This window comes from Pipra filicauda, unplaced genomic scaffold, assembly GCF_003945595.2.
Source record: "Pipra filicauda isolate LSUMZ 115617 unplaced genomic scaffold, ASM394559v2 scaffold92_size2517590_pilon, whole genome shotgun sequence".
Taxonomy (NCBI): domain Eukaryota; kingdom Metazoa; phylum Chordata; class Aves; order Passeriformes; family Pipridae; genus Pipra; species Pipra filicauda.
Window position 1 is genome coordinate 1,400,369 of NW_024105120.1, and position 142,429 is coordinate 1,542,797.

At 41.6% G+C, this 142,429-nt stretch overlaps 2 protein-coding genes and 2 long non-coding RNA genes across 6 annotated transcripts in view; 1 reads left to right on the forward strand and 3 right to left on the reverse strand.

Moving 5' to 3' along the window:
* LOC120325299 overlaps positions 1-1,389 on the reverse strand; it is a 5,783-nt gene extending 4,394 nt beyond the window's left edge. Inside the window, exon 1 of the long non-coding RNA XR_005567221.1 lies at positions 1,356-1,389. This is a non-coding gene — a long non-coding RNA (uncharacterized LOC120325299). The remainder of the gene's footprint in view (positions 1-1,355) is intronic.
* Positions 1,390-78,832: 77,443 nt separating this feature from the next.
* Positions 78,833-120,966, reverse strand: LOC113992452. 3 transcript variants are annotated; one of them, XM_039391271.1, is made up of 7 exons: positions 117,495-117,625; positions 116,875-116,905; positions 116,426-116,477; positions 113,969-114,023; positions 112,965-113,145; positions 107,716-107,831; positions 78,833-80,447 (listed from the first exon to the last, which is right to left on the reverse strand). In XM_039391271.1, the coding sequence occupies exons 2-7, from the start codon at positions 116,896-116,898 to the stop codon at positions 80,429-80,431; spliced, it is 447 nt and encodes a 148-aa protein (XP_039247205.1). In that variant the 5' UTR covers positions 116,899-116,905; positions 117,495-117,625; the 3' UTR covers positions 78,833-80,428. The 3 variants fall into 3 exon arrangements, 1 of the variants encoding a protein (XP_039247205.1); XR_005567235.1 differs by lacking the exons at positions 78,833-80,447; positions 107,716-107,831; positions 116,426-116,477; positions 117,495-117,625 and adding exons at positions 115,498-115,541; positions 115,641-115,695; positions 118,582-118,881; positions 119,379-120,966 and having other exon boundaries at positions 113,122-113,145; XR_005567234.1 differs by lacking the exons at positions 78,833-80,447; positions 107,716-107,831; positions 116,426-116,477; positions 117,495-117,625 and adding exons at positions 115,498-115,541; positions 115,641-115,695; positions 118,582-118,881; positions 119,379-120,966 and having other exon boundaries at positions 113,057-114,023.
* An 8,393-nt stretch (positions 120,967-129,359) lies between these two features.
* The window catches only part of SMARCA5 (SWI/SNF related, matrix associated, actin dependent regulator of chromatin, subfamily a, member 5), a 21,900-nt gene continuing 8,830 nt past the window's right edge, over positions 129,360-142,429 (reverse strand). Inside the window, exons 8-24 of the mRNA XM_027729642.2 lie at positions 142,229-142,360; positions 141,876-141,944; positions 141,229-141,338; positions 140,734-140,960; positions 139,032-139,153; positions 138,789-138,941; positions 137,907-138,039; positions 136,786-136,934; positions 136,280-136,399; positions 135,944-136,054; positions 135,269-135,382; positions 134,499-134,621; positions 133,231-133,363; positions 132,270-132,388; positions 131,114-131,326; positions 130,558-130,668; positions 129,360-129,657 (exon numbers count right to left, since the gene is read on the reverse strand). Of these exons, the coding sequence (XP_027585443.1) occupies positions 129,592-129,657; positions 130,558-130,668; positions 131,114-131,326; positions 132,270-132,388; positions 133,231-133,363; positions 134,499-134,621; positions 135,269-135,382; positions 135,944-136,054; positions 136,280-136,399; positions 136,786-136,934; positions 137,907-138,039; positions 138,789-138,941; positions 139,032-139,153; positions 140,734-140,960; positions 141,229-141,338; positions 141,876-141,944; positions 142,229-142,360 (2,205 nt within the window). The 3' untranslated portion in view covers positions 129,360-129,591. The remainder of the gene's footprint in view (positions 129,658-130,557; positions 130,669-131,113; positions 131,327-132,269; positions 132,389-133,230; positions 133,364-134,498; positions 134,622-135,268; positions 135,383-135,943; positions 136,055-136,279; positions 136,400-136,785; positions 136,935-137,906; positions 138,040-138,788; positions 138,942-139,031; positions 139,154-140,733; positions 140,961-141,228; positions 141,339-141,875; positions 141,945-142,228; positions 142,361-142,429) is intronic.
* LOC120325302 lies at positions 129,531-132,255 on the forward strand. Its single transcript, XR_005567223.1, has 3 exons — positions 129,531-129,664; positions 131,740-131,866; positions 132,089-132,255. It is a non-coding gene; the product is annotated as an uncharacterized LOC120325302 (long non-coding RNA).

Here is a 142,429-nt window from a genome sequence, read left to right on the forward strand (position 1 = left end):
AGTAATCATCCTCTTTCTCTCTTTTGAGGACTTTATTAGTGTAGTTTCGCACAAGTAAGACAGGGTGCTTTCTATCCAAAAAGTAAGGTGGAAATGTCCTTGGTATATCAGAGTCCATAGTCTCACTTTCAAAATTGATAATGTCATTGCCCTTGTATTTTGCTCAGGTTTTTTCCAGTAGCTTTTCCTGGTTTTGTATTACCCATTGATGACTCTCTCCAGAATGAGACTACTACTTTTTGAGGTCTTAGAATTTCTGTCCTAAGCAGCTTTTGCCTCAGCCTCCAGCACATGATTATCAGAGCAAACTGGTTGCAACAGCACTGCATGTCTGGGTTCCATACTGTTGTCTTCTCAGATCCCTTTCCACACAGAAATCCTTTCAAGTTATTGTCTGGCAAAGAATGTGTCTCTTCAGGCCAAGCATTCATTCTACTGAATTTGGTTTACTGTTTTACTCTCAGAAGTCCATATCTCACCCAGATTTCTAAATAAGTGAGCCTGCTTTGTCTTTGATTAATATAACTAGCTGGTTTGCCTTCCTCACTGATCCACCGAGGTGCTTTTTAGTGGAAATGACAACTAGAACAAGTTTTAAGACAACATGCTTTTTTTTGATCCTATTAAGGATGAAAAAAAAGCAAATACAAAAAAGAGATTTCTCTGCAGAGTTGTAGCCAAGTTTAATGGTGCCCCATAAGGTGCTCCAAAACTACAGGTTTTCTGAATGTCAATCTGGGCTATATCCAAATCAGCTGAAACCAGCCTGTCCTGCTAACAGATCCTGGGCAGTCTTCAACTGATCACTTAACTGTTCCCCAGGTCAAATCAAATCTGGAAAACAACTAATTCCTTGTATGTTAGAGTAGTTAAAAAAGAATCAAGGATGTTCTGAACAGTCTGGAGGGACTTAGAGCCTTTTTTCCAAAACGACACTAAATGACAATTCTGAAAATATTTAGATCAAAAAAATGCCTAGAGCTTTTCTCAAAAACAATCTGCATGATATAGTTATTGTTTGTCTTCAATGTAATCAGTTGGACAACATAGTAAGACTTTGGACTAACTTTAATAGAATTATAGTGAATTATTTCTTCATTAGTCTCAGACCTATTGTTCTTTTACTGTAAATTACCTGCTCTCACTTTTCATAAAAATATACTGGAACAGAACAGCAAAACTAAAACCTCTATAAGCAGCTTTACTAGTTCTTATAGAGATCTTTTAAGGTTTGAATTTCTTTAGCTTGTAGGGTGCACAAGCAGATCTAAAAATAATCATATTTCAAAATCTTTCTTCATATTCAGGCCAATTCTTCAATCTCAGTGAAAATCTTGGATATATGAGAAACTTACTCTTGGTTCTCCCATATATCTTCTCTACAGGGATCTGTAATTAAAAAAGAAGGGAAACAGCTTTACACGCTTACCTTTGAAATATGCCATTACAACATTTAAGGGAGAACAGGGAGAAACCATGCCCTCAAGCAAAAGTACAAACAAAACAAGGGTTATTTAATGGCTGAGGGTTTATTTCAGTTTCCTTCTAAAAAAGAGGAATTTTGCATTGTGGTTTTGGTGTGGAAAGCTGCACGTAGTCATTAGATGTTACCGCGGGCTCTAGGCTGGCTTCCAAAATACACCTCAGCTGGGTAAAATGTGTATGTCTGGTTTTATCGGCTGTAAATGCAGCTGAATTATAAGCGGTTTGGTTTTGATGATGTTCCTACAAGCAGAAGGTTAAGAGTCACTGGCTAACCCCCGATATACTTGCAAAAGATGCTATAATTATTTGCACAACCCACAAAATGGGTACCTCATTCCCAACAAGCACAGAAACAGTAAAGGTATGTCCTGCTGACACCCTGTCCTCCCAAGGGACAGATTCCTACATGTCCTCTCTTGCCCTTTCAGGGCTGCTCTACTCCCTCCTGATTTGTCCATACCCCACTGAATCCCCATTTCTGCCAGCATCAGGCTTTCAAACCTACAGTTGTGATAAAACTGAGTGTAGTATTCCCCCAGCTGAAGGTGAGGATAGCAAAGGAGGCTTCAAAGGTTAAGTTTTCATCAGACTTCAGGCAGAAGCAGCAAGATTGTGAAGAATGCTTTTAGGCCAAATTTCCCCAGGAACTGCAAAACTGGTAATTTTAAAAGAAAATCTAGATGTATGTTTTGCAAGTTGTAATGTGTTGTACGGAAATTATTTCAGTGGAAACATTTTCAGAAGGGTAGGGGACCAAAGGAAACTGAACAAAGTAAAACAGTAAGAGACTTACATAAAAGAAATCAGATGGTTATAAAATAGTTTATTAATTGCACTCTTCTGGATGCTGGCTTCCATTCTTTTTCCCAAAACTCTCTTAAATCTAAATAAAACTTTTACAACTTCTTATTTGGAGCAGTCTGTTTTAACACAAAGGAAGAAAAAAAACCCCAAGAGATACTGATCTATTTTATGGATTCAAACACCGGGATGATATGGATGAAGATAACCCGAGGATTGATGTATACTCAGAATAAACATGGAAAACTGACAGTAAATATAAATATATAAGATCCTTACATTGCTTTGTATGATGGTGAAACTCAGTCTTTCAAAGATGTAAATTTGTGGTGCTATGTAAGCAGATTTCCTCAAATCTCTAGAGTTTCCTGCATATATCACAAGTGCAACTGTTTGGTGGTAACTTGTATAAATGCCCTGTTTCTGATGTCTGACTACAGATTTTGTAAATTGAAAAAGCATTTCAAAGATAACAAAAGGAAGGGTGTTTAACTTTCTTTTAAAGAAATATCTGATGACTACGAGAGGGACTTGGCATACACTGCACAGCACAAAGCACATTACATAAGCTTTATAGCACACAACATTCCACAGCTTTATGGCAATTACTAGAATATAAGTTGCTTCTTAAAATGGAAAACACAGACAGGCTTACTTTAACTGCTGCTGGAATTGCTTGCCCAAAATCTTTCAATTTACAAACAATGCAGAACAATTGTGATAGCATGGACTTGGCCAGTATACAGGTTTGTAAACAAGCTGCTAGTACATTTATTGATATTATTTCATTATGATTATTAAGTTATTTCCTACATGACTGAATCAATATTCAAAGTCTAAACTTAAGGCCTCCTGTTGTTCATTATCGTGAATGATCTTATAGGTTAGATTTGTCAAAACCAGTTGCACCATCTGTCAGAGATTAATTAGGTAAGGATTTATAAGCGCAAATTAATTTCTCACATTTACTAAAAAAAAAATTTGGCTGTTGAAAATTGTTTTCTAATGAATATAAATAATAAATATGACTGTGACCTCTGGAACTAGACACATAACTTCAATTCCAAGTAAGGGAAGAGACAGAAGTAGGATTTCAGAGCTCTGGTCAATTTTCATGTATGTTACATCAGGAAAATGTACTAAAGAAGATTTTTCTTGATGCTGTTTAACTTGCCTTGCACGTTCTTAGTTAATTCTAAAATTCTTCCAGGAACTTTTCTCAAGGTTCTTTTGAGCTAATCAAACAATTTCAAATCCAACAGTAACTGAGCAGTCAACAGCCATTTGCATGTGTACAGAAATAAAATGTTGGGTAGTTTTTAAAAATTCAACAGGAAGAGCACTAAACATGAAATTTTGCTTGGTCTCTTAAAAATCACAGGTATCATTCAGCAACCAAGGACACATACTTGCATTGAAGTATATACTAAGATAATCAGGCTATTTTTCCTAAAACAGTATTGGAAATTTTGCTTTATCTTTTTTGATATAATTATTAATTATTACTTACGACCTATATCACATTACTCATCCCCCCCCTTGTTTGCTCTTACACAGAACTGTTTAGATGAATTCAGTGCTAAAGGTTTTTCTAAGAATCACATGAAGAATCTTCTCAATTTCACACAAATTCATCTTTTGAATTCCAATTTTCACACAAATTCATCTTTTGAATTCCAATTTTCCACTGGCTTAATCTTAGGATATTCTCTTTACAGCATAAGGCATTCTGAAATCTTATATTCCACACTACTTTAAAGACATAAAAAAAAAACAAAAAACAAAAACAAAAAAAAAAAACACAAAACAAAAAACTAAACTAAACCACTATCCCCATTTTAGTTTTGTTCCATTTTCCTCAGAAAGTGCAGTTCAAGTTTTATATTATGCTTACTACAGTGACTGCTTGGGAGGTGAATGAGCCCTGACTGCTCTGGGTGTTCGAGGAGCTGAACTACAAGTAGGTAAGAAAAGTGGCAGAACGCATCATAGAATCATAGAATGTTTTGGGTTGGAAGGGGCCTTAAAAGATCATCCCATTCCAAGCCCTCTGCCATGGGCAGGGACACCTTTCACTAGAAAAGGTTGATCAAAGCCCCACCCGACCTGGCCTTGGGATACTTGAGATACTGCAGAAGATTTCTGGATGAGGCCAGGACCAGAGCATCAACCATAGACAAGTCCCCTAAGCCCCGGAAGCCTAAAGGAGCATCAGGGTTATTCTGGGAGCAATAAGTAACATTATTTCTTAAAAAAAAAAAACCAAAAAACAACAAACTTGGGGAAAAATTTAAGTTTCCTTTTCTAAACTAATTGCTTTAATGGTCAGCTTCTCTTTCCTGTATCTTCTGGACAGCAGCACTGGCACACTGTACAGAGTTACAGACAGTGCTGTAGAACCTGCCACACAGCTCTGCAAAGCACAAACTGCCTCTCCAGGCTGTTGTCTTTAATTAGCACTGCTGATGCTGTTCAGTAGTCATAAGATGAGTAGTATCAACAAAAAAAGCAGGGCCAATGTTTCTGTTGAGATAATAAAAAAAAAAAAAAATCTCAGTTATTGTGGAATAACATTTACCAAACACTTCAAGGTCCTTCAACAGGAATTTTTCTTTAATTCTCATCTATTGTCTCACTTAAACAATTCAGCTCCACTGGCTTGTATACACTGTGCAGCAAATCTGGACTGGAGCAACAGCAGGTCTCAGACAAAAAAAATTTCCAAGCAGCTGGAATTTGGCCATAAGTAAAAATGAAAACAAAGAGCACTGTGTACACACAGTGAGATGGTCAGGAAGCACAAGAGCCAGAGGTAGCTCAAGTGGGAAGAATACTAATAAATTAATATAAGAAGGAAAGTAAACATAACACAATGCCCTTCCACAGGAAGGGAAGGGGAAGAAGTTGGTTTTGAGCATGTAATAATGAATTTTTATGCGCTCTGAGGCAAATGATAATGGCGAAACCTTTAAAGGCAATTTGAGCCAGCTGAGGCAGCGTGAAAGAGAAGAAATGCTCCCCTTTCGTCAACCACACTGCACTCAGCCTTGGTGACCATTTACAGCAGCATTAGTAATAAGGTATAAATTGTCATCCTGTCAGCAATACTGCCAGCACTTGAGTTAATGAAAGTGTGGGACCCGAAGCGATGCTAACGACAACACATTCACTCTCTCTTGCAAAGGGGTGATGCTCATTACTGCTTTTGATCTGGGGGGTGGACTTGCAGAACACGGGGCACTCACAGGTCTAAGAACAAATGGGCAAGAGGAGAAAAAAGGAAATTGTTTATCTGCCTAAATTTTGTACTGGGTCTGTCCTCAGCACAGTTTAGGGCTGGGATATTATACAGTTGAGATATTATACAACTGTCCCTGTTACAGGGCAAGGAGGCAGGGTTTGGCATTAGGTGGGTGTGATCAATTATATATTTTATCCCATATAGTTATTTTTTAATTTCTGCCGTTATGTCTTTGGGAAACCACACGTTGAGCTGGCAGCATGTGAACAGCTGCCATTTTGTAGTTTTTTGCTTTTTGTCCTAGGGGACCAGGGAATTCTTATTTGTTGCTTTAAAACATTTTCCTCTGTATCTTTACAGTTCCTGCTATTTCCTTCTGTAAATTGTTATTTTTCTTATATTTTTCCCTGTTGCCCCTCCATTATTGGAGGGGGTGATGGGAGTTAAAAACAAAAGGGGAGTGACCTATTTGGAGTTCTAATTCTATGGTGGTTTGTCCAAAACCACCACAACAGCAAAGAATCTGACCTTTTTTATTCCCAAGTGCAGGAAAAAAACTTAGAAACAGGTCTCCACATAAACAAGAGAATTTGCTCTTTTCCTTCTGTGCATTTATTTTACTCAGCAGTCTGCTCTAGTACTACTTTAATAATAATCAAACATCACCCTCCAGGAGGAACAGAACTAGTGAAGTCTGGCCCCCAATTCATTTTTATCTTCTGGCCCTTGGCCCTGTGTTTTCTACCATTTCCATACTCCTTTTAGTTCTCTCCCAACACTTCCACCAGACTGAGATCCAGTCTGAGGGTGCCCATGGACTGGTCAGCCTGTGAATTATCCCTTCCTCAGCAGCAGCACTAATTTACATATTTCCACTTTCCCATATTGTGAATTTTGAAATCAAACTAAAAAAATTAAGATGCTTTCTCTTTTCTATTGAGGTTAAAATTGCCCCCCCTCCATTCAAAATTTTCAAGGGGAATGGAGTAAACTTACCATCATATTGTACCAATCACATAAATTCTTATTTCCCATGGAAACCTACCTAAAAATACTCACATACTACATATCAAATTCACATACCAGTGTGGACATTGCTTTTTCTCAACAAAAACAAGAACAGATGATGGAAAGAGAATCTGATGAAAATGTAAAGGGCATATGTGTTCTCAGTGTCAGTGGTATTAAATCAAGAATGAATCCTTGGGAAGGACAGCAAGACCAAGAGATAAAAAGATCAAGCGGTCAGAGTACAAAGTTTACTTTATCTTCTGCTTGCAAAGTATGCTTGAAAAACTTCAGCAAAGAAGTCATATCTCTGACACTCCTCACTGATCACTCAAGATCAGGTTGGACTGGGCTCTGAGTAACTTGATCTAGTTGGTGATATCCCTGCTTATTTCAGGGAGGTTGGACCAGATGACCTTTAAAGGTCCCTTCTAACCCAAGTTACTCTAAGACCTGGTTTAAGTTGTTCATCAACAATCACTTTGATAAGCAGTGCACGTAGGTCCAAATCTTGATAATCTTGCTAATATCTTGATAATCCATTGGAGAAAAAAAAACCCAAACCATATTTTTTTTTGCTAACAAACTTAATTCCAGAATCAACCCAAGAAATCATTTACACAGGTCTCATTTCTCCTAACCTACCCCCAAAAAATTGCCTTAGACTTAAAAATACCTTAGGTATCACATGATCTGTTTATCATTTAAACTTACTGTTTACACAGACTTAACTTCACGCTTCTGAAGGTGGCAATTTAAGGGGAAATCTTTTTGAATAAACATAAGCACAGACATTAAAAAAAAAAATCATGCCTCATGACTTATGCTTTATGATGCTATAGAAGATGTTGGAAGTCTTTGTCTTTTGTGCTAATCCTCATTTAGCTGTATAAATCCTGTGTATGCACATTTACAGTTGGGGCCTAACACACTTTCCCTGCCCACTGAGATCAGTTTAGACATGTAGCATGGAGTTAAAAAAGCACCACTTCAGACGTGAACATGGGTTTTTCCTTATTAAAATTAGGTTCCTCTCTGCCATAGTCAAGACTATACTTGCTTCCATCAATAATCCATCACAGAAAACCAAAATACATGTGTTTGTTCTGAAAGTGCTTACTTAAACCCACTTGTTTTCCAGCTTTACCCCTACCTCAATCTCTAGGACTCTCCTCAGAAGAGCTATGACCACCCTACTCACTTTGTAACAGAAAGGCAGTCACAAACAAACACATACTGTGGGAGGTGGAATTCTACCCTCTTCCCAGAATGTAAACAAAATGTGTTCGGACTTAATTCCACTACAATCATCATAAATGAGGCACAACTAACAGCAGATGGCTATTTTCCACACATTTTCCTCAACAAAAGCCATGGAAAAAAATTTGAAAATGCTGCATCACATGAATCAATGAGAAACAAAATTTTAAAAAATATATTTTTTTTTAAAAAAAAAAAAAACCTCAGGTCTACTCAAAAGTTCAGGTAATGACTGTAATTAACTAATAATATGCTCTGGGGAAAGTAATGATAAATTTATGAAATATATACTATGGTTGCCACCATTCTAATAGGTGCCTTCTTTGATATAGTGCTAAATAGGCAGAGCTGTGTTACCAACCGGTAATGTGGGCAGGAACAGGATACAACCTGCAAGAGTCATATGTTTGTAGGACCACACATCTACATTGCATCTCTATTCCCAGTAAAATCTGCACTGGTTGCTGGTCCAGTGCAAGCCACATGTGTGCAGAGGGCGATCCAGCTGCCACAGGGCTCCAGATCGTGCCCCAGTGCACAAATTCAACTTTGGTTTGACCATGAGAAAGGCAGTTTCAAGTGTAGCAGTCTTATGCTCAAGTGCCTGCCACAACCCAGATTTAGATCAAAAAGAACAACTGACAAACTGAGCAGCAGTGGATAAAACCTAGATAAATAAGCCAAAAATAATACTGCTAACATCTTGGACCCTATAGAAAATGGGAAGGCTTGCCAATTGCTTCAAAAAAAATCAAGTTATAGAACAACTCAATCCAAAAATTAAAAAAAAAAAAAAAAAAAAAAAAAGAAATCAGAATAAAAGTCTGAATCCATGGACTTTCTGTCATATGAGAAAAACAATATTTCCCAAGCAGAGACAGCAAATACCCTAAATGCAAGAGATGGACAACCCTTGTGGGTTTTCTCTCTTCCCACTCTCTTTCCAGCATATGGGACCATGTCCTCTTTCTCTCTGCTACTGCATGGCTTAAATGTACCCTCTGATGAGACTCCACGGAAAGCAATAGAAAGAATTTCTCCATCTGCTTTGGGAGAAGAAAGAAATGAAGTCCAAGTTTCTGCACTTTCAGAAAAGCATTTTCTTTTCTTCATCCTATCTGTTTGTAAAGACTCCTTTGAGAAACATAAAAGCTCTTGGAGTCCTTCAAGAAATAAAACAGCAACTCTACTTTGCTGGGATTCATAGGCCTGACTTCAATAAGGGTAAGTATTTTGAATCTGAACAGAAGACATCTATCTTTCTTGCAAATAATGTATATACACACATCTTCCTCTTTTCATTCTATTCTGCTATTTCTGATTTAACGGGAAAAATTAAGCAGTAATTTCAGACAGGTCCCACTGTTCTATTCAAATCTGTTTTCATTAGATTATTGCTTCCATCAGTGACAGAAATATTCATTAAATATTTTAAAACTATTGGTTTGTTTGTGCCAGTGAGAAGGAAACATATCGACTGGAAGCTGCAGCGAAACACTACCTTTTATAAATCTCCTCTCTGGCAAAGAATAACTCTCCATAGATTTCAATATGATGTAGAGCTCTAAAGCAAACACTTGTATTGCCAAGAGTCTCAAAGTGACCTGCCACCACACTATCATGGGCTGAGCAGCCCATGATAGGATTTTAGTTTACCATCCCCACCATAGGAGCTGAGCTAAAAGAGGAGATTGCTCAAAAGGCTTCAGGTAGAAAGCAGATTATTTACTGAAATGCCAGCACCTTATGCAAAATCCTTATGCTGAAGTTTACAGGAACATTCATCAGATGACAGCACAGTGGAGACAACATGTTCAGAGCCTGTTCTTACTGGCCCTTCAACTTGAGAGTGGGAATGTGTACAGCATTTTGGCTCCAGTGGCTGTGAAGTCTGCAAGTACACGTTCAGCTGTCCAGTGCAAAAGCAATATAAGGACCGCACTGCAAATGTAGATGTAAGGAAAAGATACATCAGCATGACCCAGGCATTCCTAACTGCGTTGGAGGAGAAGCAAAGGACATGAAAATTTACCTAATTTAATGTCTTTCTATGGTATGTCCAGACAAACTTTGGTGGGGTTTAACCTCGTTTGCACAAGTTCAATAATAACTTTGGGAACTACACATCATAGCATACATTAGAATTTTTTTCAATTATCATAGAATCATTAAAGTTGGAAAAGACCTTTTTGATCACAGAATCCAAGTATTAACACTTCCACATCCATGATTAAACCATGTCCCCAAGCAACACATCTGCAAGTTTTCTCAACACTTTCAGGTATGGTGATTGACTTCTAAGTCATTGGGTATTAAGTCTTTCAAAAGAACCAGCAGAAACAAGTTAGAGAAAGGGTTTCCCTATAGCCAAGAATAGTCTTATTGACCACAAAAAGATGTTTTTATAGGTTTTATGCAGTCAGGGACATTGCAGTAATTTGGGTTTCTGTCATCACTCATGAGATACGATACTGCTGATGTGCCTGGGTCATGTATACTATGCCAGACGTGATGCTGCTGGTCACAGGGAAAACTTACCCAACTCAAATGGTTTAAATCAAATCAGGATTGAGTGGTTTATTGTATTAACATGTAAGTAACCATCAATCAGTGCTGGTTCATGCAATACATTCTGGATCAGTATCAGCAACAAAAAGGAAAAATCACAGCACTGAAGTATTTCAAAATCTTAACATATACAAGTAGGTTTCTAGCTACTCTTCTTTAACTAAATCCTAAAATGTTCCATCGTCCCACAAGCAGAGACATGGGGGTCAGGTGAGGATGGCTTCCCCCTCCCTAGGCTCACTTGTCCCACATTGCTCCCTACAGCAGCAGTTTTAGGTTTTTCTGCCACACACAATGGGTACACACTCATGTGCCCCATCCCACGCAGGCTCCTATCTGTGAGTTGTCTGGGAAAAACACCTCCAGCCCCTCTCCAACAGGTACTTTCCCTTATGTCTAAAACAGCCAAGCTCACAAAAGAGTCTTTTGGATGTCAAGCAACACGAGTTATTGACGATCTTGAGATCACAAAGATGAGACTGGAGGTGGCACTCAGTGCCATGGTCTAGTAGCCACGGTGGTGTTGGATCAAGGGCTGGACTTGATGATCTCAGAGGTCCCTTCCAACCCAGCTGATTCTATGATTCTGTGAGACAAAGCTTGGAGCTGAGCTCCAATGGAAGTGTTAACATCAGGCACCTTCCAAGAGAGACTGGTAAATCATTTTGCAAAGCAAGCAGGAAATAGGATTTGGAAAATGCTGCATTCACTTTAAAAAGTTCTAGTCAGTAAATCTGCAGTGGTTCTTTGTGCAGATTTCCCCGTGCTGTTGTTCTTACTCATGCAATTCCTACAAAACTACAGCAAATGTCCATATTTCTTGCACGTATTAGTTACTACAAAAAATCCTGTAATCTGATTAGTAATTTTTTATAGCGTTTATTCACAATAAATTAGTGGATTCCACAAACAAAATTAGTTCAGAGCTCTCCAGGAGCAACTGTTTTGTTTACAAAAAGTAATTTGGTCACTCTTTATTCTCCAAGATCCTTTCCCATGCAATGCTCAAAAAAAAGTTTTTCTAAACACATCTTACCACTGAAGTAAATACTTCTATTTTCTGTGCCAAAACCCCTCAGGAAGCAAGGAATAATAATGAAAATACATGCTTGTCTGAATTTTTAATTAATAACATGCTAAGTTTGTTCCCTTTGGTTTATTGACAACTACTTCAAACATATTGATTAAAAGGTTCAACAAATTTTGTAACCTACATTACGTACATCTGCCATTCCCAGAGGATATACCTCCCACCAGTCATACAGAATCCTGATCTCTGGTTTATGTGCCACCAGTCATCTGGTTTGCTGTTGAGTAGGCTGAGATGGAGAGAGGACTGATGTCCAATTTAAGTCGCAGAAAGTCAGAAATCCTTGGGAACCAAGGAGTTTCCTTCCAGAAAATCTCTATACCATCTGAGTTCAAAGTGTAACATAGCAAAACAGACCGAGACATCAAATAAGGCTTAGGTCCTAAAGCAGCATCCTGCTTTAAAAAGGCCATGCCACTCCAGTATTAAGCCAGTTTCTGGTTAAAGCTTTCAGAAGAATATCTGCTCAGTTGCTGGGCAGTTCTGAAGAAGATTAAAATAAAACTTCATGCTCTGCTACAGGCTCTGGTTACCAGTTTCTGATTTATTATCCATTTATTTGGAGCAGAGGAATTGCCTCTAGTCCTCTTATTCCCATCCCAGCTGCCTAGCTTCTCTATATATGTGGATGGCAGAAATGGCTCCATGTTCTTTCAGATGGGGCAATCTTTTTAACCTTGATGGGTTTAAGTGACAGGAGGAAAGCACCGATGCAGCAGAGACCTCTCTTTATTGCTTTCCAGGACTGTAAATCTACCAACATCTCACCTAGTTTCCCCAACTTCTGTTTCACAAAATCCTCATCTTCTGTTTCAGATCACATTTTGACCTGGCAAAAAAAAAAAAAAAAAAAAAAAAAGGAACAAACGCTACTCCACACAAATAATCCTGCTTATTATCTATGCAAACAAAAATTCAATTTTCATTAGGTTTCATTTCATGTGGAGAGAGTTGTACACCCCAACACAGTGTCTGCTTTTGCATCCACAGCGCAAAAGCTTTTAGTTCCCTGAAGTTGAATAAGTAATAGTAAAATATTCCACTCAAGGGTGTTTTGAAAGTAGAAAATAAATGTAATAAAGTACAAGAAATCTCTAAAGCACTACAGCCCTAAAACACCAGTGTAGCTTCCAGTGCAGTCACCTGCCCTAAGAGCTGCAGGTGAAGGGAAGCAGCTCTCTGATAGCTGGCATCAGCAGTAGGGAAAACAAACAAACAAACAAAGTTCCCTCCTCTAGGAAGGGAGAAGAGTTGGAGAGTTTGTCCTGTTTGTTTTTTGGTTTTTTTACATCTACCTTTGGAGATGTGTCTCTTTATTAAAAAGGCATTTAAGCTTGTACTCCCTATTACACAGCGCAAGAATAGGATTGTACTCCATTTCACCACTGTGGCAACTTCCTCAGATTTTCCTGAGGAAAATCTGTTCCAAGCAGCCTTGCAACAGCACATACCTCACAACAGGAGAGATGGAGTGTGCTGCTATTTTGTAAGAGACAGGAATTGCAGTAACCCCAGCTATCCACCAGGTGCCCTCTAGCACCATCCCAGTGGTAGAAGGAAAGCAGAGAAGCTTGCTCCTTGGACAGAGATGAGTGGTAGTCTAGTTCAGGGTTCCCACAGGAACTACAGAAGACAGCAATGGAGCTGCAAGTGTCTGTGTGAAGATCTCCCTTTTCTACTGCCTGGGTGGCTGAAAGGGAAGAGCTGGAGGAGCAGCACTGCAGCATCACAGATTTCATTCCTGGACTTGGAAGCTATTGCACCAATGGAAACACCAGTGCAACCAATCAACAACCAAGCACAGAAGCAACCCTAACAAGTAGCCAGGAGAAAGTTACCCTTAGCATCCAGAAGTGGACTTGACAAATGCATGTGGGACTTCACTATCAACTGGTAATAAGCAGCAAGTGAAGCCAATCAGGAAGGTGGGAAAAGTGGTACTTGGCACACGCATGTGGGACTTCACTATCAACTGCACATAAGCAGCAAGTGAAGCCAATCAGGAAGGTGGGAAAAGTGGTACTTCAAAAGGCACACGGCCTTTTCTGCAGAGGATAACGCACAAGCATCATGCTGTAACCAAACTAATGATGTGTATCCTTTCACAGCTCAGGACTGAATTCCCATTTGCCTGGTAAATGCCATGTCAGCATGCCCAAAGAACACATGGGGCCCCAGACATCCAACCCAGAGGAAACCTGGAGTTTAGAGGGAGAATGTTAGAAGGTGTTACTTACCACTGACAATAGAGTGCTGCTTTATTGCTGTTAACTCCAAGTGGCTTTCCCTTCACAAGAACATTTTCTCTGCTTTCCCATGGCACGAGCACTCCAGGAGGAAAGAATATTTGCTTGGAGTTTTAGGGGATTAACATCATGAACAAGGCCACATGGCAGATGCTTTGAGAGGAGCCCCTGGAGGTATCTGGATCTTATTATTGCTTCCAACACCATCTGACGGGAATCTTGCCGCAGTGACAGACTGCTTATTGTCCCTGCAACCTGAATTCATACTGAGAACAGTACATCTCCTCACACTTGAATGTATGTGCTTTATATTTTCACTTGTGTTGGCTGTAAAGGGATAAATGTAGGTATTAGTTGCCAATAGCTGGTAAATATCTCACTTGAGGAAATGCTGTATTCATCTGTAAAATTATTCTGCCTTGCACGCTGTAAGATCCTGAGAAAAGCTGCAATACATTGAAGAAATATGCTAAGTTGTGTAATAACTACATTTTTTTTTTAAACGTTTGGTCACATACTATCAATAAGCATTGCCTTTTAGCTAAGGATGCCATTTCTCTGGAAGTTAGAAAAAATGCCATCAATAAGATCACTGCAACAATAATATCCCCTGTGCTGATGAAATCAGAAAGTTTGTTTTGAAGGCAAGTTGTAAATAGAAAACAAAACATTAAGCAGAGAAACAAATTTTTCCTTGTTAGATTGATATAAGCCTGGAATCATCAACATCCAGTGCAAGCTTGATGAACGAACGATGCCACGCAAGTCAAGATGCAATAAATATTACTAATATGGTGTCACAGAAGTTGGATTGCTTCACTCCCCTCTCATTCCTGACTCACAAACTGCCAGCAAATCTCTAGATTGCTTCTGTCTAAATTCTGAAGGCAGCAAAGAAACCAATAAAACTGTGCATACAGCACTACAGATATTTCACAAGATGGTGGGGGACAGCAATAGAAAGTTAAACCCTGCATCATAAAAGTCAGGAAAACGGAAAACAGTCCAAGTTAGGTGTGAACAGCTGGGAGGCACAACCTTAGAATGACACGCAGGCAGGTAACTACTCAGTTAATTATTAACTGGTACATAAAACAACGTTTTGAAATACTGCAGAAGCGATTACAAGGGAACACTATGTGTTGTTATTACTTGAAAGGAAAAGTTGTAGAACACCACGATATATCAACAAGTGAAAGCAGGGGCAGCATGAGGATGGGACCAACTGGCCATTCCACAGTCAAGTGAATGAGCAGTGTCTTCAGGAAAACAAGAGTAAGCTGAGCTCACCAGGTAGTCTGCTAAGGCAAAGCAGCATCGCTTGCAATGAATCACACACCTGGAAATGCTGCACCCTGCTAAACCTCTGCCTGACAGATACCCTGTAGGCCAACCAAAGTCCACAGGAAGTTTTCTGTGACTTCAGTACATTCTGCTCCTAATTCTCATTGGGTTTAAAAGATGCTTTTTGTCCTTTCAATGCAAGCTTCGGACAGTCTTCGAGTAAAAGAAAAAAGGTCTTATTTAAAACTTGAATCAAATCACAATAAAACTAAGTTGTCAAAGGAGGAAAATGTCTATCAAAAAAAGAGAAGAGGCTTTGAAACAGAGAACCAGGAAGTTTTTTGTAGAGCTCTTATAAACCCATTGATCCCATTTCAAAGCTTCTACTCTTCTGGAATCTGAGTAAATAAACAATTACAACTACCAGAGCTTTCAGTAAATCACAACACTCCATCAATCGTAAGGAGCGTAGTCCATCAGTTCAAACTGACATGAGGCACACAAAAGGCACAAGGATAAACCATCATGCCAAGAAATAAATTTTGATTCCTCATCCTATTCAAAAAGAGGGCAGAAAGGTTATGTACAAGAAGTCACATAAATTAAACACAGGAGGGTGGGGAAGGAAACAAAATCACTACATTCCTGGCCTCGAAAGCTAAAGACAGCACTATGATTAAATGATTAAACTGTCTCACCTTGTGCAGTCAAGCTAAATTTCAACAGGAGCAATTAATCTTCTTATGGTCTTTTATACCCTGTCCTACCTGTACTTTCAGCCAAAGTAAAACATTTCCTCCTCTTGCCTCTTTCTTTCCAAAAGCTTCCTCCATATACGAGGAAAGAATAACTTCTCATTTAAATTAAATCAATGCCATTTACAAGGTTGTTATTCAAACATAAAGGCTCATCCTTGTGAGAGTTTTCACACACATTTGTAGATCTTAATGTGGGATATGGATTATTTACTTTTCCTGAAAAAATTCTGAAAATTTCAAAAGATTTCCTACATAATGTCAGGACAAGTCTTAACCTCTGGACTATTTTTTTTCATAAACAAACAAAAAGCAAACACAAAACATGAGACTACCAATAGTCCAGGTCTCACCTGTCATGCAGGATACCAGACTCAAGTCCCCTTGCTGAATTGGGCAGACCATGGCCTCCAACCTTTGTTTCATCGCCCAAGATATTTCCTTTCATTCTCTGAAGTTATTTCCAGCCTAAGAAACTTGTACCAACCTAAGTTACTCTAAAAAAAAAAAAAAAAAAAAAAAAAAAAAAAAAGAAAAAAGGTGTGGTTTTCCAGACTTAAGAAGCCTACTTGGAAAAAAAAGTCTGCTTTGCCAAGTTCCTGCCTGACTCTGGTTAAGCTACAGGAACTGGTGCTCCATGAAATAACATGCTGGACAAGACACAGACAGACATCACAAATCCCAAGAGCTTGTTCCACTGCCATTCCCACAGTACCATCACTGTAATCCTGAACTTGAACACTCTTACAAATTAGGCAAACAAAACATTGACATGAAATGGCCTGAAGCAAGCCAAAATCACATACTAAGGGAAAGGTATCACATGGGAAGGGAGCTGTACTGAACTTCAGCTGCAATAACAAGGCAGACTTTATGCAAAAATAGGTTTAAGCGTCAACATTTGGACCTGACTCTGGATTGCAAACACTTTGATCACTTCTTTGTGAAGTGCCACAGTAAGTGTCACATAAGCTCACTTCCAGAAAGTCTGAGAACATGCTTTGGATGGAACTAACAGCACGTGAATAACGAAGAACATGCAGGAATTGCACCAGTCAGCAGCAGCCTGGTGGAACCCAGGGCAGACCACTGCAAGCCACCAGGCTCTCATCTGTCTAACCTGGCACCAAGGCTGCATATTTCCTTTCCCTGGCAGAAGACACAATTCAGATTTGAAAGAGGTGAGGACAACTAAGAGGCACAGCAACAGAAAAGATGGGAGAGAGAAAGAAATAGAAGAAAAGAAGAGGGAAGAAAAGAAGGGCTTTCAGCTTCCTTCTGCCTGCTGCCCTGAGCCACTGCTAACACAGCTCTCACTAGGCACAGCGGGACTTAAAGGGTGCTTATGCTGCTTGTTTTAAGAGGCAACTTGCAGGCAAAGCATGCTTCCAATTTAATCTTTTATTAGCTGTGGTTTTAAATGAATACTCCATGTGGCTGTATAGAAACAGAAAAGGTGAGGAGATGGATAGGCAAGGATTAACAGATCATCACAGGGAATGAGTCAAAAATTAAAGTAGTTTTCCTTTTCATATACTAGAAGATACCAATTCTTTAGTACTATAGTTTACATGACTCTGAAAAAGAATAGACAACAAACACAAAAATAAACGCACCTTCCTCCCCTCCCCCTGCATACTCTCAGTGTTTCTTCTGCCTTTTTCCTTGATTGATTTCTCTTCCATTCATTTTGTTCCCATAGCCATTCCCACACACACATACTTTTTTTTTTTAATTATTTTATTCACTTTTTCATTTTTTCCATTAATGACGGAGTAAAGAACAAGCCTTCTCTAATCCAAAGTGCAATGCTGCCCTCCAGAGCTGTCAGGAAATGTTGACATGCTTCAGGAAACAAGAAAACATCTCCAAGTAATCTGTAGCCTTTCAGATGGAATTGCTGAATCTAGTTTCATATTTATTCTGTGGATTGAAAACCAGTCTGCACGGACACCTTATCTGGCTTAGCCTGCCTTACTGACAATCATTTTGCCACCTCTCCCCATATACAACTTGTGCATTGACTGCAAAGCAAAGAAGGGACTTTGCTCCTGTGTAAGACTGTGAAAAAATTCCAACTAATAAATTAATCATCTCTTCTTAAAGTCACTCCAAATAAGGAACAGTCTGATAAATTTTCAAACCTTGATTGGAAGCCACATTCAGAAGATATTTACTGACAATGCAGGCTCCAGAAGAAACAGTTCTTAGGTGTAACAGGAATTCAGCTACCCAAAATTTAAAAAAAAAAATGATTTTAGATTTTTCTTTAATCGGAGTCCTGGGTGCTGGTGATATATCATAGCATATCAGACACTTGTTTTCTAAAAGGGATAAAATTTAAGCTATAATAAGAGAATAAAATTACTCCCATGATTTATAATGAATAAAATGCATAACTTGAAGAGTACTGTGAAAGTTACGTCTGGAAGATCTGCTTTGTTTATCACCTGGACAGCCATAATGTACAACTTGAGAAGAGGTTCCATTTCCCCCAACACCAGGTACCAAGTCAGTAATTTCCACTAACTTTAAAGATACATCACCACAAAAACAAACCACCCTTTCCTTTCTATTAGTATCACTTCCTAATAGATTCCAAGAGGTAAAAAAGCAACAGCAACAACAAAGAATGTGATTTCCAGACTGTTTTCTCTCAGCTCTGAGGACTGATGAAAAAAGTCTAGATAGGAGCTTGAACATTAATATACAGAGGTGGATATCAACCCCTTGCAGAAAAGAGCACGATGAGCCATTGTGTCTTAAAAGGTTCCATCAAAATTTACTGTTGGGATTTAAACAAGCTTCTGTAAAGCTCAGAACTATACCAGTGCAGGAGGACAAGAGGAAAAGCAAGAGGAGGGCTGGCTCAGGGCTACTACATAGAGGAAAAAAAAGAAGAAAGCAAACTCTAACAATTCCATACAGTTGGTTCATATTTAATTTCCATTCTGACTGAATAGGGTGAAATAGCTGCTTTCCTCCTTGTGACACCAAAGCTCATTGTTTCATCAATGTGCAGACAGATTTCTTAACTCCTTTGCACCCAAGCTGTGATGGGTCAAACCCTCACTGGTATAGATGAGCTCACTTCAACAGAGGCACACCAGGTTTATGACAGATGGGAATACAGCCATGTTTCTTTTGCCAAGGAAAGCTGCATTGCAAAGCGAGCACAACAACCTTGTGTTTTGAACTAGGCCATTTTTGTCATCTCCAGCAAAAGTGTTCAATCCTTTCAAACATACAGCTCTTCAGATACAGGGTCCAGAGAGGCAGGCAGGAAGCCTCAGAGGCCAGACCATGACACAAGGATGCTGCGTCACAGCACAAAGATCCCAAGGGGCAATAATTTGAGCTTCCCTGAAGTGGATAGCCTAGAAACAATCCCAAGGCCAGATTTATAAGCTGAGCACAGCATAAGCATTTTATGATTCACTCGTTTACTGCTGAATTTAAATGCTGAGCAGGGCAAGCGAGAGGCCTGGGAATTACCCCAGTTCAGGAGGTGGGGGAAGAGGAGGAGAGACCTTCCTCAACCTGGCAGCATGCCAGCAGATAGACCATGGCCCTGGCTGCAGTCCCCTGCCAATGGCTGCACTACCCTGTGACTAAGGGTTAATTGATCTGCACTTTGCAGCTCTATTTTCCAGCCTTCAAAAATTCAGCAAGCGCTTATTAACGCTCATAGAGCCTTCTCTGCAACACGCCGAGATGATCTCTGAAAGAAAACCATTAAATAAAGAGACCCGAAAGACAAAGAACAGCAGGATGTGTCTGGTTTGTTGATTATCTATCGAAAAACACAATGTTTCTGCTAAATTTTAATTCAGACAGCAATTTGCAGAGCTCTAAAGGTTGGCTACACCGTAATTTACCTCCCTCATGCCAGTCAGTCACCCCTGACATCACAGACTAGATATTTCATGCCATGAATCTGCATACTTTTTAGGTGTTATAACCAATTATGATCCAGAAACACATGCAATCAGTTTTAATACAGAGATTTTTAATTAACTTTACAGGAATATATTTTACCCACAGCATTGGCCAATGGGAAAAGCTGATGGCTCTATGAGTATCTCCTTATAACAGTAACACTGAAGCTTGGACACCACCACATTTGGCTCCATCACACGTTTTTCCATTTTTAATTACTTTATAATTTTTTCCTTAGTTAATCCATTTTTTTTGTATCTCTTCTTCCCCATTTATAGCTTACCCTTCTGTAGGCTACAAAAATCTTAAAAGAAAAACAGTGTGGCTAAATTTTCTTGCTGTAAAACCACAAATCATGGACATACACCACAGGTATCATATTTAGTGTAGAGGAACAAGAATTCAATTAAAGTATTTGCCATATTCCAACCTAGACTGTACTAAGAACAGCAGTTGGAAATGAAAAATAGATGACAGCTTTTTTAATTATTATTATCTCGTTTAAAGACCAATTTTCCAGATTGTCTCCAGATGGTGGAATTTTAAAGCAAATTTACCTATTGCCTTCACTGAGAGTTCTGCAGTTGTTTTCTTGAGGAAGCTCTAGTATTTGTAAAACTGCAAACTGCTTCCAATGGGAATAATAAAAGAAATGCTTGTTTATTTAAATTGGTGTTATGTTAGATAATTATGGCCCAATCTTGCAACTCTCTCTGCATTAATGGATTCTGAAGTGTTGCTAGTAGTGCTTGGGTCTCATCTAGTTCTCCCCATGGCTCTTCATTTCACATGAAATATTAGCAGTGATTTTGCTGGCCTATTTTTTTTTCATTTGTGGATTTTTTTATACAAGGATTTTTTCTATTATTAAATAAAATAAATGCCACTTTTTAATAAAAAGTTTCAAAAGTACCCTAAAACCATCCAGAGACAGAATAGCTATGTGACAAGCTCAAGTTTCAAAAATAAAGGTGTGGCTATTCTTTAAAAACCATCTCTGTTATGAGACACATCCAGATTTCCATGAAAACACTGAGTTGCACCTTGCAGTCCCTCAGCTGATGCTTTGGTGATTTCCCCAGAATATAATAAAAGTAAAAATAGGCAAAGAGCTGGGGATATATAATTAGAAAATCTAAATTGTCTGGAGGATAGAATCATAGAATCCTTAAGGCCGGAAGAGACCTTCTTAGATCATCGAGTCCAACCGTCAACCCACCACTACCACTGTAACTCCCAAACCATATCCCCTGGCACCAGATCCAGACACCTCCTGAACACCTCCAGGGATGGTGACTCCACCACCTCCCTGGGTGACCTATTCCAACCCTAGCAGTGAGAAAATTTTTTCTAATATCTAATCTGAATCTCCTCTGTCTCAGCTTAAGGCCATTTCCTCTGGTTCTCTCACTTGTAGGCATGGTACAAGAGATCACTACAAGCTCCTAGACTGCTTTCTCTCTGCTGTGTTGTATTTCCAGCAGACAACTGGCAAGTTGAAGTTGCCCATGAGTACAAGGGCCAGTGACTGTGAGACTTCAGCTTGTAAAATGCCTCATCTGCCTGTTCATCCTGGCTGGGTGATCTACAGCAGACTCCCACCATGACATCCCCCTGATCTTTATCCAGAGGCACTCAACCTGGTCATCTTCATCATCAATTCCAATACAATCAAAACACTCCCTAACACACAGTGCCACCCCATCACCTCTCCTGCTCCGCCCGGCTCTTCTAAAGAGCTTGTAGCCATCCACTGCAGCACTCCAGTCATGAGAGTCATCCCACCACCACACTTCTGTGACAGCAACTATATCATAACATTCCTGCTGCACAACGGCTTCCAGCTCCTCCTGCTTGCTGCCCATGCCGTGTGCATTGGTGCACATGCACTTCAGCTGGGCTAATGGTTTTGTCCCCAACACAGGCCTGCCACCCCTAGGCTCAGCTCTAGCCAACCTGGTCATATCCCCTTCCCCCTTCAAGTCTAGTTTAAAGACCTCTCAATCAGCCCTGATAACTCCTGGGCCATAATCCTTTTCCCCCTCTGGGTCAGGTGTACCCTCTGAGACATGAGCCAGTCTGGTGCCATGTAAGCCGCCCCACAGTTAAAAACCCTCAAATTCCATCTGTGGCTCCAGACTCTTATCCATGTTTTCCTATTCCTTCTAGTATTTTCCCCTAATATGAAGGAATCGAGAATACAACCTGTGCACCTACTCCTTTAAATGAATGCCCCAGTGCCCTGAAGTCCCTTTTGACTACCCTGGGACTTAATCCTTCAGTCTCATCTCTACCCACCTGGAATACTAGTAGTAGTAGTCAGAGGGCTGCACCAAATCAGGAAGCATTCTGGCAACATCCCTTGCCCAAGGCCCAGGGAGGCAGCAGACTTCTCTGTGGTTTGGGTCTGGTCTGCATATTGGGCCCTCCATTCCTCTCGGCAGGGAGTCACCTAAAACACTTTTTTTTCCCTTTTTGGAGCTGGTTGCAGTGTGTCTATTTGTCTGATTCTGCTTAGGCAACCCCTTAGATAGTCCTGGTCCTCTGTTTCCAGGGCCTCTTACCTATTCCATAGGGGGAAGCAGAGAAGGGAGGGAGGCCAGGAAGGGATTTGCCTGCCACTCTGAGAAGGGACCTGCCTCCATTTCCCCCATCTCCTAGGTCCCCTCCTGCCTATTGTGGAGAGGGCAGAGGATCCCCCACTTCCCACCAGCATTTGGCTAGTCCATTTGCCTCAGGACAGGTAGAGAACAGCTCCAGCAGTCAATGTCTTCCTCATATGCCCAATGCTCCTTAACCTTTCCATCACCTCCTCTTTGAGTTGTACCACCAAGCAGACCTTCTCACACCTCACAAAGGTGTCATCTCTGTTCCCCTCTGATGCCAGTGCCAGCCTCTGGCACTCCCTGCAGCCCAGTACCTGGACCCTGTATGTTTCCATGGAAGATCCATTCACGTTGCCACATCCTTTCTGCTACACGCAGAGTGCTTAGCACCCTACCATGTGGAAACCATTCCATTCCTATTGGTACAGAGCTTTTCCCTTCCTTAGCAGCATTAGTAATCATTAGGTAAATGGATATCTCTACAGCTCTTTAAGACCCAAAATGCCTGAAGTATCAGAATCATAGAATGATTTGGACTGGAAGGGATCATTTAGTTCCAGCCACTCTGCCAGAGGGAGGGACACCTTCCTCTAGACCAGGTTGCTCAGAGATCCATCCAACCTGGTCTTGAACACCCCCAGTGATGGGGCATCCAGTTTCTCCAGCAATTTGTGCCAGTGCCTCACCACCCTCACAGTAAAGAACTTTTAACATCTAATCTAAATCTCTCCTCTTTTGGTTTAAAACAGTCCCCCATTTTCCTATATGTACTGTATATATACTGTAAAAAGTAGCACTCTCTTTTTTATAAGCCACCTTTATGTACTGGAAGGCTACAACCTACATTTGCACCACAGTTTTCTGGAAAGTTTTAGAAGTTTCAAAAGCATGCTAACACCCGTGCCATACATGATCAGGAAGACAGGAGAGTACTCTCCAGAGGATATTCACAGTGGATGAAACTGTATATCTACATGAGAAATAGATGATGGGATCAGAAAATCCAAAGACCACAAAGGCTGGAAGGCATGATGGAGTGTCCCCAGTCTCTGCCCTGCCACAAGCAGGTCTGGTCATTCAGTAGAAGGAGCATTTAGCTGTTCTCTGACCATCTCCAAGGATGGAAGCTGCCCAGGCTCCTGGTCCAACGCATGCACTGCTGAGATACCTTGGCAAGGGTGAGGATTTCTTCCTCATATCCAGTCACAACCTCGCTTGCTTCAGTGTTTGATTATCACTTCATACTTCCAGCCTGAGCCCAGAGAGAGAATTCAGTCTCCTGCTGACTGTAACCCCCCACCAGGTAGTGGAGGACTGAAGAGAACAACACCCCATGGCTGAGCACACCTGGGTCCCACAGCCTGGGAAAAGCACCAGGGCCATGGACCATCCCAGTACACGCATGCTGCGGACACAGAAAGAAACATGGAGGCAAGAGAGACCATGACAGCAGCTTTGCACTGATTGTTCACACTGGTCCAGAGTTATGATGTTCATCTCTCAGAGCAGAGCAACAACAGCCCACAACTGGCACTCGGAAATAGTGTTGGTGAGCACACCTGAAGGATCACCACAGAGAAGTTACCCTAAAATAGTGCAACTAGGACAACTAGACACCTTCACGATAACTGAAAGTGATAAATGTGGGAGTGGAGTTAACCAATGTCTTAACAAATTTTACCCTCCCAAAGCCTCAGTAAAACAGGGGCAGCTGGGGCAGGTGCCAGTTTCCCTTTGCAAGGTGTGACAGCCACAGAATGAAAGAGAGAACACAAGAGATTGGCAGCACAAAACAATACGTGATGGATGTGTGTTTATAAAGCATTTTTTCTTTGTATTGTGAGGGTTGCCAGATTTCAGCATTTCTAGGGTCCATAAATTCCAGCAATGTGTACAGTCAGAATCAAAGCTAGGTTATGAGCAGCCAAACAAAGCATGGCCCAAACAGGAGCAACATGACACCCTGAAGTGAATCATGATCCTTTTTTGCTCAGGTATTTCCTGCTGGAGAATCAAAGCAAACGGAAACACATTTGCTTTGAAAGGCACCGCCTCACCTTTTTGTTGGACTCCATGATCTTAGAGGTCTTTTCCAAACTTAAGGGTTCTATGATTCTAAAGAAATGGTCAATGTTACAAGTTACTAAAAGTATCCAGAGTTTTATTCCCCTTTGTTCCCTCTCTGCACCTACCCTACCTCCACTTATTTTCAGAGGATAAACAAGGTTTGGGTTTGTTTTAGCTCTTTTAGATAGTACCATATGCAGCCATATTTTTTTCTTTTTTTCTTTTTCTTCTTCTTGAAGGCTTGAGCCAAAGCCAGTTGAAGTCAATTGAAAGACAACCAACGACTCCCAACAGGTTTTGGCTCCAGCCCTAAATGCACACCACATGCCAGACGTGATCACTGCTTCTATATCTGTCTCTAGGAAGCACTTAAAAATTGAAATGAGGAAATGGAAGAGAGCAAGTCTGTGTATATCACACTCTATGTTCAACTGGCCTCAATAAATTTCCGAAGCAGCACACATGCTGGGAGTTGTTTTCAATCAATAAATAACACACAGGTTAAATTGTTCACCTGCCACCTCTTCACTGCCCCCCAGCAGAGGTGAAATTATCTTTTACCCTCAAGGTTATTTGCAAACTAAAAGCTACATTTACAGAAACATCTATTTGCCAGCCTTTTTTTTTTTTCCTTTATTTCCATTACAGGCAGCAGCAGTATTTGACACCCACAAGGACCCTTCTCAGCAAGACATTATATATCACTCCATGGAAATACATAAATGACAAATTATCCCTGATAGCATTGTGTCTCTGCTGACCTGCTCAAGGTTTAAAGGCAGCTGGCAATTAAATTCCATGGCTACAGACCTGTTAAAGGCTTAGGCAAAGTTGTATTTATATTAAGCAAAAGGAATTCTACATAATGGTATTTTGTAGACATATTACTCAAATTTCAGTAGCTTTTATTCTTCACTTCTCTTATTCAAATTATCTCTCCACCTCTCATAATTCCTTAACATTATTCACAGGGATTATTGCTTAACAAGCTGAATTCTAACTTGCATTGGCAATTGCCTGGTCTAAAGAAAGAATGTTGTTTCCCTCTTGCAATTCCCCCCACCAAGTACTTTGCCAGAGACTAAGAAAGTAGAAAGATACGACTTGCCCTGAATCTAGAAAAGCTAAAGATTTAATTAGCAAAACTGTGCCAGGGAACACTACAAAGGGCTGAGGGCTGGATTGATCCTACAGAAGATGAAGTAACTGGCAGAGACTGGTTTTTTGTTTGTTTTTTTTGTTTGGTTTTTTTTTAGTTCAGGCACTTATTTTAATTATTAAAGATCTTGTATTTTTACTGAGTGCAGTAGCATTGCCTTTCCCTGGGAGCAGATGTACAGCCTAGCCACTATTCAGTAGTCCTACACTCAGGACTTAAGCCCATCTCACGCTTCACTCTCAAGAAATGAAATATCATTGCTCAAATTAGTGATGCCACAAAGCTTCTCTCCTTGCCTTTCACAAAAGCCCTTCTAACTTAAGACAATCTATTCTTGCTTCAGCTGTTCAAACTATAGCAAAATAACCCAATTAGGCCCATAGAAATAATAAAACTCAAGTTTGAGAATGACCAGGCCCTCAATACCCATCTCAAGTGACGAATTACAATTCAGACCCAGAATGTAACAGCCTGATAAAGCTCTAATTCTATATTGCACACATCATTAATAAGCCTTGGCCATTAATAACCTTATGATTTGCTGTAAACCCAGAATCATAAAGATGTATTTAACCTTCCATCCACTTAAAAGAAAGCCCCTTCCACATGAAGATCACACAACCACATCCTCAGCTCTTAGCATTCCTACACCTTTTACTTAACACTCAAGAGACAAGAGTAACAGAGTTTTCAAATGCATTTAGCGCCAGAAAAATCTCTGCTGTAATTCCAGTTAATAGAAATTTTTAAACCGATTTCCAAAGTATGTTTCTTTTTCAACTCCAAATATAATTGGAGTTATGATGTATAACAAATTTGAAAAGAGAATGTAATTCATATATCACATAATTCCTTAACATAATTCACAGGGATCTCAGGGCTACAGCCTGCTGTTTTCTGATCAGTATTCCTACCAGGCTAATCAAATAAATACAGTGATAAACTTCACAAGTCAGTTTTTCATATCAAGTGTTGGAAAAGAAAAGGTATTTGATCATATAAGATAAAGTATCATTATTAATCCCTTATTTTCCAAAGTCTGCCAGTAAAAGTGTGTTGTTTAACCTCCTGGAAATAATGTTTTTCCCCTGTGCTGCCTCAGGGTATCAAAGAACTAAAGCCCTTTTAGGAAAGTTACCATGTGAGACTGGGGCCTTACATAAGACTATGCAAAATCTGTAGTATTCAAAGAAAACTAGACAAATGCTAAGACATTCTTATGTTACAGATGCGACATCACAAGGCAGTAAAGGATTTGCTGGAGAAGAAAATTGAGGCATCCAGAGATAACTGGTCAGGACAAGGAGAGGAACCCCAGAACAAAAGTCTTGGAGGAAGGAAGTGGCAGTAATGAACAAAAGCATTTACAGCTGACGAGGCAATAGGCTGAGAACCTGAGGTGCCTTACGAGACTGAGGAAGAAAATAAAGTAAATTAGGATGATTGGGACAAAGACACAGATTTGGTCAGATGGGGGGGGGGGAGGTACATAGACCAAGGAACATTTTCTGAGTAGTTTCATACAGTGTCTTCTAAAAGAATATATAAATTCAAACACCAAAATCACCTAGGCCTTTTTGAAATGTCACTAATTTCAGAAGGATTACTGTGACCCAAAAGCTTCCTATGTTTTTCAGTCATTGGTCAGGTCATACAGGTTTATCTACAGGTTATCCTAAGAAGAATCCATGGGTTAAGAATCTCACAGGAAAGCTGTTCATCTGGCTTCCTTTATATCTCCCTTCTGCAAGGAGGGTCTAGTTATTTACATGTTTTGGACGCAATCCAAATTTGCCTAGAGGGATATAACCTTTTATAAGGTACTGGGAGACAACTGAATTCAGTGCCAACATCTTTAGAAAGAAACAGGACAAGTGTGATCTGTGGTTGTCAGTAAGTGGATCAGCAAAGTAAAGAAATGCTATAGTTGAAGGCTGAAAGAGTTTGCAGACAGGTCTCAATCATTTAAAGCCTGAAACAGTTTTACTGTGCTGGCATATACTGTGTTAATTTAAACTAGTCACTTCTAAGCACTGCTTGGAAAATTAGCTTTGTTTGTACCATGAGATAGAGGGGAAAAGTCCAGTGGAACTGAATCTTTATAAACTAAAAATGGTTTATCAAGAGTTAGAACTGAGTGGCTGGTCATGTGAATTAAGAAAAACTAATGATGTGAAAGCAAATCTCACAGAACACTGATCTGAATGTATCGAAATACAAGTCATTTGTCAATTGACCCTCTTTTTAGTCCATTTCAAACAAGAAAATAAATCTGTGAAGACAGAATATATATGTACACACATACACACAAAAAAGTGTGTGCACACATGTATACAAAATTCATGCTACTGCCATGCTAAAGCCACGATGTAAAAGTAAGGGACAGTAGCAGAAAAAAGTGCACTCAGTTCACCCCTTGTGACTATCACACAGGAAATGCTTTCTTGCTACTGTTTTGCAAGGATATTCTGTTTTACTCGCACACTTTCCATGTTAATTGTTCAGCAATAAAGGACAAGTGTTTTTACTGTGCTTTACTACCAGGACTACAGTGTCAAAATATCTCTTAACTGAGCCTAGAGGTATTTTCCACTCACAAATCTTATTCTATCTGTTCTTCCCTCGTAAGACAGATGGATGGAAATTCTACCTTTTCTATAGAAGAATATTCAATGTTATGAACTGCTTTTCCATTAGAGGAAGGAATGTCAAAGTCACACACTTTCTCCAAACGAATAGGGTGTATGTGCAAAGTACACATCTCTTATACTGGCCATTAGCTTAGAGTATTGCACTTACAGTTATAATAGCCTATTTTTCCTTCTTCCATGGGTAATGGTGCATGGAATGAAGGTCTGAATCTTGAAATGGAACTACAGACTACTAATCTTTTAAAAAGTTTCCAGCAGCAAAAAAAGGCACAGGAGAGCAATTGTTTGCAGTGTCTTCCTGACGGGGGGGAGAAGTCATCAGCTCAGTTTCAGTGCAAGTCAAAAGACTCAAGTTACAGCTTTAAAACAAAATAACACCAAAGGAGGAGGGGGGGGAAGACAGACAAAAAAATGTACCATCTCATAAAAACAAGGCAAAACGTAAAGAACATTTATCATTTTATCAGAGAAAGACTTCTCTGAACAATTTATTTTGTTTATTGTGTTGCTGATTCCCAGTACAGGACAGACTGCCCTAGCTAGTCCATTACAGTCCTAAACTTATGTTTACCCTGTATTCAATCTACTGTTGAACTGTTCTCCACCTCCCCAGATTTTGCTGAAGTTTTTTTTGTACACTAGTGAAAATGTCAAGTATTTGATGGGAGATGCCTTTCAGTCTCAGTGCACAGTTATAAGCAGAAAAAAGTACTAGACCAAGACTGAATTAGCTTGCCTCTATCACCACCTTAGAGCATTCTGCTATTATTTGACTTTTACCATGTTAGCATCTGAGATCTATTGCACTTATATTAATTCTAGATGCCTTTCTAAATTAATCTTGCTCTCCTTGGTGCAATATTAAAGCCCTGAATGGCCTCCTGTTGAACTGACATCTCACACCGAATAGAAGCATTACAAAAGAAGATGATTACAAGAAAAGACTGTACTGTCATGAGCACCAACACTGGGCAATAAGACCACAATGCTAGAAAAGGGAACTGGTATGCAAAAAACTCTCTAACATAAGATTTCCTCTCGCCCATTCTTATTGTTGAATATGGTTTTAAGGAAAGATTAATAGCAGCTGAATAATGCAGCTTTATTTCCCCAGATTATACACACAACCTACACAAAGCAGTCATGAGTCAGCTCCTGCTGTCTTTCCAGGAAACGTCTGTCCTTGATGCTTAGAAGTGGGACAGCAATAGCAACTTCATGTCAATTCAGTCTATTGCCAGTGATCCCTCCCTTCTACTCTAAAGGCAGCAGCTACCTCCTCCAGGCCAAATAGTCACCTACTCAAAAACAAGCTGGGAAATGAGTGCTTGGGAAAGCATCTAAAAAATAGCTCTTTAACAACAAAACCTCACAGATCTTTCCCTCGACTTAAAAATGTGGGCAGGTGATCACCCAAGCAACCAGGGTGCAAAGAATGAGATAAACCTGAGGCAGGGGACAGCAGCACTTCAAATAGCTCTCCCAATACCATGAAAAGGCCCAACACTCACTACCTCCTGAAGATCCTTCTCACACACAAAGGCACAAACTTTTCCTTGGGATCACCAGCAGACTGCAATTGATGTGATCCCAAGCTTATTAAACACAAGCTATTAGCACACTCCTGCCTACAATGGCTGAGAGCTCAAGTGTTACACTGCTGGGGATAATTATTCTGAAAAATTGCTTTTTTCTGCAACTTTTCTCTCTGTTAAGGACATCTGTTGCCCTCATCCTTGAAAGACAGGCCTTAACCACCAGGAATCTGCACAACTCCACACATCCCAAACCCCTCATATAACCTAACAACAGACCTCCTGACACATGGTTAACTATGACTCCTCACCTGAGGGCAATAAGCCTGTCTAGCATCAATCAGAAGATTTCAACCATTACAAATGACAAACAGGTCTGTGAAATATGGGCTGCTCCCTAATATATTAAAAACAGGAAAAGAAGACATCATAAAACCTATAATGAAGTCATTTTTTTTCCTTCTCTGAAATAAATATACACATACATACATACATATACAGCAGGCAGGCACACTGAAAGTATGAAGATATGAGAAGGAACAAGAAATCACTTTGCAAGATTATCCTCGCAAAGCAATTTGAACATATCTTGATTTTAAGGTTCTCTGAAGGATACACGGTTCCATTTTTCCACAGGAAACTGCCCTTTTAGGGAAGGCAGGGCAAAGCCACGTACTACTTTACTGTTATGGTTATTAGTGTGATGGAGCAGGGAAATGGTGCTGATTGGAGAAACAGGCTGTTCATCCAGAAAGTTGCACCAACCAGACCCCACAGAATCTCAGCCAAGTGATGCGAAATCACAGGCTCTACTTGCAATTTTATGGGTGACTGTCTCTTTTTTTGTATTTATTGGGCTGGACCAAGTTCAGCTCCTACAGGAGGAATTTGACAGATTTCATCTGACAGTCAAGTCTAATTGTATTTTCTGTACAAAATGACCAAAGACAAACAATAGTGCACATGTCAAGGTACTCTAATGAAGTGCCATATGGACGTCTAGATAAAGGGCTTGTTTTTGGTTGTTAGAGCTCCCAACAATAACTGAGCATGGCCTGCATCCTGAGTAACTGGAGCAGAGAAGACAGATCTGAAGGCTTTCCCAGAATGGTGAATTGATGTATCATGATAATGTCCCTTTGACTGCTTGGACCACCAAGTGCAGTAGAAAAAGTATCTAAGACTGATCAGACATCAACACCGCTGGTAGACACATCAGTACGAAACAATAAATACTTCACAGGTGAAATTCAGTTCCTTATTCCAACATTTATTGCTGACATTGTAAAAGGGATGCTAACATTAGAAAGACTTCTATTAACATTAAATTCATGACACGCCAAGACAGCCTCCCCTGGCCTGTTCCAATGAGACTTAAAGATGCTCTTACATTTTTGAGAAAGGGCTATTTGTCTAGTGATGCAGCAAGTATTGCTCAATACAAAATGATCGCTCCTGGAGTCCACACAATAAGATTTCTACTAACATTCAAGACATTATTGCAGTGCTCTTTTTAAATGCATTGATTACTTAGACATTTTTGCTGAAACAGAAGCAAAACAAAGTAAGTATTTGAAAGCTTCTCTGATTTTTCCAGCTAATGAGAAGCCAAACTTCTTTCTACAAGGTTGCTTTTTCACTTCAGACAACCACAGCTACAAGAGCACTACATGTACTTGATTATGGGAGGCATAAACAGACTTAAAAGTCATCCAAGAGTAATTCGTTAATCTTAGAATTACTCCTGCAGTACTATGAGTGCAGTTTTAGTTACAAGGAAACTAGATGGATTCAGTCCAATATATCAAATAAACCCATATGAACACCAAAAAAAAAAAAAAGAAAAAAATATTAACACCTCATGTGCATGTTTGGCAGCTTGCTTGTAACTACAGGTAGCTGCCAGATGAACTCTAGGATCACCCTATGTTGCAATTAGTTACTTACAAGTTATGGAGCACAACAAACAAACTACTTTTCTCTGATAATAATGAGACTGTTCTGGAACAACACAATAGGAAATCCCTGCTGTGTTTATACTGATGGCTGGCATGAGGCAGATCCTCAAGTAAAGTCTGTCATCATGGAGTGTAGCCTGAACTCTCCACCTCAGTTTCAAAGATAACACCTGGAGTCTTTAATAAACTGCTGAAGACAGTATCCAAAGAAATAAGAATTAGTCTATTTAAAACAAAAAAAAGTCTGAGACATTTAGGCTTGTTTGAATTTAAAAAAAAATACAGTTTATGTTTTGTTAAGTAAATAATTTGTTTTGAATACACCAAAGTCTTTTTTGCAGTAAAGTAACTCCTGGTTCCTGCATAAGTATTCACAAAGAAATAATCCCAAAAGTGTACAGCACCTGTTTTACAAATCACAAACCAGCAGCAAAACTGGACTCACTATTTCTTTTTTTCCAGCAGAGAAAGTCCATGAACTCTCCATAATTTCAGTAGTTGAAGTAACACCCACCTCCTTCAAATTAAACTCCTGGTAAAAAAGGAGCAAGTCAGGCATGTTGTTAAGGCAGGAATTTACTTCCCCACGTGGGCATCTGGAGAATGACCCACCCTGAATGAAGCTGGGCCCAAAATACCCTGCCAGTGGCAGGTTTTACAAAAACACTCTGCTTCCTTTTGGTTTCCATTCCTCTTTGTTAGGCATTTGGATAGCAGAAAAAGAAGACATCTTTCTATCAGCAGCACACACTGTGCTTTCCAGAAACTGTGAAAAAATCCTGAGAGACAGCAATAAAAATGGGCTCTAAGTACTATGGATGAGTTTCCAGAGTACATGCAGGATTTTTAGCCACATGACTCCCATCTATCTTAACTGCTTCTTTGCTGCTTCACAGAATAGGCACACCATATCAAATGTGTCCTCTGAGCTTCCTGGCATCCACATCACCACATGCCATCATTTTTCAATCATGGATGCCTCTGCATTCAGCTGCTTAGGCTGTGGAGAACGAACAGTGTGGTTATTATAAGACCTAGTTAAAGCTTTAAACTGCACTTCACCTTCTCCTACCAGTCTTCCTCACGCTGAGTGGTATTTTGCTTCATTAATATTGCAACTAATTTCTGTGAGGTTGTTACTCCACAGGAGTGAGATGAGCAGCTTCATCACTTTTCACGGAAACAATCAGGCTAGAAAGAACTGGAGTCCTTTCACCTGGGAACAAGGAGGAGAGTACACTGCTCCTTTCCAAGTATTTTGTTAAAATTTTAATTGAATAGGCATTAGGGACAAAAAAAAATATAAATCAATTAGCTTCAAAGATACAGAATGCTGATATATTTCATTTAAAAAAAAAGCCAAATATGACCAAGTAACCATCAAACTTAACAAGGAAATTCATGGGAATACACCTGCACACACAAGATAATGATGCTGCCTATCAGACAGATCCGAGTTTCACAGATGTTTGTTGCAAAACTTACACTATGATCTCCTCAAATTCAGCTGGTGAGGAGCTGCTCTTTTGGAGCATCTGCACTCATCCTCTTTTCCCAGAGACAAAAGTCAGGCACAAACACATCACTGCGTACAAGGAAGAGCAGATTCCCATCTTTTACGTAAACAGAGGCTGCCCACAGTTCTCCATTCTGGCTCCACAACAAAAAAAGCCAGCCTGCCTGAAAACAGGAAGCTAAATATTAGCACACAAATTTTGCAAATGCATGTAATGTGAGATTATTCCAAATGCTAAGACTTCCTCAAACATTTAGCATATCACTGGTGGAGCACAGGCAATCTTCACACATAGTTAACAGAAAACTGAGTCTACAAGCTGCAGAAAGCTCCTGTGTTGCAACATGCACCTTGTTGAGAGAGCTTCTGAGGAAAAATCAATTTGTGCAAATCAACTTAATTAAAAAAAACAAAAACAAAAAACAGGAAAAATCCATCTAGCATCCATAAACACTTGATAGAGTCATGCTCAATATTATCTTTATTTTATTCCCAGCCAAACTCACAAAGAAATCAGCTGTCCAATTCTCCCCTTGCAACAGTTTTTAATTTCAGGGGACACCATCAAAGCTTTCACCTTTTTGCTGAAAGATGTTGGGATCCTCCTCAGAGCTCTTTCACAACGGCCTTTGTATCAGGCAGAAAGGTCAACCTAGAAAAACACAAAGCTCTACTATCCCTGATTTTATGCACACTACATTGTTAACAATTTTGTGACAGAGTCAGTGTTGTGTTTGCTTGTAAGGATAATAAAACAGGTTGGCTGCACAGTACTTTTAAGGATCTAATCTCTTTTCAAATGGCAAAACCATGGCCACTTTTTAAACCACCACCAACTGCTGAATCTTTCATTGGGATTTGCATTAATCCTTCACCCAGCAATCAAAAATTAATCTGCTGATTTCATTTGTCAGAGATAATCTCAGGCTAGTCTCTGGGGAACAACACCCACATCAGTCAAACCACCTTCCAACAGCCTTCATGGTTATCTCAGCAAAGGACATAAAATGCAAAGACACCTATTAACTTGTCATCCAGGTTAGATGTACAAATAAACTTGGGTTACAGATGATCAAGTCAAGTGTATCCAGAAAATTACCTCAGTTATGGACAGTACAGGGCTTTTCTTTCACAGTAAATTCATTTATATAAAACAGACATTCCAGAAGTGAATTTTGGTTATTAATTCAGTGATGACTTGCTTAATAGAGAAAAAATTCCTTGCAAACTTTGGAAATTCTTGAATAATCATAGTGTGTATATTCCCAAATAATTCAATTAATTAAGAACATGTTTCATTGCGCACCTGGGATAATACTGGAACAGGAAGGATCACATCATGAAAGATAATAAACCTTCCCCAACAGGAGCACTAAAAACTGCATCGCTTCCCCAAGATGATGTTCTCCATTTTCCTAATCTTCAGTTGACATCTGCAGCAAGTTCATCCACACTAGACAGAACCTATAGCCACTCACTCCTGGGGCTAAGGCACCCTTAGATCATCCCACAAAACTATTTTCAGTGCCTAGAGTCAAGATTTTATTCGTCATCTTTAAAATTAGCCAGCATTTATCTTTTGCATTCAGTCCACCGTGGCCAATTCCCTGCAGCAATAGAAAATTGCTTTCATCACCATGCCGGCCAGTCCTGCTACAAGAATGCAATATTTTTAATGGGCTTTTTCTCAGGAGAAAATGCCATAAGATATATTTATCTCTAACTAATCCATTTCTAGCTCTCACTCTAAGATGAAGGAATTAAGAGACAGCTACAGCTGCTGTCCTTATCACATTAATTATTATAAATTGGCAGTCGTCTTAAAAAAGAAAATCCACTTCCAGGGAGTGCCTAGTTCCATGCTTCAAATACTGGGCAAAGAGCATATTGAATATCTCACTGTAGGGCAATGCTCAGCAAACAAAGGATGTTACACAAAGCAATTGCTCTTGATACTGCTATTCTTAGGCTGTCCACATCCCTGTTGCAGAACTGTACATATAACCCCACACAGTGTTTAATACTTGATTTCCAACTGGCACAAATTTCTTCCAACCCCAGGAAAAATAAAGAAATTTAAATAAAAAGGTACAATATATGTAAAAAATACCAATGTGTCAAAACTGAATCAAAAATACAGACATTTACTACAGACTATGCAATCTGGGCATGTAACTGTGTGTTCTCTTCCTAAATAGGATCTCTCTTCATAAATGTAGCAAAGTTAAAATTTATAATCTGTATTATTATATTACTAATAAATATAAATACTAATATTTATTATAACATTGCGATAGCACTTCAGAAACCTTCTATAACACGAGGTACTGCATTTTTGATCTAGTAAGATGAGAGCCAAGAGTGTTTATCTTATAAATGCTTTTACATACTTGCTCAGTGACATTTTTTTGGAAGAGTTCAATACATATAAAAACACAAAAATATTATTTGAAATCATTCAGATGCAATTTTGGGTTATTTCTATACAATTACTGAATTATTTCAGGTCCTCACATTAATAGGTGCTAAAAACCTGGCCTGGTCCTCTGATGACAGACAGGATGATGCTGTGAAAGGGTTCAGCAGCATTATTAGTGCTAAAAACCTACAAATCCTTTCCCCTACTTATGAGATACACGTTCATGTTTGTCTCTGATGCATAAGACGACGACAGTTTCTCAGCAGGATCAGAAACAAAAGGCATGTTTTAACACATATGCATTGGCAGTGAAGAAAGTTAAATATCATGAATAATAAAGGCATACTTCCATGTATGCTAAAACAAATCTGAAGAATCTTCCCCTGTTTTTGCTACCTATCAAAACTTATTCTTCATGGAAAGTCACAGGGAATTCTTCTGGAACTACCACTGAAGAGCTTGAGAAGCATACACAGTCTCAAAATTTGACTTGGATACCACGTTTTTGGGGTTTTTTTCCAACCAAGAAGTATCAGACTTTCAACTTTGGAGGTTCAAATTACTGGAATTATACACTGAAAAAATTAGGCTTTGGGACCACAGATTTTTCAGAAACCACTTCAGCACAGTAGCTAAAATGTGATCTTTAATGTGATCATTAATACCCACAAATAGGACTATTTCCAGTTTTTAAAAAGTAGATAAATTCTTAGATGAAACACAGGAGGAAAGTATTAAACATTCAACTAAGATGAAAATTCAAAAAAAGGTAGGTAAAAGTTCTGATTTTCATTGGATGTCTGCATAGCAACTTGCTATATGCTCGGCAGTATGACTGAAACCTAAAATATTCTTCAGCTATGGAATTATCAGATAAAGAGATTTCATTCAGACAGATGATACTCATGCACTGTGTGACTCTTGACGGGCTTCCATGTTATTATCTTTCATTTCCCCTCCACTCTACTTCCCCTCCTTGTAGGTCCTGTACAGGTTCATTACACAGCTCGCAGCTGGCATTGCCAAAGCCAAGATGGGAATATAAAGAGAACTTTGTAATGAGAGCTCATGCAAGCTCTGAGGTGAGAGAGAAGTACTGTTCCCCTTGTGACCTTTTGTCTTCCTCAGCTTAAAAGAGAGGCTGTCCTGAGACTAAACGAGCAAAAAGACATTTGACAGTACAAGAAATTGTCAGCTTTCATTTCAAAAACTGAATTTCAAGACAGACAGATTTGGCTTTTATGAGAGATGTCACTCTACTGAAACTAAATTTATTTTCAGAGGCTCCATAATCTGGCTGAGCAAAATCTTAAGTGCATTAACTTTTTAAGACACATTCGAAAAACTGTATTTCATGGAACAGCTACAACACTCAGACTTAGTGCCTATATATCATCTCCTGAAAAGGAAACCATTCTGACATGTTTTATTGAACATAACTCAATAATAAACCCAAACTGTCCAGACCGTACATGGCATGCATGACTGTAGTGGTGCAGGATTCCCACTGCACTACCAGATTAGGATCTGGAATGACACATTCAATTGGCTGCTTGTGGAGATTAGGGGACTGCTAGTCTTATTTTTCATAAAAGCACTAAATACTTAGCCTACTCTTTCTAGTGAGTCTAAAGACATTCCACACTGCCATTAGCTAAAAGGAAGCTGCTGTCATATAAATCACTTCACGGTTTAAACAGTTTAAGTACAGCATCTTATTCTCCAGAGAATAGAAATTCATTATCATACCCATAGATTATGTGGTAGCAGCAGCCTTGAGACGTGCTCTTCAGTGACCCTTATTTATTCTAAGCCCAGGGAGTTTCTCAGGTATCATCCAACAGAACAAAAAAAAAATCATATTTGAACGTCAATCATTCTTGGCCCATGTGCACTTTCTCACTCAAGCATCTTAACTCTAAAGTGATTGGTCTTTTCCCTCTGGAGTCAGGCTGAGTGATATAGCAGCTCTCTCAGTTGTGATATTAACATTTCAAGTCAAGCCTCAATTCACATCTCCATCTGAGAGACAAAATACAGGACCTTAGCCCTGCAAGCACTGCAGGGAAGTTTATTTTGATTCTCAAAATCTCTAGTGTTTTACAGATTGGAAGTCTTATAGTAATCAAGATGCCCTCAGATTCCTCCTCTAGAACACAAAAAACACACTGTTGAGATTTCAAATCAACATGGCTGTTCTGGTTTGTGTAGAATGCTGAAACACTGCTACTTTCTGGAATAACCCTAGCAAGCACATTCAGATAACATCTACCAAACCTGGCCAAGAAAAATGCACTGCACCCACATCACAGTCACAGCTGCTTGCTCCAGCCTGTTCCTCCACAGACTGATGAGGCTGTGTGTTGGCTACCCACGGGTCAAGCTATAAGACCCTAAGCTTGCCCCACAAGCTCATTGAAGGGGTTTTACACCAAAAAGATGCAGGGCCCCAAAAATCCACCCAACGGATTTATTAAAAGGGCCTTAAGTTCTTTTATACCTTGAAGCCGTGCACAGGAAAAATGCTATGATGCTTTTCAGGGAGTCAAAGTATCTTTTACTGGTAAACTTTGGAAAATAAGGGAACTTGGCAAAAGTTTAAAGCAAACATACTCAACCAACATGAAGCATTTCACAAAGCGTTGACTAAGCAAATTCCAACCCATCCAGGTTTAAGTTACCCAAATATCAAGAAAAGGGAATTAGGAGAAAAAAATAAAGAAAGAAAGAGAGAAAGAGAATTATAGTTACCACCTTAGATCCAGTGTAGAACCAGCTAACACAGATCCATGGACAATGCAGCTGTGACCACATGGAAGCCTTGTGCCATGAGTTTTATCTGCTCTGGCCTCCTGTGGCCACCTCCCCCTCCAGGTGGGGCTTTCAGTTTGCCAGCCACTGGGGATCTGGGTTAGGGGCTTCAGGGGGTGTGGTCTGGGGTTTCAGGTGTGCCAATGGCTAATAACCACCCTGGGGCTGGGTTAGGGGCTCCACAGGGTGGGGTGTGGGGCAGTGACTGACAGCTGCCCTGTAAAGGCTCTCAAGGAGGTGGGGTATGGGGCAGAGCCCCATTCTGCCTTGGGAGAACCTGATCTGCCCCTGCCCCCACCCACGGAGTTGTTGCAAGCCACTGATAACTTCAATAACCTTTTTTTTCAGTCTCTCACACAAGCCTGTGGGTCTGGGTCACACTCCTCACTAACCCTTCTGGCCAACGGCAGCAGCTGCAAGTAAGATGTTGCTCCATTGAGTCAGTCAGAGAAACAGAACAAATCACAACAGAAATAGAAAATTTTTGGATACTCTTTTTCCACAGGTCAGTCAAATCTATTTTGTAGAATGCCTTTAAGGAGGCTTCACTTATGTTATTTCAAAAGGAAATTTTCCTCTTGAACTCATTCCCAAATACCAGCATGTTCTAGAAATAGCTGCATCATCTTTATGATACTTCTATATTCTTAGAATACAGAGAGCCATAAGTAATCTTATTATTACCACAGCACTTTAAAACTACAGCATTTAGCATTCAAATGCCATTTTACAAGTACAGTTTGACATCAAAAATTAAGTCCCTAGTTAGAAGTCTAACATTAAAAATCCACAATATCAAAGAAACTCACTGAAGGAACTAATAGGTATGAGAAAATAAAATATTATTTAAGACAGATGGTAATCTTGCAATGCCATTCTACCTTAACTCATTATAAAAAGACTACAGCAAGAGCTCACCGAGATGAGTCTTGTATGATTCGGTTTCTGCTCACTTGTTGTAAGTGTTCGTACGCATCCCTACAACCAACAACCATGTGCCTTTTTTCCAGTAGTGACACAAGTGCCCCCTACCACAGTGTCCAAAATGCCAGTTTGACTTGGGATCAGCCAAGTCCAGTCAGTTCACACCACTTCACAACCAGCAGTGCTGGTCTTGCCCTCTTCCTCTCCAGCTCCACAAACACTACAGACCTATAGCTGAGCACCTACTGAGCCCTACCAGCTTCACTACAGCATCACTTTTGGCAGAAACGGATTTCTATACTTTAAAGTATTCCAGCTGTACCCTAAACCAGGGTCTGAGCCAGACCCCCCCAGCCTGAGGATGGGGGAAGCCATGCACTGTGGTCCCAAGGAGCCCGGGGACAGTGGCTGGATATCAGACTTCCAGCAGGGCTTTTTCCAGAGTGGTTTTATGGAGTCTCACCTGGACATAAAGAAGGCAAACTTCCTCACTGTGTTTTCTATAGGGCAAGAAACCTATAAGGTAAGATCAAACACCTCTTCTTTCTCCTCAAACACTCCTCCTGGCACCTAGAAGTCTGGATTAACATCCCATTACACAGTTGAGAAACACACATAAGTAAAAGTAAAGTCATAGAGTGCTGGCAGGAAACAGCTTCACCTGGGTTTAAACTCTGTCACCCAAGTTAAAATGTATTAGACAGACTCTGGCTTCACCGCAGTCAGTGGAAAAGCTCCCAAGAATGTCAAAAGGTACAGGATTAAATTAATGTGATTCACTCCAATCACTGATGTCTACAGAGGCAAAGAGAAACTGTTCTCTAAAAGAAAAAAATAAGTTTTATATTATTCTATAAAACACAGCCATTGCTGTAGATACTGAATAAAAGAGAACTAGCTTCAAATATAATCCACACTCTTATTTATTTATATCTTAATGAAAAAAATTCTCTTTTGGAGCTAGAATGTTCCACACTTCCTCTCAGCTGCACAGTGGGGGTTTTTTCTACAATTCTTTGACACAGATATCAAAGCACTGTGAATAATAGAAAGAGACAAAGAGAAAATCGTCTTTAAAATACAAGTGTATCAGGATATACAAGAGTGACATGAATCTGCTTATAACACATAAAGGAACAGAAAGATAGCATTGACTACTGTCTTATTTCTCAGATCCCCAAGCTATTGTATATCATCCTGAGATTAGCCCAAAACAAACAGATATTCACTTTAAAATTAAAATTTCTTTTTCTCAACATAAGCAATCCTTAAAGAAAAAAATTAACCATAAAAATGCAAAGTCTAAAAACTACAAAAAGCAAATCGGGGAGAGGGATAGGCCTTAAGTGACTCTACTTGGAATTGCGGTGCCTGGCCTCTGCACAAAAAATGTGGATTTTTAAGAAGGGTTATTCTCTGCTTGACACTCCCAGCCTAATGCCAAATGTCAGCAGCAACCCAGCTATTCTGCCAGAACAACCCAAATACTTAGAACTTGTGACATAGCACTACACAGTGTAGTAACAATTAATAGCCACAGAAGATATGGCTCCTGTGCTAGGACAACCTCCCTGACCGTGAGCAGCACTGCACTGCCAGGAGGCCACCACACCATCCTGATCCCCAAGAAAGGGAGAAAGCAGGAGAGTGGGGGTCACTAGGGCCAGCATCAGCCCTTGCTAGTGGTGTCCTGCACATCCAAACCAGTCCATTCTCAACCCCACCAATGGGGTGCCCGCTGTGCTGTGGCCACTTCCTACCTTTTGGCATCGCCATAATTTACCTTTTTTCCACTCTCCTGCCTGTGGTAAGCACCAGGTGGCACTTGTTCACTTGAATACTTTAGTACCAGGTCACCAGGCAGGGAAAGGCAGGTACACAGCTTTTCACACCCATGGCTTAAGGGCCAGAGGGAGAGTCTATTAACTTCTTATGCACACTATAGCAGAGCTGTGCAGGCCTGGTTTGATTACATCATTAGATCAACTGGCTTGATCTCCTAAAAGACATTACAATGGCCCCTTCTTTCACTTTGAAAGCAGGAATAAAATAACCCCTAGCACCATGTTATGTTCTCATTGAGCCCAGCAGGCTGTACACAAGTTTCACATCACCCACCACCCTGTGCTCCGAAACAAGGGGAATTACAGTATAATAGGGGTACAGTGTGGTATTTTTGTTGTAATGTGTTTGGACTGCACTACAGTCTGTGCAGCCATGCCAGAAAGAGACACAAAAACTAAATGCAGAAGTCTACATTCTCTGTCCAGAGAAGGCACTGAAACTCTATTTGAAAGGCTTATCAAGACAAATACTTCATACATAGCTACAATACACCTCCTATTCAAAGAGAGAATGACAAGGGTAGAAACAATTAACTGACAAAGGCAAATAGCACTAAGGTCCATCCCCACCCACTAACAGTTAACACCAAGTTCTACCAAAACAGAAAAAAAAAAGTGCATCAAAGCTGAAAGGCAGAAAACAAAGTAGACACTTAAATTAGAAATTATTTAAATTGAATTTTAAATTAAGAACGCTCAGAAGCTGGCCTGTTTATGACAAACTTCGAGTTTTCTGCATGGCTGGAATCACATTAGCAGAGGAATGATGGCCTCATGTATTCACTAATCTATTACCTTCAAGTTAGAAATAGAATATTGCATTAGCATGCAAAAGGACCCAAGACAGCACTACAGGAGAAACCAGTATTTCTGTGGTAAGCACTGCAGAATGACAGTGCAGATCTGTATAAATAACAAGTCAAAAGGGAAAAACTGTACTTGCACTGTTCCAAGGCTTATGTGCCTTGATTAAAATACTGATATTACATTCATTTTCACATGACAACTGTTCTGAACAGCCTACCAAACGCCAATGTTTCACATTATTCTGATAGGAGCCTCTCCTTCCTTGTCTCTCAGATGTGCTGAAATCTTTCATCCATTGATGACTGCCAACTTTTAGATTAAAATCAAAGGTTTACTGCAGCCCTCAGTTTTAGATATATAATTTACTCATGTTCCAGTTTAATTTCACTGCTGCATCATACGTGCTGCTCACGTTGAAGTCTTCTATTCACCTCTAGTAAGCTCATATTTTCCAATAAAGTCTCTAGAAATATTCATGTATTTTTCTGGCTTTTCTGCCTTTGGAGGCCAGAACTCTGCTGCCTTGGGCTGAACCCTTGAGGAAGGCTGTACAGGAGGCACTAGGGCACATTGCTGGGCAATTTTTCAACCTCACGTATTTTGCCCTGGAAAAGTACAGGCTTAAGGCAACTAAGACTGCTGATTAACACCAAATTTGGCAAATCATTTTGGCTGAAAACATATTCTTTGTTTAAAACTTTTTATTTTGACATCATTCAAATGCTTGGAAGCATTTAATTTCAAAACGCACTGAAGTGTAAACACTTTAAAGCAAAAATATTTCTGACATGGAAGAGTTCCCAAAGACAACTTTTGTTCCAAAAATAACCCATCTCTTCCCCCTCAGCTTTTCAAATTTTTTTTCAGCGAAAAGTTAATTTTTCACTGGTCCCCCTCAGAACCTGAGGGAGAATTAGGAAAAAATGAGTGAGGGAAGACAGAGAAAAACCCTCAGGCCCCAAGGCAGCTGGACTGCTTTGTCCCATGTCAATGAAGGTAGAGTGGAAAAGACCAAATAAAGAGCTAGCCAGTATTGCAGCACCTCAAGCAAGATAAACTGAAGAGCACGCAGGTCCCAAGGCGTGGGACCTAAATAAACAGCCTGCTGACTCTCCAAGCAGAAAATCTGCTTTGCTGTTCTTCAAGTCCTCTGTTTCCAGGATAAATCACTTTCATACAAACATCAGAATAGAAGAGATAGTCTATACATCAGCTAATTACAGACTCAGATCACCCTGAATAATAGGCCTAACGTGCAGATTCCAGAGAGACAAGAAAATATGAGGTTCCTTGGTAAGAAGCCACTTAGCCAGCTGTCAGAAGGCAGTATGTCAGTACCTCAGGTTGGTGCAGCCCACTGACTTCAAGGCAAAATGCTGACAGATTTATGTTATAGCAATCACTTTTTTAAGTAATTTTTTTATCCGAAACACTTTCAAACAACATAGTGTGAAGGGCTTAAAAACAGAGAGAAATTATTCAGTTTTCCCATACTCAAAATATATGACAGATTAGCTACATTCAGTCTTACCTGAAGGGGGAATAGATATTAGCATAGCAAAAATCAGTGATTTTAATAAATCTAATAGTATTTGCCTCCTCATGCGTATGTACTTAGGCTGGAGTATGATTGTTCAAAAAGACAATTTTCTAGTACCACTCTGCTGGAGTAACATGTACAACATTCCCATGCAAACAGACAGTCTGTGAGAATCTGTTCAATGAGGAGATCATTTTATACAGGACATCTCTATTTCAATATTGGCAGAAAGGAAAGGAAATAGAATAACATCAGACATTTTAAATCTCAGTTCTCCAATCCTCTTCAATTTTTTTCCTCCCTTATCCCTTTCTCAAAAGCTACAGTACCTGTTTTCCCTAAAAATGTGCAATACTTAAGTTCGAATTGCTATCCTTGTGGACACTGCTGGCTATTAAGCTGTGCATACCCTACAGGGGTGTAATTAAGGAAGCATTAAGATTCACCAAAGGACAGTTCATTTGTTGCTGCTGCACTCTTTTTTTCAGGAGGTTAACTACCTGGCAGACCTTGCATGTCCTAGAGTCAATCTGCATCTATAGGATGGAGGTGAGTGGGCAGAACTGGGCAGTTTATCTTCTCATCTCTCATTTATTACCACACTGCTTGGCAGTGCTGCTGACCTTCCTCACCTTGGAAACAGGGACTACAACTATTGGGACCAGTGGGAACAGACAGAAACAAAATCCCTGTGAAATAATCTACCTAATGAAAAAAAATATTGACAGCACAATGACACCCTAAAAATCCCAATATGTTAAAAGGTAGCTGTTATTTCATTTAATCCCCAACTTACTTTCTTGTCTCCCACTAAATGGTTAAAGTACTGGTAATTGTGCAGCCAGACATGGCTATGTGTAGTTACAAACAAAAGTATTATACTTTGTTTTCTACTTGAAGCAGCAGTCACTTCAGAAGGGAGTGCTGCCACACTCTGCCCTGACATAAGGGCCATCACAGTTCAAAATCCTTTTGTGTGACAATCCATAGCTTACAATGGCATCACAGGCATCACATCACATTATTTAGACACCTCTGCCACGTTCCTGAAGCAGAAACAGGATGCCATTAGGAGTAGGAAGAAATGAAAGAAATGGATGATAGAAGGTTTGAATGGAAATATATGGTTTGATCTCCAGCATGTGACCTACACAAGGAGGGCACGTCCCATCTTCAGCCAAGTTCATTTCCCACACCAGGGTAGCCCAGAGCCGTGCTCAGGGGAGGAGCATAAATGAGGAACGCCATCGGAAGCAGAACACTGCGGATCTCTGAGGGTCAGAATCACTGCAGCACACAGCTGCAACCATTAGGGAAGCAGCAGTGCAATTAGCCTGGTACTGCAGAAGCTCCTAAGGGGACTTCAACGCCCTTGTATACCCAGGGAGACATTGTCGTTGCCACTGCAGGTGCTGGCTGTGCCTACTGTGCGTAAACCCAAGGTGACATCCACACCAGCATCAATAAAACTGTCACTCAACAGCAGCCTCATAAATGGCAGCATGAGAAGCTGGACAATGTCAGGTCAGCTGTGAGGGAGAACTGCAAAAACTCATCTCTAACACCGTAATTCCCTGACTCATCTCATTTAGGTTTTGGGGTTGGATACAAAAGCAGCATTTGTTTTTCTGCTATGTTTGCTGCTCTTTTCCGCATGCACCCAAACCCCTCTTCCTCCATTCTTTACTAAATAACAGCAAAATACTCACATTTCCTTTGAGGGAAGCACAGAAAGCCCCCTTCCTGGGCTCTTACACACAGCCCAAACCATCTGCAGAGCAATCTCTTGGAAACAGCTGTATGGCAGCTATGGCAAAGAATAATCCAGTACAGGATGGAGCTCTGTATAAAATTTGTATTTAAAGTGCTTCTGCATTAAGGATCAGATAAATCCTGAGCAGGAGAATGAACTTCTTGAGCAGTTTAAATGTGCCTAGATCCATGATTGATAGGTATGAGAGACCATTTCATACTCTGGGATGACCTTAATCATGCCTTCTCCTCTGACAACAATGCCATAATAAATTTCCCTGACTGACAAAGACATCGTAACAAATATTCTGAAAACCCACTCACTAATCCATACATCCATGACTATGCTGTAGTTAAATCAGCAAGCAAGTTAGTCCAGTAACCGCTAATTTTGTCAAATTAATAATTTTTATTTTAGGGAAGCAATGGTTGTGATGCATCAGGATGAATCTAATGTGCCTATCATCTGAACAATTACTTTCAAAAAAACCTAAAAATTAATTCTTCCTTCGTTTTCATTCGATGAACAAACACCTGAAGAGGGCGGAGTGCGTTATGGCAGAAAGTGATTTTAAAACAAAAAAATGCCTTCAACCTGGCATTTCTGTAGCTACTCCTGTACCACTGCTACCTTGCCATTTGTGCCCTTTGCATCTGAGCAGATGGTTGGTCCCATTGTTCCCAACACCCACAGGGCAGGCAACAAATCACTGAGGGTAGTCTGCACAAGGAAGTTGACCCCACAGCTCTGGCCCTCCTGTGCAGTACAGGGGGTGACATATTAAATCAGAGTCTGCCATCCATTGCCAACCCCAAGGTTTGACTTGTAAATCCATTATGAGCTCCACGTGGGACTTGCACAGCCCAAGCAAGCAAGATTTAAGGTTAAAAAAAAAAACAAACCAAAAATCATCCAACCAAAAGAAGAGCCTCACTCACATATACCAGCCTAGAGCCCTGCAAAAAGATGTGTCAGATCTGCCCTTAAGGGCTAGGGGAAAAGAGGAGAGATCAGGCCACTAAAGAGAAAAAGGTCACTAAGGTTATTTCTTTAGGGGGAAAAAAAAAAAACAAAACAAATTTTTGTTTTTTTCTCCTCAAAAACAACAAGCAAAAAAAATTCACAACACTGAAAGCTCCTCTAAACAAATGGAAAATAATAAAAAAAAAAATAAATAAAAAGCAAGAGCTGGAGGCAGTCACCCAGCATAGAAAATGAACTGGGAAACTCTCAAATGGAACAGAAAATAATCTTATAATGGGAAATGTCCTGCAACTCTAAAAAAATGTGAACTTGCATTCCCACCTGTAGTCACCACCACTGCACTCTTAATAGGTAATCTGCAATTAGACACAGATGGTGAGAGAGATGGTGCAATCTTCTGCTGGTGCTTGTGGTTATATATTTTGTTAAACAAAATGCTCAGGCAAATTAAGGGCACTCCTGGAGATTTCCCCTTTTGCTCTTATAGATCACCTCACACATCAGAGGGCAAGACTTAACAGCCAAAAAACAGTGCAGAAAACCTGGATTATGTTAGAATTTTGTATTATCTATTGTTCTAATAAATTCTGAGCAATAGTGTTAATGTTTGTTTTAGGAGGTTTATTCAACATAAATCTCTTTCCCATAAACGACAAATAAGTTTTCTAAGAATCCTATTTTGGACAAAGCACAAAGGAAAAACAAAATCATCCGATGCACAAGTGCCTGATGAGAGATTACTTTGAAATATTTGATATAAGGAGAATTCTATTACTGAAAAACAAATTCGGTAAGACATTTTAGAAAAGCCCTGTTTTATTTTTAAAATAAATTGCATTGTGTTCCGAATGCTTCAAGGAGTTGTTCAGGTTGAAATCCACACCTCACCAGGGTTGATATGCAAACATTAAGCTAAATTAATTCAATTTTCCCCAACAAAGCCTTGTTTTATTCCCCATAAAATTCCACAAAAACATTTTTCCAATAATTTCAGAAATGCTTCCTCCTTTTGATATCAAAAATATTAAATAAACAGAGAATTTCTTTTGAACTTTATTGCATCTACATTGTTTTCGCTTTAAACATGAAAACATTGGTTTGCTTCTTGGACATTTAAATGTGCTCTCATTACTTGAAGACCAATTTGCTAATTTTTTTTCTCATTTCTATTCGTAAGAAGAGAAAATTAATAAGGCAAATGTACAAAGGCCCTCAAGGACAGAAAGATGAGAGCAGCACATTTAGAAAACTCATACAAAGATAGGACTTCCTTCTTCATTAAATATCCAGAAAGAAAAAAAAAAAAATCCAAATTTTTTTCTAGAGGGAGCAAGCAAGAGGACTCTTTCCACATCCCTCACCTTATCACTTCTTTTTGTGGTCTTTCTGCAAGAAGACCACTAATTACCACACTCAGAACAAAGAGACCTGAGCTGAGAGGAGCTACTTTTCATTCAGCACTGTTCCACCATCAGCAGCAGCAAAATGAAGTCAACTTGAGCAGAGGCAAATAACTATACCCATTATAAAAAAAAATATTATTTTTTCTGATATTAAGATATTACTCTTGCAGTTTAAGATAAGTTTATCCTGTTAAACAACATTAAGCTTTGTAAGGCTCCAAGCTATGAGCTCATTGAAGGGGTTTTACTTTAAAAATATACAAAGCTTCAGAAATTTGCCCATCAAATTTATTAAAAGAGCCTTCAATTCTTTTAATGGCTTAAGAGAGAGCACAAAGGAGAAGACACCACACACATTTTCCCAGAAGGTCAAAAATAACACGCTTTTCCTGGCAAACTTTAGAAAATAAGGGAACTTGGTAAAAGTTTAAAGGTCAACATTCAACCCAAATAAAGCATTCCACAAAGCATTGACTCAGCACATGCTAACCCATACAACTTAGCAAAATCCAACCCATCCAACTTTGAGTTACCCAAAATATTAAGAAAGGAGATTAGGAGAAGAAGTAAAGGAAAGGAGAGAAAATGAGAAAATTATAGCTACCCACTGGAGTCCTACGAAAGTTCCAGATGACAGGGTTCAAGCAAACGTAAGAGAGCACATGGTGCTGCTTTTATTTGTGTTGGTTCCCCGTGGCCACACCCCCCACCCCAGGTGAGGCTTCCAGGTGTGCTCGCCAGTCTGGGGCTGGGTCAGGGGCCCTGGAGTGTGGCATGGGCAGTGCTCCCATGGCAGTGCTCCTTTGGCTGACAGCTGCTCCAGGGATGCCCAGGGAGACACCAAGAGGCGGGGGTATGGAATAGGGCATCAACTCACCTTCATGAAATTTGACCTGTCCCTTCCCCACACACACACACACACACTCGAGTTGGTCCAAGCCAATAATTAATATAATAATCCAGTGTCCAAATGCCTTTAGTCTCAAAATTATTTTGACCATTTAGAATCAGTGTAGTTAAGCCATGTAAGGAGAAAAAGAGTCCACAATCAGTTTTAGGAATATTTTGTCCCCTCTGATGGCAAATTCATACTCAAAACTGGCACTTTGGAAGTCCAAATACTAAACCTTACTGGGTTAGGGTTTATGGTTTTCACTTAAATTGTAATGCTTTCCTCTTTTCTTCCCCAAGGCATGGCAAAATACCCTGCCAACAAGTATCTTGTCTCTCAACATACATCATAATACCAGCCAAATCTAGTTTCTTCCTTGTGTTTTTGCAGACAATATAATTTTTCTTGCCTTTCTAAAGTACATTCAACAAGTTTTACATACTTCTTCGCAATCTTCATACCTTGCCACTCAAACATTATTACAATCACCTAAAGACCAGAAGAGCCAACTTTGAGGAAGAGGAACAAAAAAATCTGTACACGGTATAAATGTAACAACAGATTTAATAAAAATATAAATGCTCAGAGCAGAAATAGGTCTGCACCCTCAAAGATTATAAGATTTGCAAAAAAGGGCTATCAGACTTTTAGCCTGAGAGTATTTGCTAAACAAAACCCCTGAGTCAGAGCCACTATAGCATCGATCTGGATATGTTGAAGCTGTGGCAACTATGAAAAAAATTATTGTAAGCAGAAAAACAGACTCCTACTTTCAGATTATTATATATATATATGTATATATATATCAGAGTTCTTTGTCTTATTCCCTTTGTGATGGCTTACATCAATCTGTTTGTTGCAGTCAAAAACCTCTTCCTGACATAAACTTTCTCTCCTATCTAAAGGGAAATAGTTGGCTTTGTACAGCTTAAAGTTTAATTAGGCACCCTCTGGGACTTCTTCTGATCCAAAATGCAATGCCTCCTAGGCAACCCCAAGCATTCACATACTAAAGAGCCCTCTCAGCCAAGAGCAGCAATCGGCCTGAGCCATAAGGAAAAACATTGTGCAGAAATCTCTAGCCTCGGGTTGGAGGGTTGCAGGAGAGTCATCAAGAGTGCAGGTGTAAAAAAAAAGGTGAGGGGAATGCTCCAGCTAATTACTGAAGGAGAGACCTGAGTAGGCAAAAGGAAGGAGTCCGTTTTCCACTCTCCTGGGACAAAAGCAGACCAGTCATCAGCATGACACCACTAGTCCTTGTGCCAGATTTCTTCGGATTATTACACAGAATGAAGGGAGAAAAGGAAATTCTGACCCAAGTTTAAAAAAAAAAAAAAAAAGCTTTCTGAAAGGATTGCATCTGTAATGATATTTTAACAGTGCTTAAAGAGGACAGTGATTCACCACAGGTCAGTTTGCTGGCTGAGACTTTGCTGATCATATTTTTCTTAGAGGGCTGCCAAAAAAGTGTTGAATCCTGTGAGAGACTGAAAGAAATTCAATGGCTCAAAACAACTCTCTGTGGGGGAGAGGGAGCAGATCAGGTTCTGCCAAGGTGGAATGGTGCTCTGCCCCCACACCTTGCCTCCTTGGGAGCTTCTAGTGCAGCTGTCAGTCACTATGCTGGTAGCTATAATTTTCTCTCACTCACTCTCTTTCTTTCTCCTTATTCTCCTAATTCCCTGTTCTTGATATTTGGGTAACTTAAACCTGGATGGGTTGGAATTTGCTAAGCTTTGTGAAATGCTTTATGTTGATTGAATATATTTGCTTTAAACTTTTGCCAAGTTCCCTTATTTTCCAAAGTTTACCCATAAAAGTGTGTTATTTTGATCTCCTGAAGACGCTGTCACATTTTCCCTGTGCGTGGCCTCAAGGTATAAAAGCACACAAGGCCCTTTTAATAAATCCATTGGGTGGATTTTGGGTGCCTTGTATCTTTTTGGTGTAAACTCCCTTCAATGGGCTCATGGGGCAAGCCTGGGGTCTTACAAATTCCCTCAGCAGAGTATTAATCCCCCTGTTACACTACCTCCTAGAGAACCATTCCCAGAACCTTTTATGAGCAATAGTTCAGGTCCCCAATGTCAGAGAGGTTTTAAAGTCATTATTCATGTTTATTGAAAAGCTTTCACTGAAAACTTTGTCTTCTGGGAATGGAATTCACAGCCATATGTAGGACTTCCTCTTTGCTATTACAAAATAACTAAATATGTAGAAAAACAAAACAAAAGTAAATTGGTTTTATGTTAGAGGGAAGTTGAAACATTAATGTAGCAGCATTCACACAGACACTGGTCAACTTTCTTTGCTTAGTTTGTGGTCAAACAAGCCTTGGGTTTCCACTTTCAGACTCTTCATGCACATTAAATTAAAAACTTTTAAAAAATTAAAGTACAAAACAAGTCAAAAAACCTAATCCTTTCTTTAGCAGCAAAGACAAGGGTCTTCCTGGCTACTCTACAGGGATTTAAATATGTCAGCACAAGGTGAAGAAAAGAGTTGCAAAAACTTACTGACTGCATTTTGATCTAATTCTCTAATTCTCTATTTTTAAATGACAACACCAGTGTTTGAACTCCCAGAGGCACAGATATCAGGCTTCAGAAAACAAACTTCATCAAACATTAAACACTTCAGTCTGCACAAGATTAAGAAGGGGGCTTTTTATAAATCCTTCTTATATTCAGGATCACTAACACCAGCAGGGAATTTGCTCTTAGCATTAACGAAGATGAAATTACTAGGCAATTACAACATACTAAAATACTTTTTAATTATTACTTTGGCTAATTATTATAATAATTATTACCAGGCTTCCTGACAGCTCAAAGGACAAGATTGGTTTGAAAAGTATGAAAAAAACCACCCGATATTTTTCTTTTCACATGTCTCATCAATGCCAAGACCTTTTGTACCTACATAAATATTATATTTTTAATCAAAAGTGTGGCTAACCCAATCATGAAGCTCAAAGCATGAGAAAAAACAAAGTATGGCCCCTCTTCCCTCGGACACCTGCTGAAGTGAAAAATCTGTCCTCTCGGAGGCAGTGGGCACAAGGACAGCATGGCAAAGCAATAGATTTTGGTTTTTTTTTTCAGTGGAGATTCCACCCATACATCACCAGGAATCTCCTCTCTGATGAAGAACCAGATGCCAATCTGGATTTCAAACTAGGGGTGAACCCACATCCCATTTATGCTTGATTTATCCACTTTTTCTTTAGCCTTATTCTTCAAATGTAGGAGCTCCTTATTGATGACTTCGTGGAGGGAAACTCCTTGATGTCTTTCCCAGCAGTCACACTGAGTGTAAGCAGAACCATGGCTACTCTAGCACCAACTGAGAAGGCTCCTCTCCAAGAACAAAGAAGTTTTCCTCTCACTTACTCCACATACTGCCATATCACTGGCCACAGTAACAAATTATCATACTCAGTTCAGTACTGGCTGACCTTGACAGTTGCATCCTAGAAAGACAAAGGGTAAATGAGATGAATGTACTTTGAATAAAGAAAATCATTCAAATAGAGAAAGGTAGAGTACAAAGGTGAAGCTTTCATGGAAAACCCATTGCTGTTGATGGAGAGTGTCCCACAGACTTCATTTGGCCCTGGGGTCCAGCTCTAAATGGCTGCATGAGAAAATGAGCATTTTCGTAATTATTTGAAGTTAGGTTACAATAGGAAGATGCATCAGTGGCTGTTCTCAAGGCAAGCAGCATATCACCACCCCAACATGCCTGCTGGGGAACAAAAATGTAGGGGGATCCCTCTTTATAAAGCAATAATCATCTTTAGGGACAAAAATGTCCCTAATGGTCCTTAGCCAGGGAGGATGTGGATATTGCCTTTTACACATGGAACCCCCCAAGGTTATGGCATTGTAACATGCTTAGTCTCCCTTTTCTTCTACTGAGTGTGATATCCCACCACTATTAGGACATTTTACTTTTTTCAATAATAAATATTTTTATAAACCTGTCCTCTCTTCCTTCTCTATTTTCTCCATAAATGACACTTTGCTTTCTCCTGCTAAACTGTTCCATTCTCCCTGATGTGATGCCAGGGCACCACTGGGCTTAGCATCAGCCTCCCTGATCCTTTTCTCAGCTGGCTTTAAATCACACCAGCTGAAATGACTGTTCTCTTGCTGCACAACAGTGCCTATAGGAAGCAAAAGCACACCACCACTGAGGTGAGAGAGGGGAGATTTCTTCTGATGTCCACAAAGGCAATTACCGCCTAAAAGAGCTTCCTGCTTCAGCTAAGCCTGGTTTTATCAGACATACTTCTGAAAAGAGGCAAATTTCATCCACTTTATCAGAAAAATGTATTAGTTATAGCAGAAATACAATATTTACAACTATTTATGATTTAAAGTTGTTTCTTCAGCTTCAAACAGAGGAATTTTTTTGATGATTCCAGGATCTCAGGAAGGGCGGACAAATCTATTCCCCATCTGACAGTATCTACTTCAGCTGCTACCATTTGTTACTATTTTGTAGATCATTTGTAAAATAGTTTATCAAAAGGATTTTCTTCTAGTTACTTACTTTTAGGGCTGCTCTTTCATAATTTTTTTTTCACAGCTGAACCCCAATAAACTATTATCTTTTCCCTCTCCTATTCCACTTACCAGAAACATCAAAGGCAGATCAGTAACAAGTTGATGAAAACCAGAAGCTTGCTGCTTCTGGGTTTTGCTTCTGTGTCTAGCTCTATTTATTCTGCAAGAATTAAAAAAGATTCTGTTTTAATCCCTTTTCTATGTAATCTCAGAGCAGTCCCTCCCCAATTCACAATGCCTTGTGTTGTGAAACACCTTTCTATTGGTTTAAATTCTATTAGGCAAGTCATGCACACCCAGATATCTCTCTGCAAGTTAAAGTCAGATTCTAACATTTAATTCTACTGTCTTCATTGGGACTTGATTTGCATGCCTTGACATATTTTGTGTACATCTCAAGGGCCAAGCATGAGAGAGAATGGGTTTAGATAGGCTATTAGGAAGAAATTCTTCATTGTGAGGGTTGTAAGGCACTGGCACAGGTTGCCCAGAGAAACTGAGGGTGTTCCATCCCTGGAAGTGTTCCAGGCCAGGTTGGATGGAGCTCTGAGCAACCTTGTCCAGTGAAAGATGTCCCTGCCCACAGCAGGGGGGGTTGGAACTACATGGTGTTTAAGTTCCCTTCTAATCTAAACCATTCTGTGATTCTGTGTTGAATAAAATCAAATATACATATTTCTTAATAGTTCTGTGGCAAATTAATTCAATCAAAAAGACATGGCAAATGAAACCTGGGGTACATATTGCAGATAAAATGTTGCACCTACACATTACAAGATTTTTATTGCATCATAACTGCAAATTAGTATTTTCTTCCTGTGCCTCTGATCAGTTAATTGAATAGGATATAGCAGTTCGTTATGATTGTATGGTTTGCCTTAATGGCTTCACTGTCCTTGTCTACAGCTCCGTCACTCTATAGCAGCTGGTCCACACAGAACTCTTCCGTTTAACAAAGTGATCACAGAAGTTCCCGAGTTATTCACTGCAAGATCAAATATTGCTCTCCAACATTCTTCCTCCTTCCTCATTTTTTCATACTCATTTTTTCCTCTCAGACCCTCATTTGTCACAAGATTTCTTTGACATTCATTTTTCCTCACTTTAAGCCATGAGTTTGCAGTGATGCTCTTTGACAGACTTCCACTGTGCCATAGAAAATTCCTGAAGAAGTTATCCTGCCTGTAATAAATACATTTGTAACCAAAAGATGGTCCTAAATTACAAAATACTCTCTACTTTTAGAGAGGAGCCCAAATGAGCCTGAATTTTGCAAGTGGTTCTTCAGTTGACCACAATTCCTATTCTACGTGTTAAATCTTCTTACCTTCTCACCAGATGACTACTGAAGTTTTTGTGATGTCAGAGTTAGTAAAGCTGGGTGATTTTACCTCTAAGAAAGAGGTAGGGTGCTGGAGGATGTCTGGTCAGCAGCGTGCCCTGAAACCGAAGCCTCCTTCCGCCATTCCCTTAGAGGTGCCACTCCTAAAAGAAACATGAAGGAAAACTTGCAGATAGCTGTGATATGCATAACATCATTAACACCATATTAATTTAGCCTGTTCAGACCTCATGACACCAATGGTCTTTGTGCTGCTGTACTGTTAACCCTTTTGCATGAGAACCTAGCTGAGGTTGCGGGACCCCTCAGGTTGTTTCTTAGCCGGCAAGGTGGAACTGCATGCACTCAAGTACTCTTGGGTACTCTTTGCTGCTCTTTTCCTTTCTTTAACCTGACCATCAACCTTTATCCTCAGCATCCAAAGCACCCCTTGCTCATTGAAAATAGAGAGCTTGCTTCTCCCTCCAGTTCATAGTGAGCAAAGCTCTAAGGAATCCCAGACCTTGAAGTAAGAAAAGAAAGCTGGAGAAAGGATGACTTCCCCTTGGTTATAGAGGGTTGAGTTAGAGATTAGCTACATAGACTTAACACCCATATATCCATGGGCCCTGATGGGATACTCCCACAGGTGCTGAGGGTGCTGGCAAATGTTGTTCCTAAGTCACTCTCCATCATCTCTGAAAAATCAGACTATGGGAGAGCTGCCCAATCACTGGAGAAAAGCCAGTGTTGCTCCCATCTTCAGAAAGGGCAAGAAGGAGGACATTGGAAAATACCAGTCAGTCAGCCTCACCTCCATCTCTGGAAAGGTGATGGGACAGATCATTTTAGAGTTCATCACCAACCATGTAAAAGAAAAGAAGGTCATCAGGAGTAGTCAGCATGGATTCACCAAGGAGAAGTGCTTGGCCAGTCTGATAGCCTTCTATGATGACATGGCAGGATGGGCTGATGAAGGGAGAGTAGTGCATGTTGTCTAAACTAAAATCACCAAGGCTTTTGACACTGTGACCCTCATAAGTAAGCTCAGGAAATGTGGCTTAGAGGGGTGGACTGTGAGGTGGATGAAGAACTGGTTGAATGGCAGAGCTGAGAGCACGACAGGCTGTGCTGCCATTCAGTGGGACCTTGGTAGGCTGGAGAATTGGGCAGAAAGAAACCTAATGAGGTTCAACAAGAGCAATTGTAGCGTCCTGCTCCTGGGGAAGAATAATCCCAAACACCAGTACAGGTTGGGGGCTGACCTGCTAGAGAGCAGCTCCTGCAGAAAAGCACCTGGGAGTCTTGGTGGATGACAAGTTGACTATGAGCCAGCAGGGTATCCTTGTGGACAGCGGGGACAATGGTGTCCTGGGGAGCATCGGGAAGAGTATGGTCAGGAGGTTGAGGGGATTGATCCTCCACCTCTACTCGGCCCTGGTGAGACCATCTCCGGAGCATTGTGTTCAGTTCTGGTCTTCACAGTTCAAGAAAGAAAAGGAGCTACTGGAGAGTGGCTAACAGAGGGTCACAAAGATGATTAGGAGACTGAAGTATCTCTCGTATGAGGAGAGACTGAAGGAGCTAGGCCTGTTTAGTCTACAGAAGAGAAGACTGAGAGGGGAATCTCATCAGTATATATGAATACAATATCTCAAAGGCAGGTGTCAAGAGCCTAGACTCCTTTCAGTGGTGCCCAGAGACAGGAAAAGGGGTAATGGCCACAAACTAAAACACAATTTCCACCTCAACACGAAGAACTTCTTTACATTGACAATGGCAGAGCACTGGAACAAGTCTGCCCTGGGAGGCTGTGGAGTCTCCCTCTCTGGAGACATTCAAAAAACACCTGGACATGTTCCTGTTTAACCTGCTTTAGGTGACCCTGTCTTGGAAGGGAGGTTGGACTACATGATCTCCAGAAGTCCCTTCCAACCCTACCTGTGATTCTGTGATATTAACAGGATACTTTTGTCTTAAGGGCAGACCCTCTTATTTGTCATGAAGTCCACATAGCCCATAGCAAAGTGCAGCATGTGCCTGGACCTCACCAGCATCACAGTTTCTGGGACAATTACGTGGGATGAATGAAACCAGAATGCCCAGACCAGAACTGAAGACAGAGAGGCTGATTAAATAAACTATTATGGTTGAACCACATTTTAAAACGCACTTTTTTATCTTCTGCTCTCAACTGCAGTTTTTTATGTGGAAGCTGGGCTGTGGCCCTAGGCAGTCACAGTAGAAGTATATTACAGAGAATACACTTACAGTGACAGTTATACTCACACTTTCTCCAGAAAAGCACTTCATTTACAAAACAGATTTGACATCTCAGTTTGTTTGCAATGCAGAGCACTCCTCCCAAACACTCATGTAGCTCTGTGAGCCTTGATTACTTCTTTGATTCCAGCTCTTCCTTAGAGAACTCCAAAATGGAAGTGATGAATGAGCTCCTGTCAGGCGCCATTCCCTGGGTGGCCTTGAATCCATTCAGTTATCTGTTACACTGTCAGCCCTGACAGTGATGAACACAAGGCAGGCAGCTGACAAAACCACTACTCATTACCCAAAAAAGAAAAAAGGAGAAATAGGTGGAAAGAGGTATGCTTGCCACCATTCAATGCGTCACTCACCCACTGCCTTCAGAGGACATGTTTGAGGAGGAAATTATGAAGTTTGTTTATGCAATTATGTGAAACAGGATGACCAACATCCTTCAGCTCCATCCACTAAGGCTGAGCATCAGGCTGCCCAGTGTTGGCATATCTTTTTCTTTTGTTTCTTCAACTGTCTGTGGTTCACATTTATCGTGGACATGGATTCTGATGGGTTTGCCGCATAAATGATGACCACAGAGCATTCTGATGACACATATACTTTCATGTGCCATGGGCACAGTGTCTTTGCTGAGCAAGGAAGAGTCTCCCAAAAGGATGAAAGTTGGGAAGAACTGCTAGCCTGGATTGTCGCAATTATGGCAGATCACAGAGCAGTGATGGTTTTCTCCATAATCCTAAAGGTTCCTACACATGAACTGCTCCTCTGGGGATTCTCTCTCATTTAGCCTTCAGCACGATGTCTGAACCACTCAGTGCCCTGCTTGGTGACTTACAGCATCAAAACTGACCCATATGAGCTCACAGACAAGTTCCTTCATTAAGAGAGGCTGGCAAGGTGATGTATAGCACTCTCTAAAGCCATCATGCTTTTCTGAGGACACAGACCAAGAAGGAGACGCAAACAAAGCATTCAGACCTACAACACACAGAATTTTTCATTTTCACCCAGGTGAACGCTGCCTCACCTCACTCTTTCCCTGCATACTCTTCAATTTACAAGACAGTCACACATGCCTGTTTTTATGCCTTAAAACAAACTGCACACCATTGCACTTTGATTCCAGGGTCACAAGTGTCTCAGCCATAAGGCAGGTTGAAATGCTTCTGTTAAAGCCACTGTGAAAAAAAACCAGGGGAGTTTTGCATTTGAAGTAAAGTCATTTTCCATCACTAGCATATATAATATCCAAAACATAGAATTGTGTCCCTCCCCATGTGTCACTTCAGTGTTTCATTTTAAAAAGACCTACGTGATCATTTCCTGTCCTCATGATGACTCAGATTTCCCAAGCCCTCTCTCACATTTTGCACCAAGGAAAGCTTATATTAAGCTGCAAAATGAGGAATTGTAAAGTAATTCCAGAACAAATACCTTTACAAACAATGCTTACACTTGGATTTTGCTCAGAGCTCACTGTTTTCCTAGAAAGTTGAATGAAATGCTTTTGTTTATTTTCACTTTCCCAGAAGGGAGAACTTTCATATAGTTGGGTTTATCCAACTGATACTAACCTTATAAATGAAGGCACTTACTGTTAATCAGCAATCTGAGTTCTGTCTGTAGTCACTGAAAAGAAACGTCTCCAAAACCAAATTACATCTTAGGGACAACTTCATCTTAGAAACCCGCAGACCAATGAACTGATCTCTTCAGGTGCTTCTCTCTTGTCACTTACTATTAAGCTGACTGAAAAAAAAAAGATACTTTATTACAGGAAACAACTGCCCCCTCATTTACAAAAAAATATTACAGCTCTGGAAAATTCCTGAATATTGAATATTTCCTGCATGGAAAGCAACAACTCTACTTCTCCTGTTCATGTAGGGTAGCCCTTCAGACATTGGAAGAAGCACAATGCAGAAAGTACTGTTGACAAAAAGTTTTTGCAGAGGCAATGTAAAAGACCCGCTGGCAAAATGATCCATAGAGCTGCAGTTTTAATTTTATTTCTTTTAATTATTTTGTTTATTTAATACAGCAACATATGCTTTGTCTCTAATCATTTCACAAATAGAAAACCAGCAATACCTCCCTCTGCTGACCTTCCACAAACCACTCAGTAAAACCTGATGACCTTGGTAAAAATGTAATCTAAACCAAAACTCAACTTCTATTCAAATAAATTTGCGTTTAAACACGTATGGAGAAAAAGCAGTTTTCATCAACCTTATGGTCTTATGAGTTCAGCCCTCTGTGCTTATCCAAGTGTGGCAACATCCCGTAAGGAAGGTTTGTCTTTCCAGTAGGCAGCTCCCAAGCTGTTCAAGCCTGGGAAAGACTTGTCCTACAAATGGCACGATCGCCCACTGTGCCCAGAGCAAAGACTCAATCTTCTGCACAGATTTAAAATCATCTCTTATTTAGAGTGAGGGACAAGGAAAGAAGGCAGCAATCCACAAGATGTGTGCTGCTGAGAACATAGTACAGAGGATGTTCTCCACGGGATTAACATCTGGCAAACATTGCTCCACTGAGGATACTAAGCCCTGCTTATTGCAGTGGTAAAGTTGGTGCTCAGACTATGAGTGCAAATAGAAATCCTGACTTATTTCTGTTGGAAAGCACAGGAGAAATGGCTTTGCCTGCTGATGAGCTGCTGTATGAGGTCAACAGTTCAATTAGAGAATGAAGTTAATTCTGTTCTCTCAGCCTTAAAAACTCAACCAATCAATACTTACATCTGTATTACGTGGCTGCATTATTGAAGAAAAAGAACATTGTAAAAAAGAATTACCTTTAAAACAACCAAATCTTTAACTAATCAAGGCAGTACACTGCAAGAAGCTACTGAGCTTCCCTGTAATAAGCAAACAGGGAAATAAGCAAACAGCAGAAATGCAGGAAAAGTAGGAAAAAAATTACTAATATGGGGGTGGGGGTTAAATGCCAGAACCACAAATAAATGTTTGGTGCTAGCAACCTAAAAAAATCACATCCAATCCTGACACTCAACATCTTGAAACTGAGTAATGATTCTTTTGAGGTCATCCCACAGGGCCAAATGCACAAACATCTGTCCTGTTTAATATCTTTATTGATGATTTAGATGAGGGGAAATTTGCTGATGACACCAAACTGGGAGGGAGTGTCGACCTGCTGGAAGGCAGGAGGGCTCTGCAGAGGGATCTGGATAGACTTGAGAGATGGGCTGATTCCAATGGGATGAAGTTCAATAAAGCCAAGTGCCGGGTCCTGCACTTTGGCCACAACAACCCCCTGCAGCGCTACAGGCTGGGCACAGAGTGGCTGGAAAGCAGCCAGGCAGAAAGGGACCTGGGGGTACTAATGGACAGGAAGCTCAACATGAGCCAACAGTGTGCCCAGGTGGCCAAGAAGGCCAATGGGATCTTGTCCTGTATCAAAAATAGCGGGGCCAGCAGGAGCAGGGAAGTGATCCTTCCCCTGTACTCTGCGTTGGTGAGGCCACACCTTGAGTATTGTGTTCAGTTCTGGGCCCCTCAGTTCAGGAAGGATATTGAGGTGCTGGAGCGGGTCCAGAGAAGAGCAACAAGGTTGGTGAAGGGACTGGAGCATAAGTCCTATGGGGAGAGGCTGAGGGAGCTGGGGTTGTTTAGCCTGGAGAAGAGGAGGCTCAGAGGTGACCTCATCACCGTCTATAACTACCTGAAGGGAAGTTCCAGCCAGGTGGGGGTTGGTCTCTTCTCTCAGGCACTCAGCAATAGGACAAGGGGGCACGGGCTTAAGCTCCGCCAGGGGAAATTTAAGTTGGATATCAGGAGAAAATTCTTTACAGAGAGAGTAAGCAGGCATTGGAATGGGCTGCCCAGAGAGGTGGTGGATTCACCATCCCTGGAGATTTTTAAACGCAGATTGGACGTGGCACTGAGTGCCATGATCTAGTAAATGGACTGGATTTGGACCAAGGGTTGGACTCGATGATCTCGGAGGTCTTTTCCAACCCAGTCGATTCTATGATTCTATGATTCTATGATTCTATGATTCTATGATCTCCATCTCTTCTGCCCAGTTCCTAAACAAAAACATATCAGCAGATGCTGATGGATGTAGAGATGGGGCGAGCTGCAATTACACCAGGAAATTACACCTGCCTCAGACTGGTGGCACAGAGAAGCAGAGGAAGACATTCAAGACTTTACCCTGCCTGACCATCCCTCTCCCATGAGCCATGTCCAATGTGAGGATTTAGTGGTGAGCCTGGACCTACACAAAACCGAGTACCATCAGGTAAGCACAGAAAACAGGACTGGAAAGTGCAACCAGTTCACTGCCTCCCCGAGGCAATAGGATAGCTCCCAGACTACTCTTGCTAAAGTAAACCTGTGATAGTAATTTACTGATTTCCTATGGCTATTCACCCAAAATAATCTGCAAAATGTGGCAAGAAAATTTAGTTCCAATATGAGGCCAGCATATGGCCATTCAAGAGTTTCCATAAATGCCTGCAGTTATCTTCCATGGCTTATCATTTTTAAGCAAGAAATCACACTTATCTAATCGTTGGTGTCTGGGATTGTGCAAATAAAAAATATACACCATCTAAATTTTTTTCTAAACAATGTTTTTATAACACAGCCTAGGGGCATCACATTAATGTAAAACTACTAAAATGTGATGCACATGTAGTGCAATATGTAATAAGGTCAAAAGACTTTTTTGCATGTAACTAAAAAGAACTCAGTTAAGGCTCTCTTGTATCAGTCCTTTCCTGTCAATCCTCAGTAATGCAGGAAATACACACCATCAGCAACCTGAGGCAGATAAGAAGGAACAAAACTCAAGGCCCAGCACCTTTTGTCCCATTTCAGCAAAGGAAGCCTGCTCCAGGCTCACTGTTCCTCATACTACAGGGGTGTCTGTTAGTCACAGAGCCACAGGACTGGAAGAGAGTCATCTATTCCAGCCTCCTACACCAAGGAGGACTCCTCAGTGTCTCTGCTACTCTCCGCAGATGCGTCTCAAAACTCTTGCTTGAGGCCTCCAGCATGGAAGAGTTCATGACACACACAAACAGTATTTTCCAGTGCCTTTGAAAAAGCCTTCTCAATATTTTATCCAAATTTAACCTATTGGAATTTAAACTCATTTTCTTCCTGTCTTTGGTTTTTGCTGAGCAAACAATTTTCTTTCTCTCTCCCTATTTGGAAACTATCACACTGTGTATCCTCTTTCTGTCCTCTCTCCTCTAGACCAAACAAGCCCAGTCAATCCAATCTCAGCCTCCTGCACCAAGGAGGGGCCAGGCATCCCCCTTGGGGTTTTACTTGCTTGACCTCTTTCTAAAGGCAGAGTGACAGGCTGAGTCATGGTGATAGCATTGGGTGTGACTTTCAGGTTTGAAACAAAGCCAGAATCAAACATACCCTTCTGCTCATTTTGTTATCAGATCTATTATAAACTTGAGTTGCTTTACACTGAAGTACTAGCAGAGTAAGGTAGTATTTCACACACAACACCACAGCACAACCTATGTGGTCTGAAGGACCACTCTGACAAGCACATTGGAGGAACCCATATAAACACTTCCCAACAACAAAATTGTGTAGTCTGATATTTCTAAGAAATACAAAACTTTGCAACTTCTTAACAGATAAGTTGGTTCTGGCTCTTTGGGACGTTTCTGTGCTCTGCCAATCCACTGAGAGCGACCTCTTCTAAACTCAGGGCTAAGTGAACCCCCTAGAGTAAAACTAATTTCTGGTGTAAATCCAGAAGGTAAGAAGGGATGGCTGTTCCTTCATCATTCAAAAAAGACCCCAACAGATTTCTCACTTCATAGCTCAGAGCTGGTTGTTGAACTTCATGCCTTCTGCTGAAAATATCTACTGAAGTCTGACTCATTCAGACTTATTTCCATCATCTTTTTTTCTGGTAGTGACAAGTAAACTTCTTCATTTGCAAGTTCTCTATAAAGCATGGAGTTGATGGACAAGAATAAATGTCATGATGTACGAACTGTCATGATGTACAATGAATGTGCTGCAGCCAAAGATTTCATCAGTCCTGCTAGGACTCTTTTATTCAAGCTAATCAACTCATGCTAACATCTTAAACTCCAATCTGTCCCAAAAGCTTGCAGAGTTTCCCAAAAATTATTCTGATCAATGGACCAGGTTAATCAAAGAAGGGAGAAAGATCCACAGCTTGCCACTAAATGACAATGGTTATTCACATCCAAAGGTAAAAGCCCTTAAAATGGAAATAACCCTAGATAAGGAAATGAGAAAAATCAAAGCTCTAGGAAGAGCCTTACCTGAGCAGAAACAAGGTTAAAAAAAAAAAAAAAAAGTTATTTTTACTCACTTTTAACTCCCACCCCATAAGAGCTGAATGCAGCTCCAACAGAGGATGAAGTGTTTAAATGAAAACCTAGGCTTGCAGCACCTCCTGAAAAATATAAGGTAACTCAAATTACTACAGTGTCCTACAGCACCATCCCTCCATGTAAGGGTGGACAGTAACACAGAGGCACCAACACCCTTCCACACCATGAGCTGAGCCCCTGAACAGCACAGGCTGGGCTGCACAGAGCTCCTTACACTTCTTTTACTTTTTGAAGGTTATATATGAGGCTTGAGAGGCTGTTTCATTAGCCAGGCAATGATCTGCCTTTGTGAGTTCGTTGGGCTTTCAAAGTTCAGTGTTCTTTAAAAAACTGCTCACCAAAGTAAGATTTGGAGATTGAAAGGAAACTTCAAGGTGGTATTATTTTTTGTTTTGGGAGGTGTGTCCTTCTTTTCTCTCCTCTGCCATTCCATGGAAGTCTTCTCTCACAGACTGCATACATCTCACTACACACACAGAGGTTTAACTAGTGGGGTCCTGCTGAGGAAAAGGTTTTAGTTTAAAAAAAAAAAAAAAGCAAGAGAAAAGAAAACTAGACTCAGGTGCCTTTCTTTTCCTATAATATATGCACTATTGTTAACTTTTAGCAGAGGAATAGATATTTCAGGAATCACTTCAGAGTTACTTCCACAATGATTGATGACTGGTCAAAAGAAACATCCAGAAAGCAATAAGCTGTAAAAAAAGGGGAATGCACTGAGCCTGATTCAGGACTGCCTTGCTGTTCCTTTCAAATTTCTTTCATCACTATTGTGGCTGGAATCACTGCAGGGTGAGAACAGGTGAAGACTCTGTGCAGTATTTGGAGGTGGTGATAGGTGATCCATATTGCCATTGGTACCAACCTGAGGATAAAAGATTTAAAGAAATGGCAACACAAGTACTCGGGTGTGGAGGGTGTGAAAGGAAAAAAAAAAAAGAAAAAGAACAGTGAGATTTATATAAAACCCACAGGGAGTGCACTGGAAATCTCTGTGATGAAAAATTGAGATTGCTTTGAAGAAGACTTTATTGAAGAAAAAGTCAGTGCTGTGTAGAGGGAGAGAGGTTAGCTGGGTCACTTGCCAGTCTGTCCTGATTTTCCCTGTTCTTTCCCTGAAACTGTGCACATTGCCATATGAGTCTCCAAATCTTGCTCTGAAGTGAAACATCACAGGGAAGGGAAAACTTTTTGGAATATGATTAACTTGTGCTGCTGGTGGTGTCAAAGCCAAAGGCAGTTTATGTATGCAAGGACTAGGTAGAAGAAAAGACCACATCACAGAAGAGACTTAGCTTATATGGAAGCATGTAGACAAATATATCTCACAGCAAAAGCCTGTGCTGTCAATGCAGTGCTGATACTTACAGGGCCAAGACTCAGCCCAATACCAGCGAGGCATGATATCTGCCCTTATATTCCTTCCATGATCTCAATACAGGCAGGTTTTATTCCCAGGCTTTATCCTATTTTGGGTACAGTAGAAACCTTTTTCACTCTGGAAGATATAGAATTGAGTTCTGACTAGAAATGCCTGCCAGTGATGGTGGCTGACTGGCCTCTCTGTGCCATTGATTTCCCTTACAGCCAACATATATCCAGAGACCAATGAAAACAGTTTGGCAGAAAGGACACACAATATGTATGCCCTCATTGTTTTCTTTAGTAAGTCCAGTTTAACTTTGCAGGAAACAAGAAAATTTCCCCTAACACAGGCAATTTTGGCTTGCAGGGCATGGGCCAAACAGTTACCACTTTCTATAACTTCTAAAAGTAGAGAAAAGCAGAGAAATAACATCACGAGCTATGAAAGCAATAATGGAACTTCAATACTGTAAGCCAGACATGTCTAAATTTGGTTATTCAACACATACATCCCCATGATTCCCTTATATGTTCTGACGTGCATTTTGTGCAGAAGCAAATATTTAGTGTTTCTTGTCATGGCTAGGCTTCACGAACGAAGATTTGGGAGTGTTTCTTGTATTTTCTCACTATTTCTCATCATTGTTGTGGTCACAAGAGGAAGGTACACTTTTCACTGGTCCTTTTCCCGTCATGTTAGTAATTGTTGGAGATTCGTGTTGAAAGACACCATAACCTGTGGTGTCACCAACTTTCAGCAATTTTGATGCTCTTCTGCTACATGCACCAACTTCCTGAGATAGCAAAGCAAGCATCTCACATCAAGCAGTGCCAAAACGAGAAAAACTTTACACCACCATAGAAAACTTAAAGCTATCTGACACTTGAAAGTAATTTGTTCCTTTGTTGTACTACTAGTTATTACTGAGCACATCCAAAAAGAATCCATTTAGTTTTAAGATGATTTTTGGCATAAATACACTGCAAAAGAGAGCATACATTAATGTCATGTCACTGTGACAAGCATGGAAACCTGTTTCTACAAACAGGTTATACACTGCATAGTTCTACAGATCCCACTGAGAAATCAGTGGTTTTTCAGCCAAACGTGACCATTCTACCAACAAAAATGCACATACAGTGATCGCTCCTTATGACAAAGCTGAAGGCAGCTGAAGTGTTTGTCGTCTTCCTTGAGGATGGCTGAAGTGACAGGAACTTTAGCTAGATTTAGCTTTCACTACTTTGATAGTTATGTTGGTAGATTGCACCAGCAAAAAAGCAGAAATCCACTTGCATACAAGTCAGCATGAGATCATTTTTCCCATTTATAACTGGAGACCACCTCTCATCTTCATTATTTGGCCCGAATGCACACAATGTTTAAAAGAAAGGAAACCTTCCCCATCCTAACTGGCACAATAGTGCTGATAGGAAGTTTGTTTCAACTTTGCTTTATTTGGCAATATCTAATGACAAATTAGGACACATTATTCCTCTTGTTTTCCATCAGTGTCTCCACCAAACTATGTCTAATCATCAACTATAGTCCCAATTTACCAAGACTATACAGCAGAAGATAATTTCTCAGGAGGCTCTCTCTTGCTGCAATTCTTATTATACAGTAAATTTACATTTTCTTCTGGCTTACTGCACTAATAAAATGCATATGACAGTTCCTGTTCTTAGTAATTCTTCTCATATACCTACAGCAAAGTCAAACATGATGTAACACCACCTTAAAGCAAGTCCCAATCATAAATGTAATTCTGGGACTGCCGAATTCAGTAGCACAAGTCAGTAGAAGCAAGTCTAACCCTTTTACACCAGCTTCAAAGGAACTGGCCTCTTGCTGTTATGAGAACTAGGTTTTGCAAAAAGCACTGCCAGCCCATGGTACAGCACAGAGCCACGCGATGCAGTAGCTGAATCAACAGGATTTACCCTTATTTTGCAGTAGACTTGCTCTCTGATACAAAGACTTTGAATGCAAATGCAGGTTTCTCTGATGTACAGTAGTGTCCTTTTGAAGCGTATCAAAAGGTATTTATGGCAGAAAGTAGAGGCCATGTGGTAACTGGATGAATATGTCCCTCCCAGAAAAGTCTTCATTCATTCAGCATGTAGTGATAGGACAAGGGGGAATGGCTCCAGACCAGTTTAGATATTAGGAAGATACCAGAGGACAAGGAAGAAATTCAGAACTGTGAGGATAGTGAGGAACCAGAACAGGTTTGCCCAGAGAGGTTGTGGCTGTCCCATCCTTGGAAGGGTTCAAGGCCAGGTTGGTTGGAACTCTGAGCAACCTGGTCTAGTGTAAAGTAGCCCTGCCTATGGCAGAGAGGTTGGAACTAGATGTTCTTTAAGGTCCCTTCTAACCCAAACAATTATTTTACTCTATGATTCGTCTGACTACACTTTCTTTTCCCACACAAATTCTGTGAGGCTGCTTGCCCTGTCTCAGGCAGACTGAGAAAAGTCAGGTACAAGTTGCTGCTGCTCCTGGACACCTCAGCAGCACTGACTCCCAGCACAAGGAGAAGAGCCAGCCCCCATCACCTGCTGTCTCAGTAAATTAAATGGGAATGGGGGAAAAAACCATGCAAGTGACACTGGGGAAGGGACAACCCTCTCCATTCAATGGGTGCAAAGCAACCACCACTCCTATCTAAGAATCCGTGTCTTGCAACAATCCTACCCAGGAGAAGAGCTGAAAAAAAACCACCACGGTATTATGCAAAAAGACACCAAAGGACAGTTTAACCACAGATGTAAAACAAAAATTTTGCATTAGAGAGCCTCCTTTTTTTTTCAACTTACAGTTATCAAACAGCACTCATTTACAGCAAAATGTGTCTCTACCTAACTCACTGGGAGGAGGGAAGATTGATTAGCACTGGGATGACACAGGTTGGCTTAAAATCCTAACAGCCTTTTGGTAAGGGCCTCTGAGGACTTCAAGCAGAGTTTGGAGATTAGAGTAAGAGAAGCTTAAAAGAACACTCTGAATACCCAAAACAGCAGGTAAACAACAAATAAAACCTGCTTAGAAATTCCTAGAATGTAGAATTTGTGTTCTCTCTGTGACAGAAGAGACTAGCTACCATACGTGAGGCAGGGTAATAAATACATTAGCAACACATCAACACTTGAGAGGGCTCCTTATATTTCCAGCTTGCATTAATACATCACTCCTGCTCAGCTCACACAGTTATTTCACAGAGAAATGTCATTAGCTTTTCAAGAGACACAAAATAGAAGGGCATTCCCTTGAACTCGAGTCAATTCAATGATATAAGGTATTATCCAGTAATAATCCATTTTTTTGTGAAACCTCAAGATATCCAACTACTATTACATGCAGCTGCTCAGCAGACAATGCCAGACAATGTTTATACCTTAACAAATTATTATGTGCATTTTCCATTTTCTACATGATCCTCCACCGAGTTACATTCCTTTTTAAAAACTGCAGCTTTTCAGTTACTGAAAAATTTTGATTACACCAGACAATAGCACTGAAGTAATACCTACCAAGGAAAACACAAGCAGACTAGTGAAGGAAGCTTACAAGATCTGAAGCACAGTTCCAAGTCATGCTCTGGTTTCACATCACCAGCATCTGACAGTGAACCCAGCAGCTAGCAGATACAATTCCATGCTTTCCAATTCAAACAGCTTCAAAATGCCTCCACCGTAAGGGACTCATGGGTCACCCAGGTTGAGACAGGCAATGGACTGACGAGACACAGGCAAATTTAGGTCACTGGATGTGGTCCTTCAGTCTGCTATTTCATTTGTTGCAGAGGATGAGGCACAGAAAAAAAACCTTCTGGTGTATCTCCCAGCAGGCAGACAGCCTTCATCTGTGGGAGGTATTAACATCCAGCCATCCAAGGCAATGGAGCATTAATTTATGGAGCTCTGCCTGGAGGCCTTGGGCTTCTTGCATGGTTATGTCCCAGACCTTTATATTTACTTTTTTGAAGACATTTTACATAGATCCCACTTTTTTTCTTCTAATCCTACAACTAAGAGTTATTCGGCAGGTGGCTTCTATTTTTTGCAATGCCTTACAAGAAACATAAATACGGAGGTAACAAAAAGGGGAAGCACAACCTTCACAGCATCTCTACATGAGGAGACAGATTTTTGACTGATAGGCAAAGTGCTGCGCTATGAGGCAGCCGCAGAATTGAGCCCCAATCACTCTTGCATTGCTTCCATAATATTGTATCTATGCATCAACAGCATACTCTTGCTATGGGGACAGTGTAATGATAACAGAACTTTCTTCCTAATTCATTCTGGAGATGTGGTGATTGGAGAAAGGGGGTGCTGTTCTCTGGGGCTGGCTATGAGACAGACAAGGGCTCTCCACATTATGCAGTGAGGACAGGGGTCACTTGCATTACTTAAAGTGTCTGTAAATCACACTTTTCAATTAGAAGCTAATAAGCATGTCATTACTAGTAAAAATTGTTGGAATGACCTTTGGACTGTTTTTTTGTCTGAAGAATCCCCAGAGGCACCTTGACTGAAGGAATGAAAGGAGAATGAGCATAGGTAGATGCATGATAAATAAGAACAATTATCACAGTTATCATCTGATAAATAATGTATTATGATTTCCCATTAATCCATCCCAAAACACCTTCTTCAGGTAAAAGCCTGGAGCACGACTTCCTTTTATGCATCCCTGCTTACTGTCAGGTATTTGTGCTAAAGGAACATAAAAGGAGTGTTTACTTGGAAGAAGAGAGTCGCCTCTGCATCCTTGATCTTTTCGATAAGGAAGAATGAATTATCGCCCTCATAGAAGCAACAAATTGATTCTTCTGACTCACTGCTGCATGTTTAAGTATCAGAGCCCCATTACAAGAAAAGGCACTAAAGGCTCTGACTCTCTCTCAGAAAAGACTTCAAAGCACTTCACATATCAGAGAGATTATTCTCCTTTTTTTCATGGGTAAGTCCTCTAAGATACAGGACAGGTAGCCCAAAGGTTTCCAAATTCAGTGCCTGAATAGCAGAACTCAGACTCACAAGCAGGACAGCCTGCCCTGGATTTTCTCCAGAGACTCCCATGTTTGCTGCTCCCCATCCCAGCCACCAAGATGGAAAATTGCACAGACAACCCATTTTCCTTAGGGTACATCAGCTGCTGCCACACAGTCAGCTGACCTGTAATTGATACAGCGATCAGGGGTGCCAGGCTATAGCAGGTAATTTCTGTTCCTGTCTAATTTTATGCTGTCTGCATTTGTGAATGAAGCTGTTTGCTTTTTTCGGTTGAGTTTCACCATTCATATTAGATAACCAATCCTAAGGGAAGCAGCGGGATAATATCAAAGAAGAAGTCAGTACCAAAGCCAGCACAAAACATTCCCGTCCCTGTCACGGTTATCTGGCATACAGATTTTTTTGGAATGGCATTCACTTGAATTCTGATTAAGCCCAGAGTAAGAACTAGGTAGAGGTGAGGGAATTTTGCCATGTGTTGACTAATGAAGGAAGATAATCAGGTATTTGAAGGCAGACGGCACTGAAAAAGCAGATGGGCAGGTCCCTGTTGAGAAACACTTTTCTTCTGTTGCTCTTTGCTTCTACTTTTATTCTCACAAAATCCAGCTAGGGAAAATACTGAAGCAGAATGAAGCAGACACCACTAAATGACAAAATGAGGGGGTGGAAGCTCTGGAAAGAAGGAAACGTGATCTGGTAAAGTACTAAAACCTGAGCAGTTCTTACTCGAGGCATACTATGTGTATGCACAGGGAAGTTCTGTGCCTCACAGCTCTGACTGTCACTGATGGGGTTCAGCGGCATCAGCTGGGATCTGACAGTGCACAGCATCTCCCAAGAAATGTCCAGCACCCATACAGTCAAGCTGGAAAGAAAGTAAAGAGCATGAAAAGCTATTTGCAGTACGTGCATGTGTACACACACACAAAGAGGAAATGACCACAATGCAAATTAAAAGATAAAAATTACTTTCATAAGATAAAGAACTGATGATTAAGAGAGGTAAAAAAAAAAAAAAGGAGTGTATCAAATCATGAAGCAGGTGCTAGTCCTGCTAAAATGAGTCCTAGAATCAGACTGTTTTTAAAGATACAGTAGAAGGAATAGTTACTAGAAGGAATAGCTAATGAAAACTCTTTGAGAACAGGCCCAGTCTCAAAGGACTGCAGTGAAGGAAATAAAGTCTCCATCTTTAGGAAGGAAAACTTAACAATGGAAAAGACCAGAAAATAGAAACTCATATTTCAGCCATGAGCAGATGTGCAGCTGCAGCAACTTTGAAGTATATTGGGAGAAAACAAACAAACAAACAAAAAAACTGGACAGAAAAAAACACGACCAATTTTTTTTTATAACTTTATAAGGGGGTGGGAGGAAAAATACTGCCCAAACTCTTTTACCTTGCCATCCTGACTTATTACCAGTTAGTTGCATTACCAAAAGTATCCTCTATCATTCCTTAAGGTAGAAAATATTTATAAATTACCAGAAGTAAAAATTATAAGAACTCTATCTCCTTATCTTTCTGCCTGTCCTGTACAAGCCATTGAACACCTTGGGATTATTTAAGTACTTTAATTTCGATTTTCAACATCCGACGTCCCACAGCACTTCCATTTTCATCCGCCTCAAAATTAATGACACAGGACAGTGGGTGATGCTGTCACCAGCTGCTAAGACAGCAAGGAGGACACAGCATTCCCTCAGATACTCTGGTGTTAATTTGAAGTTTAATTCCAAATAAAGTATTAACAGCAGAACAAAATAAAAAGAAACTTGGAGTAAATAAACCTACAAAATTATAGATTAGATATTATCCTTTCTTACAATGGACTGAGGATTAGAAGAAAACTAAAACTGCAACCTTTTTCATAAGACCAGGACTTCCAGCATCTCTCTGCTTCAGTATGTAATTCTAAAGTGAGAGACATAAAACTTGTTTGCATCATAAGAGTGAGCTTGGAAAAATATGTTCAGGTGCTACCAGCTGGGTAATGGTAGGTATTCCCTTAGCTCAGGTGGATGTGACCCTCCAGACTGCAACCACTGAAGCAAGAAACAGGATTTGGTCTGATATGCCAACATCTGCTTGGTACTCCTGACATCATCTGCTCAGCAACTCTCTCAGCACAAGCTCTTCCAGTAGCTTCAGGCAGAATTCATTATTGCTTTTTTATGCTGGCTTGGTCAATACTAAAAGACTGGAAAATACCTATACAGATCTAGAAGCACTGCAGGTGACAACTCTGCAGCCAGTTTCACTGCTTGCCTCATTGCCTTTTTTTTTCCTCTATGGTCTTTCAACCTGCCTGTCAGCCAGCTTGCTCTGCTTTTGTCACAACAGTTGAAACAGAACTTTGAAATGCTGCTGTCCAAGCATGGCAGGTTTCAAATAGTAAAGGGATGTGAAACTTGAAAGCAACATTTATTAAATCTCTGTATTATTTCAGCCAATATGTAAGGCCAAATAGAATTGATGTCGAATGTGAGACACTGTATATTTTTGGATTGCTCCCAGATTGCTGCTGCATCTCAGAGGTTACACCCTCTTGGTTTTCTGTGACAGCTTAACAGAAGATCCTGAGATCTACAAAGCAACAGAAGGAGCAGGGCATCTCCAGCTCTGCCCCTCGTCCCATGACAGTCCACCTTGTGCCTGGGGCCATGCTAGGAGCACAGCTCATTGTGCCTTGTGGGTCTCCACAGCCTGACTGCTCTGAAGATCGCTGTGGCTGCACGTGAAGAACGGGCTCCTCCAAGTATCATCTCTCATTCACGTTGTCACTAGAGAATTAGGACAATTCAAACTCAGACATCCTAGAAACAGCCTGATGCACTTTATCAATTCTGCTTGTGTTAACCAAAGCTCATTGGTCGAGTGCACACACCAGTTAAGAAGAAGCCAGGGTCCACGAAGCAGGGTCCACACACACCACCTCCTAAAGGTGAAAAGATAAGCATGGGACCTAATGCAGCTGCATTCACTCACATAGAGACATGGTTTTCATGATGCTCTTTTCTATGTAAATAACCATGCATCACAGAAAAACTCATCCTAGGTGTGTGTAGCACCTAAGTGGGGGGAAAACAGCTAGAACATCTCTCTATTGGCAAAAGTTATCAGTGGTGGGTGGAGAAGGGGGCATCAGCTGCTTTTCGTGTTGAAGACAGCTGAGAGTGGCCTGATAAATCAGTCTGAAAGTTAAATATTTTGAGGATGTGAAGAACATTGTTTTCTGACAGAATGCGGTGTCAGTGAGGATGGGGCATTAAATTTATCATTTATATCATCCTATATAAATATATTTGGATTGTTCTCCTTAATCCTGCAAGACTAAACCGTATAACTGGCTGCATGACTACACCTAAATAATCTGTTAGACACAAACCAATGACCAAGTCTGGGACTAGTATTGCATCCAGTCATGCCCAGACTATCCTTCAAGAAGGAGTTTGTAAAGCAAGGTAAAGCCATGAACCTCATGAACCTCATGACTCAAGGGGATGATCTCCTTGATAAACCTTTTCTGAAGCTTCCATTCAGCCCATGACATCAGTGCAGAGAGTGCACTTGTGCCTTCTGCTTTGGTCTTCTACAGACACTATCATCCTATTAACTGCTACTTTCCATTAACTATGTGTTTTACATTTACTGCAGTGTTATAGAGAAAAACTTATGGTTATGTCTACTATATTAACAGCTTGCATCTGACTTAGAAGTATAGGCCAGTTCTACCATCACTGGAAACTTAAAAATCATTATTCGGTTATCTCTCCATTTTTAACAAGGTTCATCACTGTAAGCATCCACTGCCCTCCAGCAGGGTATTGAATGATGCAAAAAGGTTGTCTGCTTTTCATTCTGATTGTAAACCGATGAATGGGATTTTACTTACTGAGTCATTGGGTTTGGGTTCACTTTTCACACTGCTGTCTGCATGTTTGTTATTGAAAATGAGCTCTGCCCAGAGCAGCTGCTGGATTGCAAACTGTGGGAAACCTCTTGCATGGGGTTTGATGTGCTGTACTCCATATCTCTGGAGTCTAATTTAGCACATTCCTTTGATTCATGCAAGTTGTTCTTTGTTGGCACTGGATTTTAGGAAATTAAGAATCAAAAAAAAACTAAAAACTATTTAAAAGAACAAAAAATAGAGTTTTGTTCTAGAACACACAGAAATCTCAAAATGAGCCTTCATTAAGAGTCACTGAAGGTACAAAAGGGCTGATCTTTCAAAACAAGAGATTAGTGATGAACTTCAGGGTCAGGCATTTCAAAGACTTCAACTGCTTTCAAGTCACATGTGCCAAATTTATGTGCCAAAGGTTTCATACCTCCATCACTTGCAGAAAAGATAGAGCTGGTGACACAGCTAATGCCACCTGATGAAGGCAGAATTAATTCAGTTTGGCCACACTGTTTTACACACAACTGTGTGAACAAACTCCATTGCTCCTGTATGTTTGGAGAACACCTTACCAACACACAAGTGAACTACAAGTGTACCTGCCACAACCTAATACAATTTGAAAGCCCTGCTGGGAGGCTGAATCAGCAGATGAAACCATCTAACTTGCCAAAAATTATTCGACTAAAAGACAGCAGCACAGAGTAAATTAGCCATCTCAGGGCTCCATATTGCTGCAGATAGCCTGTTTCCAGCATCTGAGCTACCCAAGCCTGACGGGTTTACACCACATGAAGGAGTAATTTTGCCGTCAGGCATGCCCCTATTACTTTGTAGTAAGGGCATTTAGGCATAGCAGTTCATTGCTGTCTCACACTAACTTCTGTTGCCAGTAAGGAAAGGAGTGTTTAGTCCTGAGTCCTCTCATGTATCTCACACATCTACTCTCTGGAGAAGAAAGGCACCTAGTATATTTGAATCAATCCCCTATAGGGACTGCCTCCTTCTGCTGGTCTGTGGTCCAAGGCATAAAGTCATGTTTAAAGATTATACCCATCCCATTCACTTTCCTTAAGAATGAACCCCCCACTTCTCATGTTTTTTCTCCTGAGAGGAAAAATGACCTTTCATTGCTGAAAAATACAGTTGGTGCACAATTGCTGCTGAGGAGTCAAGTCCTCACTGCTTTGAAGAGGTGTGTGAACAGCTGGCCTCCTCTGGCTGCTGGAAAGCTGGAATAACTCATTTTGTGCTGCTTACACTACTTACTTTCTTGCTTTCAGCTGCTCTTAATGCATATGGGAGAGTAGCTATGATGTTTAACTTGCCACATCAAGGAATGCCAGGCATAGTGTAGCAATAATGGGTTCAATATTACATAGGGACATACCAACAGCCCTAGGAGGCTAGGAAAAAAATCTTTTTAAAACATATAGTATGCCTTCATTACTAAAGTAGATCATGACCTTGTTTATGATACTCAATTTCTAACGTAGCTCACTATTACTGTTGTTGCTCTGTTCAGAGATGTTCTTCCTGCTGCAATGTTTAAGAGGTTTGGCCAATTAAATCAGTTGAATAGCTAAGTATCCTTTAATGTCTGTTCACATACTTGCACATCTTCATTCCTAAAATAAAGCTGTGGTTACATAGGGGTGTGTGGCAATATTATGCTTCTCTATTTCTTGCCTTTTTGTGACAAAAGGTGAGCAATTTGGAATTAATATATAATGAATGTTGTGATATTGTGTATTGTGATAACAGGTCATAAAAAGAACACAGTACTTTGGATTACTGTAGGGATGCACAGGCTCTGTTTGGTTTTGGTTAAATGATTAAACTTTTGAACGTAACCCAGAGTATACAGAGTACTTTACAAACATTAATAGCCAGGACATTAATGGCATATGTTAATTCTTCAAAGTACCTTCTTTACAAAGACAGGTATCTGTGTATCAAAGCAGATGCCTGAAGAAACCCAGGGACTCCTGGAGTGTCTCAGGACTGGAGGTTCCTGCAGAGGGGAGTTATCCACTGCTGTCACACATCTGCTTCCACCTCAGTAAGAGCAGGGATTTTAAGGGAAATTTAGAGCCCGGGCTCTAGACATTTTTACTTGCTACCCTAAAAAAAAACAACTTTTATTCTGTGTTTCAGTATTTTTCTGCTCTCTCACCCTATCCTGTAGGATTGCAATGCCAATGGAAAGAGCCTTCTTCCATCTTGGATTCATAAAAGTGACATTTCTCCTCTATTATTTTTATAGCTATTGTAAGTCATATCAGCTTTAAAATCTTATTTCAGTCAGGACAGCCTTAAAGATCCTACTGGACTTCCCTGAAAGTACCTGCAAGTATATTTATATATCATTCTTTCCATGATTAATAATTTTTTTATATTTCATTTTTTTTTAACTATTTCTCTCTTTTATAATCTGGCTGGCAATTCCATAAAGCAAGTAAAGAGGAAAGAAGCAAGGCCTAATAGCTTTAAAGTGTGGAATAATAAATATCTCCATTTAAAAAGCACTTTTCCTCTATATGTCCTTCAAGTTTTAGATTCTGGAGAGTTTGATCTATTTTTAGCTCACAGTTTAAAGGGAGACATTTTCTTGCCAATTACTGGATGGTCAACAGTTCAAAAGTTATTGACCAACAAGGAGAGCAATAGCACAAAAGTCTTTCAGGTCTCATGACCCTCTCTCAGCGAAATGGATTCCTTTTGAGAAGCCCTGAGGATAATAAATTATATAGCAAAATAGACTCATTAAAACACTGTGGCTGGAGAGAGGACCCAAAAGTGCTGTAATGATGATAGGCTACATTTTAACTCTGTAATGAGCACAGGTCAGGTAGTAGCATCTAATTTACTTGGAAAGCAGTTGTTTGCATGTTGAGAACTCAGTTTCTCCACCAGGTTAAATACATGACTCCGAAATCTCTTGACCATTTAACCCCAGTGAACTCCCCTCACACCATTTACCTCCCTTACAATTAATTTTGGGATAATGTCAGGCAAATAAACATACAAACAAAAATCAAGTAGGCACTACTGCAGTTTTTCTGTGGCCTCTCTCAAAGAGAAAGGAGAACCAAAGGGAAGGGCTATTAAGGGAGTAGCAAAGTAAGCAACCCTAATTTTTTTTAGGAAATTGGCTATGAAGTTTATATAATGCTGCAAGAAAGAGAAAATGCTGACAGCACAATGCAGACTTTCTTGCTTTGCAAAACCAAGATTTGGGCAGTGGTGCACAAGCAGAATGGGATGCATTCGTTCCTCAGAACCAGGGCAGTTCTCTCCTACTCCAGATGGGTCAACATCGGGATGGCAGCTGAGAAAAAGACCTAGGGTGTAGTGGCTTGGCACAGCGGGTACAGGCCACAGTCATCTTGGATGCCACTTTTCCAGGTGCCAATCAATTTACAAAATGTCATTTCCTAATCCTTACAGTAGCCTAATTAACACTGAAAAGCTTTCCAGGTTAGGCAGAAGAAAAGAAGAAGGTTTTCATAACCTATTGTCATCCCATGGGTGCGGGTTTTTATTTTGACAGAGCTTTAGGTGTTGAGACTGAAACAGAGAAGCATTTGTTGCTACCCAGGCCAGACTTTGCCAGAAGGGGTGAGTTCATTTTTCAGACTTTGAAGCAGGCCCATTGAGGAGGTCCAAGAGACCCTAAAAAGGAATAAAGAAGAAATAAAAACCTTCATGTTCTGTTAAGAAAAAGCCATGGCCTTTTTCATTTCTCTGGGATTAAAAAGGCTTCTGTAATGTTTTTCAGTCCCTCCATTCATGCAGCGCAGGGTGACTGGACCTGTTTCATATTCCCTGAAACAGGTCCCTACAATTCTTTTTTTTGTGTGTGTGTAGTATTTCTTTCTTTGGACTGACAGAAGCTCCCTTCGAGGAGCAGCAAGTCCTATGAATCCTTTGAGTTTGCTGAAACAAATCCATTTGCCATCCATAGTGCCAGGCAGGTGTATGGGAATCCTAAAATCCACTTACTTCACACATTAAAAAAAATTAGGATTATTAATTTAAATATAGCTTTTCATCTTAAGGCACATTAAATGCCAGACTAAAGAGTTTTATATTGACAGTGAAAGCAGAATCTTAGTTCCTAGGGCTGGTTGTAGGAGTTTGGCAGCTCAAGATGTCTTCCCCTTCCCGCCTTCAGTCATCCAAGTACTTCAGTCATCCAAGTACTTCTGTTAGTTTGCTATTCCAGGCACACATCTGTTTTACTGCTATGACAAGGCTTGCAAAAAATAAAGCAACTTACATGCATACTTTATCCATTTTCTCCAGGAATGGTTCTGTTCTAATAAAGACAACTTGTTTTATCAAATCAGGGTAAAAATATAATAAGCCTAGACGTCAGGGAAAATACACAGAGGACATCCTACAGAGCCTGTGCGACAGAGATCAAACGCTACATCTCAAATTTGTCTATTGGCACAGCAAAATAATTAGAAATTTTGAAACTCAAAGGTACACTTGGATGTAATCTTCAGCATATGGACCTACATAAGCTCACTAAAAGCAAGTATGTCCACAGAATATGCCTCTCCTGCAGCTTTTCTGCATGCAGTTGACATATTTTTTTGATAGGGCGTGTTTTCTCTCATTATTATGAACAGCATCAGGACTCCCTATTACTTACATAGTAGCTGTAACTCAGGTGATTTCAGTGGAGACAGAGCATATAACCATGGTAACAAGCCCAGGGCTGCCTGTTACTTTTATCGACCCTATTTTCTGTATAGACGTAAGAGGCAATGAACCTGTTACCAGCATTTACTCATCCCCCTCATCTTCACATCTCAACACCTCATAATCTTTAATGCACTTGCCCTCACTCTCTCTGAAGCACTTTTGATAGTTTTATCTCAGAGGTGTAAACTCGAGGAGCAGGAGGCACACAGACCGATCCGGTCTGTCTCTATCTCTCTTTACCATTTGTAAGGTAGAGACAAAAATCACTTCAGAAACGGGTAGCAGATCAGGAAATCAAACCCAGTTCCCTGTCTATCCCCAAACCAGGGTTGTCCCCAGGTTCCGTGTGCACGTCCCATGGCACAAGGGGCAGCCTGTGCCCCAGCCCATGGCCAGGCACAAGGACAGCTCTGAGCGTTTCTGCCTCTTGGAGGCAGAAGGGAACAGGCTTCTCACCACATCTCCATCCCAGGCAATGCCATTACCACCTGTTAATTCCCACAGGCAAAGGGGATGGCTGTCAAAAGGAAGCTGCCGTCACACAGCACTGGTATGTTCTTCTTCCTTTAGCATCTCCTCTCTTACTTCTTTGTCTTTTCTGTCAAAATTCTTTAAAATTCCACAGGAAAAGTAAATAACCAGTCCCAGTGCATTCCATCTCATAATATAAGCTGTAAATAACATATTCCCATTCATGCATATTCTCTTACTTGAACTTTATGCTGAAGGGCTTTATGTGCTTAAGCACTGTAAACGTAGATCTTAAGACAGACTGTGCATAGTAAATAATTCTGTGCTGCCTACCTGGGCTGAGGAATCATTATACCCCCTGAGAGCAATTCAGTACTTATATATAATGATCTCATTACCAGGCAGCTATTCCAACTTTATCTAGACCTTATTATTTCTTGAAGCAAAAAAAGCATAGAAAGAGGGTTCAAAACACCACCATCAAAATCAAATTCCATATTGAGGGACTTTGCTGCAGGCCAGCATAATTAGGAAAAGAAAAAGGATTATCCTTCACCTAACTAAGTGGCCTTATCTGCCTTCACTGTCTCAATCCATACCTAAGGTTGACACAAGCTGCTTCCTAAATGTGGTATCCAGGTGATATGGTGAAGTTTCCTTCAGAGTTGTGCAAATGCAGCGTTGCTCCTTCAGAAGACACTGTGCCAATATTTTCCTTCCATTTCCATGCACTTACTTCTCATCTCCTTCCTCTTCTGTCCTCAGAGCTTCACTCTGAGTACTTGTATGTATAAATTCAAACTCTCATCACTGATTCCACACAGGCAACTGAACTGGGCTGAGGGAGACATGCTGAAAATATTCAGAGGACATGTATTTCTCTCCTGTACCCAAAAAGTCTTTTTCTACACACCAAGATCACGGTCTTTATTCTATTTAATTGTTAAACCAACAGCATTACTTTGGATTTTGCTCAAGTAAGCAAAAATACCTGATATCCCCAGAGGATCCTCAGCATTCAGCCTCATCAGGGTATTTACATTTGCAATCTCCCACCTTAGCCAGGTCTCTTTACCTTAATAATTATATTAATGTGTCACTGACATGCTTTCCAAAAGGTTCCCACATGAAATCAGGCTTTATCTTCCTTTTGCTCTTCTTTCTTGTTCTGTAAGCCTACAATAAGGATTACAACAGCAAGAACACCTCGTGGTATGAGACAGATTCATTCCAGTGTTGCAAATAGTAATGAGAATAGGGCAGGGGACTCATCGTGCCTCCTCATGACAGTCTCGAGATTGGAATTGCACAGCCTTCCTCAGAGCCAGCCATGGCAGCATCCGTCATTCCCCGCCAGCAACACGTACTGGTTGGCAGAGAGGAAAACACTTGTGTTGTGCTCCCAGTAAAAAAAAGAAATACAACTGGCAGCTGGTTACAAATCCCAAAATATTACTTTCTTACCTAATACATTAAGCCAAACCCATTTATTTAAAGAAAATCTCAGAGAAAAAGAATGCCCCTCTTTACATGCACTGTGGCAACAGCTCACTGAGCCCCAGACAGATGTTCTTTTGCTGTAAGGAAAGCATAGATTTCCATTCAAGTAGTTAATGACATATATGAAGTGCTACGCATGAGTATATTTCGCTCGTCATGGTGGATTCTTGGCTTGTTCATTGAGTTTCTTTTAGAAGTTCAATCAGAAAATAGCAAGTGTCCTGGATTGATTTTGGTTTCCCCCATCTTCAGTTTCTAAGCTCTTCACTTTTTCTTGCTGTCCTGGTAAGCCTCAGTACCAGGCTTGGTTACAGTCTGAGCTGGGTGGAAACGGTCACCACAAGTAAATGAGGAAAACTTACAGTTTATTTACACATCTGTGGGAAAAAAAAAAAAAAGGAAAAAAGTGAAAAAGTAGAGTAAATCAACTGGCTCTTATAAAAAAATTGACAAAATTAAGGAAGAAATGGTAAAATGGCAGCCAGAAGAAAATTACACATAGAAATCATAACCTGACAACTGCAGCAACTGCAAATACATTCTTCTGCCCTCAGCTTAGAGAAGCAGGACCTCCTGTCATAGTCTCTCTGCTTACATTCAACTAACCAAGTAATCCACCAAACCAAAAGCATCATTTTCATTATGACAGTTGGACCTTTAAGGCAGAGCTGAAAGTCCTATATATGATTCAGGGAATCCCAGAAAATTTGATCACCAAATCTCCTCACTCTACCCAAATGCTGTAAATTGTATGGTATCTTTGTGAAGGCACGCGAGGAGCTGCCTCCACCGTCATTCACCAGCATCAACCAGTGGCACAGGGCTGCTGATCAGCTCCACAGTGATGTGGAAAAAGCACAGTAACAGCACCAAAGGGGAGGCAGAGACCAGGGCTGTTGGAAAGGTATTCCTAATTCAGCAGGCTAATGTCATGTACAGCCATCATCCTAATGGCTGGTAATGTAGACTGGAATTAGACTGACAGTGGTTACAGTCTGTGTGCTAGTACTGAGCAAGCCAGATTTGCATTTTAAGCTCCACTGTACACTCATATCATTGTATTGCTTTGCTTGTTTGTGGTTCATTACTTGTTCCTACAGCAATGCCTTGGTTATTTCCCTGGGAAATAAGAGTGGGTTGTCAGTCTATACGACCAGGTTTCTCTTCGTTTCCATTAGGTGCTAATGCAGTAACAGAATGCAGTAATCACAGCTTTCCCTTGATGACTGTTCTCCAGCTTCACACAGAAACAGGCTGGCTGACTGCCTACAAATCTTACAAACAGTACTCACATTACAGTAAGCTCACAAGTAGTCATAAATACTCTGATCAGAGTACTTATTGCAGCTGCAATATATTCTACACAAATTGGTAAAAACTCAGGTAACTCTTGTCTGTTGTTATCCGTTAGGTTTCACTCCTTCTGACTAAAGTCTCATATTGCAGATGGGATTATTGCGATATATCATGTGATACATCAGGCAAAATACTAAATGCAACCTCCAGTAAATGGTGTCACCAGAAGAATCTAGTGCAAGGTATTATTATAATGTGTCTTGTTCACTATAATGCACAATTCATTTTATTCACTCGTGCAATTTTTCTTTCAGACATAGATTATTTTCATCTAAGTTCCAAGGCTGGAAGAGGGAAATTGTTTTCATCTTTCATTAGAGATATAGCAATACAGTTTGTAGCTTCCCATTCCTTCTATAACTTACTTGCTACAGGTACTGGACATCATTGGCTAGGAATGCTAATGAAGATGCAGTGGCAGAACCTGGCACCTGGAGCATGTGTACAGTGTTGCTGCAGGGCTTATCCTCCAGCAGTGAAGTGCATACTAAAGCCTGCTCTGCACAGTTTCATTAGAGGAGTTATGGCTAGCAGAATTAATTCTACATTATACCCACCTGTGCTGCAATCACACCTTTGCCTGCTGCACAAATATACTTTTCAAACGTGCCTATTTACAGGCAATAAATGTGACTCTAGCAAGGCAATGCAGATTGCCTCATCCCAACCCTTGGCCAGCCTAAAGAGACTGCACAGCCCGTCCCTTCTTGGGAGACGATATTGGTTTCAGAACAAGAAAGCTTTGCTAAGGGCAAAGGTCTTTCCTTTACAGAGTACACATTTATCTTTCTCTTATTTTCTAATCTTACTATCTATATCTGCTTTATCTGTTAAACCCAAACTCAGCTGTATTCCAGCTTCACTAAAACCATCCAGCAGTGTATCTTTAGCAATCAGAAGCTCCCTTCCTAATTCTACTCCTTTGGGTAATGCACTCCAAACTGCCCTTTATAAACTCTTTTCTTCAGCAGCTTTTGCTGCTCTTCTGGATCCCTTTTTGCTATAGGCAGTCTTCTTTGATTCTGTCACCTAAAAGCATTTTTCTGAGTGCCTGCATTCATTAACCAAGGGAAAGAAGTTGTGCATGCAACAATGGAACCTTCGTAAGTGAACTCCTATGTTTCTTTGATAGAACAGACTTCTTACAAACTTAAGATCTCATGCAGCAAATCTATATACTCTCCACCAACTACTTATTTAACATTAGTTAAGGCAGCAGTCTGGTGATCCTTGTGAAATCAGTGTAGCACTGTAAATAACATGCACAATAGCACTTCCCATTAATGTCGCACTTTGATTTTCCTCTAGGTATCAACCACATGTCCATGTAGAACCATCACAAGGCAAAACTATCTCTACTGCATTCAGCTGCCTCCATCAACATTCACTTTTGCTGCATTTCAGAAGTATTTGCTCTGACATTGATATTTGGACTCCTCAGCCTAAATAAATCACTGGGATCATACTACAGAAGAGAATACTCCTCTACTTCTTCCCCTTTCTCATACTTGTTTTTCCTACTCCTCACACATGTTTACAGAGGGTTTTATCCTACAGTCCTACTATTCATGTAGGCTCTTCCAGTACTAAGCTGATGCCTGATTGTTTTGTCAAGTTTTCTAACTTGTTTTCCCCAGAAAATATGTGTCCAAAACCTCAGCATTTTTAACTAGAATATTTGAAAACAACACAAGTCAGTGGAAAAGTTATGATTCTTCTGTCTTGACTATTCCTTTCACCCATTGCAACGGCGATATGTGACTTTAGCGGTAGACTGTCAGTCTGTGTCAGGGTAGAATATTTATCCTTAAACAAAAAGCAGTCTTCTCTTTAGGTTTTGAGAGCCCAAAGCCAAGGAATACAGAAAAGTCTGGGCATTTCTGCTGTTTCTAAAATGAAATTCTAAAATGAAATTTCTTCTAAAATGAAAAGACAATCAACATCAGGAACATTAGCGGTGGCAGAACACAAGATTGTTAAGCAGTGTATGAAAAGAAAACTACTCATCTGAATTGAGTTTTCAACTAGGGACCTAAGAGATCAAATTTAATCATCCACCTAAAATGATCACGCAAGTCAATGTTCCCTATTTCCCTTCAAAAGGGCAAAAGACTGATTCTCCTCCTTGCCACTCAGACTCCCAAGCTATGCTCTGTTCCACCAGCACGAGGCAAAACTCTTCTGAGAGCGGGTAAGAGTGCTCCCAAATACCAGCCTCGCCTTTAGAATCATGGAATCATATTACTGATTGGATTGGAAGGGACCAAAAAACCTCATCATTCCAATCTCCCTGCAACAGGCAGGGACACGTGTGTCCACTAGACCAGGTTGCTCAAAGCCCCATCCAGCCTGGTCTTGAACACTTTCAGGGATGGGACATCCACAGCTTCTCTGGGCACATGGTTTTTCTGGGTAGTAGAGCTGTGGTGACACGTACGAAAGGAAACTGGGATGGGAGAACAGTACAGCCCAAGGCAAAGCCTACATATTCCAGTACATTATTTCGTATTAAGCAGGAACGAAGGCTGCAAGCCTGATGTGAGCTGCTGTTCCCAGGATGGTTATGACAGTGGGGCACACAGCCTGGAGAAACAGTTGAGTGGCCTTAACTCTGCTTTTCAGATGACATTCCACTCTCTTCTGGGGGCAAAAACCTTGAGGAAAGGACAGAAGACTGGTCTTGGGGCTCATATGTCCAGTCTTAGCACAGAGAAGTTCCTGGCCATTTTGTTCTTGCCTCTGTTTTCACAAGTGGATATCACAAAAATAAGACATGACATGAACGTCAAGAGAAGAAATTAAGTGTAAAAGGAACAACTCTCAGGCTTCAAGCTTCCTTCTCATTATTTCAGTCTAAGTCCCTGTAAGCCCCCTCTTCCTATCCCAGCTGGCTTTTAATTGCCTTATCTAGGGAGTCCCATCACTGTTCCCGTTCCTTTCCCTCCGCAGGAAGGAATCACAGCACCTTCTCTATATCATACCATCAAACGTTTCTGAACATTTCTCGAGGCAGGAGAAACTCTGCAGACTGAGCAGCTGACACAGACAAAGGGCATCCATAAATGACAAGAGCATTGTCCGAGACTGAGGAGAGGTGGATCTGAGGTAAAACACGAAGAAACAGCCGGAAAGTAGAAAAGAATAGGAATTACTCTTTCTACAAAAGACTATCCAGCTGTACTTTTGATGGTATTTTAACTGGAATGCACATGAAGGGAAAATGGTCAAAATACCCATTGCTTCAGCTGTAAGGTGGTTTCCATCCCAGTCAATGCAAACCTTTAGAGGAAAAAACACAGGTGTCATTACAGGTTTGTGTAAGAAATGTACATGTGTGAAAGCTTACCTCACTTTGTCAGTTTATAAAGACATAAAGCAGCTGGGAGGGAGAATGGGGAGACACTCGATACAACAGCTTTAGATGCATGTCTTATTAGGTGTTTAATTTCCACTCCAAGCTCAAACCTGAGTCTGCCCATGAGCTAATCCATTTCCCACATCACTGTCTGCAAAATCAGGCCCTACAACAATATAAAAGCCAAGGAATGGACAGGAGAGGATATGAAAAACAGTTTCCACAGAGGACAAAATGCCTCCGGTTGATAGAGCTGAGAATGCACTGCAGTCTCTGGAGACAAATTCTCTCATACCACCTCTCTTACTGTGTCACAGAAACATTGTTTGCCTGGTTTTAGGTTTAAGATGAAGGCAAGAAAAGAAATACTTCAGTGAAACTCTGTGCCATTCATGGAAGGAGTTTGCTATAACTGCCATGTTAATTTTTGTATTACAAGGGAAGCCAGCAAAGTATGTTGGGAATATTGGAAATAACACAAAGGGAACAGAGCATTTACAGTGTAAATAATTATGTTGTTTCTTGTGCATATCTCTGTGCCACAGCTGTATGCTTTAGCTTTGCCTGAGGACATCCTATGAGCCTGTACCCAGAGGTGCAAGTCTTGGTTCTGTACAGCTCAGGGAGCTGGATCCTTGGGATTATGGAGATGTCAAGCAAATACACACAAACATTTAAGAAGAGAGAACAGAACACTGGACAGACTGAAAGATAGAGTCCCTAGGAACTAGGAAATTTATTGACATCTCTCTGACCTTAGACACTCTGAAGTTGCAATATTTAAACCAACAGAAATCTTCCCTTCCCCTCCAGATGATACACTCAAGTGTGGCATTTATATTTGCCACAAGTCTAGGATGAAGTGGAGTTGAGTTCATGTTCAGCTGAAAAACCCAGACGGAATTAAAAAAACAACCAAGAAGTTTTCTATCTTCCTGAATCCAGTTCACTGTGCAGCTGCAAAAAGCAGCTCTGCCACACAGCAGAAAATGCAAAACAGAAGCAGGGATTTCATCTGCTGATGCTGGTCCCAAACCGTGGTCTGAGCAGCCTCAGTCATAACTTGCTGGACTCAGACTCCCAGAATGAGCTTGCCCACTGCTAGCAGAAAAAAAAGAAAAAAAAAGCCTCTAATAATTACTTAATAATTTCTATTAAATTACTTGTAAAATTCCTGCCATTAAATATATTCAAATTTTGAAGAGCTTGTATTTGAAGACTTTTCAAGGGGACTTTTTACAAGGGCATATAGTGAGAGGACAAGGAGGGAATGGTTTTAAAACAAAGAAGACAGGTTTAGACTGGCATCCCAGTTGTCCATCAATATGAATTAAATGGTAACTGCCTTTGCAACATACTCCCTCTTCAATTTCATCAACAGGAAGTCACAGAACCAGCTTGAAGAATCCCAAATTGCCTCCTGAACTGTAGCTCCAAAAATATAACCAATGCTTTTAGAAAGGCTGTTTTCAAGCAAATCATGTATTATATTGTCTTTAGCACCATTCCCCTGCAAGATGAAAAGGAGGAGTTGTTGCTAATGGCTTTTCACCTATTTTTTCATTACTGTTGCCAAGAAGAATGTGCTAAAAGTAATACCTGTGATAAGAACAGGATGAAGTGTGGGTGGGTGGCAGGCATGTCTGTTTTCCTTCACCTTCATGAATATCAGTAATTCTTTCCATATCACATTATTATCAAGAGAGCATATAATGTCACCACATGGCTGAAAAGAAGTTCTGTTTCTCTTCCCACAAGTTTTTTTATATCCAAATTCCTACCCGATAGCTATTGCTGATGACAAAAAAGGGCAAAATCAAGTTTCAATTTCCCCTTTAACTATTTTCCCACAAATAAACAGATCTCTGCAAAAGTGTTTTTCTGCATTTGGCCACTCTTTCTCTGTGGAGCAGCATAAATACATTTTTGACAGAGGTAATCCTTATTTTTTGGCAAAGAATAGCGCCCTATACTGGCACTGTTTTACATCTTTTTCAGAGGCATGGGATTCCATGTATCCTCAGCAAATTTGCTAATGACACCAAGCTGTTTGGTGTTGTCAACACACTGGACAGATGGGATGCCATCCAGAGGGACCTGGACACACTTGAGAGGTGAGTCAGTGCAAACTTCGTGAAGTTTGACAAGGCCAAGTGCAAGGTCCTGCACTGGGCTGGGGCAATCCCAAGCACAAGGACAGGATGGGCAGAGAATTAGCCCTGGAGAGAAGAACTTAAGGATGCTGGTGGATGAGAAGCTCAACGCGACCCAGGAATGTGCTCTTGCAGCCTGGAAAGCCAGTTGTGTCCTGGGCTGCATAAAAAGCAGTGTGACCAGCAAGTGAAGGGAGGTGATTCTACCCCTCTACTCTGCTCTTGTGAAAGCCCACCTGGACTACTGTGTCCAGCTCTGGGGCCCCCAACATAATAAGGATGTGGGCCATGAAGATGACCAGAGCACTGGAGCACCTCTCCTATGAAAACAGGCTGAAGGTTGAAGTTGCTCAGCCTGGAGCAGAGAAGGCTTCAGGGAGATCTAGTAACACCTTCCAGTATCTAAAGGGGCTACAAGAGAGCTGAAGAGGGACTTTCTACAAGGGCATTCAGTGACAGGACAAGCGGGGGGATGGCTTTAAAATGAAAGAGGGCAGGTTTAGATTAGATGTTATAAGAAATTCTTTACTGGGTGGTGGAGAACAGTTTGCCCAGAGAAGTTGTGCATGCCCCATCTCTTAAAGTGTTTTAGGCCAGGTTGAATCGGTCTTTGCGTGGTGGTATCCCTTCCCATGGCAGGGGTGTTGGAATGAGATGGTATTTAGAATCATAGAATCATAGAATCGATTGGGTTGGAAAAGACCTCCGAGATCATCGAGTCCAACCCTTGGTCCAAATCCAGTCCATTTACTAGATCATGGCACTCAGTGCCACGTCCAATCTGCGTTTAAAAATCTCCAGGGATGGTGAATCCACCACCTCTCTGGGCAGCCCATTCCAATGCCTGATCACTCTCTCTGTAAAGAATTTTCTCCTGATATCCAACTTAAATCTCCCCTGGCGGAGCTTAAGCCCGTGCCCCCTTGTCCTATTGCTGAGTGCCTGAGAGAAGAGACCAACCCCCACCTGGCTAGAACTTCCCTTCAGGTAGTTCTAGACGGTGATGAGGTCACCTCTGAGCCTCCTCTTCTCCAGGCTAACAACCCCAGCTCCTCGCCTCCCCATAGACTTATGCTCCAGTCCCTTCACCAGCCTCGTTGCTCTTCTCTGGAACCCGCACTCCAGCACCCCAATATCCTTCCTGAACTGAGGGGCCCAGAACTGAACACAATACTCAAGGTGTGGCCTCACCAACGCAGAGTACAGGGGAAGGATCACTTCCCTGCTCCTGCTGGCCACGCTATTTTTGATACAGGACAAGATCCCATTGGCCTTCTTGGCCACCTGGGCACACTGTTGGCTCATGTTGAGCTTCCTGTCAATTAGTACCCCCATGGTCCCTTCCAACCCAAACTATTCTATGATTCAGTGCCTCATACTAGCAACCCTGCATTTCCCTGCAACCGTCACATGGATATCTCGGTGAGTGCACACTAAAAGCTTTGCTTGCCCGTTTCTTTCAAAGAATCATAAACGGTGGGAATACGCTAGATACGAAAAAGAAAAGAAGTAGAACATGGGAAAGAAAAGGGCCTTCTCTACTGAAAATGAAACCTTACATTTCAGGGAACAATACAGCATGTACTCTGCAGGATGCATTATGAAGCCCTTATTTGCGTGTGGGATTTATGATCAAGTTCCCTCACAAGGATCCCTGAGCATTAAACAATTTGAGTTACAGAAATCCTCGCATAATGCCCTTTTCAAAAGCCTTTGCTGCCATCTCATGGCACGTTTGGAGAAAGCCGGCACAGCTCTGGCTTTGCGAAATGCCACAGCCTCATCAGGCGTTCACAGCCCCTTTTTAACACACTGACAGCCCCAATGTCCTTCAGAAGCAGAGCCAGGAACACCACACAGTTGCTGCACGGTGATTAAATACCTCCATTCTTGCTCGTTAAATATGTTAAGATTGTGGGGAGTACGACTAAACCTAGGGGCCTTAAATGAGCAAGTAAATGTTCAAATAAAGAAAAAGAAGGTGTCAAGAACACAAGATGATGTTGTGTTCACAACTATTTTCTTTCCATTTACAAACTCTGAAATGAATGACCTAATCAAACAGAGAAAAAAAAATGCCATCATATAAACACAACATAAATAAGAAACAACTACGTTTAAACTATTAAACACTTTGAAAATCAAAATAAAAATCATTAATGGAAGAAAGGTACTCAAAAATCAGCTGTCAAATTGTATCTAGGATAGACATGAGTATGATATACTGTCTTTCCCTTGACTGTCTGCTCCTATGGTGTTCATTAGTGTGTAATTAAGATGTTTCTGTAAGGTTCTCACATGGCATCTCCTAAGGATCTCAGAGCATTTTTTGGACCTTGTGCTATTTTTGGACAGCAGGCACCCTGACACAGCACAACAGAGAACCCAGATTTCCATTCACATTTCCACATTTTACAGTCAATATTTCAGCCCAGAAGTTATGACTGAATTGCTGGTGAATTAAGAGGATTTCTCTTTTATATATACATATATCTATATCTATATATATATATCTTGTATATACACCTCACTGAAATCTCAGCCCTCACAAACAGTTCTGCAACAGAAGCTGGTTTTGAACAAATATTCATGGGGACTCACACCCCAATGTGGCACAGAATCTGATATCTGCTGCCCATCTGCCATATGGCACTGACCACAGCTTCAGCAGCTGCATGTCCCCTAGTAAAATCCTACTCATCCTTTTCCCAGGTAAAAGGTTTCTGTTACTGGAAAACATTTAAAAAAAAAAATTCCCATAGAAAAAATATATCTGTAGGGATTCTCCACTCCAATTGCTTTTCTTGAAGCTTGGACTTGCTCTTCTACCCGTTCCTTCAAAACCCACTGTATTCTGATAAAGGACATCAGTGTCTGCAAACTCTTTCATCAAAGAGGCATTAACTATTTAATTTTACAGTTGTGGCTTTTTTCCACAAGGAATACAGAGAATTCATTAGTAATCACACATTAGAGTGCATCCACCTACATGTTCCTCTCCTGTGGCGACTGTGTAATCGCACCATCATTTCTTATCAAAGAAACTTTTCCCTTTACCTTCTACACAATAATTGCTGTGTGCCCTTTATCTCTCAGGAAAAGAGGGAAACACTAAAAACACACTTGTGTCAGGGGTTGCTCTGGTTTCCTTTAAACAGCAAGACACAGGGCATGTGCAGAGAGAAATTCTATTGTAATTCTGAAACCACGGCAAGTAAAACTCCTAGGAAAAAAAAAAATATTCCAGTCGGCAAGTGACAACCACGCGCTACATGGCGGGGGAGAAGTTGGACCTTCAAGCTGTCGCTGTTCTCTCTCTATATACATCGCTCCTTCTCTCGCTTTTTTAATTCCTGCTTGGCATTTTGTTATTAGTCCCCACACAGTAAACAACGGGCTGCAAATTCTGGCAAAATGAACTGCTGAAAGGATTATTCATCCCTCTGCGAGAGTGCTCTGAGAGAGGAGAGCTACATGTTCTGCATTCTGTGACTAAGATACAGTCCCATGTGTTTTCCCTGTTCAATCAAGTGTGCGAAGAACTGTCACAATAGTCCTTGATGCCAAGGAAATAAAATTTAGGGTAGAGTGGGAAACCTGAGTTGCATTTTAATGGCGTTGCGTTTGCACCTGTTTTTCTCTACTCTTTGTTTATTTTATTCTTTTTTAATCTTTATTGACAATTCATTAAAGCTTCATCATCCCTCTCAACAGCAAAAGAAAAACGAGTTGTTATTGTACCTGTCTAGATAATTGTTACTGAATTGTTGTCAAATTCTTAGAAGTGGCTATATATCTTTCATGTCAGACCACTGGGACTGATACAAAAACATTTCCAAGCTTCTGCAGGGTTTGGTGGTTTGTTTTTTTTTTCCCCCCTCGCCTTTAGAAGACGACGTAAAAAGAACAAATAAGTCAAAATGATAAATTATGACAGAAAAAAAATGAGCATTTGAATTGCTTGATAATAGAGAAAGAATGGGGCTTGAGGGAAGATTAGAGCAGTGTCAAGCGAGAACAGAACTGAAAGTTATTTAAAAGTGATAGAAACCCTCTAGGATCTGCAACCCCACCATTGTTTCTGGTTGGAAATTCAGTTTTCAGAAGTTCCAATTAACCTTAATTGAATTCTACCTTAGCATTGCCTAGAATTTTAATTGACTGTGAAGGTGATAATAAATCTCTGTTCAAAATACAGCTTGGTCATTAGCAATCACTTGAAGGGCCCAACAAAGTGTCCCAGAGAAGGGCCTGCTTCTCCTGCATGCAAGGCTGCCTCTAGACCATAAGACATTCACTTCCCAGCAGAAAAAGCCAGTCCTGCAGGTAGTCATGTTCTCCAGGCTGATAGCTATGAGTAACAACCAATGACTCCTACCACCAATATATTTGTGTATGTTCTGTTGACAACATCCCTAAAGACTGTTTATTCTTCTCTTACATTTGGGTTTAATGCTGGGTGTTTAGCTTCTGCTTTAAACACATTGACTTCCTTGCTTCTCTGGTGCTGGCCTCCACTGCTTTCATGCTTGTCTCTCACTTTGCTTGTTCCCTTTTAGGTCAGGATACCTTCAATCTGACATTCAGCTCTTCTGGAGATCTGGTGTTTGCAACAATCTGTGAGGTCACTGCACTCATGGTTTTGAACTGCAATGGCTTTCATGTGCCTAATTCCTTGTCAAAACCTGCCCAAACTGGGATTTAGACAGGAATGACTGACTAAAATTTGTGAATTAGGATGATTTGGCTGACTCCATGAAATTACTAGTAGAGGAAGCTGGGCAGCTGAGTGACAGAGCTAGAAAACATGTTAGAGGGAAATCAAGCTTGCAAGCAGCTGTACCAATCAAAAAGGTCAGTAAAGAAAAGAAACAAGATTGGGATAATATTAAGAAGTTTTAATAGACCAAGACACAAAGGAAAATCAGGCATTAGAGCTAAAACCTTCTTCAAAATCAAAAGGGGGCAAAGAGGAGACAGAAGGAAGCTAAGTGACTCCAGTTATCTCACCTAGAGAGAATCTGGCCCATCACCCAGCTAGGACTTAGGCAGAGCTCAGAGAGAGGTGGAAATGAAATGCCAACAGCGTGGAGAAAGACAGTTTACAGAGCAAAGTACAAAGCATTTTAAGAATGAGCCCAAAGCTGAGCTCATTCACGGTGTATATGTGGTACAGAGGCACCAAAACTCCCTAAAGCAAAGTACATCCTGGGAAAATAAGAACTGCTGCACCAACCAGTGAGCAAGAGACAGTAATAATTCTCAAGTCCTCTGTGTTATCACCTCACAGTGGAGGATTTTCCCTTTAAGAATTGGGACTTTGTAAACTGTTAGCAATGATACCTCCTCAAGTCTCACAAATGATGGCACTGTCACTGTACTAGACAATGGAGGCAACATTTATTTATTATTTATTAACTATTTATTTTTTATTTATTAAAATATAAGTTTCCTACAAATAGGAGATTCAAGACAAGGATTGATTTGTCCTGTGCCACCTCTCAGGTAAGTAATCAAGCTGAAATCAGACCCAAGACATCTCAGACAGCAGCACATGTCAGCCAGGATCCACACCTCTTCCCAGACAATAAGTAGATGCTCTGTAGTAGATAATGAACCTCAAAAATCCACATTGAGCCTTAATTTTCCCTTTCCTAAAAGAGGAAGGAAGACTCAATATGGCCACACAGTGGAAAGGTCTCTCTTCAAAAGATTGATGGTTGGGGGCAAATATTTAATATCCTATATCCAAGGTGGCACTATAAAACAGGCCATTACAGTGAAAGCTCTGGAAATGATCAAATGAGTTACAGACAAGTAGAGGATGCTCCAGAGTGAGAGTTTGGAAAGTGGCTGTCAGTAGAAGTGGAGGGTGACGCTCATGACAAGTTGTTTGATGTTACATTGAGCTCTTGGACCCAGAGCATCAGCAGTTTCCCTATATACTGATTTTATGGTTTTCCACTTGTCTAAAGCTCAAGTGCTTTGCAAAAGACACTGTTTTCCCTCTTGCCCTTGTCAAGAATGCAGGATGGTGTTGCAAGCAGAGACCTCTGCCTGGGTATCCTCCACTCCAGCCATCTCCATCCCTCTTCACCCTCAGGAAGCTGCCACTTAAGTCAGCCACAGGCAAAGAAGACAGGCACCAACAGGCCGGGCGTGTTGCTGCAGCGTGCCAAGAAACAGGAAAGCCCAGCAATCAGTTTGCACAGCCAGGGAAGGGACAACAGGAAAAGCCAGCCATCCCAATGCTCACCTCCTCCACCAGTATAGGAGTGCCACCATGATGGGTCAGGGGACTAGACATCACACAAGCGGTGGCAGGAGGGAGGGCAGCAGTAAAACAGTGCAGCCTGCGACAGTTAAGTGGTTTTCCCGACTTTAAAGCTCTGCAAAGGCAGCCTAGGAGGGAAAAGCAATTTTCCAGTTGTTTTACTTTGTGCTGCATAAAAGGGTGCCAAGGATGTTCTCAAGCCTCTTTCAAACCTGCCAGTTTCTCCCCAGAGATTCAATGTATTTTTTACCTACCTTATTTTTCTTAGAAGGAAAAAGGGGCAGAGGAAAAGGATTTCAGCTATTCCTACTGAAAACTGAGTGGTATATACACAGCCTCTATCAGGTGTTTTGTATGTTTTTCTCACCCCTTCCCTAAATCCCAGGGACAAGAACAAGAGCTGTCTCTGCACACTTTGGCTGCTCCTTTGAGAGATGAGACAATTCTCTTGGGAAATACAGCAAAGAGCAGACTTCATACCCCCGGTGTTTCTGATTTTACAAAGACAGAAGGACATCTGCTAGTTTTTCTCATGTATCACAAAGGATACATGAAGCAGGGACTTGTCCTCTCCTCCTGTTTCTTTTAAGAGTCTCTCAGACCTCAAAGCTATTTGTGTGCAGGACAAGCCAAGGCACAGATGGGCAGTCTAACCCACCATGCATTAAAGAACATCATGGAGGTACAGGCCCATTGGATGAGTGATCGGGGCAAAAGCCCTGACAAGAGATCTGGGGTGTCCTGGGCTTTGGACGAGCATGGGAGGGAAGGGCACAGGGCCAAAAACACCAGGCAGCGCCATTTTCTCTCCCCATTCCACGGCCCTGCTGGCATCCAGAATCCTCTTTCTCCAGGCAGCATTGCCTTGTCAAATATCCAGAGCCAAGCCAAGACAGCCCTCAAATATTACTATATGACTCCATTTTATATGGCATCTTCCATAAAGCAGGTTCCATTTTTCTGGCAATTCACTCATGAGCTACTGAGCAATAGGAAGATTTTCCCCTTGGATGGTAACACCCATCATTTTGATGGTAACAGCCATACAGACACACAGGTATATCAATTGCATCTGCATAGCACCCAAGTTCAGACCTTTTAATAAAGGTTTTGTTGTTGTTTTGCCGAGCATACCAAGGATGTCTCTTTTAAACTACATCTAGCTTGTTTGGTATCATGGATGGCCTATTTCTCCAGCAGTAAAATATCCACTCTGTCATGAGGTTCCGAGTTGAAATCAATCCAGAAACACAATGTTAGTGCAATAATGCCGCACTTTGCCAGGATAAATCATTGCTTACCTCACCGCAAGAGCGGCTCACGCTGCATCCAGTCACCTATTTGGAACACATTACTCCCTATAATCAACAGCACAGCTCCCTTCCCTTCCTACATGGGAAGGTGCATGATCTCACTCCCCCCTTTTTAGCATCCCTGGATATCTGATGCTTAACTACAAGGGTTGAATAATGGAGGCAATACGTCTTCAGCGAGGAAAAATGACAGTCAGAATAAGAAGACTAAACCAATTCATCACTTAATGCAAAGCATTATTTTGCTGCAACCAGAGCATCGCGCCAGGATTGATTACACACAAGATGACACCTCCCTATGGACTGTCTGCTATATTATTATAAGTAAATACCCATTCATTTTGGAGCCTGTATTACTGCGGAGAATAGATTATATCTCAGGTACACAGTAAATATCCCATTGAGTACAATGTCCCTTCCTCGCTAGCAAATGAGTTTTGTCCCACATAACACAGTTTTGTAAACAAGATAAGGGAATAGAGAAACGCCAAGAGATGGAGAGATTTGCAAAAAAAAGCTCAACTGATAACTATTTCCATGAAGGACATGCTAAAAATTCAGTGACTTGGTGTTGGAGAGGAGTCGAAGCAGGAGAGGCAGTTGCAGAAAGCTTGTCCTTGTTTCTGAAAGGGAGAAAGCCCTAAAAGGTTTCCCAAGTCCTCCAGATGTCCCTGAGACAAAAGCAAACCCTTCTGGTTTCAAAGAGCTAGTGGTTCATGATGACCAGCTCTAATCAGGCACGCTGCAGCATTCAGAAAACTCAAATCACAGCAGTTTAAAAGGCTGCACTGCAAGGATAAAATCCTGGCAGAAATCTGGCTTCTCTTTATCTCCTTCCCACCCTCTGCTTGCTGATTAGATATCTCAGGGTGCTGCTGGAGCACTCTCTGCCCAGACAACCCTGCTCCCCGAACAGCCTCCCAGACAAGATGCGATGCTCAAATATTGGGGTTATGACTCAGCAAGAACAAGAGCTGGTTAAAGGAACACTGTGACAAATCTGTGTTATTTACTGACAATTTCTTTTACTTTCCCCAGGGGTTTTAAGCACTCTGCACCCAGAAGACATTATTTTATAACAACTGCAAGAGCATTGCCATTACCTCTGCTCTCTGTCCCTGTGTTTGGGGCCACTCCTGCACCTCCCAGCTTCAGCAGTTCCCTGCTCATGTACTTTTGCTGCAAAAGAAATACCCTTTTTCCTCACCCATGGCTTCAAGTGCTTTGCAAGGACGGAGGCTTATTTGTGCAATGCTCTGCCAGCCTCACACAGCTGGTGACAGCCCCTGAAAATTCAGTGACTAGGGGGAAAAGGTAATGAAAACAGCTTTTATCAGTCTTCCATACATGAAGGAAGGGGTGACACCCATGCTGGGCCATCCTTACACACAGATGTAGGCTGGGAGCAAATGTCACTTCCACGATTTGCAAGGGGACCGGAAGACTGGAAGTATTGCATCCAGCTATGGGGGTTGCATCTCGTCACCTTCCAGGTCACCTGCTGCCTGGAGCTTGGTGGGCAAGGGGGAGACTCCTCTGAAAAAATTAAAGCTTCTCACTTCACAGGCACTTATTATGCCTTGAAGGGACTGGGGAGCTCAATGCTTCCTCACATTTTGGCTACCAAAGCCCAGTGGAGCCTGTGGGTGGGCTTTAAAAGTACAAAGAAATGGCTGAAAAGCCACAACAGAAGTGCTATTTGTCACTTGGTACCTCTCTCCTCTGCTCTTCCCTGCAATTGTATGACATCTCCTGACTTCTAAAAGGCCTCAGAATGCTGGTGCCAGAGGTGGGAGAATACTGACATTGAAAAGCTGCAATAAATCATAGAATCATAGAGTGGTGTGGGTTGGAAGGGACCTTAAAGATCATCTAGTTTCAACTCCACAGTCTGGGCACCAACACCTTTCGCTATACCAGGTTGCTCAGAGATTCATTCAACCTGGCCTTAGAGACTTCCAGGGATGGGGCATCCACAACTCCTCTGGGTAACATGTTCTAGCACCTCAGCACCTTCACAGTAAAGAATTATTTCCTAATATCAAATCTAAACCTACTCTCAGTTTGAAGCCATTTCCCCCTGTCCTGTCACTCCATGCTCTTGTAAAAAGTCTTTCTCCATCTTCCCTGTAGGCTCCCTTCAGGCAATGGAAGGCCACAATTAGGTCACCCCAGAGGTCATCTCTTTTTCAGGCTAAACAATCCCAATTCTCTCAGCCTTTCCTCATAGGAAAGGTGCTCCATCCCTCCAATCAGCTTGGTCACCTGTGGTGTCATCTGCAAATCTGCTGAGGGTGCCCTCGATCCCTTCACCTACATCATTAATGAAGATATTCAATAACACTGGTCCCCATACGGACCTGTGAGGGACACCACTTGTCACTGATGTCTTTTGGGACTCTGAGCCATTGACCAGAGCCCTCTGGATGCAACCATCCAACCACTTTCTTATCCATCTAACAGTCCACCTATCAAAATCATCTCTCTCCAATTCAGAGAGAAGGGAGGTTTTGGGGGACTGTCTCAAAGGCTTTAGAGAAGTCCAGATAAATGGCATCTGTAACCCTTCCCTTGTCCACTGATATAGTCACTCCATCACAGAAGGCCACCACGTTGGTCAATAAATAAAATATATTTGTCACAAATGGTCAAGCTATGTGGTTTTTCCCTCCTTTTTCTTTTCATTGACAGGATTGCCAGATCTACAGAAGAAACATATGAAAAAAACAGTTAGATCTATAGAAGCCAGCTAGAAAGATCTTTGCCCAGATCTAGCATTTTGCATTTCCCCAATGCTCACATCTTTCATCCCTCCTTCTCCAAATTGAGTATGTAAAAACCTCCAAGAGGCTTTTTATTTGGAATATGTCAAAAAGAGAAAAATCCTGGACCTACACCCTCTACAAAACAAATAAGAATTACCCCATTTCACAGATAAGGAGGCTGAAAAAGCTTTTTCAGATTGGAGCCAGATAGAACTGAAGAACTGTGAAAAATCAAGGAAATCATCTGGATGTGCAGCTGAAGCCTCTGCTTTGCTGTCCTTCCCCAGGGAGGCCTCACCCATGTGGGAGAACAGCTCTGAAAAGCAACAGTAGTGTTTAGTAATGTTGGCAGCAGAACATAAAGTGGAAACAAAAGCAGTATTTTAATTCCCATCTCCATCCTCTCCTTTTTTACATTTTCCTTCACTTCACCAGCAGGGAAAATCTTCCCCATGCAGGCACAGAAAAAGTGAAGATAATCAGGTAATTTTCCATCTCCGATCAAAACGGCAACTTCCCCTTTGATTATAAATTCCAAATAAAATGAATATTGTTCCATTTCCTTTGAATGTGTTACAAAAAAGCTATTTCAGTTGTGTTTGCTGCCTTCCTCCCTACCTATTATTTTCACCCCAGGCCTTTCCAGACATCTTTCATAAAAGCATTAACTGATATTTATTCGACACGGAACTGCTCTTTCCATTTCTCTTTCAGTTTAACAGAACCCTACAGACCACGCTGAGGAGGATTTTGAGCAATCACACTGTTTCACATACCCTCAGTCTCTTTTTCTCTGTGCAAGAGAACACTGTTATGGAAAGATGAGGCATAAAACCCAGTGCTGGTAGCACCCTTCAGCTCCCCCTTCACACAGGGCACATCATTCCAGCCCACAGATGGTATCAGGGGCTCTGCTGTGCACTTACCTAAATTTAGGACGGAAGTAGAGGCAAGTTCAGAGGTTGTACAGCTCATTGCACTACTGTGTAGTCACCCCCCATAGCTCTTTCATGCTAATAAAAGCGGAATAGGAAAATTGTGCTAAATAGCTGATATGAGAACAGAGATAAATTGTAGTAAAACACAACGTAAAGTGCTTTGTGTCCCTATATGTGCTTCAGAAAAAAAAGCCACGGTTTGCATTAGATACAGGATTTTGCTTGTGTCCTAGTAAAAAAAATATAAAAGCCAACACACCCCCTTTGCTGGTGTTATACTGAGGGTTTGGGCCATCTGTCCCCTCTCCCAGTTGGACGGGGCTTTGAGCAACCTGGTCTAGTGGAAGGTGGAATGTATTGAAACTAGATGATCTTTAAGGTCCCTTCCAAGCCAAACCATGCTGTGATTGAGTGATAACTCCCCCATGGGGGAAGTGTAGCTGTTAAAGAAATCAAGTACACCAGGCATACCCATGGACGTAATCCAAGGCCAAAAGTCCCATCCAAGGCCTTACTGAATGGGTAGGACTGCTTGGTAGATTTGCATTGGGGTGGAAGTGTTGACTATTTCCAAACTTTACAGAACTCAGATGCCAGGAGATCAAAGGGAGCTCGATGAGACCTGCTTCCCACCCTCTTCCCACGTAAATTAGCCAAATCACAGGAAAATAGTGAGCGACACACCACAAATAATCTCTGCTCTGCCCCCAGGACTGATGGGGGCAGAAACAGTCCACAGTCAGGCACAGAGGGATGCAATGCCCTGGGGAAGACCGGACAAGACCTATCCAAGTAGCCCACTTGCCCCTCTCATGAACATCTCACCCCTGTGGCACCTGCACCCACTGCACAACAGAGTGAGGGCACCTGGGTTTTTACCTTATTTTTCCATGCAGAAATCAGTGTAATGGATGAAGCTGTGTGTGCCATCTCTTAGGGGTGAAAAGAAAAAAAAAACGCCATGCAGATCTGGCATGGCAGTGTGTTTGTATGCTCCACTACCTGCCAAACCCAAAGGAAGCAATATTCCCAGTGTAGCAAAGCCCAGCTGTCAATGATCTCTTCCGAGATAAAATCTTTAAGGAAGCAAATTCTGTAATTTCAAGGACACCTGTGATGCTCAACTCGCACCAGAATGTAAATAAAAAGCAGTAAAAGCCAGATTTGCCTTGTTATCCACGCTGCCTAAAGCACTATTTATTATTGCCATAACTAGCTGTCTGAAGCGTCCTTTGAATTGATTAAAAACCTGGAGGAAAAGGAGAAAGAAGAATGGCATGATGCTACACATGAAATATTTCTTGTTTCCAGCTAAGACAACACAAACACCGAAGTTAACATAGCCAGCAAAAACTGCCCATTGCACACACTCTAATTTCTTTGTAGTCTATTCATCCTGTAAGATTAATTAAGTTAAAAGGGTTAATTAAAACTCTATGCAACCCAGAGAGAAAGATTTAATTTTTTTAAGAAACTCCAGAAACTAGAAAAAAAAATTTCCTTCATGTCAATCAGTAGACTTATTTACTATTGTTTTCGGTCTGTGCCCCAAGAGAAAGAAGATAAAAGCACAGTCAATCCAACACCTGCACCTTGCAGAGGCAAGGACAGACGAAGGCGAGATGGCCACCAGCCCCCTGGGCCTTCCTTGGAAAGGGCTCTTGAGGACCTCATGTCCCCAGGCAGCACTGAATGCCTCTTGCAAACTTTAGAGGGAAGCCTTCTTATTTTGGGCATAATAGAAAATATGATTTTCGGTGCCTTACACATCATCTCCAAATTGATTTCTTCCCCCTCACAGCCCCCCACCCCCAGTTTAATCGTCTGTTCTGTCAACTTACAAAATTCTCTGTACAGACAGTGACATCTAGTGAAGGAAAGCTGAATTTGTGTGGATACAGGGCTGAGCCTGCGAGAGCAGAGATGGGGACTGGAAAACCCTGTAAGGAAGATTGCCAAGGGTCACTCCCAAACAAGGCTGAATTATTGCCCAGCAGAAACTCGTTTATTCACCTAGCAACAAAAATCGAGGGCTCACACGGCACTTGCCTGGGATTAAAAAAATAAAAATTGGAAGCAAGGCTGAGTTCACAGGGTATTTCTGAGTGCCAGAAGGGCTGCCAAGGACCAGCGGGAGCCCACCAACATGTGGAAGGAGGCAATGGTATATCCTGTCCTTACGATTATACCTGCAACAAGTACCTCTGCAGCTGCTGATGTGCCAAAGCCCCAGCCTTCCCACCAATTTCCAGCGTAAGCCCAGGATCCCCAAACTTTGTCTCCAAGCAACCTGACAGCTGGACAGTAGCTGAAAAGCACATAAAATAGAAACTGCAGCAAATGTTATTTGAAAAAACAAATAGCTGTGGGGCCCCAGCACCCCCCAGCTAAGGCAGTGTCACCTCTCCCTGCAAGTGGCCTCAAGAGGGCATTGCCACACCATCAGACTGAGGACATGCAGCACACAGCACTGATGCTGCAGACAATGAATAAATGATATTGCAAATAAAAGGTGCCATCACCTTTTATCAGCATCTCATATTTGATTATCACAAATACGTAGCTCTGGTTTTTTTAATCAAAAACAAGCTGCTGAGGAGTTTACCATCTATCTTAGTGGAAGGCACTGAAGGACTTGGACACAATGTGCTGGAAAAGACACAGTGCTTATTAATCAAGGTGTTCTGGGTGGCACTGGGTTCCACACCGTGAGCAGTCACGTGTGAACTGTTCGCCTGCCTTATACACTGTGCTATTACTTTTGTTGTTGTTGTTACTGTTTATCTTATTTCATTGCTTTATCTAATAAACTGTTCTTATCATAACCTGTGATCTTTACCTTTTTGTGACTCTAATTCTTCTCTCTATCCTGCCACAGGGGGAGCAGGAAGGGAGTGAGTGAGAGGTGCATGGTCTGGGGTGTTTCAGTAGGAACACTGAACTGGGGAATCCCATTCCTAAACAAAACAGCCATCTTGGCGCCCAATGAGGAGCATGAAGGGTTAAGATAACAACAGCTCTGACCAGAATGGGCTGGAAACAAATTGGATCTAAGCATTTGTTGTATTAAGTACAGAGCCACTGGTGAAAATGTTGCTTGGTCTGCTCAAGTTGTTGTGGTACCAAACCCTGCATATACTCTCATATATGCACTATGGTCCCCTCATAATGGTTTTTTTCAGAGCAGGGAGAGGGATCAGCATTGCTTGGTTGATGTACTGTGGGATATCAGTTGACATGACAAAATCAAGGCAATAAGGGTCACTTGGGATGTGTATTCAGTGTTACTCACCTGCCCTTACCTCAGGTGCTACCTCCAAGAATTCATTAATAATTGTACCCAGTCTGTGGGGAGAACAGGGGACGGTCATTTTCCCCACCCTTTTTCTACCCCGGGTGTTTTACAACAGCTTTTGAGAATTTTGAATTCCCTTTGGATACTAAGGAAAGCAGGCTTTTGTTGTTATGTCTGCTAGGTCTCCTCAGTGCAACCCACACAATGTTTACAGTTACGAAAGAGATTTTTAGGAAAGTCATTCAAAGATCTGCCTCGCGGGTGCATAGTCATGAGTGGTATGAAATGTAGAAGAAAGTGGGCCAGCTTTTGGAGGATTTCTCTCCTCCAATGTTTTGAAAGTTCACCTCTGAATAACTGCAGGACCCTGATAAAGTGGCACAATATCTGAAAGAAAAATGCAGTGGCAGTTCCAGAGAGGCATGAAGTTATGCAATGTGCTGGGCTCTGGCTACTATTTATCAGACACTAATCGATCCTAGACAGCCCTCTCAGGGAAAGGAGGAGGAAAGCAGACCGACAGGTACCACAGCCACTCAAGGTGCCACTGAATGAGAGGAACACCCCAGTTTTTCTGCCAGTAGCAGTCGTCTCATAGAAAAGAAAAAAAATCCAAGACCAAATCAATTCACTCAGTGAGGGATCAAGAAGAAGCAGGGATCCCAAGAGCTGACTATACTGGAAGCTGAAGTGAGCCTGACTGTGAATGCATGGCAAGAACACTCCATTGTGACTGATCCAGAGGCCCTGTGCAGCCTTGGCACAGATTACCTCAGTAGACAATATTTCAAGGACCCAAAAGGGCACCCTTGAGCTTTTGGGATGGCTGCTGTGGAGACAGAGAAAAGTAGACAGCTCAATACCTTGCCTGGTCTCTCAGAGGACCCTTCTGCTCTGGGACTGCTGGGGGTGGAAGAACAACAGGTACCATAACAGCACACAGTCCACAACACGGCACCAACCAGGACTCTGTGACCCCCATCCACGAGGATTCATGAACTGGAGAGCCAGGGAGTGGTCAGTAAGATTCACTCACCCTTTAACAGCCCTATGTAGCCAGTGCTTAAGTTGCTTAAGTCCAATGGAGAGTGGAGACTGACAGTGGACTATCGTGGCCTGAATGAAGTCACACCCCCACCGATGTCACTGTGCTGGACAGATGAACTTCAGTACAAAGTGGAGTCCAAGGCAGCCCAGTGCAGTCACCACTGACATTGCCAATGTGTTCTTCTCCATTCCTTTAGCAGCAGGTTGCAGGCCACAGTTTGCTTTCACCTGGTTCCAGGTGTGCAGGACATCTGGAACCGACTGTCCCACAGGTGGAAACACAGCCCCATCATTTGCCATGGACTGATCCAGGCTGCTCTGGAAAAGGGTGAAACTCCAGGACACTTGCAGTACCTTGATGACATCATCATATGGGAGAACATGGCAGAGGAAGTTATTGAGAAAGGGGAGAAAATAATCCACATCCTTCTGAAGGCTACTTTTGTCATAAAGCAAAGTAAGGTCAAGGGACCTGACAGGAAATTCAGTTTTTAGGAATAAAATGGCAAGATAGACATCAACAGATTCCAATGGATGTGGTCAGCAAAGGAGCAATGTCCCCACCAACCAGCAAAAAGGAAATACAGGCTTTCCTAGGTGCTGTGGGGTTTTGGAGGAGGATATTCTAAATTACAGTCAGATTGTAAGCCCTCTGTGTCATGTGACCCAGAACAAGAACGATTTTAAGTGGAGTCCTGAACAACAACAGCTTTTGAACAAATTAAACAAGAGATTGTTCGTGCAGTAGCCCTTGGGCCAGTTAGGACAGGACAAGATGTAAAAAATGCTCTACACTGCAGCCAGAGAGAATGGTCCCTCCTGGAGTCTCCAGCAAAAAGCACCAGGAGAGACTCAAGGACAATCCCTGGGGTTCTGGAGTCAGGAATACAAAGGATCTGAGGTCTCTTACACCCCAACTGAAAAGGAGATCCTGGCAGTTTAGGAATGGGTTCAAAGATGCTTCAAAAGTGATTGGCACCAAAGCAGAGCTCCTCCTGGCACCCCGACTTCCAATGCTGGGCTGGATGATCAGAGGGAAACTCCCTTCCACACATCATGCCACTGATGCTACATGGAGTAAGTGGGTTGTGCTCAAATAGGAAACCCCAACTGCCCAGAGACCTTGAAAGTCATCATGAACTGGCGTGAGGGCAAAAATTTCAGGCTATCATCATCAGAGAAGGAGAAGGTGACATGTGCTGAGGAGGTCTCACCGTAAAATCAACTACCTGAAAATGAAAGGTGATACGGTCTCTTCACTCACGGTTCCTGCTGTATTTTAGGGATACATTGAAAGGGAAAGCAGCTCTACGGAGTCCTATGTGGCGAGTCGCAGAAGCCACCGAGGGACATGAGGGACAAAGTGGATCAAGTCAGTCAGGCTGCAGAGCTGAAAGCCATCCAGATGGCTTTGGATATCGCTAAAAGAGAGAAATGGCCAACACTCTACTTCTACACTGACTTGTGGATGGTAGCAAATGCTCTGTGGGCGAGGCTGGACCGATGGAAAAAGCCTGACTGGCAGTGCAGAGGAAAACCCGTCTGGGCTGCTGAATTGTGGCGAGGCATCACTGCCTGGGTTACTCTGTACCACCTCATGCCATGTGAAGGCAGTATGAAGGAGGGTGGAGATTTTTCTGTGGTGTATGGAGTACACGGTCAGGTGGCATGGCATTCTGGTGGTGAGCAACTGTGTGTAAATCACTTGCCCATCTTGTACACTCTGGCTTTATTACTGTTGTTGCTACTAATCGTTTTCCTATTTCACTGCTGTTTCTAGTAAACTGTTATTATCTCAACCCGTGATCTTTACCTTTTTGTGCCTCCAATTCTCCTCTCCATCCCACCACAGAGGGAGCGGGGGGAAGGTGAGCGAGTAGTGTGTGGTCTGGGCTGTTTCAGTGGGAACACTGAACTGGGGAATACCATTCCTAAACCACAACATCTCAGAACCTAGAAATGGAGTTGATCTTCATACTGACTCTCAGCCATTTAAATGGCAGCACAGGTTGTAAGGTTTACTTCAACAGGAGACAGTCCATCACAACTGAGAGTGGTACAACTATGCTGTTCCATGAGCACAATCAAATGGTAATTTCCTACTTTTACAAGAAAAGTCAATATAGCAATTGCAGAAAGTTTGGGAACAATGTGAACTTGGCTACCACCAGCAGCCAGACAGGTTTTCAGTCTGTTATGGTGAGTGAGTTTTCCTTCTTGCACATGTCTGCACTGTGCTAAGAATAAGGGCTGCCAGGATTGCTAAATCCTGACACCAGACCAGGATGTCGCCCTTTGACAGTGCCACAAAACACCCTGAGTTGAAGCAAAAAATCAGACCTTTACTTCGCTAGACTGGATCTTGGATGGTACCACAGGAGGGACTCTCAGTTAGGACACAGGTGGCCAAACAGCCTTTCCCCTCCAGGACACACATTAAAGCCTCACTGGGGTCACTAATGATCAACCACCCTGGCTTTGCTGCACTTGCAAGCATATTTTTCATTTCACTGGTTTACTCTCTGCAGGACTAGGTCACTGGGCTGCCTCTGAGTTGCCTGGATGGTCCTCCCACCAGAAGCTTTAGTGTCTGGGGCTTGTTGTCCATCTCAGGAGTAATTTGCTGCTATCCTGGATCCAGCTCAGTGGAGGGAAAATGGATTTTGTGTTGAACAAGTTCCTAACTTTCTTGAGGTGAAGGATCTTTCCCTGCCAACACTGCTCTTGTAACTGCTGCTGTTCTAAATTTTGTAGAACTGGTAACTTAAATTCAGGAAGTGTCCTAGTCCTGGATGTCACCCCTGAATTCAAAAGATATCTTTTTTTATAGAAGAGGCATATCTTTGCATCCAAGGCTTTCACTTCTGAACTCAACAAAGCAAAATTCATGCTTGTCTGGGAGTGCAATCACCCATGACTGCACATGTCCATACCGCTTATTTTCAGTGATGTGTGTTGCATCTTTCCCTGGAGCTCCACACAAACTGATCTTTCAGGGGACTCTAGGATGCCAAGGTTTTCCTTCCGAGTCAGTCAGGAAACGCTTTGGCTAAAAAGAGTGATGGTAATCACTTTCTAGATATGAAAAATCCTAATAAACATTTTTGGAAAGTTTGTTATTTAGCCTGGTTTTTTTCTGTTTCAATATTCAATTATTTCCAATTGGAAAAGGGAGTTTGATGTACTGAGAGGTGACAGAAATGCTCATGAGCTGGCTCTGCAGGAGCCCACACTTCTGGGAAAGGAAGGCAATGTGGTTCTCCACACTGCAAGATTTACAACTGCCCTGCAAAGCTCATGAATGCAGGTGGACTTCCTAGCTGAATATTGGGTGAGGTTTGACAGCATTAAGCCATTTTCTACCAATCTACCAGAAAATGGATCCAAATTTACTGTTACATCCTATTTCTCATCACATTTGAAAAACGAGCACATACAGTTTTGGACCCTACCTTAAAATGTGTTAATAATGAAAAGCCAGGGGAGATGCACATGTACCTAACTCATCATTCGAAATCAATACTGCAAGTAACATTTATAAACAGAAAAAACAGAGTTGAGTGCACTCTGCATCCCAGGAACTGCAAAAACTATTGTCATGATGGGCAGGAGGAGTAATTTGGTTCACTGGTTTTCCCTATGGAGAGACTATTAGCAGCTGTCAGTTTTCTATTGCTGCCAGTCATTCATTTCTCCTTCACATTTCTCCCAAAAGGAAGTGCAAGGCTAGTTGTTGGTAATGAAGAAGAACAAAATCACTGTTTCTCAGTTTTTAAAAGCCACTGTCTGATGTAACTGTACAGCTACAACATACAGTGGAGAAGAAAGCAGGCACTCAAGTTGCCCTGATTGGAATTTTTACGAGTGTTTTACAGTGCTGTATTTAACCAGACCAATTGCTGTATCCCTCAGTTGGACGTAGTGGATTCCTCTCCTTTCTGCCTTTCTCCATCAAGCCACAGGCACATAAGTGCTTTAATTGAACATGGAAGCTGCTTGGAAATTGGAACCTTCTGTTCTCAGGTGAAGAGCTTCCCTTCCCTTCAACGCTGCCATCACTAACATTGACAGTGTGGGAAAACTTGATGTCTTTGCAGGCATTCAGTTCTTTGAAGGGACAGCTTGATGGACACTCACAGACGACAATGGATTCATGGAACCTTAGAACCATAGAATGGTTTCGGTTGGAAGGGACCTTAAAGTTCCAACCCCCTTGCCATGGGCAGGGACACCTTTTCCTAGATCAGGTTGCTCAAATCCCCATCCAGCCTGGCCTTGAAATATTAAAAAATTATAATTGTCAGTGTCATTAAATACATATCATGCAAACATTTATCATTATAATGGCCTTGGTTATGAACACTGAAAAATAATAAATCAAGAGCTTTGGATTCACATCTGCAATTGGAGAATTTCCACACAGGCTTTACCATCTTCCTCTGCAGTTACTGTCTGAGACAGCTCAGTTGTAATTCCAACTAATCCCCGTGCCCAGAGTTGCTTTTGCCACAGATCTGATGGGTCTCCCTTCAACCATCTCTTTCTCAGCACTGGGACCTTTTGGCAGCACCTGGGCCAGAAACAAGGGGGCTTTGCACTGCCAAAATCATCCTTCTTTATGAGGGATTCCATGGCTATCCTACTCCTCAGAGACACTTAGGTTTAAAGCTGAAGCAGCAGCAAGCCCTCCCAGAACCTTCCTCTCCACTTGAAATTAATTTGTTCCACTGCAGGCTGGATAACATTAATATTAATAATTAATTTCCCTGGTGAGAAGACTTCTTTCAGTGACAACTGTTCTCAGTTTGCAGAGGTGGTAGTAAGAATCTACTGTAAATTAGATTTTACATGTAAATTATTTGTTAATGGGGTAATGAAAACCAAACATCACAGCAATCCAATTCATAGATACGACTCACAGGATCTTTACAATTCCTTCAAATATAGATAATTCTTCAGAGACTTAATGTGGAAAAAGGTTTCTGCACACCAAGTAACGCCATCAGATGGTGAATGAAGTATTAAATCATTTCAGTCAAACAGACACAATCTAAAAAGAATCAAAATCAACACATCACTGATGAGGAACAAACCATCAATTCCAAGAATTCCTAATTTGCTGCAGAAATCAAGGAAATTATTTGCTCACCTCTCTGGTGAAAAACAATTACCAGATGATTTTTTCATGAGGTCTGATTCCTGCAGCTCACCTGCTCTACCTGTCAGCTGCACCATCTTCTTGTACATTTGACTGCACAACAGCTTCTGAGAAAAGAGGGAACCCTCTGTCAAATTCCTCTTTAGGACAGCTTTCAACCACAACAGTAACACCATGGTTTGCCTCCCGGGAGTCGACAGCTCCTCCCATTTTTGTGTCGACTGCAAACTTGCTCAGTATGGGGTTGGTGATTGCCCAACCCCAGGGCAATCATTTGTCCAGGTCTCTCTGCAGGACCTCCCTGCCCTCCAGGGAGTCGACAGCTCCTCCCAGTTTTGTGTCGTCTGCACACTTGCTTAATATCCCTTCCAGCCCTGCGTCCAAGTCATTTATGAAGGTGTGGAAGAGCAGTGGGCCTCAGATGGAGCCCTGTGGAACCCCCCTAGTGACTCCCTGTTCATGTGCTTCTGAGCAAAAAGGAAGGAAAGATACAGCTGGGTCAGGGGAGGAGAAATAAATGACAAGATTTCTCAGGTTTCTAAGAGAACTTCAGAATTGCCAGTAGATTGGTTTACATCAGCTGTGCTCTGCAGATATAACCATGCACCTCCCACTGCATCGAGAATGTTTTCCTGCAGGAACTGTTAGAAACCATGGGACATGAGCACTTCTGTAGCACTTTTCTAGACAATGGAGGGTCTCAGTTCTGAAAGTTTCAGGGACCAAGTTTGGCTTGTCTGCTTTCTCCAGTAAATGTCTCAGAAATGTCAGTGCAGCAGTATCCAAATAACTCAACAGAAGCAATTCTAAGCACATTCCAGTCCTTCCTGCAGGTTGGATCCCCTCAGCTGCAATTGTGGGAGGAGCTGAATCTGTCACTCAGCACAGGAGCTGCAGAGAGGCAGCAGTTCCTCTTAAGACATCAAGAAACTGGTCTCACCCTGTAGCAGCCCATACCCTCGGCACCAGAAATGCTGCACAGGCAGAGGGGGCCCCAAACCAGCCGTGTTTCTCGTCTGCACCTTGCTTGTGTCTCGCCAGTGAAGGCCCAGGTTCCTCCAGAAGTGCGAGACGATGATGCCAAAGGACAAGGGGGAACACTTTCGGGTTAGGCACCTCAAAGTTTAATTCTGCTGTTACTAAGGGTTATTTGATTGACAGACTCTGGAAGGGAAGCAGAGGGCAAAAAGTGTCTGATGATGCAGCAAAGATGGCAAGGGGACACCTGAACAACGCCAGGGTCTGGCTGTGGGGAAGGGCCGTGGTCACCGTGGAGCCTGGAGGGCTGCCGGGAAAGGGGATGGGGTCACAGCCACGGGACTGGCACCGCGGCGGCCCTGGGGCTGAGGGCGCCTGTGGGAAACCAAATCCCACCTGGCACACCGGCTGTGCTGCAGCCTCGGGATCGGGAAGCGTATGGGATGGTACAGCTGATGGGTGGTAGGAGCATACAGAACATGCCAGTTTTCTGTGGTTTTCATAAATCCAGGGCATTTCCGTGCATCCTTGTGATGTCCCCTATGGCACAGTGCAGTAAGGGGCAGGGATGGGGAGAGGTGAAACCTGAAAGCCTTTCATGGAAAAACATCCTGTTCTTTCCAGCCAGATCAATGGCTTGCCTTCATGAACTTGGATCCAGCCTACCACCTGGCAGGGGCCACTTCTACAGAAACTACTTTTGGAAATGCAGACATTTTGCTGGTGTTTATTTACTGTCCGTTTTCAAGAGCCTCAAACCCATGAACAGGTAGTTAGCAAAGGGGAGACTGCTGCACATGTGCAGTCCTGTTCCTACATCATGAAATTATGTGGAAACAGGAGAGAATTCTTTCTTGTAAACACACTTGTTTTGGGATACCATCCTTCTCTTCACCACTCCCACGGGTCCATCAGAGATAGGGCGAGGGATGTGAGAGGACCAGAGGACTAAGGTACACTTTTCCATATGAGGACAGCAGATGCTGCTGTCACACCACAGCAAATCCTTGGGTAGACACGGGTGTCATCTTACTGAACACACAAATGCTGGGGATGCTGCCTTCACAGTTACAGTGACAAGGCGAAAATGCTTGCAAACAGCTAATTATTGCCTTCTGTGTTCCCTTGACAGGTTTCTAAGGATCTGGGCCCATCCTGATGTGTGGCTGAGTAGGAGCCTGTGAGTGACATCCCTCCACCACAGGAGACAGACAGAGCTGTTCCCAAACACCCCTTGTCATTTGCCACCCCAGCCTGAGGCTTCCAAGGTTGAAACTGAGCAAGACCCTCAGTAACTCAGTTCCAGTGCTGAGGGCGTGGATGTGTGCCAGAGCTTGGAAAACATTCCTCTGGTGTTTTCTGGGCACACAACTACTGCAGACTGTGGGATGTCACCTAATAACCTCTGGAGGCAGATCTCCTTGTCAACAATATTTGTGATTATTGTCCTGTTGGTTACTCATAATAGAAATGTTTATAGATCATCAATACATTGGCCCATGCAGACAATTCACTGCACTTTGTCATTTTAAAGGCAGGTGCCATTCTCCATCTCTTTTTTCAAGGCACGAAAGTGCTACCCAAACAAACACAGTGCAAATATTTCGTAAGGGAACCAGAAAACTTCAGCTTTATTTGAAACATTTTTGTTTGCAGGTGCTTTTTTCAAAAATTCAAAAAAAATAACTAAGCTCTTCCTATTTTTCCTTGCAGGTGTTTTATTGAACAATTCAAAAAAACAACTAAACTAAGCTCCTAAGTTCCTAAGGCTTCAAAATGACAGAAAACTGGAAGGTATTTGACATCCTGGAGAAACAATTCCGGCATGTTTTCTTCCAGTCTCAGTCATTGTACTGCCTGCCTGGTGGAGTGTGACAGGTCTGTCAGGCTCTTGGTCAATACCAGAGCACAGGTCTCTCTGATGACTTTGGCAAAGATCTCTGGAAAAAGAGAGGGAGAGAGAAAACCTTTGGTTGCTTTCATACAACAGGCACATCTGACAGAGGACACTCAGCAAATACAGCTACTTGATTCAAAGGGCACTTGCAAAGCCTTTAGAATTTCAGCAACTGCCTCATCAGTGTGAGCCTTTTTACAGCCTTCCTACCGCACATTGTGCTTATTTTCTTTTGCCACTCTGCCAACAGATCATGGCACTGCATCCCTTCATCCTCAGTAGCTCACAAAGCCTTGTGTTTTATGGAAAATGGCACTGCAAAGGCCACATGGGATGGCAGGTTACAGGCTGAACTGCACCCCCTCTACAGCTTTTACAGATGCACCACTGCTTGCACCACAGGAGAACACAACAGTTTTAACAACAAAACTGTACAATAACAAGAGGAGCAGCAATTCTAGGAGTTGCTACTGGCAAATACTGGTCACGTGCCCAGCAAGGACTCCAAAATTCAAGTGCTGCTCAGGAGCCAAGTTCCTTTAGCAAGTGCTGCTCCAACAGGGCAGGTTGATGCTGCACATCTTGCCTGATTCTGCTGTGCATGGGATAGTCCTCTCCCCTCTTTCACTACCAACTTTTCCCAGTGGGAATGGCCCCTATTCACTGCACACATGCTCCCCAGCTTCTCTACCTTGGCATAGCTGAGGACTATTTTACACAGAGCACAGCACCACCTGATCCAGCCCAAAAACGCTTCCTATCCTTCCCACTCCAAAAGCCACAACATGACTAAAGCAGCTGCTCTTTTTCACTGAAAGGGAAGAGCGAACTCCAGAACTAAAGATCTTCCATCACTACTGCAGCTGGAATATCCTTTCCCCAACTAAACGCTGGCCCCAACGCCTCCATGCTTTCAGAGCACCTCAGCATTTTGTCTGCAGAACAGCAGTTTCCTCCTGTTGTCAGGACACAAACCTCAGCACCAGTCCAAGCCAACAGCTCAAATTCCAGCCACAGGCAAGCAGGAATAGAATACAGTAGCCCATGACTGATGCACGAGCCTGCCCTGTTGGGTACACCGACAACTTGGAGACACGCTCTTGGAAGCACTCACTCTAGCAAAGACCTGGCCAAAATACTGGCAGTGCCCTGTTGAGAAAATCTTAGATGATGCAGGACATATACTGCATCAGGCCTGCTTGCACAATCCGGCCTGCGTGCTGGATGGCAGGGACCTGTGTTCTCCAGCAGCAGATGTGTGTCCTTGAGCAGCAGATATCAGAAAGCTGCATAGAGGAAAACAAGGAAGGATGTTGTTATCCAGGGTGTGAGAAACCAGAAGATGGGGGGACCTGGAAATGTGCCTTGGCTAGTAGAGCCAATGAAGTTATAGATATAGTGTGTGAAAGTAAATGTAACCAATAGAAAGTTAGAATAGAGCGTGTGAACCCTGTAGGACCCTTGATAATGTGTGTATTTTTGGAATAAAGTTAGAGCATTGCCTGTACCTCTATGAGGATGTGTCTCTGACTCTCGAGCTCGTTTTTTGCATCTTCTCCTTTTAGTGCCCTGGTGTGCAAACTGGCAGGGAAGCTTCAGCACATCTACCAGAAGCACTGCAAATGCTACACTGGGGTAAGCCAGAAATTCCTGGCCACCGAGGATGCCTGAAATGCCTCCTGCCTCAGCCTGCCTGCTGTCTGAGTGCAGGCAGGACAGGAGACCTGAAATAGTGTTGTCCTTCAGGTGTCCCCTTGACACCTTTGCTGTGTCAGAGATGCTGCTTCCCTTCTGGAGTTTGTCAGTGAAATACCCTCAGTAACAGCGTGGTTAGACCTCTGGTGGTTTCTGCTGGAAGTGTTCCCCCTTGTCCTTTGGCATTGTTGTCTAGTACTTCTGGAGTTGTAATTCCATGCTTAGTCCATTTTGAAGCTGACAGATGAAACTTTTGGTGAATATGCTGAATGATCCTCCTTTGCAGTCTTTAGGCTGTGGCCCCTGACTGTTTTCTGTGCATAGGCGTTCTGGGTAATGGCTCTGTAAGCTCCAGTAAAAAATCCATGGCTTCACTTTTTGCTTGTTTCAGCATTGTCATTGTCATCCTTGGTTACTTCTGTTTGGCCTCAATGATCAACATCTGTTTGATAATACAGTCCTCCAGTGCTGAAGCCTGGAGAGGGAGGAGGAAGAAACAGTGAGGTTGCAACCCTGGCTGTGCGCCCTGTGTGCTGCATGTACAGCTCAGGGGTGGTGACACCTGAAGGACAACACTATTTCAGGTCTCCTGTCCTGCCTGCACTCAGACAGCAGGCAGGCTGAGGCAGGAGGCTGTATTAAGCAGTTCCTACATTTCATTTGCACTCACCTCAGGTGCTGGTGCACTTGGAGGGTCACTCACGTCACCGTCACTCAAGGCGGTCTCCATCTCCAAGCCAGAGGACCTCTCTGAGTAAACGGTCTCCCAGTCTACGGAGCTCTCTGAGTCACTGGTCTCCGAGCTGCTGGATGGAGATGATGCCACACTCCTGAGCTGGGACTGTAGGGCACTGCAAAGCCACCAGGAGATGAAATTACAAAGGAGCATGGGTGAAGATTATTTACTTATTATATTGACATGGCAGTATTTAGAAATAAAACTGAAACCCTCTGTTTTGGCAACGAGAGGAGAGGGGAGAAGACTCTGCCATACTCAAAACATAAAGCACTGGAATGAAAAAACCTCTGGAAATAATAAATCTTTCAACTTCAACCCAGTCAGACAAATATGTAAGCAGGACATCACTGCTACATTCTGAAGCTGCATTTGGCCAACTCAACTTTAAAAACCCCATCTAAACTGGTCAGGGCTTTTCTGAAAGCCTCAGTCCTTTCAACTGGAAAAAAATTTCCAATAAAGGCTACCAGATTTCAGGATGGTTTTTTGGTTTTCTATTCTTCCCCTTAAGTTTTCCCTTCTCCATCTGTGTTCCTTGATCAAGACAAAATGTGGGTCAGTGCTCTCCTAGAGGAAAAGTTCTGGGCTTCCCCACCTTTCTTCCTCTAATGCTCACACAGGGCACTTTAGTCTGTCTTGAATATTGCTTCTGACTAACAATACATGACAGAAACCAGGAACCCTTTCCCATCTCCCCCTCCCATAAAAAGGAGGTTTGTTTTTCTCCTTATCTGGTCTAGCTAGAAGTTTGGTAAAAAACCTGTCTCTTGGAGAAACAAGTGCAGAAGGAACCTTTTCAACAACCTGTTTTGGTCACAAAAAGAAAGAGAAGAGGGGAAGGACAGGTTAGCTCAAGGAACTCAGAACAATGCAACAAGGTGAGATGATTCCAAGGCACGTCTGTGTGCCTGATGTGTCCAACATCCCAAACTGACTTGGTTGTCATCACTCTCCTCACTGTCACTGAGCTGCAGGTCGTCCAGGAGCACGCTGAAAGACAACCAGAACATAAATATCAGCCAAGGCAGACACATTCTCAAGCACCAAACTCTGAACAAGATTTGGGTTGGGCTTGCCAAAACAAAACAACTTCCCCCATCCCTTCTGAACATTTGACACATTCAGGCTGCAAAGCCCTGTCACTGCCTGAATGGGTGGTAAAATGGTAACACACAGCCAGGCATTTCATTGGGCTTTCCAGCTGACCTGGGGATATTGGGCAATGGAGGTCAGGAACAAGGGCAGCAAAGACCAAGCTCAGTGAGGGAATGCTGCTCACAAAAGGCTCCCTGGCCCAGCCTGCAGGGGGAAGGAGTCTGATCCTTGCACAGGAAGAGACTCCCATGCTCTCAGCCTGCACTGCTCCCCAAGGGACAGAAAGCACCCTCTGTGCACCAGAAGCTGTGCATGTTCACGCTCTCTGTGCTCAAGGGCTACCAGTATTTCTCCTGTCACAGGGCTCCTTGTTTTCCTGCTGAAGTCTCCTGACACACATACATTCCTGTTCCTTCTGGAAACTAGCTGGGGCCTGACTCATGAACCCAGAGAATTCCTCCAGTGTCCTTCCAAAACTGGGGGAAAAAGCCTGGGAACCAGGACAGGAGTTTTACTTAATCTGCTCACAACTCTCTTCATTCCAACCTCATTTCCAACTACAGGCTCTCTGTGAGAAATTTTTCTCATGGGCATAGAAGAAAAATAAGACACCAACCCCTCATCACAGCACAGTTCACAGCAAGAAAACAAATAGGAATGATCACCAATGAACCCCATCGTCCTGGAGAAAGGAGGAGAACACTGGTGTTCCTGAGGCCTGTTAGGAAAACTACACAAATCTTCACACTCTTTCATGTCAAATTATGAACCAAGCAAATGAGATTTACAGCTCTGTGGGTCACCTCTAAACACCCTAAGCAGTTTGGTTTTATGTTTACATGACAATAGAGGAGCAAAATCCTGGAATAAAAATGTGATTCCCTTACATAAACACTATCCCCATTACCTACACAAATCCTTTTACACTCCTACCAAAGCAGTTGACACAGATGGGGGCATTTTCAGGGAAATAGGTCCGTGCCACTGCCAAAGCTGGCCACGGTCTCACAACCAACAGCAATTCCACAAACCACAAGTGGTTCATCTGCTCTTATCCACAGACCAACTTCACATTTTCTATCCTAGCCATTCACTTAGCAGATTGTGCCCCTCCCTGCCTTTACAATGAGAATATGAACACAGTTCTGGTTCACAGGCAAACTGCAGCATGCCTGGATTATACATTTCTAACTGGAGCTTTCAGGAAAACCCCACAGAGCTGAAGCCAGTTTTCAACAGCACCCTCAGGCAGCCAGAAACCAAAGCCAGTGGCTACAGGAGAAACTAGGAACCCTTTCTGATTTCTCCCTCATATAAAAAAGGTTTGTTTTTCTCCTAATTTGGTCTATCTAGTAGTTTGGGAACAAACCTGTATCTTGGAGGAGCAAGTGGAGAAGGTGGCCTTTCAACAATCTGTTTTGTTCACAAAAACAAAGAGAGGGGGAGGAAAGGTTAGCTTAAGGAACTCATAGCAATGCAAGAAGTTGAGATGATACAACATCCCAAACTGACCTGGTTGTCATCACTCTCCTCACTGTCACTGAGCTGCAGGTCGTCTACGAGCACGCTGAAAGACAACCAGAACATAAATATCAGCCTAGGTAGACATATTCTCAAGCACCAGACAGTGAACAACTTGGGTCGTGCTTGCTAAAACGAATTAACCTCCCCTATCCCTTCTGAATATTTAGCACGTTCAGGCTGCAAAGCCCTGTCACTGCCTGAATGGGTGGTAAAATGGTAACACACAGCCAGGCATTTCATTGGGCTTCCCAGCTGACCTGGGGATATTGGGCAATGGAGGTCAGGAACAAGGGCTGCCATCTAGAGGCAGCAAAGACCAAGCTCAGGGAGGGAATGCTGCTCACAAAAGGCTCCCTGGCCCAGCCCGCAGGGGGGAAGGAGTCTGATCCTTGCACAGGAAGAGACTCCCATGCTCTCAGCCTGCACTGCTCCCCAAGGCTACGACAGTAATACTTGGGGGATTTTCTTCAGTTTTGGTTTGGTTATATTATAGACCATATAACCATTCCATGGTTTACTGGACTTGGCATTGCTGGATTAATGGTTGGATTTGAGGATCTTAAAGGTCTTTTCTATCCTAAACCTTTCTGTGAGTCCACCGGGAAATAATAATGTTTTTATTAATGAAAATTCCCTGCACTCGAGTTTTCTAAGAAAAATCAGACTGATAAAACCTGAAGTTTCAGAATCCTCAAGGAGCACCAGTTTTTGTGCCTTCCAGGTTCTTTTAAGAAACTGCCCAGTAGAGCTGGGAACAGAATCTGGTTACTTACGATGTTCTGGGCTGAGAGCTCGGCAATGTTCCTGAAGCTGTGCCAGACTGCTCTGCACATCAAACAGGAATAGGTTGGATTAAGTTGCCTCACTTCTAGCCTCTTTCACCCTATGATCTCTGAGCAGCAGATTGGAAAGTCACTTTCTTCCGGAACATGCTTGCCACTGAGATTATTCATCACTCCATGGGCTTTCCCAGTGGGGTTTCCGAAGGGGGTTTCCTAATGAAATACTGCTTGTGCCCTGCTGGACTGCTACCTTCATTTCTACGTAATGAATGTTTACAGTCTCTAAGGCCATTTCTAAAGTCATCCCTGTTCAACAAAGCAGAGGAAATCACCCTTCTTAATCCATGTAAACATCTGATGTTCTCCACAACATTTCACACACCACACACAAAATGACCTGTCAATACATAACTGGGTGTTTGCTTTGGATTTCTGCTTACCCTGATTCTGAGCTGCAGAGCCATCTGTGTCCTAGAAAGAAAGACAAAGTGCATGCTGAGAATGAAATAAATCAGCTCTCTCAATAGCACTTTACCAATGCTTGGTTTCCCAGGTGTTACCTACTTTGACTAAACACTTTGACTGGCTTGTCGGAGTCTGACTGGGAAGTGTTCCAGAGTCCAAGCTGGCCTGACATACGTTAGCATGCACAGAAATGATACGTGCTACTGCCACCAAAAATGTATTACTGGCACATTAGGGGTAGGTACATCTTTGAAGAAGTATTTTAAAACTTTACAAGAAGTGCCAAGCAGCTTAACAGAATCAGCAAATATCTTTTCTTGACAATAAAGTTAATATGGCTTTTGTACATCAACATCTACCTCCTCTGGCTCAAAAGTCTTGCAACCCTAAAAAGACAAAACTTGCTAAAAACAACTGAAAAGAGGAAAGATCATTTTGCCACCATCTCAGCCCACTCCAAAACACTCAGCAGCACAATCGCAGTTGCTTCCCACCTCGAGATCCACTGGGCTAAAAAGCAGGTGAAAGCACATGCAAGAGGCAGAAGGCTCTCTTGGAATTTACCAAGAGCCCTGGCAAAAAGCAGCTGGTTTACCGTTGTTGAGTAAGGCAATTGGGAAGGCTCTGCTTTTGGAGGCGACTGCAGAGGTGACACGGGACGTGAAAATGGAAAGATCATTTCCTGGAAAACAATTGAGAGAAGCAGCTCTCAGGATATTTGCTGAGAGACACAGAGGAAATTTCACGTTTCCCCGAGGTGCCTACAAAAATATCGATATGCATTCCTAACAGGCAAGAACACAGACTGTCTGGTGAAACACAAAGGGATGCCAGACTTCCAGCTGGAGTCCTTGGGCTGCAACCCCAGCCAGCACACGGCATTTTCACACCGTGCGCAGGGTGACACAGACTCAGACCTAGACACTGGGACCCCGTGTGCTGCTCACAGAGCAAAGATGGAGACCTCACCTACGAGTGCACGCACTGCATAGGATTCCCCAGGAACCGGGAGTGGTTCTCCCACCCTTCACTGTGACTGGGGCTCCCCAGCGAATGAAGTCGTCTGGATGAGGGTAATGGATTAACGGGGTAACTGGGGATGTATCTTCTTTATCACTGTTCTTTGCTGGTATAGGAATGATTAGATGTATTACCTTGTTCAGTCTGGTTGTTGCACAAATGATGTGTGTGCTAAGCTTACTGCCATATTAAATGCAGTATTTTGGTTTGGTGTTGCCTTAATATTGCTAATCAAGTAGGACCCTTCCCTCTACTGGTGTTTGTGTCCTCTCTGTCACCGATTAATTGGCCCAACATGCTGGCAGCATGGACACAAGGCAGTGTGTCCAGTGCCTTGGGAGGAAGGAAGGTCAGGAAAGGGAACTCCTGACTTGAGGATGGAGCAGCTCTGTCTGTCTCACAAGCCTTGTCAGTGTGGCTCTTGAACTGCACTGGACTGTATTACACTCACACCCTGAGAGCAAGGTTGATCTGACAACTCCAGCTGTATCTGAGGCTGACTTTGATCTTTACTGCTCCTCAGCACAGCCCACAACACACTTGCAGCAACAGCAACACCCACTGAGTGAGCAGAAGTGGAGCGCTGTGTTTTTCCCCACCCCTTACCTTAATGCACGCAAAATAGAAGGAAACACAGAGCTCTGTTCTTTAAGAGCACCTACCCTCAAAATGTCCTCAATGGATGGCGCATCCGTGGTGTTGGTTTTCTCCAGGAAAGGTTCAAGCTCAGATGATTCTGATGTCTTCGAATTTTTAAGTGGTTGTTCTGTCACTGAGCTCTGAAATGTCTTGGTTTGTCTGGAGCTCGGTTCACAACACTTGCTCCTGGTCTGTGACCTGGACTTGAACTTTTTTGGAATCCATATGACCTTCCGCAAATTCTTCCTCATGTACTCCTTGAAATCATTATAATCTCCGAGGACGTTCCTAATGCACCTTGACAGCGCATCTTTGTTATCAGTCTGCAACACAAGAACAGAGAGCTGGAAAGTTCTGGAGCACCCCAAGAGATCCAGCTCAGCAAGAGGCATTCCTCAGGATCTTAATTGAATCACCACGCGTCAGCACAAATGAAGTTAGGCAAGCTGGTCTTGATCCTGACAGTCTCTCCAAAGCAAACGGGACTGCTCTGGCCACTGCCAGTCATTCCAAGCCAAGCTTGCAGGTGCACCTGCAGCCTTCAGGAGCACCAACATCAGATCCACTTTTTTATCACCACAGCTGCAGACAAACAGGCAGCCAAGCTGCTCTTGTTCTCCCTCCTGCTACAGGAGACCAACCCCAAGTCCATCGTGCTCTTGCACAGCCAGCAGAGCTTTAAGCGCATCCTCTGAGGAACTGAAGTTCAGCAGATGGGAAGATGCTGTGTTTGCCTGTACCATGCTCAAGTCTGCTACACCCCATGCAGAAGGCACAGCTCTCCTTCCTCTCCTTCCCCTCCACACCCCACTGCTATTACCTTGTGGGGTTTTGCAAAGATGGGAGCCTTCCCAGGGAACTGGTCTTTCTCCCCTAGAGCCTCCCGTCTCCTCTTCTCTTGTGCCTCAAGACGAAGCAAGTCTCTGTTCTTCTCGGACAAGCTTTCACAAAGAGAAAGAGAAAGGATGATGAACATCTTACACCAGAGTTATCAACCCCTTTATACTCTGTGCAGAACCCATGGTTGTCAGACAATGCCACATGTCCAGCATGACAGTAATTGGGAAATCACAGACTGGTTACAGCTGACAAATCAGTTGGGGCAAGCAATTGCTGTCCCACATAGGAATGAGACACACAAGGGACAGCATGCATCTTTCTTAAAAGGTATTTCTACTCCTGATACCATTCATCAAGAAGGGTGGGAAGGAAAAACTGTCCACCCATTTAATTGTGAAACAAATTGAGAAGCAGTCAACGGGGGTCATAAGCACATGAGCTGGCAGATCCCCTTGCAATGATTGATCTGAGCAACTACCATTCTTGTTCTCCTTCAGACTTCTGCCCCAACTCTCCACCTGAGAGGAAAAGGGAATCCGCTATTTTGAAGGTGTTGCCATTTTCAAAGACTGAACTTTGCCTACTCTATAATCAGGCTTGAAAACTCACTCTCTACTTTAAATGGATATTTGGAAAGGCGCTGACCTGGGACACCACACAGTTCCATTTAAAACAATCCCATAAATTGAATTAGTAAGAAGGCCTCAGGAATTCAGAAAACAGCAGGTCAGATCACCCTGTTCCTCCTCAGCCATATCTGCCAGCACTCAATTCCACCAGCCCCACAGCAAAACACCAGGAAAGCTGTGTCACACGCCCTGCACAGTGACTTCATGGAAAACCAGACCCTTTAAACTACACCTCATCAGTGAAATACTACGGCAAAAGAAGGGAATCTCCTGCTCTAATATTTATGGACATTGGGGAAGGAACAGCATGCAGGCATAATGGATGCAGGTATCTCTCTCCTGTGTCTCCAGACTACTGTCAACACACAATTTCTAGATTCGTCTTCTCAAGTGCCCCAGTTTGCAAGGTAAGAGCCTTGTCTTCCCCAGCACTGACATTTTCTCAAATACCACACCAATCATCAGCTCCTGCAAGTTTAAACATCCCTAAAGAAGAGGCAGAGCTGCCTCGTCTCATGCTGAGGGGCTGTTCTTTAAAAGAAATAAGTTGTATCGCACTAGATGACATCCTAATTCAGACCAGAAGGGTCTGCTGTCTACTGAAACACCCACTTTTTTAAGAGACGTCTGTACCTTTTTTAATATAAGCTTCCCCACCCCTGTGGAGACACCATTTCTGCCCATCGTTCCCCTGCCCAGGGAGGGTGTTTGTCAATTTGCTCTTCCCGGCTTTTGAAAACCTGGGCTATGCTGTAACTCAGAACACTGCAGAGTTCCCCCAGGCTCCCTGTTGGGAAGCCAGGCAGAAAGCCTCGGAGATCCACAGTCAGCTCAGGCCCCGTGTGGGCGGGACTGCCCCACATACACCAGTGAACCAGGGCTGTGCCGTGCGGGCCAAGGCGGGAAACCTTCCCCACAGGCACGGCCGGCACGGACCGAGGGCACAGACACACAGACACAGAGACACACAGACACAGAGACGGACAGACACAGAGACGCACAGACACAGACAAAGAGACACACAGACACACACAAAGAGACACACAGACACACACAGATACAGACACAGAGACACACAGAGACAGACAGATACAGACACACACACACACAAAAACACACAAACACACAGACACAGAAACACACACACACACAAACACATACACACACACACACACACTCCCTCAGGGAGCATCGCAGGGCTGACACTCGCTGCGATAACTCCGCTCACATGACTCAACAGAGATCTCTCCCCACACTGCCAAAGACAAGATCCACCACTGAGTTCATGGTGGTGGTAAACTTTTCTTCCATGCTTCCTGTCATTATTCCTAGCTTTCTCCACTTCTTTCTGGTTTTCCTTTTTTCTCTCTGCCTCTCTTGGACTTAATCCAGTTGAGTTATTGTGATAAACTGAGAAAATGATTTGGGCTAATTAAAAGAAAATCGTGTAAGGTCAATATGACCTGGAGAGAGAAAAGAAAAACAAATCGTAAAACTTAATTGGGCCCCTGTAAAGAGATAAAACAAGTTACCTCCCTTTTACCTTGTGTAAGACTTATAGTGAAGGAATTTTGTTTAGTTAGATAATAGCACCTTTCTTAAAAATTTAGAACTTTATATCGATAACAAGCAAACATCTGCTGAATGTCTGACTTGACAATATATTATGGATACTTATAGATAATATTCTTGTCTAAGAAAAAACATCTGTTGAATGTATGACTTAATAATGTGTAATGCTTATATATAATGAATATTCATGAATTAGTTGGAAATAAATGTAGAACAACTGTCTTCTTTGGGTGAGACAGGTGTTGGGAGTTGTTGAAACCCCTCCCTGATCACCCAGCGCTGAATTTGCTTTTATCATATAATAAATTCTAATTGGAAATCAAGCGACTCTGGGGTTTCTGTTTATCACAATTAGTGACCCCGACATGATGTTCTCCGAGCCCTGCTGGGTTAATTAGTACTTGAAACGGGGGGGGCCCCCGCTGAATTCAGTGGCCTATTTCGTGTCTAATTTTCCACAGGACTGGAGTAACACATTATATGGTTATATGGTAAAAGCAAGGATTGCTCCCGGATTGCTGCAGCAAAAGGGCCCATAATTCTCGTGCACGAAGACCCAGGGAAGAACAACGGACTGTGAGTATTCCCTGGTTGGGCGGATAAAAGAGGTCAGAGTGAATGAGTGAATGAGACGCAGCTTTGCTGCGAAGCGGTTTCGGTAGCCCTTTTAACTGCGTTTCTGTCTCCGTGCGAACGGAACGGCCAGTGACCGGGCGAAGTGAGAGAATTGGTGATTGGACCTCTGGGGTCGGTGGAAAAAGGACCTTTGTGTCAGTGGGGAGAGTTTAGAAGGGATCCCAGAGAGTCGGTGGAGAGATTCTAGAAGGGACCTCGGCAAACTATGGGGCAAGGATTCAGTAAGAAAGGTAGCCCCAAAATGAAAGGGAGCAAGCAGGCATTGCCCAAGCAGGTATTGCTTGATATTACCCCTGCCAGCCCTTTGGGGGTAATGATATCAAATTGGGAAGATATTGAGAATATTGGTAAGTTAACCAAAGAAAGGCCAATAGAAAAGAGATCAAAAGAAGCGAAATGGGAACTATTAGGTAGCTTACCTCTCTCCCCTATAACCCTTCTTATCTTTTACTAACTCCCTGGGTTGTAGTTCCCACAGCCCCAAGAAATACTCCCCCTCCCTCTCCACAACTTCCCTTGGCTGTAAACCTCAAGGCCCTGTTAAATCAGGGGTATGGAAGTCCCAAAAGAACTAAAGCCCAAAGGAAAAAACAAACAGCCCTAAGAAACATCAGAGCCTTTTTAGTAGATCAAGAAAGCTCTAGTGAAGAAGACAAAAGTTTAAAAACAACGAAAAAAATAGGGAAACTGCTAGAAGACCTCTTGGGAGTAGCTGAACAATTAAACAAATTCTTAGGACTCGATTGGGAATGTAACTCAGCCCTGACTGAGTACTATACTTGCTTGACCCAGAGAACCAAAAAGGCTGTTCCCCATGAGAAAAATGTCAAAAAGGCATTTAAAGATCAGCAAGAAAAAAATAAAACCCCTATTACCTGGTTAGAAAGACTAAAGAAGAATTCACAGCAATATTTAGACATCAGTCCTGATACACCAGCTGGCCTAATATTGTTGAAAGTCCACTTTATAAATTATGCCTGGAGTGATATTAAAAGAGAACTAAAGAAATTAGATGGATGGGAGAAAGGGGAGCTCAAAGACTTACTGAGAGAAGCCCAAAAAGTATATATAAGTGGACCCCAACAAATTGTTTCAAGAGTCCAGGCAGTAAAATGTTTCTATTGTAAAAGAAAAGGTCATCTAAAAAGAAATTGTCTGAAAAGACAGAGAGACTTGAAACTATTTGAATAAAATAAATGAGATTAAAAGTGTCAAGAGCTCTATTTTCCAAGAATAACACACTGTAACCAGGTCTTGACAAAACTAAAATAAAACCTCAAGGTGAAAAATATAAATTCATAGTGAAGACTGAACCTAATCAAAAAGATATAACCAAAGTTCCCCAGAATTATAAAGCCAGTAAAGCTACAATCAAAGTGATTAGAACAAAGAGAAAAATTCACAATACCTCTCGAAAAACAAGTTTAAATTTAGCAGCTTATTTCAAGCACTGGAGAGAACGACTAGACTCCCCTTTTGCACTACCAGCCCACGCAAAACACGCCGGGATCAGCCTAGCAACCATCTGAGCAGTGCCCCAAACCCTGTGATAAACAGACAGATCTCTGTAGGGAGCGGGCTCACACTGCCAGTGCCCCCCGCGCCCACCAATGCCAGACCCCCCTCAGCCCGGCTGCCGGCGGCCTGCCCGTGCTGAGTCATCTCCCCTGCCCTGGCACACGAGCTGGGGGCACCGTGTGCCATCGCGGAGTCGGCGTCCCCTCCCCACACACCCCGGAGGCACCGCGGAGTGAAGGGCCAGCTTTGGCTCTTGGCTGCTTTCTCTCTGTCTTCCCCGAGCGGGAGGAGGGGGGAAGGGGGAAAACTGAAGCGGCGTCCTGCAGAAGTAGGACGAGGGAGTCTGTAACTTTAACTTTGGTGACTTGAGAAAAGTTATTTCTGTAATATATTTTGTCCTTTAGAACAACAAGCACCAAGTCCTAAAAGTATGTATATGTATGCAGCTGAATGTCTTCACCCATACTTGCAGTGAAATTTGGAGAAAGTTTTAAACAGTAATAAAGAGAGAGGAGGAAAGAAAGTGATTGATTTATTCTGTGTTGGAAGCCCTGTTGTAGGGGGTCTGTAGTTGTGTTTGTCAGTGTAGTAGGAGGAAGCGTGTGAGTTTTACTGTTAAAAATTTGATTTTAGAGGAGCTGGTATGTGTTTGCAAGTGATAAAATGGATTATTTTGCTTACCTGTGTCTCAAGTTTGGCACTTTTTAGAAATCCTCACCCAGTAAACAAGCTAACATGAGAAAGGGGGGGGGGGAGGGGGCTGTAGTGAAATAAGAAGGGGAACCACTGCTTTACTCTCGATATGGGTTGGAAATTAACTATTTATAAAAAGTTCATTTCGGCAGACAGACCTGGTAACCAAGCAAAAACACCAAAACTCGACTGGAAGTGGTATGGATGAAAAAGATTTTTGTGCGAAAATGGACAAATACCAGTCTCCAAAAAGTGATGCATTTACAAAATTGGACTGCAATTTTGAATAATACTGTCAGAACACTAGATAGTACCAGTATTTTCAGAGAGAGAAGAGAAAGAACTAACACGAATAGGTGCAAAGAAGCAAGAAGGGGGGCATGGATCTTAGCAGATGGGAGAAAAATAGTTTCTAAACCGATAGCACGAGCAATATTAATGAAATTACATCAAACTACTCACTGGGGAACACGTGCTCTATGTGATCAGTTTTTACAATGTTATGGGTGCACAGGAATTTTCGAAATCGCTAAGCAAGTTACCAGCCACTGCTTGACATGTCAAAAAGTAAATAAAAAGGTTATGAGAAATACCCCTGTAGGGGGATGGGATATTGCATACCGACCCTTTGAGCGAATACAGGTGGATTTCACAGAACTCCCACCTGTGAATAGATGGAAATATCTATTAGTAATAACTGACCATCTAACCCACTGGGTAGAAGCGATACCTACTGGAAGGACTACAACAAATTTTGTAATCAAAGTGTTACTTGAAAATATAATTCCTAGATATGGAATGGTATATAGTATAGATTCAGACAGAAGAACTCATTTCACCTCAAAAATACTTAAAGAAATAGCAATTGCGTTAAGAATCATGTGGAAACACCATACTCCCTGGCACCCCCAAAGCTCAGGGAGGGTCGAGCGAATGAACCAGACTCTGAAGCAAGCCCTAACTAAATAGATGATTGAAACCCAGATGTCATGGGTTAAATGTTTACCCCTGGCCTTACTACATATTCGAACCCAGCGCAGGGCAGACCTCGGTCTATCACCATATGAAATGCTTTATGGAATGCCTTATATCTGGCTAAAGGATGCAGTAGGTGACTATAACAATATTGACACCAAATTAAGACTGTACATACACAAACACTTGCAAAAAGGTTGACAGAAATAAGAGAACGAAGAGCCTTAGCCCAAACAGCACCATCAGATTTAAAGATACATAAAATAAACCCTGGAGATTGGGCCTTAATAAAGAGATGGAAAGAAACTTCTTCCCATTTTGAGAAGGTCCCTTCCAGGTACGGCTCACGACAGAGACCGCAGTGCATACAGCAGAACGAGGGTGGATACAGGTGACCAGAGTGAAAGGACCTGTTGCTCCATCACCCCTGAAGGAGTGGACTGTGTCATCAACGCCTGGGGACCTACGACTTAAACTCCAGAAAAGACCTTTATGAATTGATCACCTGAATGGAGAAAACATATGGAGGACTGGAATGAGTCACAGAAATTCTTGATTCTTCCATGCTGAAAGACAACTGTGATGGAGAACAGGGTATGCAGGTGGTCATGGGCAGTGTCTTAGTCAGCAACAGACTTCAGCAATGCATTTACTTAGTTCCCTTTCCCTAACAGTGTAGAAATGGGGACAGCATTGCTTTGTAACACCGAGCTGTCCATGTGCAGCCATGCTGTTATTGTGGGCACGTACACCTGGGACTGGGAGCAGCAGTCACTGCTTTAAGCTTACCATGGGAGCCTTTTCACATGTCAAAAAATAAGAAATTGGAGATGATTTTTTTTTACAACTGGGAAAAAAATAGTGATTGGTATGTATATGATATGAAACAAAAAAAGAAAACTATGCATCCTGCTTTAAGTCAGATTTATTCAAATTCCTGAAGTCTTTCTTGGGTCTCCTGAAGCAAGGTTTGTGCCTAAATTAGTCTAGTGTTTTGTTAGGTAAATGCAGTAGCCTTTCCCCATTAACCCTAGAGAGAAATAAGCTCTCTTGGGACATAGGCACTTGGAGATAGTTTATCTGCTCTACTTCAGCAGTCTGCCTTAAGGAAAGATTAATCCTATTTTTTGCCGCTAACTTGACTTAGAGTTACTTCACAGCGGACTTGGGACATCTGCCTGGATGAATTTGATACTGGCTGCTTTCCAGTTTATAGTAAATGTGCATGAGGGGTTGTTTCTGGTTGATGGGGGTTTTATGTGTTTGGTGTTTGGTTTAAGGTGATAGCTGGCTGAGAATGGTACATTCACACTACATGGTCTGATCAAAGGGAAATGCACACAGTGGCAAGAGAAGCCTCAACTACCACCACACCCTGTCCTCTGCCAAGGGAGGAGTTGGCCCCACAGCTGGGAAACGCAGCAGAAGAGCCAACCCAGATGCCCCAATCTTCACACAAGACATTGGAGCAGGTAACAACAGGGGTACAAATATCCAGCACGTTGCATTGAGCGCCCTGACCAAACTGTCCTGCGGACAGACATGGTCCCAGCCGGCATGTTGCACCACAGGACAGCGCTGGGAGGCACAGGCAGGGACTCTGGAGACAGCGTTGTCCCTGTGACTGGGGCCTTGGCAGGCCTGTTCCTTCTGATCTGCGCTGTGCTCGTAGCTCTGCTGTTGTCGAGGCAAAGGAAGGAGCCTTCTGCTGGGAATAGCACGGTGCCCACCAGCCTCTCCGGCAGCAGGGACCCTCTGAGCACACGGCACAGCAGCAGTGACAGTTCAGGAGTTTGGCCAGTTCCTTGGGTGCTTGTCTTTTAATATGTGACTTCACCAAAGAGCAGATTCAAATCTAGCTCTTGGATGACTCCTTTGCACCAAATAGCGGCTGGTTATTTGTAATGGGCAGCTACTTCTGACAGGGTTGGTGTACCAGGTCCATTTGAGAGTGACTTATTCATAGAATTCAAACTCCATGAATGGGAGTCGATGCTTTATCATTTTTTTTTAACCCCTTTTTTTAAAAAATGTTTTGAATGTGGAGATGTAAATGTGCCTTATATCCACTGTGGAAGGCTGGTGCTTGGAAGGATGTTGGTTTTGATCACATGTACAGAATTTAGCTTTCATATAACGGGTTTTGGTGGGGCAGTTGTTGTTGCCTTTTAAATAATTTTTGCTGGGGAAGGAGGAAGTTAGTAATGTTAAAATGGAAGCTAAGCAGTAGATGCTAATGTTCTTTTAAATAGGCAATACCAACAGTTTTGGCTCAAATTTATAACGAAGACCTCAGCCATACGGACAAGAGACACACAGGTAAGGCTGTGTTACCTGCAAGGAGAGCTGGTATGTCACCAGTGAGAATTAGACTGTACTGTAAAGCCACACTAGAAAAATGTCAGTGTTTTAAGTGCTTTCAAACGTTCTTAAGCAGACTCTAGCAGTTCAGAACAAAGGTAATGACCTCCTTCCCATATTGTACAATAATCATCTATTTGTTTGCTTGACTATAGCATCAAAATACAGGCAAATTCTTACAAAAGGACAGGTTTTGTTGCCAGATAGCACTGAGGAAACACCTGAATCGTCTAGAGCAAATATTTTGCTTCGTTTTTTATTTTTTGAAAGAAAATGGATTTTCTCTAAATTGGCAGGATACCACTTGAGAGACTAAGGTTTAGTTCCTTTCACTTTCTGCATGCAGCCACTTGAGAACTGTTAGCACAAATGAAGTGCTGCTTAACTATTTAATAAGTCTTCCCCTTCTGCTTCCTCTAAAGGTTATTATTCAGATTAGCTTAAAACAAATGATCATGGCTTGACTAGTTTTGGGTTTTTTTGTGAAAAGGGATGCTTTTAAAGCTGCAGCATTTTTGTTTAGGGTATGCTAAATGTAAGCATTTAAACTAATTTCTTCTAGGGCTGCCAGGACAATTAAACTTACGAAGTGATGTCAACCCTGCTGCACCTGCCACAGTGACTTTTTTAAGAGTGGTTATTCAGCCTGTTCTCAGCTGGTGTCTGCAAATCAGTCACTGGCAAATGGAAACTCAGGTCCTATACCAATAAAAACTGAACTGCTGCCCAGAAAATCTACATCTGGGAATTGTCAGCAAAGCTGATTTTTCATTATTTCCCTCTGTTTATACAACACTGCTGCCTTTAGATTTGTGTTCTTAAGCAGGCCAAAACTGAGCAAAGATTGCGAGCATTTGCTGTGATTTGGTGTGTTTGTTTTTTTAGTAAATTCTAAATTATGCCACATGAGATGGCATCTCAGTCAGAATGTGCAGATACAGCACCAAAAAGGGACAGTGCAGGGAACACTCGTGCATGGCACTGCTGGACTGGCTCAGGGCAGAGCCAGGGTTGCTAATTACAGCTGTGCACAGCTGGAGTCAGCACCAGTTCCTTTCACATCACACCAGTGCTGTCTCTGCATCTACCCCATCTACCCCATCTGAGAGAAGCAGGTTGTGTTTCATGTATTGTCATGTTTTCTGTTCTGACTACTTGTTTGCCAATCCCCCCATTCTGCCATGCTTAGGCCAGTCTAATGCAGTACAGACCTCAGCAGGACTGACTTTTCTCCTGGAACAGATTTTAAGCAGAAAGTGTTACAATTCTGTTCCAATCTGTATGTGTGATGATCATTACTTGAACTTACTTTTATGCACAAATATCCTCCGTTCTCTGAAATTTGTGGAAAGGCTAATTATTTGCCTCAGGAGTAAAGCTAAGGTCAGAGCCACAAAAGTTCCAGAAATGGAGATTGTCCATCATGATCAACAGAACTATTTAGTGGTGTTTTCTTATTAGAAGCCACCACCAGTCAGTGTTCACAGCACCCTAAAAGGAAACAAACTGGGGGAATGACTAAATAAATACGTATTCAAGTGGAAACATAAATGAAAAAAAAAAAGTCACATAAAGCCTTATTAATAAATGAAGACAATTTATTACTTCAAGTGTTAATGGTAAAAAAAATTCAGCACAGCTGTTGCATTTAGAAAAGTGAAACTACAATTAAGAAGTACTATGTTCTAGTTCAATAAACAGATGAACCCAATGTTCTTTAAAATAGTTAAGCATTATACAGTACATCTTATGAAGACCCGTAAATTAAAGAACTACTTCTTAAATTTAGAGATTAAAAAAATTCTGCATTCACAGCTTTAGCTTCTTTTTTCTTCCACGACCGTCAGGAGTACCATCCATTTTGCGCTTCTGTGCCTGCAAGGTATGGTTTTTTAATAAGTTACTGTGATGCAAAAGGGTTGTAAGCAAGTAATGTGTTTCAAAACAAAGCAGATGATTTACACCCTGTCAGCTTTCAAATGTGATAAAACTGCAAACATAATATGGTTTGCATATCTTTGCTGTTATTTTGTATTCCCTCAATTCTGTAAGAGTATGGTTTCATAGAGGTAAAAAGTGTATAGAAGCAAATAAGGATGTTTTAAAGCTTCCTATTTATGAAAAGGTATTTCTAAATACCCATTTAAATGTTCTGTGAACAAGTCTAAGAAACTTAATAATCCACCATTATTAACTTTACTGATTTCTGCACATCTGCCAAGCAATTTGTTCACCTAAGTTGTTTATACAACAGCTCTAGGCAACAATACACTGAACAGCAAATCCATGTAAGAAAATGGGTAAAGCTGGTGTTTCCTTTACAAAATAGTCCTGCATATTAGCAATACTTTGAATTTAGTCAGCAGAGAGTTGTCAAGCATATATGCTGTTTTCCCAAAACTATCTCCAGAAGCCCATTTGTATACAGATTTGTAGATGATTTAACAGATTATATAAATCAAAAGGCCAGATACACCTCTGGTGTATTTACCAGGGTAAACCTACACAGTGCACCAACACAATGATCCAAAACATAACCAGTTTATTGGCTCCAAAGCATGCGAGCTACAATTTAGAACCTAAACTTACTTTCCTTGATTTGACATCCGCAACTGTACTAGCTGAACACCAGCATGAACTTAAAGCAGCTTTTAACACTGCCTTCTAAATTTTTGTTGTTGCTTTTAAATAACTTTAGGTATCACTTGTCCTAGACAGTCAGAAAAGCACTGTCTTCACGTGAGCTTTTCCACAGAAGTGCCTTTTAAATCTTACCGAAGATGGTTTTGGTCCACGTTTCTTCTTTTCTGCCTTTTCCTTTTCTTCCAGTTCCATGTTTTCTCTTTCAATGAGAGTGATTAAAGTATTGCATCTCCTTTGCAACTCCTACATTACAAAATATATACAATCAGTACCTCAGGCAGCCACTCAATGTAAAAATTGTATTAGAATATTAGAAATGCCGGTGAGGAGGTAAGTGTTTTGCTGTATCTTGTCGGAATAACAAAGGAATTAAATGGTTTTGGATACTTACTGGCTGGCTTCAGGAGTGGATTTGATCACAGGTGTTTGCTTTTTAAGACACTTTTGTATTTAACTCAAATTCATGCTGATTTTGGAACACAGCACCTTAGAACTTTGAATTTCTCCTCCCGTAAGACTTTTTGGTTTATCTGCATTTGCCACCCGCGACAGTTGTTGCCAAGTTAGAAAAAGGTAACGTCTTGTTGGCATGCACATACCTCAGTATTTCAGAAGCTACTTGATTAGCCTGGGGTACAACCATTTTGTCATAGGCATTCATGAACAAAAAAGATTAATGTATATATACCATTGCAGTTCTGGACTTGAGAAACCAGTCAAATCTGAATTGCGGCGAGTTTCGGATACATTGTCTTAATTCATCATAGACATTTTCCTTATCAAATCCTAGTTTGTGAAGCATACAGATCAGAAAGCGATCTTCCTCTTCAGTGTAATTCTTCCCTTTATTAGTACCATATGATATTCTTAGTTGGTGGAAAGGGGCTTTATATCTCCCAATCTGAACAAAACAAATAAGACCATATAAAGCTAAGAAATAGGTCAGAATTAGCATGGAAGTCTTTTGTATGAAAGCAACACATGACATGAAGACAGCACTACAGATCATAAAAGATTCAGTTTTCTAAGTCACCACAAGTAAAGGCCTGTAGGTTCTGGACAGTCAAAGGTATCTAAACTGGCAAATTCTGGTTTAGACAACAGACAGCTTTGTGATCTTCCACTTAATGGCAGACTCCAGACCTATCACTACATTTGAACACAGTCAAGATCTGTTAGTACTGAGATGGCAAGGATCCTTTCTGACACAAATCCTCGAGAACTGTCAGACTAAAAGTAAAAAGGTACATGAGACTGTAGCACACGGTTCAGCTCCATCCTGGTTAACTGAATCCGACACTTGTTCTTCCCTAGAAGAGAATTAATTCAAACCTGAAGTGGAGAGAAGATTCTGATGAACTGTCTTAATTTACTACAAATCTGTTCACCACCAAACCCTGGCTGGTGAAACACAGACCAGAATGGAAACATCCTCTGTTTGGTAAGTCTTCCCTTTTAACTGCTCTGAACATGTGTGTATATATACATATATACCTTGCATTTTCAGTTACATGGGTCCAAAAAAAAATCCTACTTCTTCCAAAAGCATGTAGTCACCAGGAGCTTGTTATACAGCACTACAAACTGTGTCCTATGATACAGATTACTGTTACAAACAACAGGTTAGGTCATATCTAAAGTTGTCATCACATCTGTCTGCCAGGACAGCACTGCTGTGGGATGGAAAAGCTATAGGAAACAAGTGCTGAGGATTATGCACAGGAGGCAAATGTCATGCCCAGCATGTTGTCTTCATGCATCAGTAGCAGTGGCCAGATACGGAGTCCTGTTTTTCTCCTCACTGGTACCAGAAAATAAAGCAAGCAAGAAACAAGCAAACTCACCTTTGTGTCGAGTGCCTTTTTTATGCTGATTCGTCTCTGAATTCTGGCTTCTCCTCTTTCAATCTGAGCCATGATCTTCTCTATGTCTTGGAGTTCGTTGCATCTTTCCCAGAACACAGCTAAGAAAAGAACAATTCATTAGTTTCTTATCATGCATATTAAAAGTTAAGAAGTTTTACCTTAAAAAAAAGATGTTAGCTGCTACTTTCTTTTACCAGAGCTCACCGTTGTATAGCAACAGGCCCTTCCCTGATAAGGAACCTCTGCTTCCTGCTATCATGTGTTGCAGTATAACAAATGCTATTTTCAAGGGTTAGATATAGGAGTCCTCAGTTTAAAAGAGGTGTGATACAGGCCAGAAAAGTTCTTGTGAGCCAATCTCCTAATCAAGAGAAAAAGAGCTTCTTCAAATGGAAACTGATGCAGCAACAGAGTTGTAGAGAGGGAAGAGGGAGGGCAACTGAGTGGCCAAAGACAAGCAAGTACCTAAAAGACAATTAGGTGTTTAAATAAACAAGGACTCATGTTACAACACCCAATGGCCATTCATAAGATGTTTACTGTATCCCACTCCTGAGGAGGAGGTAAAGGTTAACTACTAGTTAGCGAATACACGGCAAAGTGGAATCTCTTCAGCTAAGCACTGTTCCTCAGCATTTCCTTTTCAAAAACTATCCTACATCTAACTGGGTAGTGCTGTCTTCAGTTCTTGTTAAAGTGAAGTGGATCAGCAATAGTTTACATGTGCAGTTTAGTACAGCCTTAATTATGCAGGGGCTAGAGATGGTAAAATCCAGACTAGCAGATCTGAAATCCATCAGTACGATTCTACCCTGAAAAATCTTAAAAGAGTGGTGAAAGAAATTCCCAGAAATAAGATGTTAACATGTTCATGAGCAGTTCAAAGGAGGCAAGCAGTGTTAGATATGGACTCACAGAGCTGACTACAGAACTGAGTTACCTGAATACTCAATGACTTCCTCTGGGGTTTTTCCTTCTACTTCTCGTGCTATATTTTCAATGTCATCACGGCCCCACTTCTCATTGGCTTTGATGAACTGGTTGAAATCTCTCTTGTTCCAGTTAGTGAAGCCCTGTATAGCAATCAAGGAAACATTGCACAGAGGTTCAGGATTTGTCTCTCTCCAAATTCGCTTTAATAAGGTTTCTTTAAACCAACTGTAACACCTCCATCATTCCAACAGTGTTAAAGCTGTTCTTTCTCTGCAGTTTAATTTAGCAGAAAAACTGTTTTTATACTGCAGGGGATCACTTTCTTAGAGGAAAATTTGTTTAAGTGAAGCAAGTGGTGACTGTAATGGTTTTGTTTTATCAAAAAGGCCCACCAAGTTGCCTCACAGACACCATCAGCCATTCTACCTGGTCACTCTCCCTCAGAAGGTCCAAAGCTGTCTTGTGATGATGATACTCAGTAGGGACAGAAGTAGCACTGCTGAAGTTATCAGCTGCTAAAATAGGCTTATTTCATATTACCAATAACTTTGACAAATCGTTGGAAGACAGAAGTTCTGTCAGCCTTGTTGTGAGTTAGCCACATCTTACTGCACTGTACTGACTCCTGACCTCTGTGAGTCTGCTGGTTCTGTGAGTCTGCTGGCAATAGTGACTGTTCCAGCACATTACTACTCAAGCAAGAGATCCTGTTCTGTAACTCTGATCCCCTGCCAAAACACAGTGTGAAAATACAACACCCAAATAAGGCATATCAGGCATTAACCTGTTTTAGATTACTTAAATGTACGTGCTTCCTAATTATATACCTATTCAGCTCATACCCTCTTTTAGAGAGGGGCACTACCCACTACCAGATGTAGTTCAGGAAAACTGACCATTCATTCATCTTCTGGGATTCACTTCTATGTGGGAATGAAACTGTGGCAGAAGATTTGCATTAAATAATGTGGAACATAGTACATCCAGCTCTGCAGTGAGTCTGCAAGAACCCACAGCCAAGGAAAGATGTCAGTCTACAGTCAATGCCAGCTTGGGAAGCCAGACTCTGAAGAAGGTGCACCTGGATTCTCCTGAACCAAAGGTATCCAGGCCCACAACAAACCTAATGCTAAAACTCTTCTCAGTCAGAGCCAATATTTGCAGCTGTATTAACTGCAGCACGTGTGAATCAGTGACCAAGAAATGTTGCCGTAACACTGTAAAACACAAAACAAGCTTCAGCTGACTTCCATCTCACTGAAGACCCAACCATACCTGGGTTAGAAGTTTCTCTTTTTCTTCAAGTTCTTCATCGTTAAGAGGTTCAGCCTCATCAATCTTAAGCTGCTCCTCCTTTTGTGCTTGGGCTGAATTTGGGAGATCAGGATTACGAGGTACCTGAAAGGTTTTGCATCTTGTAAAATTTGCTTGATTTTTCGCAGATAATTGACAATTGTCACTTTTCTGTTAATGTAAACTAATAATTTCTTCAGCTTAACATTACTTTATTTCATTTAAATTGATGTGGAAGGCAGGACAGGTACATATTCTATTGTTGCAGTAAACTCTTCCAATGTGTGAATTCAGAGAATCACATAAAATGGTCTGGGTTGGAAGGGACTGGACCTTAAAGGTCATCTCATTCCAATGCCCTGCCAGGGGAAGCGACACCTTCCACTTAGACCAGGTTGCTCAGAGCCGCATCCAACATGGCCTTGAACACTTCCAAGGATGGGGCATCCACAGCTTCTTTGGGCAACCTGTGCCAGTGTCTCAACCACTGTCACAGTGAACAACTTGTTTCCAAGATCCAATCTAACCCTACCCTCCTTCAATTTAAAGCCATTCCCCCCTTGTCCTGTCACTACACGCCCTTGTAGGAAGTCCCTCTCCAGCTTTCCCGTAGGCCATCTTTAGGTACTAAAAGGCTGCAATCAGATGTCCCTGGAGCCTCCTCTTCTCCAGGCTGACCAGCCCCAACTCTCTCAGCCTTTCCTGCTAAGAGAGGTGCTCCATCCCTCTAATCAAGGAAACTCTTGCATTACCTTGTAACCAATTGTTTTCCTGTAGTAGAGAATCTCTTTTTCCAACAGTTCAAACAGGCGAGGAGGAAAGAACTGGAAGTCCTGTACATTTGGCTGTTTGGGAGGCCGTGGTGCCTGAAATACAAAGTTTGACTCCCTTTCACATCCAGAACCTGCTTGCTTGTAAGAACTGATTTCAGTTTATGAGCACAAAAAAAAAAAAAAGCTTTATTGTTACAAAAAATGCACTGCCTTATATTAAAAAAGGCCATGCAAGAGACAACTACAACAAGGAAGAATTCTGAAACACCTTTGAGAGAAAGGGAGGAGGGGTCTTTGGGAGGAGGAGGTGGCTGGGGAAAGTCACACATGCATCCCCTTGAACAAAGTTCAGGCGTTTGAAGCAGCATTAAGGAAATCTTTCACAGGTAAGGAAAATTCACAGCTGCTTAAGTAAAAACATGAAAAATGTTGATCTTACTCTCCTAACATCCTACAAGTTTCATCCTGCTCTTTTTTTTTTTCACAGAAGTTTGTCTCAAGTCCTTCGGATTTTTTCTAAATTTAAATTGTCTCCACAATTTACAAAAGTGAATAGTGCAGTTTTTATGAAAAAAGATCAATGTGTTGCTTTACAGCTGGAACCATTTACCAGGCATATTTCAACAATTTACTTTTTTTAATTAGTCAACTCACCTTGGGTGCTTTTGGTTCACTGACTCGAAGAGCCTCTCTGAAATAAGCATCCACAGCATAATTGGCTTTTCTTTCTCGTTTAGGCGGTTCAATCCACTCTGTAAATGCCAACTGTAAAAAACAAAACCCAAAAAAACCCAACTAAGTCTTGCAAATTATTCAGACCAGCTACAAGTTCTATATAAAATTAGATCTACATCTACTTCATTGTGTTAGAAATGTTTTTATTTAAACTATTATCATAGATGACACCGTATTTTAGCCAACACCTCTTAAACAAGTATGATTAAAACATGCAATTTAGTGCATTCCTCCGAAAGAAACTTAAAACATTACCTTCTGTTTTTCTCTGTAGTCTTCCCCTTCAAAATTATACACGCTAGATTCAGTATCCATAGTAAAATTCCTAAGGGAGCTTTCGCCCATCTTTGAAAGTTTTTCGTTCATTTCCGCAGTCTTGGACGGGGGACACAGAAAAGAACAGTAGCCATTTGGATGGTACTTCATTATTTAACATCTCATTCCCAGACAGAACGGGAGGCATTTTGGAAGGCACGTCATTATTAAACACCTCATTCCCAGAAAGGAGCCACTCTGAAAGGTACTTCCTTTTAAAACATCCCATTGCCAGAAAGAAGAGCAGCCATTCTGGAAGGCACTTGATTACAAAACATCTTATTGACAACATCAGAGAAAACAAACATGACTGACCAGCATGAAAACCCTCCACAGCAAAAACCCCTTTTCTCTCCAGCTTAGAACCAAGTGATCATCCAGGGATACACTGTCTTGCCACCACATTTAAATCTACAGGTGGCCTTCCCCTTTTCAAACTTTCTCACCTTCTTTGCACCTCTTTCCAAAATGTGATCAATGTCTTCATCTGTAATCTCACTGTCCTTTGAGGCAAACACGTGTGTCGCTCCATGTCTAATCATTTGCAGCATTTCATCCTTTCCAAGTTTATTCAGGTTTTGATCTACCAATCTTCCTAAAGATAAAAACACTCAAGGATAGCAACTAACTATAAAGTTCATTATGGAAGGAGCAACATATGATTTTTCCCCCCCTTACATTTCTACATTCAAGCTATATACTTTTCTTTCACTAAAGGAAATTCCAAATAAAGAAATTTAAAAAAAAATTTAAAAAAATTCTTTAATAAAAAAATTTAAAATCAAGAGTAAGTAAAATCTAGCCAGGTTTCAAAGATAATTGCTATATTACGCTTTAACTGTGTTCAGCATACATAGTTTTGGATACTAGGTCTTTCGACATGACAAGAGGAAACAGCCTCAAGCTGCACCAGGGGAGGTTCAGGTTGGGCATCAGGAAGAATTTCTTCACAGAAAGAGTGGTTAAGCATTGGAACAGGCTTAAACCTGAAGGAGGTGGTGGAGTCACCATCCCTGGAAGTGTTTAAGAAATGATTGCATGAGGCGCTTGGTGCTATGGTTTAGTTGGCACAGTGGTGATTGGTCAAAGGCTGGACTCAATGACCTTAGAGGCCTTTTCCAACCTTAATGATTCTGGGATATAACATATTGCTATGGTGCATATTTTCCCAGTTTCCAGACTAAACCTCAACTTTTCAGAAATAAAAGTTCCTGATTCCAATCAAGCCAACCAAGGTTACATTACTTCTCCCCATCTGTTAGAAAAAGGCATTAATTTCTCCAGTTCAAAGGAGAAGCTGAGCGCTTAAAAAAGAAAAACTGGACCATATCCTCTTGTACACATGTATCAAGTAGGGAGGTAATCAAAAAGTTAGTGAGGAAATACCTACTGCTACAGTAAAATAAATTTTCAAATGGATGAGGCCTTTGCACTCTCTCTTCAGAGCGCAGCTGAAGCAAAAGCAACGTTCTCATTGACTCTTCTTAGCTGATTCCACCATCCTTTACAATGGGAAAAAAACAAAAGAGAATCCCATCACAGATACAAACTGCCTTCCTGCACTTGCCTTGCTGAATGACTATGGAATCCAGCCGGAGTTTCATCTCTGCACGTTCCACTATTCTTTCCTCCACTGTATTGTCTGTAATAAACCTGAACACTCGAACAGTCTTGGTCTGGCCAATTCTGTGCGCTCGATCCTGGGCAAAAAAAGTAACAAAAAATTCAGTATTTGTTTTCCAGTGACATACTAATGTACAAAACAGAATAGCACAGGTTAGTTAAGTCTTTACAGCCACCCATGATGACCCACGACATTACATTCTTATTGACATTACAAGTTTTTTTCAATAACATTGACAATGAGTACGTCTCCAGGTGTCAAAAAATAGGTGTTTGGGGTTTTTTGTTAAATCACACAGGGGAGAAGACTGGATGCTCCTGACCTTATGCAACCTTCTGTAAAATCAAAGTATTGAAGAAACCATTTCTGTACAGACCAAAGGCTACATTTTTCAAGATCCTTCAGCTGTGCCATGAATATTTCAAGAAAAATATGATGCACTGCCTCTCCTAACTGGCAAAACATGACCCACAGTGAGAATCAGTATTCTGAACATATACCTGTAGCCAGAATCCTCTCACTTGAGCTTATAGACACCAGTTCCATTGCTCTTTTGAACCTGTTTTTGCTAGAATACTTGAGAATCTACAGCTTAACTGAAATAATTAGTGTAGCATATACCCAGCATTTCCTACTGCATAAAACATTGTACAGCCAAAATGTGACTAAGGGTTTCACACAGCGGAAGCTGCACTGGAAGTGAAAATCAGTCTTACTACTCCCTGTGCTAAAATGGCGAAATACTCCTTTATTTTGGAAATGCACATTTCTAGGAAAGTTCCGTGAGAAAGACAAGAAGAATGAAATCCCCATCTGGATTTTTACCATAGCTTGAAGGTCTACTTGTGGATTCCAGTCTGAATCATACAGAATTACGACATCAGCAGTAGCCAGATTGATTCCAAGACCTCCTGCCCGCGTACTCAACATGAACACAAATTTTGAGCTGTCGGGATCGTTGAATGCATTAATGGACGCCTAAATAAATGAAAAGAACACAACAGTTGAACCCAATGTGGAACACAAGCAGTGTTTTTACTTAAATACAATATGTAAAGTTTTAAATACCTGTCGTTCGTTGTGAGGAGTTTGTCCATCCAGTCTGCAATACTCATAATTTCGCCACATACAGTAATCTTCCAAGATATCCAGGACTCTTGTCATCTGACTGAAGATTAGAACTCTTGAGCCTGTTTGAGCAAAAAAGTTTCTTATGCTTTTAGCAGAACATAAGACTTATGAAATTCTGCAGGCCCGCATTACCAGAAAAGGAAGGAGGGCAATTCCATGTGCTAAAAAGAAAAGTAGGTAGAATTTCAGACCCTGAACTACAATGCAGAGCTGCAGCTGCTGCTGTCATAGCAGGGTCCTGTGCTTGCCATGGGACGTCTGCCTCACTCTGATATGTCATTGTCTAGTTAGTGGCTGCCTTTTCCCTTTTGTTTTCTGTTGTACTCCTTAACAGAATGTTCCCAGACACAGCAGAGTAAGATGACAGCACAAATATAAAAACATCAAGTGTAAAGAATGAAATTTTGAACTATTTGTTTTGGATTTGAGATCCCTTGAAATAAATTAAGTTGTTCTTAAAGACTTGTCAGTTTACTTACCTGCCAAGAACAACTTCAAAAAAAAAGGTAAATGTATAGTAATTTATGCATATATACAAATCCACTTCCAGTCTACTGGGGAGATTTAAGTAAAAACACTGAATATTATAAAGCTTCCACTTCCCCCTATATTCATCTCATGTGATTTTGATTTTTTGTCCTTTGGACTCAAGGGCTGATAATGAACTCTTGTTTAAGATGACCATTTGATTTGAGACCAGGACAGTATTAATTGCAACATGTCATCAATTAGCCTCATAGGAGGAAGAAACCAAGATCAAAAAAAGCACAGTAACCACTGAATTGTTCTTTTTTTAGTCTTAGGATCAGTTATATCACCACAGCTGCTTGGATGATACATAGACACAAAGTACAGATAACTTTTATATCACTGTAGAAAAATAAAACGGCAACCAAACCCCAGCCTTCAAAATGTCCCCACTGACAAACTTACCTCCACTCCTTTAGCCAAGTTACTTCCCTAAGCATACTCATAAAATAAAGAGTTAAAAATTTACTTTTGAGTCACAAACTCTGTGGCCAGTGTGTTTTACAGCAATAAATTTCTGAGCTTTGTCCCTACTATCAAATAACTTTAAAACAACTCAGAGTTCCCCTCCGTCTGAGTGCCTTACAGAATACATTGAAAAACCTCGGGTGCTGCTCAAAATCATACCCAGAAAGACAGACCAATGTCTTGGTCTTTGACTGTAACCCGAGAAGAAGGCTCTGAATCTGAAATGGTGCTTCATGGCAAATCAAAGGAGTGGCTAAAATACCACACAATGATACTTCAAATAGCTAACAATGTTAAGAAAGAAAACCTAAAGCCCAGAACAACTGATATTTCTGTGGCTTCAATTTAGCTGGGATGAAAAAAAAACCAAACAAAAAAACAACAACAAAAAAAGGGGGAATCAAAACACTTCAGCACAAAAAGCCATAATGGACTATTGATCCAAGTACTTCTGAAGGCAAACCACACTTTGGTTTTGTATCAACTGTAAGATACAGTGCTTGACAAGCTGGTATTCATATTAGAATTTAACAAAAATTCTGGCTACGGTGTGCTGGCTTTTGCTCAGGATACATGGAAACATTAAGTAGCACTGACTTTCATTTTTACCATTGAACCAAAATACCAGAAAAGAGATGCATACTTTGTTCTTTCAACTTCGGCAGCAGTTTGTCCAAAACTACCATTTTGCCACTGTTGGTGACTAAATGCATGTCTGTTGTGTAGGGTGGGCCAGGTTCTGCCCCATCAAAGAGGTAAGGGTGATTGCAACATTTTCGCAGCTGCATGAGGATGTTCAGCAGTCTCATTTTGTCCAGCTTCCCAGCCGAGTTCAGTATATCTATATCCTTCATCAAGATCCGTGTATACCTACGTCAAAGACAGGGAAAACTTCTGTAACTCTAAAACAAAGTTGGTCTTTCTTTGAATAACAGTCAAAAGCTCACCCTCCCCCTCATTTCACCAGGTCACTCTCCCTGGTATTCATGGTTTTGTCATCACAGAAATATCGCAAGGAGACACAAGTTGGGAGTACACCAGAAAGAATTAAATCAAGTTCCACACAGTCTTCAAGTCACGAACAGCACACTCCTTCTGAGCCTTAACCACAGCACAGTCAGGCATGTGTATTAATTACCATTCTCGTTGCATTTTGCTGAGGCCCACATAAATTTTGACTTCCTTCTTCGGAGGCAAGCTCTTCTCTACATCAGCCTTAATGCGGCGTAGGAGGAATGGTCGTAGCACCTGAAAGAGGTTGCATCCTTAAATGTATTTTGGAAACTGAAACACTGATCAGGTCAACAGACAAAACACAGGGCAGATATTCTCTATCACAACAGCTCAAATATCAGACTTATCAGACAACTGAAAAAGCAACCAATATGGATAGACTATTTGCTATACACGGGACTATACATGTCCTTTCTTTGGAAGACTTAGAGATTAGACCAAAATCATCTTTCGGATGGTTCTATGCCCCTTGATTTAATTGATTGATTTAATTTTCCTTGACTGAAACATTTATAGTCTCTTCACAGCCAGTATTTTTTATGTAAGCATTTCAGAACCCTGAGAGCCAGAACTAGTGACCCTTCTCTCCTTTCCAAAACAATTTCCTTTTTAAGGAAAAAAATCTTCTGAGCTTTGCCATGCTGAAAGTCTATCATAGTTTCTGGAATAATCTATCTTATCCTAATATTTTATCTCAATAAGCATTAGGAGAATTGTCTAGAATCTAACTTGATTAAATGTAACTCTAGTACAAAAAGCAGAAAGACTCACCATATGAAGGCGCTCCACCAGTTTTTGATCCCCGAGACAATTGTTTGTATCAAACCATGAATCAAAGTCCTGCATCAACAAAATCATCAGTTTTAATTTAAGAGTCTTCCTTTCAAGGTGCAGTGTCATCACAATGGTGAAAAAATACAACTCAAGCGATTCTTTTACACAGGCAGTAAGTAAAAGAACAAATTTCCCTACTTGGCCTATTTTTATGAAAAGCTCTCTAACACAAACATTTCTGTCAATCTATCATTTATCAGTAGCTGACACTCCTAATTATACAGGTCTATTTTCAAATCTGGAAACCCAACAAAATTAATTTAATTTGATTAGCAGAAATGAAGACTTACTTCAGCTGAGTTAAAGACGTCTGGCAAAAGAAAGTTGAGAAGTGCCCAGAGTTCATGTAAGTTGTTCTGAAGTGGAGTTCCAGTTAATAGCAGCCGGTTTGTAGTCTTGAATTCCCTCACAATTTCTGATAACTGAAGGACATTGAGACACGAGCAAATATAAAAACATTACTAGTCCCCACACCACCACCTAATGACCCA

Bases quoted from the DNA above. Each gene is read 5' to 3' on its own strand.
- LOC113992452 (XM_039391271.1), bottom strand. From the start codon at position 116,898: ATGGCTCTGCAGCTCAGAATCAGG. The intron at 116,478-116,874 runs GTAAGCAGAAAT...TTTGATGTGCAG, and splicing joins CTCTGCAGCTCAGAATCAGG to AGCAGTCTGGCACAGCTTCA. The intron at 107,832-112,964 runs GTGAGTGCAAAT...CTCTTTTCTCAG, and splicing joins CAAGTGCACCAGCACCTGAG to AAGCTGTTGTGCAGTCAAAT.